Source organism: Boleophthalmus pectinirostris, unplaced genomic scaffold (genome assembly GCF_026225935.1).
Source record: "Boleophthalmus pectinirostris isolate CB_2022bp ecotype Guang Dong unplaced genomic scaffold, ASM2622593v1 HiC_scaffold_18, whole genome shotgun sequence".
Lineage (NCBI taxonomy): Eukaryota > Metazoa > Chordata > Actinopteri > Gobiiformes > Gobiidae > Boleophthalmus > Boleophthalmus pectinirostris.
Window position 1 is genome coordinate 33,033,301 of NW_026571133.1, and position 112,492 is coordinate 33,145,792.

The following is a 112,492-nucleotide window of genomic DNA, read 5'->3' on the forward strand; positions in this document are numbered from 1 at the left end:
CTACATAACACCTCAGGGGGCCATGTTAGTTGTAGTTTTTATCAGTGCGAATGGAAAAAGAACACAACGTCTATCTATCTCTGTTGGAAGTACAGATGGCGTGTCTGCTAGTCAGCCAAATTCTTGCAGAGTTTAGTTGTAATCTAGCCTTGTGTTATCTTTTTGTATGCCTTAAGAAGCTGCTGATAACAAAATCAAACACTTTCTGATCTAGTGCTGTCATTTATGTTTTGATTTCATTACAAACTCAAATTTCAGAAATGAGAAACCACAAGGCGGGAGGGGGTCAAGTGTGTCAGAATTGTCATGTATTTTGACAGCCCAGTGCACTGACTTTGAACAGTTTGGGCAAGTTGAGAAGTGTTGACTCAATCTCCACATTTTTGGCTGTGTTCGCTGAAAAGAAAATGTAATTTAACAGTTTTCGCAGGACAAGCAGAGGACAGAGGATTCTTTTGTTCTGGAGTCAAGTGGGTGTGATTGTACTTGTCCATTATAAGTGTGGATGACATCAAAACCTAATTTAGAAAAAAAGTAACTGGGATTAAACATCACATCAATTTGTACGTGTACTTGGTAAATAAATACTAATTGTAGGGCACTCAAGTTTTTTTTTAATAATATTAGACATTTCCTGCATGTCCAAAATAAATTATACTGTTATAGTTTAGGGATGCACTTGCACATTCACCACATCAAAATTGGGACTAAACTGGTGTTGTCACAATACTAAAACTGAAGTTCAAACTTGATTTTGATACTACTACCAATTCCGATACCATGATGATAATAAAAAACACTCTTTGTTTTGAGAAAATAATGTAATTTTCAACATCAAAAATAGTACTTATATTAACAGATCTATCTGTGTAGTCCCTCAGTCGTGCAGGTATATGTGGTCTGACACTAATTCTAATACAGCTCAAGACCATTCTAAAGGTATTCAGGAAAAGTTTATTCTTTCCTATTGATTGTTACTTATGAGTATCAATACTTGTTCAAATGAGTTCAATATTAGTTTTAATATTGATTAGTATCAGACTTTCCAGACTTGACAACACTAAAACAGAACTAAACCACAAAATAAACCTGACTAGACCAGAAAAAAAAACATGACTAGAACAGGAATAGAATACAATACAGAATGCAAATTAATGCACCCTTAGATTCGTTTTAGATTACTATGGTTTACATGTCAAAAGAAATAAGAATTCTGTCAACTGAACAAAAGAGAAAGCTTCTTCAGTTCTGCTTTACATATATTGCCAAAATGTTATGATTTATTTAAGGTTACAGACATTTCTATAATACAGTTATTGACAAGAACCACACATGCATTCTAACACCTTTAAAACAAGTGATCCTTCACCCAGCTCTTACATTTCTAATAAACAATTTATAAAGTGTGTTTGTTTATGATCTCAAACAGAGAACTATCCTCCAACTATCTTAATCCTGTGCCAGGACACAGGGGCAGTAGTCCAAGCAGGACTCCCAGACTCTTACCCAAGACACTTCCTCCAGCTCCTCTGGAGAGACTCCAAAGTGCTCCCAGGTGGCCCATTTCTTTTGCAATCTTTTTTGCAATTGCTTTCAGCACAGCATAACTACTGGTCCACTCATAAAATGGCAAGGGACTGAGAAGGAAGTGCCTCTCATGTTGATGGCATGCTTAGCCAACTGTTGATATGATATGATATGATATAATATAGACAGTGCTGGGAAGAATATTATTATATTATTATTTAATTTAATATATTTTGTAACAGAATACTGAATACCTGCATTAAAATGTATTTTGTAACATATTCTGATACATGCCAAATCTAAATACTGTACAGTGAATACAAAGTAGGAAACTGAGGCACTCAAAAAGTACAAAATAATTAAAAGCCTTTAATACCACATGGCAAATAAAGTTAAAATCACACCAACGTGTTTCAGCCCTTCGGCCTTCATCAGGGCAAAACGGTTTTGATGCCTCAGTTTTTTCCTACTTTGTATTTGAGACGGGTCCCTACACTGACCAAAAGGACAATTCTGCACATTTTTGTATATCCACGTAGCACTCCTGCATCCCAAAGCTTTGCACTGTACAGTGAATACTTAATAAATAATACATATTTTTCCATTGAGTTGCATTTGATTTATAGTGTAAAGATGCAACATAAGATTAAAACAGCTTTATATTCGTTTCACTGTTTTTAAAGCAGATCACACATGCACTAATCACAAGAGCGGAGTTGTCAGTTTTTCTCATTAATTCTGTGCAATCTGAAGCCTGAATTACATGATCAAATACCATAATGTATTCCTTTTGATTTTAGATATTTTAGTGTGTTTTGTATTGTATTTGTAAATACCACCAAACGAAAATATAACTGTACCAGAATACAGTTACTCAGAATTAGTATACAGGTATTCATTTACTTCCCAACAAAGGATATATAATTTCAATTGAAGAATGCATACATGCACATCATATGAAACTGGATAAGTCTCATAGACACAGAACAATCTCATGACCTATCTTGTAAAAGTGAGTTCTGCAGCTGTCCCATTGTGTAAGCTAATAGCCCTCATAAAATGGGCTGTTGTAATCAGCACTTAAAACTGATAAGGTGTCTACAGTAAATGCCCGGTTTTTCCTGTCCTCTCCCTCTTTTGCTGATCCATATAGTATACTGTCACTGTAAACAAACATTAGAGACATTATACAATACAGCTCCCATTTCACTAGCCTAGAGCACATTTAGCTGCATCTGATAAGGGGCGGGTCTAATGGGATGATTGACAGAAGATAGAAACTCTTCTGTAAACAAATGATGATAACAATCTTACAAAACAGCTGGTGTTTCATCATAAACAGGATTTTCTCCAAGAATGTCAAACTGTTTACAATTTCATGGCCCACTGTACGTCATTGACTTCTTGGATTTTTAGGTCCTCAGAAAGTATGCAATAACTTAGTATAAGCTTTGTGTGAGTAACAAATGATTTACCGGAAAAAAATTGTTATTGACCAACATGGGGGAATTTGTTCATCCCATAATTTTTTTGGTTGACAGATTCCCCTAAAATATGTACTTGTGGTTTTAAACACATACTAAATAAAGTATTATTTTAGAAAATTGAAAACAGAAGCCACTGATAGATAAGATAAAAATACACTGATCATGTTGAATAGAAACCTTATCTTTTAAAACTGAGGTGATTATCTACAATGACATATTTGGGGATCAGGGACACGCATAGTCCGTTTGTATCAGAAATAATATCACAAGGGGCTGAAAAATATTGCAGATTTCTACAGAATCAGTGAGTGAAGCATTCAATTAATCTGAGGTTAGATAAATTTGGGTATTGTCACTAATGGAAATGATCAGGTTCAGCATTTGTTAATTTTCCTTTTGGATCTTTGTTATGGCAATACAATGTAACTCAATATGGAAAACTGGCTCTTGTTCCCATGTGGGATTGTAACATTACATTGTACAATCTCTGAAAACCACAAACAGATGTACTGATAACACTACTTGGATTCAGAATTGAAGTATTGAAATCGATAGTTGAATAATTTTAAGATATTGAATTGTGATATTGGGCCAAAAAATATTACTGGCTAATGTCAAATGTTTATATTCACTTGAAAGTTAGAGGTAAAAAATGTTTGTAGTAATTTGCATCAGTTTGACATTTTCACTGTAAGAAAGTCTCAGTCCTTGCATGTGTCATCACTATTTTTAATTAATAGTACATTTATTAATTCTGACATCCCCATCTGACCCACTTTCACAGTTAAATTTCTCCAGTAATACCAAACAATGTGAGATATTTTTACCATCCACAGAGAATGTAACCGACTGGTGCGATCTGGCAGAAATCCTCGCTGCCTGTTTGTGCTACACTTTCAAGCTGTGATCCGGATTCTTATTCTTAGTACCATTTCACATTTGGTGTCTTAATACGTCTCTATAGACAAACAACACATGTTGGCTCAGATAAGTGGTCCCAACCATTTGTGCGCTTGGAGTGAGTTGGGGGGGCTATTTGTGGAGACATGCAGATGCACTATTATGTTGCCAGCTCTGTTGCATAATATCTTTGTGTGTATGTGTGTTTTCTTAGAGTACGGGACAGAAGAATGGGGTGATGAGGAGCAGCCTCTGTTGACCTCAATGCAGACAACCAGTGATGGCCACAGCATCCCCGCAAAAGTGAGTTCAACATTTAGTGACTTGGTAGAGCTGCAAGGATGATATGATAATTTCACCAAAATGCCATAATTTCCTCCATAAACAACAAAAATATTTGGTGTTCTTCTGCATAAAAACTGCACCCATGTAGTTTAGGTCTATACAAACATGTTCTGAAACATCAGTTCATATTTCAGTCTTTTTTCAATTTTTCTAGATGCATTTCAAATGTGAATTTCAAGCATTACTACTATAACTAAAACATAAATCACAAATCTAATCTCATTTGCAATGACAGTAGATATTTCTCTCAAATAGGGCTACACAATATACTAGTATCTACACGAATTAAGCAAATAACAAAGGATGCAGCTGTACTGCAAGCAACAACTGTCTTCATATAGGGGAAAATATTCTCTCTCAAATGTTAATGCTTTAAAATGTGCACAATGACCTCAGTTCTGATTTGGAAAAATAAATTTCAAATCTAATAGAAACTGCAGTACATACAAGAGTTATTTCATTAGTTAAGTAATGCAACTATATCCCTTGCAAAATATACCCAGAAAACAATTAACATTTTTGGAAACGTGTTGGTCCATCTCTTCTTCAGTGTCCTCTCAAATATTGTTTTAACAGTGGTCACTCAACCAATCCTGGACGAAGGATGGATTATTGTAAGATCCTCTACTATGGATATGTTACAAAGATACATTGAGAATCAAATTCTGATTTGATTTGACAGAAATACATAGATACATACAAGTATACCTAAAAAGCATTTGTTAACATGAATATGTTATGAATGAACTATTGACAAACACATGAGGTAGTCTTGAATTTTAAAGCACCTCTGATGCAGGCTAGCCTGTGTATAATTAGATATAATTCATGCTCAAGGGTTTACAAAACAGGATTAATTAGAATTTGATTTTAGCCTGTTAGGGCAGACTTGTATGACCTTTGCCCCTGGATACACTGTGTTCTTTCTTCCTATAGCTGTGTCATTGCATAAGCTTCCCAGTAAAATCCTCTTTCATCTTTAGAATAAGAGTACTCATATCTTCTTTTAGTTACAATATAGCACTGCAAAATATAATGCAATGAAGTTGAAATTAGTATAAATATGGCACAATTTCCAAATCGCACAAAGTTTTTTTTTTTTTGTCCACTATAAATAATAAAATATTTAATTAAACTTTTTTCTAACTTTTTTTTTGAAAACACACGGGATTCTTGCATTAGTTTTGCAGTTTATATTTGCAGTCTTCTCTCAGATATTACTGCTCATGTACGTGTTCAAAATGTTCACTGTTTATGGAGTTTGGATTTGAAAAAAATAACTAGCAAATCTTATCTGTATAGCAATACTTGCAGAAAAAAATTTGATGTTGAATTTGATTTTTTTCCCCTCCATAATTGTGCATCTCTATTACAATATCTATTTTTGCCTTGAAATCATGAATATCTGCTCTTGTCTTTTGCAGTTCGTTGGATGACATAATCGACTCTGAAGAACAAGGGGAGCACTCGGAGTTCCTGAGCTCTGTGGAAAAGATAGTTCTCACCATCTTCCTGTCCATCATCATTATTATGACTGTGTTCGGCAACCTGCTGGTGATGGTGGCCCTGTGCAAAGACAGACATCTCCGGTAGGTATAACAAAACACAACCATTAAAACATGTACTATGCTAAATTAATTACCATGTTTATAATTTTCCTGAACCTTAGTCTTCTCAGTATTTTCATTGATTCTTTCACACATGTTTGAGGGTTTTATGAGTCTATCTCAGCTCAAAATGCTCTGTTTCACGTTGTAATGTCATGGAACAGTAGTATTCATCCTAATGATTGAAGTTGTGTGGAGTTTAAAAACACACCAGAGCACTTCCTATATGAACACGTAACATCACAAGGTGGAGTGTCTTGTGTTTGAAAGAAGAACTTAGCCTAAATAAGCAGATGTATGTTGGTTTGGCCCTGCTCTAGTCCTGGGTTAGTCCATATTTATTTTCAGGTTTATTCCTAGTAAGAATGCTCCCTTAGAACAAATAATGATATACATATAAGAGAGATTATCACTATACACCACAAAAAGCATAATATTTCTACTTTAAATTACTATATGGCCATAAAACTAACTACCTGTATATCACTCATCCATTTAACGCAGAGCAGTTTTTGTTTACAGTTCTCGGTTTATGGCTTTCTCCACTCGAGTACCCTTAGAAAGCTATCGTAAAAATATCTCCTTTTTCAAACACAATCCATTCCGTGTGACTTACATGATGGAGAGTCAGAGTAGGTTATTGGCATGGCCTGCACATAGTTTCCTCTTAGTCCTTCTAGGAAAGTCAGTTGGGAAACCACATTAAAACTGCTGTAGTGTCTGGGACTGTAAAACTGTCATGAGGAGGAACATGCAGCTCTCTCATGAAGCTGCTGAGGTCATAAAAAGCATGTGACAGCAACAGGTTAAGTGGTTGTTTTGAGTTGATATCTGGTTGGCAGATATATTGGGTCGATATTTGACTTTTTCAGCGTATAGGCTATCGGCCTTAAATCTCAAGCACAGGCCGATATTTTGTTTTGAGTAACTCACAGCCCAAAAATACCCATAGAGCTTTATTTGAACACTTTAGTGCAAATGGATGAGTGCTGAAAACATGACTATGGTGCTTTGTTATGGGTTTGTGGTAATTTTTTTTTTTAAAAAGCCGGTGGGTCTTTAGTAAATATAAATTGCTTAATGAATGTGGAGAAAAAATAAATTTGTCCTAGAGTATGTTGCCTCAAAAATATTGGATGAGCTTATCGGCCATCAGTTGCTCCAGATTCTAAACAACCTATATTGGCATCAGCTATGAAAAAAAAACAAAAAACATATTGGTCAGGTAAATGTAGGGGAGAATTGAAAATTATCAGATTTGAAATTAAAATTTTTAATTATTCACAATTTTCACTTTGTCTGAGGGATTGTAAAGTCAGAGTCCTCTTGTACTGTATTGTGTTTGTTATAATTTTTACTGGTATAAGTACCAGATTCAGCCATTTCTAATAGTCAGTAATATCCTTTAATGGAGAGGTCTACACCCCATCCTCTGTCAGTAAAAGCATGAGGGTTGCAAAAGATTCAACCCCAAATCTTCACTGAGGTAACTTAGATTTAAATTCTAATATTGGAGCACAGAATCTCTGTAACTGCATAATACTACTTTACTTGTGTAAGTAATACTGTACTGTCCATTTTTACTTTATAAAAACAGCGTATTTGTCTTTCAGTAAAAAGAAGACAAACTACTTCATCGTGTCTTTGGCGTTTGCTGACCTGCTGGTGGCGCTGGTGGTCATGCCCTTTGCCGCCATCGAGCTGACCACAGGGGAGTGGCACTACGGGGAGATCTTCTGTTTGGTGCGGACATCTTTGGACGTGCTTCTCACCACAGCGTCCATCCTACACCTGTGCTGCATAGCGTTAGACAGGTCAGTGTGAGTGGAGAGAGTCTGTTTTGATTAAGTGGAACAAAAGGAAGCATTCTTGGAACTTATCATGAGGAAGGGAAATTTGAAAAAAAGTGTTCTTAGAAAACTACACTTAAGATTTCTAGTTTTCATTTTTTTTTAAAGCAGTCCAAAGCAGAGTAAAATAACTGTATTTTAAGCATTAAATTGTTTTCAAATGGTGATTCTAAAACACAAATATAAAAGGCATATTCTCAGTTGAATACATATTTGGACCTGTGGGGGATGGGGGATTTATCTGTCTCCACAGAGACAAGCAAGTGGCCCCACAAGGCCAAATTACAGGCCGGCTCTATGGAAAGGCAATCCTGCTGACTGCAAGAGTGCTTTTTTTTTTTAGCCACTATAGCCATTTTTTTTAGCTAAACACCCATAGGCTAATGCCATACTGCCATGATTCCATACTGTTGAATAGTAAAGCATTAACCTCTCCATGGACAGAAGCTAAACCAGAAAATTACATAGTGCACTTTTAAAGACTTTGTCCAACTTGTGTGTGAAAATATGTACGCAATTGAGAAGATTTGAATTTTGTGTGTTCGGATTACACTGATCTGATACTAGTATAATATTTGCTGGATTGGATATCATCATCCAAATATGGATTTAGTCGATATCCTGTTTGGAAATATATATTGATGTAATAAGACAATTTACATTTCATAGTGTGTGAAAGGAGGAACACTCCGTCATCACGGTTAATTCAGTCCCTGCCTCCTTTCCTGATTTTAATGGCCTCCCTGATCCAGTGTTTGAGACAACTGGATGGCGGGAAGCATGGTCAGTCTGAGTGACCTGCCAGGTCCATCAAGCTGACCACACCTACAGGAAGTCACAACAGCTGTTATACAATACGTCACTACCAACACATGGATCTATTGAAATAACTGGATAGGGTACTGCTAGCTTGTAGCTGCTTCCAGTTGACATAGTGGTCACTCACTGGTACTACAGTGGAAAAAAACCCATGGGCTGAGACAAGAATTTTCTCATAGAATGCACTGTAATCACAAACTGCTCATGTTCGGCTGAAAGGGCACCTACGACTTTCATAAATGTCAGACTTTGTGGCGATTTTTACCTATTTTTAGATCATAAACTTTTTCTCAGCTCAAAATCCTTTAGTTGTCTTAAAAAACACTTTGTAATCATTAGCTCCAGCTCCGCTCTAGCTCCTCTCGCTTTGATTGGTCAAAGCGATCACATGATACACAAGACCGCACTCCGTGCATGCGTTCACGTGCATTCGTGTGTGCCCGCTGGAGAAAAGAGCACTACTGCATATGCTCGGTCGGTCCACAGCCACCAGAAGTACCTAGCCAGGCTAGGCTAATTTGGGATCATGTGCCATTGATCTCAGCCCATTGACTTGAATGGGCGGCCATTTTGAAACCCCAGGGCTTGCACCAACACTAGTGACAGTTCTGAAGAGGACTTGCAGCTAGCAGCCGAAACATGTCAACAAGGTTAATACACTTACTGTATTGTCTTTAAAAAGAACCCAATAAGTAATTTTAGTTTTGTTTAAAGGAAATAAATGCTTAGTCTTGTACTCTTATTGTTTTTTATCAGGTATCTGAAGATAGTTTAAGATGTATGGAAATGGAACTCCATATTGGATCTAAAAAGGCTGGTTCAGTGCATTCCTACCTTAGCTAGAAACTCTTAACAATTAAGATGCTGGTTTAGTTCTGAAGACAGGACACTGCTCCTGACTGCTTACCTCAGGAGAACTGAAGGAAGGTTCTAAAGCAGAGGGTACATTCTTTTATGGGGTAAACAATAGTACACCAGTTTTTATTTAATATTGTTCATGAAATACCTTCTTATTCCAGGTATTATGCCATCTGCTGCCAGCCGCTGGTCTACAGACACAAGATGACCCCGGTGCGAGTGGCTGTGATGCTCGGTGGCTGCTGGCTCATTCCCACTTTCATCTCTTTTTTACCCATCATGCAAAGCTGGAACGCCATCGGCATCGAGGACATAGTAAGTCATTTAGGCCTTTTTATTTTACATTTTACTTGATAACATCACAATGCATCGGGCAAAGGGATTTCATGTACCTCCTTTAAAAGTCCCCCTGTCTAATATTGTCTGTTTTTAATAAGACCTCCAATCCTTCCACAATGACACAGTAATGCAGTGATCACAAAACAATTCGAGTCCCCAGTGGAGGCTCTCTAGCTCCGAGCAGCTAGCTAGAATTCTCTCCTCTCTTCTGCTTTCAATGTGTTTGGGGCGTTTGTGGAGTTATTTCAGAGATGGCAGAGACACCCAGAGGCAGGCAAAAAAGACAAAACGCTTTGGCCAGACTCTAAGAAATTCCGCCCAAAAACAATATTATGTGAAAAGGGTGGCTGTGTCGTTTTTCTCACCGAAAAAACAGACAGTGAGAAATGGTGCGGAATGGCAATACAATTCTGTTCATTCATAGATATAATATAAATAAATACTGTATATATTAGAGGTGTTTGTGAGTAATGGTTAAAAGGGATGCACTGATCCAGCTTTTTCATTTCCGATACCAATGTCCATACTTTGACTTAAAGTATCTGCTAATACCCAATATCAACCAATACCAGTGTATGTATGGAGTATGGGGAATGGCACTTATCACTTATTATTACTTATGTATTTACACAAGAGATCAAATTGCCTTATGTGACTGCCGTTTATCCTTCAAATAGCTAGTGAACAGATTTGTATGAATAAAAGTCCAAATATTATAAGACATTCTTGGCCAAAATCATCTTGTACATATTTAATATTATATCCAACTACAGGCCCAACCAGAATATTGTCTTAACCCATGTCATGGAACCGATACCTGATCCAGCAATTTTTTTGTATTAGCACTGATATTCAGTACTAGTATCAGTACATCCCTGAGGATTAATAGGTTAGTCGCTGTTTTTGTGGTAAAAGTGACGGGATAAGAAGAGAATGTGAGTTATGTGGAGATTTGAGAGTGGCTGGACAGTTTATTCTTGCTGTGCTTGAAGTTGTTTACTGGTACTTCTCTGTATATACTAGCAGTCGTTTTTAGATCCTAATGAGTTTGAGAACTTACACCACAGCCTCTTTCATACAATTCATCAATGCACAACGAATTTATTGTATTTGATTATTACTATTGTTTTATTCTTCTGTAGGTTTTTAGTGTCCTTGCTACAATTTTTGGGTGAGATTCATATGAGTCAGAATAAACTTTAATTACTTTATTTGTAGTTGATTGGCACCATTAAGTGTAATGACTATAAAATTTGTTTAAAGATTTGGATACAGCTCACTGTTTTTTAGAGTCTGTATTGTCCAGTTCAATACAATTATTTAAATGTGATTGCTATTATTTTAATAGTCAGCTATCCACAGTTATTCCAATAAAAAATAAGTAACTGTTTCATCATTTATAAGACTATATTTTTATTAATGTTACTTTTTGACCCACAAATACCAAATTGGTTCATATCAAATGTAATGTAATAAAGACAGACTGGTGGTTAACAGTGAATCACTAATCGTGCGATAAACCGATTATTGTGCGTACCCTATTTGATGCATTCATCATTATTATGGCATTATGCACAATCAGGAGTAATGTTGTGCTTGGAGTATTACAGTAAGAGGTCTGGAGCTTGACTCTGGGCTGACCTTGTTATGGTGCCATAGACCTATTCATCTCATGGAGACAGTGTAAGCATCCCAGACAGAAGCTTCCTGTGCACCCTTTCACTGGAGATCTGGCTGTATTTCATCAAAAAGCCAGCATCTAAAATACACTGTTGTTGAACAAAGAAAAAGATGAGATATCTTTTTCATAATGTTAATAGGGTTTGTATTACAAATTTCAAATGTGCTTGACTTGTGTTAACAACTGTAGGAAATATGATTTGATTGTTATACAAGTTGTTTGAAGTCAGTGGCTTGAACCTAGTACAAGAATGCCAAAGTGTGACCACATTTTTATGAAGAAGACATGCATTGATGGTTGGTTCCAACAATCAATATGAAAGTACTGGGGTTAAGTATTAGAGTTTACATAACATAGCTATTAACTGTTAGAGTTAAGCAGCGTATCCATGTCCTGACCTGTGTGAGGGCCTAACGTGTTTATTCAACACTGGGTACTTCACTGGTATCATCAGGACTTCAGTGGCAAAAAGTCATATTTTTGCCAAGATAATCTTTAGGAAATCAAATCATCTTGGAAAATATGTGTGGTATTCTTCACTACACAAGACACAAGAAGAAAAAGGACACGACTTAGTAATTTTTATATTGCCATTACCTAAGACGAAAACTGCTTCATCCTAGAGTTCACACCTCACTGCGAGTGGTTAAATCCGACAAAGCGAGCAAGTGTTTTTGAGTGTGTTTGAGTATGAATGTTTTTTAAAAATCACAACAATACAAATAGTCTGATTGTCACAATTGTTTTTTTATACCATCACTGCACACCCCTTGATGTCACCTTGTGAAATTGCAATAGAACAAAGACAGCACATGAATCATTGGACAAACAGGATCAGTATGATTGTACTTAAAAATCACTCACCATTACTGCTTATCTCCACATGACCAATCAGTCTTGTCTTATACAGATCGCAGAGCGGCGGGCTTTAGCTGGCGGTGCTAATGACACCAGCTGTGTGTTCCTGGTGAACTGGCCGTACGCTCTGATCTGTTCGGCTGTAGCCTTCTACGTCCCTCTGGCACTCATGATCCTGGCCTACCAGCGCATCTACGTCACCGCCATGAGCCACGTACGCCAGATCGAGACCTTACAGCGCGCAGGCTCCGCCCCTGTTTCCGGAACGACACCGATCATGACTGTGCGAGCATCCACTTCTTCGGACCCCCTGGACCACTACAGACTCAGGCCACCCCATGGTGCCGTCCCCTCAGAACACGGTCCCATGGTGAACAGTCGCATGAGGATAGAGACTAAAGCAGCTAAGACTCTGGCTGTGATCATGGGCTGCTTTTGCCTGTGCTGGGCACCATTTTTCATCACCAACATTGTAGACCCGTTCATTCACTACTCAGTGCCCTGGCAGCTGTGGACAGCGTGGTTGTGGCTGGGGTATATAAACTCAGGACTTAACCCCTTCCTGTACGCCTTCCTGAACAGGGCGTTTCGGAGGGCCTTTCTGGTCATCCTGTGCTGTGGGGACGAGCGCTACACACGGCAGGGCAGCCACTCATATGGACACACCAACAGAGCGTGCTCCGCCGCATCGGTCAACGGGACGTCCATGGCCCTCAGGTATGGACATATACTTCAAACTGTTCACACATACATATTCTAAGAATGATGATGCATATGCCTAACCCCTTTGTCTTGCCATGTTTTAGTTAGTCAAATCTTTCTTCAGTAGGTTTTGCAGTGCTCTATTTTTCTCAGTCAGCTGTCTATAAGTAACACTTTTTAATGTTAGTGTTATGGCTTTCCAATGATTCGTTCAGTTTTTGTTTTGATTTATTTATAATTATGTATTTAGTATAGTATGCTGGCTGTTAAAATGGCCCCTTTCTTTTTAACAGGAAACACCATTTCTGCATCAGTATTCATATAGAATCCATGGCTGAAGATAGGTGTGTGTTTGCACTCTCCTGAGGTAAAGCTACTAAAGCTTACAAGATACTGCTTATCTTGTCAGCTGTGTGTAGGATAAGCTTAAAGTTCAAACCAAGATTATTCAGTTTTAGTGAATGGCTTTTAGTGCTCATAAGTAAGAAAAAGCTGGATTTTTTTACTGTAATATTTGAAGTAAGATTAGAAAAATTTGCTTTCGTTTGAAGAATTTCTTTGATTTTTTTCTTTTTTTAATCTGTGAAGAACTGTACTGAGAAAAAAATCTTGGCAGGCTAGTTTTTAATTGTTCCATTTACAATGAAATTATGAGGTGAAAGGTGAACTATGAAGAAAACTCATAAATGAATTATTAGAAAATCAAATCCAAAAGAATTTTACATTTTAATGACATTTACTATTTTCTTTATTTAGTATTACCTTAGGTATATATATATATATATATATATATATATATATATATATATATATATATATATATATTATATATATAATAGATAGATAGATAGATAGATATAGATATAGATATAGATATATAGATAGATAGATAGATAGATAGATAGATAGATTTTTTTTTTTTAATACCAGCATCTACACTTTCTTTTCTATACATTATAATAACTATGATTTATTTTCTATTTCTGTCAAAACACTTGTGGAAAAAAACAAAAAGCGTTGGGGAAAAAGACCACCATCACTACAGTTTTCCAAATCATTCTTTTCTAGGCAGTAATCTGATTAGAATCTCTGAGATATAATCATATATTGTTTCAACATAACTTTTAACTAATGTGATTTAGCAAGGCGTGTGTTTGTTCTTTTTGTGGCTTCTGCAGAAGTATGATAGAGGAGGAGAGCTTCTAGTGGTTGTCTGTGTTTACCTTACACTTAGGCCCAAATGCACAAGAAACCAGAGGATCCATGGATAATTTTAGACATTTTTATTTTGACTGAAAAGATGTACTATAGTCATCACATATAGAGTGTTATTTTTATATATTTTTTTAGGTTTAGGGTCCCAAATCATCTTGCATACTTAGCAGTCTCCAATGAATCAAGTTTAACAGTTTTAGTTGTGCAGTGGCAATGTGTTTAGCCTTTTTAACTTTGTTTCAAGAAGGTCCCGGGTTCAGTTCATGACATGTAAAATCTAGGGTTTGTATGTTCTCCCTGTGTCTTAGTGGATTTCCATTGGTTGCTTCAGTTTCTTCAGTTTCGATATCAATCTCATAATAGGCTACTCCAGCTAGGCACGCCCAACTATGCTAGATTCCTCTCAAGAGTAAAAGTTTGCCCTTATAGTTCATCCATATGTTTTTAAAGAAAGTGACAAATTTACTGATCTATTTACTGAAGATCTATGAAGAAAATTTACCCCTGGAATACATCACCAATTTGTGTCCACTGTGTACTTCTTATTGATATTTTACAGTGACATCATGCGAGGGGGTGTTCTACATGTACCTCTATGATGGAATGTTCAGCAGTTATCATGGAAATACCATGCACTTATTAGCAAATACTGTTAGAAAAGTTTTAAAATTGATTTAAGCAACACATATTCAGGAGACCGTGATCAGTACCAGCGTTAACGGTCCTGTTCAAAGGTGGTGCTACCATTAGGCAAAAGTAAATGGCTGCTGAGGGCCCCCGAACCTGGAGGGGCCCCCAACCAATTGCCATCAGTGCCACTAATGGCCGAGGCCTCAGAGCTCAGAGCAATTAAATTTTCTCTCAATATGACACTGAATGAGAGTAGTTTATTTTTAAACAATAATCATAAAAATAACAAAAAAATCATAATCATATGTAATGGATGTAAATAAAAATGTAATTGTAATTGTACTAGCAAAATTGTACTAGGCGACCTAACTAATAAGACACGTTTCCAATCCATCATAATTGAAATAAACGGAGATGTGCATGTCTCAAGAACAATGTGGAAAAATAGACAATAAATATATTAAAACAAAACAAAACAATGGTGCATTATAGTGAGAGCCCCAAACTCAAGTTCGCCTAGGGCCCCCAAATTGCTAACTCCGCCACTGGTGCCTGTTAAGTGATTTTGAGCAAAAAGGTGAGCGTGACTGACTGAAAAACTGTTGGCTAATGCTAGCTAGCTTGTAACTGTAATTTGTTTATGAAAGAGCACAGAACTTGTAGTTCTAGCTAAATCGGATCTTTCTGGTCAGATTGTGTTAATTCGTAGCTCAGATTCTATAAGTCTTACAAAACGTCTGACAGAGCAGTGCCTGCAGTTACCATTACACCCCCAGGGCATGTTGACATCAGCTGCAAAACATAAATCTTAGCTGTTTCTGTCTAAATGTTTTGTCTTTTGTACTAGCATTGTATACACCTTTTGTCTCTTGTAGATGCAGAAATGAAAAGGGTGACTCCAATGATGCCCTCTATCAAAATCTATGGTGACTCAAAACAGACTTAGCATAATCCGATTACAGCTAAAAAGAGTCCTCTGCCATGGCACAAGAGACATGGTTAGAAAAATAAACATAAGTCATGTTTCAGGTCATAATAGAGCTTGTGTTTTTTCTTCCATTGGGTGTAAAAAGTCAAGTTCACTGGCACCAGGTCAACAGTAAATACTACACTAGTCTGCTGTCCAAATATTCCAAGTCTGAAAACATGATTCTGTATTTCCATGTTATTTAAAGGTGCATTATGTAACTTTTCTAGAAAGCCACTTCTTTATTTCCGTGGAGATGTTATTCATTTATCTGGGGTGTTCAACCCATAGATTGTATAAAAGAAGTGGACTAAGCGATGTCACCCATAGCGTTCAGCGCCGCTCAAATGAGGCTCGCAATGCTCACGGTTACAGGGGCGAATCTGGAGCCAGGCTCTATGTTATGAATAGGATTTTGTAGATGGACAAAATAGCGAAAACAACATTCAGGCTCATATAGAGGGTTAATATGAAAAAAAGACCAAAATGACAAGGCTCACTGCAGCAGTTACAGAGAGAGGCGACATCGTCAGTCTGGCGTAATAACAGATTTACTTCGGGTGCTTTGTAGAGTGGGTAAAACTGTTTTTAGTGGCAGGCTAACTATGGCTATTGACATGCACTAGCCTAGCACCAGCGACCTCTGCAAATACAAGGACTGGATGGAATATTTAAAAAGTGTCTCCACATGTCTCCAATGCTCTGGCTCACTAGGAAATGAGGTCCTGTGTCCAAAATTACCATCCCTTTAAACCATGTTATAATTTTACTTCATCAAAAACATACGTGGAGTTGTCACACATGTTTGAGTCAGCCTTTATTATTAGTCATGTGATCTAAAAACTCAATATGCTCTGTTCCACCTTCTGATGTTATGAAGCTTTGGTTTTCAATTTAACAGTTACCTTTTACCAAGTTAACAGTTACCCTTTTTCATCCCTGGCTGAAATAATGCAAATGAATGTAGTGAATCATAATGGAGCACTTCTTGTATTACACAACATCACAATTATAGAACAGAGTGTTGTCTGTTTGAGAGACTCGACTTGAAGAACTCGGTCTAAAGATGTAGTGTTTGTGTGTTAAGCGTGTGAATGAAACAAAACACAACTACAGGTACGTTTGTGATGTGGAAACAACATGACCAGAAAATAGCGTAATACATTTAAATAAATGGGTGGATGAGTAGCCAGTTCCAGAAGTGTGAAATTAATGAAAAATCTCCAATCTAAATAAAAACAATGTCTAATATTTTGTGTATTTCAAAATTAACAGGTTATCCAAAGTACAACATAAACAACATATAGTCTAGACAAGTTGTTTGCCATTTCATAAAAAAATAAATAAAAAAATAAAAAAAAAGATAATAATAATAATAATAATAAATTAAACATTAGCTCATGTTTAGTTAGTACATTTCTAGGAATAGGTGTAACAGAGCTGGTGGAAGGCTGGAAAAATAATAACATAAACAGAAATAAAACAGAAATTACACTTGCCAATCATTTATATTTTACTTACACATTTCTGCAAAGTTGGAGTGAAGAAAGACTGCAGATTGACATGAAGACATATTCCTAAGAAGTGTTATGTTGTTAAAATGACACCTGTACAAAAATGACATTTATTCTATTTACTTATTTATTTTTTCATGATTTCTACCTTGGAACATCTCATCTTCCCGTTTTAAAGCAGCTGACATTAGAACCTTGGACGGTGTGGGCTGAATGTGTGAAGCCAAACTATAAGTAATGGAACAGTGACAGGTGGCTGCTGCCGTAATGACCTGATTCCATGTAAACACTTGGATTGCTATCACATTTGAATATGCAGGGTTTTTAATGCTATGTATATGGATGCTAACTCCAAAGTAGACAAAAGACAGTAAATCTTCATTTAAAATCAATACAAAGGTACAATGTCACTGCTTGATCCCTTCCGTTAGGTGAATTTATGGACTTATAGTCGATATGATACTTACATACTTTAAATCTGGATTCAGAAGACAGCATCTGAAGGTATCATAGGACAACTGGGTATTTAATGCAGGTAATCAGATATTTGAAGTACTTTTATGCCTAATTTTGGTAATAAAAATCCCATTCTAAAAGCAATACAGTTTAAACTTAATATTCTATCTGAAATATGAGCCAGTATCCTTTGTATAAAATACTTTGCAAAGTAGCACAAGAATAATTGTATTAGTGTGAAGTGAGTGAGGTCTTTAACAGGTTCACTAGACACATGGATAGAGAGAGAGAGAGAGAGAGAGAGAGAGAGAGTAGAGAGCGAGAGAGAGGTAGAACATTTCTGAACCAATTACAGAATCAATTGTTTTGTTACTAAACTGTATATTGTGGGTTTTTTTGTTTTGTTTGTTTGTTTGGTTTTTTTTTGACAATTTTAATACAAACGCTATATATTTGCAGCCTTGTGTTCAAAAACAGGCCTCCAGTGGCCAAAGCAATTTTAAGTACTATGTGACATCACACAGGACTGTCCAGATTACAGCCAGACGTTTCTGATTAGAGACAATGTGTTGCTAGCCAGGCTGGTCCCACCTAGTGCCTTCTCTCAATTTCATTTCTCTCCAGCGACTAGGTCAGGAATCAGAATACACTATGTGGTTCGCAAGTCTGGGCACCACCCAATCAGCGAAGAGCCATACATTCTGTGTTGGCAACAATTCTCGAGATCAAGGATTTAAAAGCCAGAACAAAGAGAATGTTTGGTGAATTTTATCAAGGGGAAAGACGTTATTGCCTTTCTTCCTACAGGATTTGGGAAAAGCTTCATGTACCAGTTAGTCCCTTTAGTGGCGCATTACATACATCACGACCAAATAGCAGCAATTGGTTAAATAAAAAAAAAAGTACCCGCCTACCGTCGAGCAAACTAATCGTAATGCTGCGAGGTCAGACGGTTTTTACGAAGTGAAACCTGCTGATGAATCAGGCTACTGGGCTGCAGGGGTGGAGTTGAAATGTACCTGTCAGACCAATCACATTATTTCTTATACCTCCAGACCCCACTCCTCCTGCCCCCCTCACTCTTTCCTTTATTCCTCCAGGCAATGCCCAGTTTAGCAGCTCTATTAGAAATGTGTTTGTGGGAGTTGTTTAAGTGTTTAGTCCCTCTTTGATACATAAAAAACTTAATTGTGGTTAACATGGCCGCTATTCAGTTCATTCAATTCCCACAGGTTTGGAGATCCAATTAAGTTAAGTTTAGGTATATTTTAATGTCCCTAATGAAGTTGTCTGTTGCTTCTGACCCGCTCTTCACTACAGCTGGGGCAGCCTGTCAGGATAGATAGGGGTATGCTAAAATATATAGAGAGTGAATACAGTATCTATATTGTGAGATTCTGTAATGATATATTGTCATAGTAGTTTGCACATATTTTACCAAATTTTGTGACAACACTATAATTTTATTGCCTGAGTAAGGAAACTTATTTTTGCTGTACATTTGACATATTCACTGTTAATGATGATTAAAATAGGTGAAGGCAGTGGTGTAACATAATATTAACAGACCATTAACAGAAATACTGTTGTTAAAATGTATTTGGTTCCTAAAAAATTGTTAAATATTGCAGAATATCATGTGCTTTATATTGCCTGTATTGCAAAATTGTGGTATTTTCGCAACATGAGCCATGTAGCGTGTATTGTATTGAATTGCATGAGACCCTGTGATTTCTAACCCTAATGGATAGCTCCCTGGGGTACCTATTTCCAAATCTTGAGCTAGATTCTTCCCACCAATATTAGGCAAAGAAGATGGGGGAGTGAGTTTACTTACAAATCCCCCATATAGTACATTTAATTTGCTGTTCTAAAAGTGGCTTAAACCTTTCATCTCCCTGTGCCACAGATTATGGGCATCCGTCTATCCTCACTTCACCTCGACTTGCACTTTTGGACTATAAAAAACTTTCAGAAACACACATCGAAGACCCAGTGCCCATCGTCAGACTACTCAAATATGTGGCATCTGCTCGCGAACATTCTGATTTTCTGTCTTCTCCGGTGCAAGTTGTGAGGTGTCTGATAGTGCCAGGGTCAATCAATGTGAATTAGTTCTGTTTTTCCATCTCTAGTGTACCTCCTCTCCGCTCTGATTATGAAGACAAATGAGCTCTCCATGTAAGGATAATACAGTGAGTCTACGAGACAGATATCAATGAGGGAAAAATGTGATGCATAATGGAAAGTAAAATAAGGAAACTGGAAAAGGTGTGATGCTGCAACAGTTAGTCCATGTATGGCATTGAAGCTTTTTTTGACTGAGGTGTGAGCATAAAAGCTATTTGATTTTTGATTTTTTACCAATAGATGACAGATGTGAAACAAACCCCTTATCCCCTCACCTGGCCTACCTCATCTCACCTATCTACAAAGTGCTGCAGGAAGCACTGTAATGTAAATAGTCTCTAGTGGTGATATGTGAGAATGCAACAGAGGTGGGTCAACCAATCTAATTACAGATGGTAACTTTAAAGCTGCCCTTTGTAACTTTTCTGTTGGGGGCCAGGCTTGATAGCCTCTTGTCTTCACTGAGATGGTAGTACTTTGCTTGGAATGCTCCACAATATGGAATTTTATTCATTATACATTTTTGTCATTATGGATTATGGCTATAATTATTAAAAAACAAAACAAAACAAAAAAACATAGGTTCTTATTGTGAGTGTGGTCTGACCTGTAACTTGGTCTGCTAGCGTTACTGTTGGTTTGGTCTGTCAGTGCAGTGCTTTGTTGTGATGACATTGTGACCTAGCATAGCTTTATGGTGATGTATATTGTACTGTATACATTTCACACATTTCATTTACTGGCAGCAGAGGGATTTATCTTATCTAATAATAACATATTAATGTATGTTAATGCTGACTGCACAATTGCTTTGAATGAGCCTAGTAATGATTTAGGGACATACCTATACCTATAGACCAGAAAACATAATGTCTTCATCCAGATAAGCTATCGTTGCCACGTTCATGTGTCTTGTGCAATACTATGAGTTATTTGCTCAAATTGAGTCTCAAGCAGAAAAATTGTCAGTCAAATTCAAATTACTCTTCCGCATCTACTTTATAAAATCTATGGTATTTTTACAGTTAACATTTTGAAACACTGTTAAAGCTTCTTTTTCTTGGCTGAATACCATAGCCTTAGTCTTGATGAATGTAAAATAATTTGTCAGTCTTATGATTTACAATCCAAGGCTCACTTCTCAAGACAAGGTTTGCACATCTTGATAGGTTTCTGCACAATACAAAATCAGACTATATATTGATAGAGGTTGAACAATATTATATCTGTATATCTGTATGAACTTTTAGCCTCACCCACTGTCTAATACAAGTTTTTGTTTTTTTTGTTTTTTGTCACACAAAATGCTCCATGACAGAGAATCAAGTGTTTTTCAGCAGCTTTTACTGGACCATGTGTGATGTGCAGAGCAGTTTTTGTTTTAGCTATATCTTTAATACAACACTTGGAATATTATACATTTTTCTCAGCTCTACTTGCAAGCTTGACCTCAGGTGCATGGGCAGCTGAGGTAGAGTTTGGACAGAGGAGGTGGAAGTGTAAACACTCCAGTGGGTGAATTATTCTGAGACAGCAATGATTTATTATTGTTTGATTGAAACATGTAATCCCCAGCTGCTCCTGTCCATATTTTACACTATTGGGTTCCAGAAGATCATATCTCCCCTCTCCGTCCGCTCGCTTTGGTTCAATGTCTACAAGAAGTGTTTTTCTTGTTTCTAAAATTAGCTGTGGACTTCTCGGATTTCCAAACTTATCCTTTATATATCAGCCGTTGATGTTTAGAATCAAAATATTTAACAATGATGATAGAGGAGACAGGAAAAGCAGCTCATGCACATGATGGAAGTGCAGTGCAGCTAACTGACCATTTAATAAAAAATAATAATGATAATTAGTCTTATTTATAGCGCGTTTCCAGACACTTAAATTTGCTTTACAGTTTCATACATTATTATTTTAGCCACAGGTGCCCTGGGGCAGAATGATGGAAGGGAAGCTGCCAATCTGCACCCTCAGCCCCTCTGACCATCACCAACACTCAAACATACCACATTCATACTTGGCAATGTGGGTGAAGTGTCTTGCCTGAGGACACATTGTCAGTTTTGTCTCTGGCGCCCCACTGTGGCACCTGGTGTTCCCAGTGGTCTCCTGTGCAACCCGGCCCAGCCCTGCTTAGATAGATCATTAAAGTAATTACAAGTTGATATAAGGAATCTAAATATTAATTCATTATGATTGGTTTGTTAATTTGCCAGAAATTTCAAAACATTATTATTGAATTTCACCTTTTCCGCCGGAAAGTTCGCCACCTTCTTGTCTCTATGGAGCTATTATTGCTCCATATAGCATAAAACGTAGCAGGTGACATCACTACCAAATGGACAGGTCAAATCTATGAAGAGACAAAACCGCTCACATTAAGAATGCAACAAAACACCAGTAAATGAACACATGTGAGATAGATTGATACAGTTTAAACCTTCAGTGCAAAACAATAACTTCTCCATGGAGACAAGCAGATGGTAGGTCAGAAAAGTTACATAGTACACCTTTAAATTTTGTTCCATTGTGAGGAATGTTCAGAAATACAAACTAATCCATCATAAAGAAAGACATTTTAATTGAGTGCCACAAGATTTGAGCATTATTCCCTTTGCTAGAGGATCTCCGGTTCAAAACATTATTTCTGGCCCTGAAATAGATAGTTCTACTGAAAGAAAAGCATAAAATTGGACCTCTGTTTTTGACACTAGTTGCTTTGTCCTGTCTCCACCTTTGGGCTGAACTCATCTGTGATTGTAAATGAATGCCATCTCTAGAACAATATACTCTCTCCCAAAACCACAAGGGCCGTTTCTGTGGCGACAGAGTTGACCACAGAGTAGAACCACCTGGACAAATCAGCTCTTTGAAATTTAATTAGACCAGTCCATTTTCTATGGGACAAAAGACTGCCTTTGTTTGTATGTTTGGGTTAAATATGATTTGGATCTGAGTGTGCTCCCTCTGGGTATGTTTGACTTAACTGAACTCACTAAACATCAAAGTAGGTCCACGGTTACACCAATTTGGGAAATGCAAAGGAAATAGAGTTCATTCTGACTTGTGTACCCTGCACTGAACATATAAATATAATAAGTATGAGTATAAAATGTATTATAGCGTATATTGTAGTAATCAATGATATTAAACAGGACAGGACTTCCAAGCGCACAATTGTTTTTTTGTTTTTGGGGTTTGTTTCCAATGCAATAACGTTTAATGAAGTAAGGATTAGGATTATATTTAGGAACAGATATTTTGGTTAAAGTTTGAGGAGTAGTAGGCCTGTCACAAGAACAAATTTATGATATATTGCTTAAAAAATATGTAACATGTAAAATAAATAGAGTAGAGAAAAGAATGCAACACTTAAGTAGTTTTTTGTACATATAATAAGTCATATAAGTTCATAATTCAACACTCAAAAGCTCTAATCTCATCATAGTACAGAAAAAAAAGTCCTACTGGTACCAAGAAAGAGTACCAGTGATAAATAAAATTACTGTATTGTAACGATAAATCGATGTATTATTTATGTATTTATTTATCATATTAGAACTGACAGAACTGCAGAACTCCTTCCAGGCACTAAACCCAGGAGATTGTTTTATTATCATAATAATTCATTTTACATAATTAATTTTCTCTAGCCTACATGTCACTAAATAGCTTTATTTTTGTATTGTGCTGTCTAGTAGCCTGAGGGACTTGAACCAATTTAAGCAGTGTGCAACATATCTATTAGCATTATGTAAATGAGAGTTTTAGCTGTTCTGATAAATGTCTGAAACAGGGTTTGTAGGGCTGTCAAAAGTGTGAATTCCCAAATACTAATTTACTTTCCAGAGCAGCTTTATGGTCCATGCCAGAATTAGTTTAATACAACCTGGTAATATTGAAGAGCCCATTTTACGCAAATTTCATTCACACATGCTTTAACACACAAACGCTGCATATTTAGGCTGAGTTCTTATATCAGAACTCAACCTTGTGATGTCATGTGGTAATACAGGAAGTTCTCCACTGTGTTTTTGTCTGTACACCTTCAGTAGAATCATTTGGATGATTTCAGCCCTGGAATTGGCACTCTTTACTAAACAACTTCAAAACTACTGCTTCATGACATCACAAGGTGGAACAAAGCATTTTGGGCTTTGGAGATGTAGACAGACTGATAATAAGGGGTTATGCAAACATTTGTGATTGAAAAAAAACTGATTTGAGTATGAGTTAACATTATAACTTGGCTTGAAGCTCACAACAGTCAATTTTGTGTAATTTTGTGTAATTTCTTTAAAGAAATGATTATTGCTGAAATTAGTTTATTGTGACAACAGCAATTTGACTGACGTGAGTTAAAGAAAAGAAACCATTATAACACGATCAAAAGCTCTTAGTCGAATCCACAGTCGATCTGAAGGTTGGCGGTTGGAATCTTGCACTCGACATAAGCATTGGGAGAGCAGTCAGATCAACCCACAGGTTGGCGATGCGACTCCTGTTCCCCCAGATGAATACTGTTGTTGTGTCCTTGCGCAAGAAACTTAACCCACATTGGCCCCTGAGGTTCCTTGATGTAAAGCATTTTGAGTGCAGGTGGAAAAGCTTTATTTAAAAATGTGACCATTTGCCATGCCATATGCCATGTGTCTTTTAACAGAATATTATGTAACTTTTGATTGACTGATTGATTGATTGATAGCATTTATATAGCGCTTTTCAAGATACCCAAAGTGCTTTACAGGTCATTATTCAGTCACTCCACACTCAGTGGTGGTAAGCTACTATTGTAGCCACAGCTACTCTGGGGTAGACTGACGGAAGCGAGGCTGCTAATCTGCGCCATCGGCCCCTCTGACCACCACTATCACTCATGCTCACACCACTTTCATACTAGGCAATGTGGGTGAAGTGTCTTGCCTAAGGACACAACGACAGTTTTTTGCCACTGGCATCCCACTGTGGCACCTGGAATTCCTAGCGGTCTTCCATCCAAGTACTACCCAGGCCCAGCCTACTTAGCTTTTGAGATCTGACGGGATCAGGCTTTTACAAGCCGGTATGGCTTTTGTAGTAGAAACTTCGCCAACTGCTTGTGTCCATCTTGATTTTATGATATTGTTTGTTCCACATTTTTTTCTCATCTAGCTAGCATTTATTTACAGGTGTTTTATTGCTCAAAATTCCATTAGAAAACATGCATTCCTACTGTGAGTGGGGTCGCCTGCGTAGATCTGACCTATAACTTGATCTAATGGAGCCCCTTAGATATGTTTAATGCCATACTGTGGAGTATTCCAGGCAAAGCAATAACATCTCCATGGAGACAAGCAGGTACCAGGCGCTCCACCAGAAACTGTACATAGTGAACCTTACCTTATTTGGCTCAAAAAATATATTTTTATTATTGCCACTCATCTCTCTTTTGCCTTTTTCAGTCAAATGCCCTGATAGTGATATTTATTGCCATTCAGATTTACAGTGGTCGAATTGTGTTTAGTAGCCAGTCTGTGGTGTATGACAGATGACCTTACTTAGCTCCTGCTCTCATTCTTTTCTTATATGCAGCCCTACAGTGAGTGCATACAGTTGATTCAAGGCTCTGCTGAAATCAGATAAAGGAATAAGCTGTACTTCCATTACATTAAATTTGTTTCAGGAATTGGCTGGGCTTTGTCAGCTCATTTACACTAATAATCACATTTGTTTTGACTTTGGCTTCGGAACACCAAATTTAATTCTGAAGCAGCTAAGTAGTGGTTGGGTCATGCTCGTTGACTGGGCGTTTTCAGGTGAAGCATGTTCTGTTTACCCACTGTAAAAAGGGTATATGCTACAGGTATGAGTCATTTTTACACTTAATAAATCAAAACACAAAAGGTTCCTAGAATGCGAAAGAGTATGAAGAGGAACTAGCATGTGCACATGAACAGTCAGGGCTGTAGGTATGGTTTGTTGACGGATGACTCGTTTATAGCTTTGATGTTTATATTGTAAAGAGTTCTATAAAGATTTGATGTTAGTTCAATTTGGTCTTCAGATGATCGTTCATTTAATTTTATTTGGTGTTTGACCTCTGCTGTGCATGGTATCCAGAAAATTGCACCTGTTCATATCAGTGGATGCATTTAACAGATTCATATTGGAGTTTGCACATATTATCCTTATTTTATAGTAATTCAAGCAAACTAATAATTATTCCAACTTGTCAATAAATGTTTTATAGTTCTATGAAACTACAATCTTTTTTTGCTTCTCCATTTCAATCTCAACAGTAATACATTCCATTACACCTTCTGTTACAGTAGTCGAGCTCTCAAGTATACTGCATTTCAAGGCTCAAACAAATAAAGCAACCCCTCGTCCTTTCTTATTGGCTTTATTTACATGAAATAATTCTTAATGATCAAAAGGAATGTCCGCCCCTTTATCCTATCCATTATCTATGACTACAACATTATATCTGTACTGAAACATTATTAAATAATTTTGAATTTTAAGAAAATTGGAATACATGCTCCTATAGTTGAAATGAACTGAAATAAAAGTGTTTTATTAGTTTTTATTAGGGCTGGGCAAAAATAATAATAATAATCGCATGAGTTCAAGTGCGATTAATCGCGATTAAAACCAATTAATGAATTAAAAAGTAGCGCATAACGCACTTTTATTACAAATGTAAATGAAAGAGCCATACATTTGTTGTGCAAACAGCATTTCTTTCACAGGGAAACCCTCAGGGCCTTCAAGGTATTCTGAAGGCTCAAGAAAAAAATATTTATATTATATTATATTATTAAAATAAATATTTTCAATATTTTTTATTAGTGAGTAATAAACACTACTACTAGTAATAATTTCTAGATTGTTATAAACTTGGACTAATATTTCTTGGGAAACAAAAGGTTAATATAATGGAATGGAAATGGACCAATCACAATTTTTCTTGCTATGGTATCTGGGTAAATCAGTGACTCCCCCTGCAGCACCAAACTAAAGAAACACCTGCAGGACCTTCGGTGGTTGGAGCGAAGACCCGAGCAATTCAAGTCAGTGTGGGGATGAGTTTGAGATTGACAGTTGTCTTAGCCACTCATATTTCACTGAGTTATTGGCGGGATCCTATCACGAAATTTTCTGGGCCTTTGCAAATACCCTGTAATAGCATTATGTAAGCAAGACCACAGCACCGAAAACCGCACTGGACACCTCAGACCCGTGAACAAGAGCCCATGGCCCGGTCGGAGCTAGGAGCGCGCAGAAGCTCAGAGCCCACTGCCGGGCCCAGCCTGCGGCCCACGGAGGCTCGGACACGTTGCATCTCACGTGGTCAGAAAAAGTGTAAAGAAAAGACGTCAAAATTAAAGAAATGCTCGCAGTGGACTTTTTCAGAATAAAAGCCGGTGAGCAACAGATGTTTACAATAAAAAAAAAAAAGTTAAAATTATAAAAACTGCGTTAACGGCGTTAAAATAATTGTCAGGTGATAATGAATTAATTGGTTAACGCAAAATTAATGCATTAACGTACATGGCCCTAGTTTTTATTAAATTCAGCATCACAGTAATATTTACATGCCATTTGTAAACTGATGCCAGTTTGTCTCAAAGTCCAGTTCATGTTCACAATCATGAAAATGACATTCAGTATTTTCATTCTGAGTTGTTCAGACACTGCAGTCATTTCATTCATTCGTGTAGATTTGTGCTTTCCACGACCCCTCGTCCTCTTGTCCCATGCCACAGTGTCAGTTCACACATACGTTATTTATCCTTTGTTTTGTCCTTTTCATGTTTATCCAGGGATCAGCGGAGAGTAACACTGATCGTTATATCAGCAGCAGGAGCATGTTTGCTCCAGCTGCAGGGAGAGTCCCAGCCCCCGGTCCACACAGTGCTCTCCCGGTCAGACTCCTTCCCTGCCTTCAGAGGCGTCTCATGGTCAATCAAAAGTTGTAGTCTTTCCATCTTGCAAAAATAGTAACATTTTTGCCCCGGTACATTTTGCACTCCTTAAACACTGCAGTTGTGAAATCTTCAGCCTGAATGTCCTTTTGAACCTGCACAGCATGTAGAACTCTTTGTTTCTCCCTGTAGTTTCAGAAGCAAACAATAATGGATCGGGTATATTCCTGTAGACACCTGCGGTGTGGTGTGCCCTTTGACTGTGAATCTCTTCCCGGATATTTAGTTTCTCCCAGAGAAGTTTCTCAATAAACTCAACCCTAACCATATTATTTCCTTCTGTTTTCTCTGGTATAGAGTAAATTCTTATGTTCTTTCTTTGCGCATGGCTTTCTAGGTCCTGGCATTTCTCCTCACATTGCTTTTGTTTACACAGTACATGGAAAAGAACTTAAGTTAATTCCATGTCCCTGTTCTCCGTTCTATGCTGTCAGTTCTCATTCAGTAACCTTGTTTGGTAACCTCCTTCTTTAGCTCACCAAAATTTCCTGCCATTTCAGTTCAAAACTGTAGGAGTGTTCAGGATTTTTGATCAAGAAGGCCATCGAGGTCTGGAAATGCTACCATTAGGTGGTAAATCGAAATGAGGGGGCATACCAAGTGTCTCATACTTGGGATACAGTTGGACTACTAGTTGGATGGTGCTGTTCTTCTACTGCTAAGTAAGAAAACAGCACCAAAATCTAAAATTTAAATCTACTGACCAGACACCCCACCACAAGTGACAGATGACACTTGTGGTGGCATCAAGGTATGAAAAAAACAGAGATCTGTTCATTAACTATAAGAGTTTTTGTCAGTATTCATTTTAAAAGTGTAACTTTTCTGGTGGGTCATCTATAGTGACACTCTGAAAAATAGTCACCTTGGAAATTTACAAGCTATTACATGGGATATTTAATTTGATGCAGACAGCATGTATTAGATGTTATTTGAACACCAAGATAAAGTATACTTTGAGACTAAATTTGGAACCAATTAGCTGAACTCTGACCTTATGTGACACATATTGAAGATATCAAATTTGAACAAGTCAAATAACATTTTTGTTTTGATATCCAAAGTTATTCCTAGTTGATCCTTTCTCCTCTTTGTAAGTAAAATAGTCTGATCATTTTTAATGTTGCGTGAAATGACTTGCGGCCAGCCAGTCTTACACAGGGCATTCCTCCTCTGAAACTGGCCCCTCTCATACCTACCTGTCTCATTTGTCATAATCCATTCCTGCTCGTGTTTTCAGCTGAGCTTTCAAAATAGGGCTCAACACTTACATTGTATGGGTCACTTCCATCTGCTTTGAATTCAGCAATTGAGAGCATTGGAACAGTTTTGGGGACACATTTGCAGTGACTCTCTTGGTTAATGATAGATGAAGTAGAACATTTTAGTAGGTCATTTGTACTGTATAATAAATCATGTCCAGAATTTTCACGGTACGTCTCAAAATGTTAAGCTTAACACTTGACTTAACAATTCAACACATCAAATTGAAATGAACTTTTCACACAATATTTCACAAGACATCACGCATATGTTTGACATTTTTGGTGAAGTTTATCATTTTACTTCCTGGGTGGTCATGGACAGCAGAGATGAAGAGTGAATTCCATGACTGTCAAAACTTGTCTAAAATGCCTTGTGTAGAAATAGTTCATTAGACTAATAAAAATAAACAAAAACACCATTATTTTGTTAACTGAATCCTTAAACTGCCAGAAAAATGCTTTCCCTGTGCATTAATTGTCCATGCAATTTGGATGGAATACACTGATGATGTCGAGGTATTCAGTTTTAGAACTCACTACTTCCTGTATTTTTGTACTTTTGTTTTCAACGTTTTCTCCACAAACTGCCGCTTAGCTGATGTAAACCTATGATGAATATCAAATACCAAAACCAAATAAGTATTAGAACATGAAAACCTGCTATATGCACTTTAAAGTCTTTTACATTTTTGATGAATTATATACACACACCTTGCTAGACTAAAATAGAAGCCCTGTCTCACTATTTCCCTATCGGCCTTCCATCTCCAAATATCCGAAGTACAGGAAGTGAGGAGGTTTAACTGCAGCGAAAGCCCAGGGATCAGGGCCAAAAGTCTGTCTGATGAAACGACATGCGCACTCCTTTTGGCAGAATGAGCCCTGTTTTGAATAAAGATGACGGCTGATTTAGTCAAGGCCAGGTCTTGTTATGATAGCGGCCTCAAAATTCTCCTATATAGAACCCATGAAGATTAGACATTTACTTTTTACTTACTGACCATTTTTATATAGATGATGGTAATATTGGAACTTTAAAGGTTCCTGATTTTTACTGTTTTTCAGAGAAGTTTTGCCATCTCGGTGAATGTGAACTTTCTGATTATCAGACTTGAGGGAGATTCATTTCAACTTCAAATGCTGCTTATACAATATCTGTATCTATTTCTACTGGAGCAAGACAGATGTTGCCACCGTAAACAGGGCCTTCAAGCTACTGAATTTAGACACTAAGTTACAGGAACACTATGTAACTTTTCTGGAGGAGGGTCTGCCACCTGCTTCTCTCCATGGAGATGTTATTGCGTTGACTGGAATGATTCACAGTCTGGTATCTTAAAATTGCATTTATTTACATATGTAAATATGTTTAATGTTCAAAAATGCCTTGCAAAAACATGCATCCTTATTGTGAGTGGGCTCGCCTCTCCACAGGTTCTAACTTAACCTTGTGGTGACATGAGTAATACCATACTGTGGAACATTTCAAGCTCCATAGTTCCTAGTTCCCAAAAATTGTTAGCCTGATTCATCAGCCAGTTTCACTTCGTAGAAACCGTCCGACCTCGCAGTGTTAAAATTAATTTGCTTGACGGTAGGTGGGTACTTTTTTTATTTAACCAATAGCTGCTATTTGGTCGTGACATATGTAATGAGCCACTAACGGAACGGGGGCTAACTGATTAGCTCCGTTAGCCCAAATCCCATAGGAAGAGGGTCAATAACGTCTTTCCCCTTGATAAAATTCACCAAACATTCTCTTGGTTCCGGCTTTAAATCCTTGATCTCGGGAATCGTTGCCAACCACAGAATGTATATCTCTTCGCTGATTGGCTGGTGCTCGAACTCGCACTTCCGGGATTTTTACAAACTAGTGTATTCCGATTCCTGACCTAGTCGCAGGAGAGAAATTAAATTGAGTGCAGGCACTAGGTGGCGCCAGCCTGGCTAAATAAATGTAGCACTGACGAAAATGTGACGAAACTGTGGCTGGACAACAAATGTAAAAACGAGTCGAGACACTGGTCAGGGCAACTATGAGGACATGAAGAGTCTGAAGAGGCTGGTGGTTCTGCTGCTGTGGTGAAGCTGAATTGCTGAGAGGGGCTGTTTGAGGTAGCTAAAAAATGGAGGATAATGCGTCTGTGAATAGTGTTTGTGGGTCACCTCTAACTTTTACTGAATAGTGACCCTGATGCTAATAACGTTAACCTTACACTTTTTCTGAAATAATAATAAAACATCAGTGTGGAACCTCTGCTGTAGAAGCTGACAGTAACTGAAGCAGTTGTGACAAAGATAATAATGGTATAATAATGTTGACACAGATAATAATGGCTGTAATGATGTGCCCTCTTTGTGGACTGTGCCACGTATCACCCTTGTCCTAGAAACCCACATCTGGCTCCACAGGACAATTACGTCATGTCCTGGTGTGACACTTCTGTTTTTCACCAAGCGCCAAGAAGTGAGGTGTATGCTGAGATTGGTTAGAATTATTTCATTCAGAAATCTTTTTTGTTTAGAGCCCATACAAAGAAAGCAGTGCAGTGCATTGGGATCATAGACTGTATATATAAATGGACATAATGCTCTAGCTGCCACAGTCCAAATGAAAAACTGTTGCTTCCCTCTAATGGCTGGTCAGCTGCTGTCAGACTTGTCATTTAACTTGCTTTACATATTCCTGGGTTTTTTTATTGTGCTGTTTTGTCCCTAGTGTTAGCAACAGGTTTAATAGACAGTGTTGCTAAAGCACTTTGAGTGCCTTGAAGGTGGATATAAAACTGTGACCATTTACCACACTCCCCAAAACAGTGGTGCGAGCTGTAGGGTTATCTTCAACAGCCTTGCTCCTGATTGGCTCTTTGGTTTTGCATTTGGTATTGGATTTCCAACTATGGTCTCTGATTACAGATTAGCCTCTATAACTGCTAGCCTCGCTGAGCTTCATTTGTTATGGGTGATATTAGTCCCTTAGTCCACTTCTTGTCTATCCAGAGGACCCATCTCCAGATCTTCATCTAGCTATAGCTGGAGGATTTGTACCTGTGGGGCATGTTTTGGTATCCAGGCTTGTGCCACCTAGTGCCTCTACTCAATTTAATTTATCTTAGGTTAGGTCAGGAATCGAATTCAGGCACCAGCCATCAGCGAAGAGCCATACATTCTGTGTTGTCAACAGTTCCCGAGATCGAGGATTTAAGGCCGGAATAAAGAAAATGTTTGGTGAATTTTATCAAGGGCAAAGACGTTATTGCCCTTCTCCCTACCAGTTAGCCCCGTTAGCGGCGCATTACGTATGTCACAACCAAATAGCAGCGATTGATTAAATGAAAAAAGTACCCGCCTACCGTCGAACGAATGAATACTAACACTGCGAGGTCAGACGGTTTCTACGAAGTGAATCCGGCTGATGAATCAGGCTAATGTTTTGGGGTGATGGGGCTAAAGTGGAGTGCCTAGAGGAAACCCACCCAAACATGAGGAGAAACATGCAAACTCCACATGGCAAGAACACAAAACCTTTTTGCTGTAAGACAAGAGGGTTAGCCCATCAGCCCTGTAGGCCAGGCAGTATGTACGTTGCATACGACATTGCATGCTATTTAGTGGAGCATAGATTCATGACATTTGAAGCAGAAATGTTTGCTTCTAAAATTCTAAAGTTCCCATAGTCCACAAAATTGATTAATGTAAGCCATGTCAGAATGTTATTACTTCATCAAAAAATACCTGCAGCTGTGTTTTGTTTCATTTACACATGTTTGAGTAACCGTATATTATTAGTCTGTCTACATCTCCAAAGCCCAAAATGCTCTGTTCCACCACGTGATATCATGTAGTGGTTGTTTTCAAGTTAATGGCTACCTTTTACCTTTAATTCAACAGAGATTGTGAATTCCAGGGCTGAAATCATCCAACTGATTCCAATGAAGGTGTATGGAATTAAAAAATACAGTGGAGCACTTCTTGTATCACCACATGACATCCATCACAAGGTGGAACAGAGTGTTTTCAGTGTAAGAGAAGAACTCAGCCTAAATATGCAAGGTTTGTGTGTTAAACATGTGCGAATCAAACAAAACACAATTCAGGTATGTTTTTGATGTGGAAACAACATTATAAGATCAGAAATGAGCATAGCATAGGCATAGGCAACATAACAACTGTTTTACACCTGATGGTCCTCAGTTTGCTCTTCAGTAATTTGTCATATGGTAACATTAGTCTATCCTGCAAGACTCACTTAGGAATCTGTAATATTTGGAGGAAAACACAAGTCCATACTGTGTTTCACCTACATCTAAATGAAAATGGCTCCAGATCATAGCACTGCACAGGATCTGCTTACTGTATAAACCACAGCACTTTTCAAGCACCTAATCAATTCTAGTTGTATATTTCTAAGTCATATTGATATTGCTATCCATAATAAACAGATGTATGGACTTTATGAGCTCAGCATTGCACAAGACTATTTATCGTGCTCTTGAAAACTTACCATTTCTGATTTACAGACGTTTCATAATGAATCCACGTGTGTTTACAGTAAATCAATGCAATGGTACTTAAGCTCTAAATATATTTGAGTAGGTTTGATAAGACGTGAATATTGATTTGGTAAAAGCTTTTGAACAGACTCTCATTACCTCAGCAGTTGGGTCCACAGTTGTGTCTCCATATAAAGATGAGCAGATTGTGGGTGATGTCATTTCCCCTTTTGTCTACTCAAGATTGTTCAATAGATCTACTCTCTGTCAGATATTATATGTGTGTATAGTTTTAACCATTTGAAGAAAGTGTACTCTTAAGAGATAAACACATTATATTTTCTTGTTTTTTTGTTAACAAATATTTATTGTTTTTTGGCATAACAAATAAATAATATACAAACAAACATAACAGATCCAGGACAAAATTTAATAAATTACAGATTAGTGCCCATCTGTACATACCATATTAAGTTTTGACAAACTTAAAACGACAATATCACTTAACTGCTCAATAGTCTAATGGTCCGTTCAGACTGGAGTGTCAAGGCATCCAGTTTACATGCAAAGTCTATGTGTGCAGCATTTCTTAAGGCGTCAGTGCGGCGCAAATCTGGTGTCAACGCTCTGGATGCGCATCCAGGGTATCGGCATCAAAAGTTGAAAATGCTTCACTTTTGGTGTCGGACGCGCCACATCGACCAATCAGGGACTACTATCCCGAGAGCAACGTTATTATCCAGAAGAAGGAGAAGAAAAAGAAAGACCCGAGAGCCACAAACACCACAACAAGAAATCTACACCGTGTCATTAGTGGATCATAAATAGATACACGCCGCAACTGTTAAGCTGATGGCCAAGACTGGCCAGGACCAGGACTGGATTGGGACTAAACCAGGACTAAACTAGGACTGAACCAGGATTGAACCAGAACTAAATCAGGACTAAACCAGAACTAAACCAGGACTGAACCAGGACTAAACCAGGACTTAACCAGGTCTAAACCAGTGTAAATATAAACAAGCTGCTCCCGCCGCCGATTGCCTCCGCTGATGTGTTTTATGTAATAAATACACTAACTCTCACTCTCGAGTGGGAAAACAAGGCACTCGCAGACTGCAGCGTCAAGTATTTTTTTCCGGTCCACTCTAATGCAAAGGCATCCAAATAGAAGTGTCCAGGGCGCTTTTTGACACCGCGGTCTGAACGCAGCACTATATATACCTTATAACAAGGTGGCTTTAAGATCAGATACTGTTTGGTTCGAGAGCTGAATAGTTTTTTTTTCTTTTGCATTATAAATACACACTGTGCACAGTTCTAAATAAGCATTATCAATAAATGAAAAGTACCCACTGGTGAGATAAAGAATGTGGGGGTTTCCATCTAACAGCAACCATTTATTTCATAGCTGTAAGGCCAGCCAGAAAAACCTTTCCTTACTCTCTGCGCAAGCCAAGCAGAGACATGTCATTAAGAATCAAAACCAAAGGTGAACAGGGAATAATGGATGATAGTAGAAGAGATAGACTGTTGCTTATTACCTTTCAAAAGTACATTATATTTTCTAATATTTTCTTGCAGCGGTGTAACAGTTATTAATGTGCTACTTGTGCTTTTTTGTTATTATTGATTTATTAATATATTTTTATTTTTATATTTGCAACACCTATAGGCCTACATCAGCTCAAGGGTTCAAAAATATTTCAGAAATTGTATGACCTCTGCATAAGTAACAACAGTAAGTCAGTAGCCCAATTTCTTTCTTTACAATGTACAAAACATAAAGTGTTCTATGCATGTCCTAATTTAAAAAACACATGTATAATGTATAAAGCATAAGTAATATGTCTTACTTTTAGCCAAAAAAATCTCTCTCTGTATTTTTTCTTCATTGTTTTGATTTTATTGCATTAAAAACGTCTTTACTGTGAATGAGTTTGCATCTCCACAACCCGGACTCATATTTGGCCAGAAGGAGGGCCTCTTCCTGCTTGTTTTCATGGAAATGTTCATTTGGCTATAATCTTTCACAGTGGCATAAAACTTATCATCATTTATTCTCCATGGGGAATGTTCCAAAGTATGATTTTAACTTCCATTTCCATGATCTCAGCACCTCCAGAAAGTTGCATAGTGTTGGTTTAAATTTTGCCTACCCATTTTTATACAGACCCATATTTTATTTTAGATCTCATGCGGTCATTTTTATAGATGCATTTTCATTATAGCCTCACCAGATGTGCTGTGCTATTTTTAAATCCTGGATCACCGGACTACGAACGATGGCTTTTTGCCCACATTTTTGTCTTCCCAAGGCACTCTACACTGGCCAGTCTATGGTGTTTGTTGTAGACTACTTGGCCCAGAGTCCCCAGTATAAACATGATTCCACTCTGCCCATTACCCTCAGAAAACCTCACTGAACCAGGCTGAAGTTTGTTGATCTGTCTTTTGTTTGTGTGCTTTAAACGCGACACAGGAAATTTGTGATTTATTTATGATAAAATAACATGTAAATAATAGCAAACTGTCTGAATAGTAGCATACTGTTTGCTTGTTATTGTCCAATGTATTCATTTCTCAGATGTGTAAACAGTCACTGATGAAAGACACTCTTTTAGGCCTTGTTGTTGGTGATAATATTTTATTGTTTAGCAGCCAAATCAAATGAATGGTTAATGAGTCTGTCACAAATTAGCATATAGATTTGGTATTTAGCCAATGATGGCTGATTGAATTAATGAATATTTTCTGAATAACCTATGGAGATTTTAAGATACATGCAAAATTTTGTATCCATGATGATATTGTGTTTGCTTTATTCATCAGCCGGTATCACTTTGTAGAAACCGCCTGACCTTGCAAAATTAGAATTTGTTCTCTCGACGGTAGGTGGGTACTTTTTTTTCATGTAACTAATCGCTGCTATTTGGCCATGATGTATGTAATGCGCCGCTAACGGGTCTAACTGGTCTATTAAGCTTTTCCCAAATCCTGTAGGAAGGACATTAACGTCTTTCCCCTTGATAAAATTCAAAAACATTCTCTTTGTTCCAGCTTTAAATCCTCTATTTCTGGAACTGTTGCCAAAACAGAATGTATGGCTCTTCACTGACTGGCTGGTGTCTGAACTTGCACTTCTGGGGTTTTTGCAAACCATCTAGTGTATTCCGATTCCTGACCTAGTCGCTGGAAAGAATTGAAATTGAGCGGAGGCACTAGGTGGCGCCAGCCTGGCTAATATTGTGTTGCCTGAAATGATCAAATGTTTGACATTAAAATATAGCTTGAAAATCATGCATTCTTATTGTGACCTCTCCATAGATCTGATTCCTGGAAAAGCAATAATCTCTCTGTGGAGACAAGCAGATGGTGGATCCTCCAACAGAAAACTTAGATTTAATGAAAATTTGTAGTCTATATAGTCTTTTTCTCATATGCACTTTAACCACAGTTTACCTCTATCCCTTACATTCATGTGGGAAAATATCCATATCTCTTCCCTCTTCTGCTCCACGTCCCCCACTAAACTGCAGCTCACTGAGATAAGACTCAAATTAGATTATTTAATGTACTGAGCTGATATTAGCAGAAAATGAAAGAAACACAAATCTCTTCTTTATCTATGCTAAAGGTCAGGTTACAGATCAGGTGATGTTTGTATGTCATTTATACCAGCACTGGTCTAAAAATATGATGCTGTGTTCTTACAGGCTTTTCTTGTGTCCAATAATATCAAATGTAAACAAAGAAGCCTGCTGGAGACCGCTTTTAGTTCTGAAACACGTGGATGTCATTTTTGGCTCAGGCAGAATTGAACTGTTATGAACCAGTGCACTGATGTAGGTCTAAGATATTCATAATATTCATAATAGTATTTGATGGCACCAACGGTTTAAACAAAAATATCATATTAAATGTCATAGCATTTTTTTTCCTCATCAAAAATTAGTTGTATTTTACTCATTCACGCTTTTTTCATTTAAGGCTGATATTAGGCTATTTTCTGATCTATGTTATAATGTTGTTTCCTCATCACAAACATACCTGGAGTTGTGTTTTATTTCATTTATTCACACAAACCCTGCATATTAGGCTTCTTTCAAACTGTAAAACACTCCATTCCACCTTGTGATGTCATGTGGTAATACAGGAAGCGCTCCATTGTGTTTTTAAACTCCATACACCTTCACTAGAACCATTTGGATTGACAATCTCTACTGAACTAAAGGTAAAATGTAGTTGGTAATATGAAAACTACCACTTCATGACCTCACAAGGTGGCACAGAGCATTTTGAGCTTTGGAGATGTAGACAGACTAATAAAAAAGGGTTACTCAAGCCTGTGTGAATGAAGCAAAACACAAGTCCAGGTATGTTTTGAAGGAGGTTAAAGCATTTATAACATGGCTTAAAGCTCACAAGAGTCAGAGTTTGGGTAATATGAGACCTTTAATACTGTTTAAAACATTGATTACTAATCATTTTATTTAAAATCTTCCTAGATTGTTATAGTATGGAAAACTGTTATTCCCCCATCATTCCCAAGTCCATTAGCATCATTGGATTTGTTCATTAGTGCACTGAAATTGCATTCACTCTTGACATTCACATAGGAGCCTTGTTTATATGGTTGTCAAAAGGCTTTTTCAAAACTCAAAGCTCAAAAGTTGCACATGTGTGAAAAATCTGAAAGAAATCAGATTACTCTGATCAGATAACTCCGGAAACCATATAATAATCAGATTTTTAGTGTGCATATGTAAACATAGACATTGATTTGATGTATTTCCTTTATTTTGATTAGGAAATGTACTACGTTAGGCTACTCATGTGAATGTAAAAGAACAGTCCTCCTGATGTGTTCGTAAACCTGTTGAACTCTGTTTGAAAGAAGTACTTGTGTGTATGCTGATAACGCTGTAAAATTGTGAGACAGACTCTAGTCATTTGATTTGTCATCATTAAACCTTTCATTCAAGCTTAGCAACATGTGACCACCAGATTAAAGTGGTATCAGGCAATTACCATAAATAACGTGACAATTCGTCTGCAGTGAGTGATTAACGATACTAAGAAACCAGTCACAGATTTGTAAAGAAATTCTATGGAGAAATTCAATTTAGGCCTATCACGTAACATTCTTTAGGCTACTATTTATAAAAGGTGTGATGAATACTCTGAATACTGTTAATGTTACTACTATTAATAGTACAATTATACACATTTATCCTTATCCTGACTGTTCACTGCAGTCACAGGGATCAAAGTTTAGCACAGCGTTGAATACTTTGAAATCAGTGGCGTCAAATTAAATGTTGGGGTTGTATGTTTAATGCAATAGTTTGTTTTATCTCATTCATAAAATGTTTCCATAATGGCCAGTGGGTTAACTATGATCACTGAATACAATCTTTTCAGTTTTGACCATTTTCTGTTTGCAGACCATTTTTAGTCTGATTCATCAGCCAGTTTCACTTCATAGAAATTGTTTGACTTAGCAGAGTTAGAATTCGTTCACTCGATGGTAGGCAAGTACTTTTTTCATTTAACCAATCACTGCTATTTGGTCATGATGTATGTAATGCGCCTCTAACAGGGCTAACTGGTATATTAAGCTTTTCCCAAATCCCGTAGGAAGAAGGGCAATAACGTCTTTCCCCTTGATAAAATTCACCAAACATTCTCTTTGTTCCAGCTTTAAATCTTCGATCTCGGGAATCGTTGCGAAAACAGAATGTATGGCTCTCCGCTGATTGGCTGGTGCCCGAATTTGCACTTTTGGGGTTTTTGCAAACCGTGTAGTGTATTCCGTTTCCTGACCTAGTCACTGGAGAGAAATGAATTTGGGCGGAGGCACTAGGAGGTCGCCAGCCTGGCTAGACCGTTTTGGTGGAGAGGGGAAAAAATTTTAATCAAATCAAGAAGCTAAATTTATTGAGGATAATACTTAGTAGTGTCATTAAATGCTAGTATTGTTTATCACAACATTTTCTGCAATATGTCACACTTCAAATTGTGTTCTTGTGACAAGCCCAAACCAAAGTATCCTAAAAACACCCTTGTTACCCAAGCAGACTAACCCAATTTTCTCCTTCACTGACGTAACCTACAAGTATCTCCTTACACAAGCGCATTTGATACAGAACAGCCCCCGACATAATTTCCAATATGTACGTGATGGTGAAACGTATTTAATTAAAAGCCATACATAATGCTGTCAGTGCTAGCCCAGATCCAGAGATATACCCTGGGCTGGAAAGAGCATTGATTTACACGTTCGTGCCACTTTCTACCACACATCACACACTGACAGAGGCCCCAGTGGAGACACCAGAGGAGAGGAGCTGTGACCAGTCCTATGTGTGCTGTCTCCATTCACTTTCCATATCAACTCACGGATACGCCTCGCCAAATCTGATTACTCCCATTTCACTCACACAAATGTACAGAAGACATTAATACAGGTGATGGGATTAGGGATCTGATTTAATCCTGGTAGCTACAGCACGGTTTGTTTTGTCTCATAAGATTTTTGGATGTCACACTTAGGCTTGTCAAAAGTATGAAACCTCAGATACTAATCAAGACTAAAACCAGTATCCAAAATAGATACTCAGTTTAAAGGGCCCGTATTGCACTATTTTCTGATCTATGTTATGTTTCCTCATCACAAACATACCCGGAGTTGTGTTTTGTTTAACACACAAACCCTTCATATTTAGGCCGAGTTCTTCTCTCAGACAAAAAACACTTGCTCTACCTTGTGATGTCATGTGGTAAAACAAGAAGTGCTCCACTGTGTTATATTTTATAATTAGTTTAGTTATTGATTATAAACAGTATATCTAATATTTAAATCATGCATATCTTCAAAACAGTATTCACAGGCAACAGTGGCCCTGTGGTCAGAGCAGTGGTCCCCCAACCTAAAGTGCTGGCATTGTGTCCTTAGGCAAGACAGTTCACCGTGGCTAATATGAAAGTGGCGTGTGGATGAGTGAATGTTGGTGTTCTGCCCCAGTGGCTACAAATACCACCTTACCACCAGCGAGTATGAAGCAAATGAATAATGACTTGTAGCACTTTGAAAGGCTGCGCTGTAAAGCACATTATAAATGTAAGGCAGTATTATTATTATTCATAATTTTATATATTGTCCACCTCAATTTCTGACCCTAACACCTTGAGGACCTTCCTTGAAAAAGAGATGATTCATCTCAACGGGTTATTTGTCTTAATAAACAAAAGTCAAATTAAATCTGTCTTTTCAAATAGCCAGCATATATGGACTAAATATATCTCAGTAAAAATGATAATTCAATTGCTTATACAGTATTTTTTGTGGAGTCTCATGCAACCCCTGTATGACAGTATTATAATTTATGTGAATGAATCAAGCCAAGAAGATATTGTTTTAGTACATATGATCCTTATTAGCACACGCATAATTGTTTTTTTCATAGAACGTGATTCTACCTTCAAACAGTCAAACATCTTCTTATACTTCATGCTTTTTCTGCTCTATTAATATTTATCTAGACTGTAGCCACGGGCCATTAGCACACGATCATATGTCCTGCAGTGAAAACATTACAACTATACTACACATATACGTACTGACACATACAGCAGTTCACGACAAGTTCAAACTCCCCCTGTGCTGTTTATCAGAATAAGTACAGGCATTTCTCCCATGTTTCGCTGTTCTCATGTGACAAGTGAACAAAAACAACTTGAGACATTCTGACTCTAGCCCCATCCTTGGCTACATGTTTATCTTCTCATCAAGGCATTATAATCTCTGGTGATTTGCATTCTTCAATCATATTTATCTAGTAATTTCCTTGTTTCGTTGTGTGGTCCGATCTTGTTAATCCCTCAGTTATCCGGGAGTGGTCCATCGTGACAAAGGTTTCAAAAGTCTTCTGACGTGTTTAAAATTTGAATCCTATTATTAAAAAATTATATTGCGCTATTTTCTGATCTTTATCATAATGCTGTTTCCTCATCACAAACATACCTGGAGTTGTTTTTTGTTTTATTCACACATGTTTAACACACAAACCCTCCATATTTAGGCTGCGTTCTTCTCTCAAACAGAAAACACTCTGTTTCACCTTGTGATGTCATGTGACAATACAGGAGGTGCTCCACTTTGTTTCTACTAAACAAAAAGTAAAAGGTAGCAGTTAACAAAAATTGAAAACTACCACTTCACGACATCACAAGGTGGAAGAGGGCATTTTGATCTTTAGAGATCTAGACAGATCAAAAATACAGGGTTACTCAAACACGTGTAAATGAAACAAAACACAACTTGGGGTATGTTGTTGAGGAGATAACACCATTCTAACATGGTTTAAAGAAGTCGATTTTGTGCAATATAGGACCTCACAATTATTATATTCTTTCCAAATCAGCCATTGTTTATAAAAGCTATAAACAATGGCTAACTGATTTGGAAAGAATATAATAATTGTGAGGTACTACTGTATATTGCACAAAATTGACTGCTTTAAAACATGTAAAAATGGTTAGAATAGAATAGAATATTTATTAGTTTTTAGTTTTAAGTAAAAAGTCTGTAGTCTCTGCACTTGTATTGATTGATATTGCAGTACTGGTAAGTGTCTGACAACAGTATTGGTGCAGATGAAGTTAGTAGGCTACATCACTTAGGTCATAGGTAGAGCCAAGATATACTTAATATTTCCCTCTAGAGAAATTTGTCCATGAATTTGATCTGTCTATCAACTCTTATGAGGCAGCCTGAAAGAAGCAGGGGTGACAGCAGTGCTCCTCAAATCTCAACATGCAACCACAACATGTTCACTTCATGGGCACAAGAACAAATTCATTGAGTTGTTTGGAAGGGCATCTGGTCTAAACATGATCCAATGATTCTAGCTTTTGAAGACCACAGCTAGTAAAAATCCTGTTCACAATTAGGGCTGCTAACAATTGCATTCACCACAATCATAAAACACTAAGTCATTTTAGATGAATATTGCCGTTTCAAATGTGCAAATTATAGCTGTGTAATGACCCATGAGCGCCGCAGATTATAACTATATAGCAGACACAAGATCAACACAATCATCTTTAATCGATGTAAGTTTCAAAACTGGTGATTAGAAACAATTTGCTGACAATGATCCATGTCAGGGACTGTCTTATCACTATGATACTCTGTTTTCCCATTACCTTGCTTTCAGTAAAAACTATCAGACAAATTGAAGCAGACATTACAGGAAAGACCACTGTGAGAGTCCACTGCTTAAGTAAATCAGGACAAAGCCTTGCGGTTTCTTCTTGATGCTAATGCCATGAGATCTTTTTTCTTATGGGAAAGATCCATCTCTCCCTCGGCCCTAACCCCACTTTTAAACTCTGGGAATGTTCTGAAATAGCATTTTGATCCACAGAGGCACCTCGCCAAGCTGCAGCCACACTAGTTGTCTTTATGTGTGTTTTTTGGACTAATATCACTGCCACATGTGCGAACAGGTATCATTAGTCATTTGATACGAGCTGTCAAAACGCACAAAGCCGGATTTAGTGATAACAAGGAAGCTCAGGAACATTACCATATATGTGTGCGTCCAGCTATTGTCCGTGAACTGAGAATGAATGAATATTTGAGGTGATAAGAAGTATAAACAGCTGTCGACATTTTTGTCAAAAGCTGAATCAGTCATACTTGTTGTGGATTTGGCTGTGCTGAGTTCTAGATTAAGAGATAAGTCGGATGTGGTTTTGACTATTAAAAGTGTCTATTTAAGGATAACTGTGTGGAAATTCAATTATAACAAAACTTAATGGGATTTTGCTTGAGGCGGTGAGGTAGTAGCTTGTCCGAGATGTGCCAAAGGAAAGAGGTTACGTCTGTTGCCAGGGAATGCTCAAGTGGGTTAATATTTAAGGAGAAATTAGCACTGTTTGGGTTTGTCATTTCGGTGTGTTTTATGGACTGTGCTGGGAGTGCATTAAAAAATAACATAGATTAAAGCGTAATTACTGTTGTGGTTGTTTTAAATGTGCACTATGTAATTTTAGGTTCGGGGTCCGTCACATGTTTGTTACTATGGCGAATGCCTTTACCCTTCCTGAAATGTTCCAGAGTATGACATTAAACAGCTCTACTTTATAGTTATTCAGTTACACAGATCTGACCAGGGTCTGGTTTGGTCTCCATAGGATTAATACCATACTGTGAAACATTCCAAAGCAATAACATCTCCATGGAGAACATATTAACATATAATCCTCCACCAGAAAAGTTACACATTGCACCTTTAATGTCTCATGGCACACTTTGAGTTTCTTGTGCATGTTTTCCAATGTGGTTTTAACTACAAATGGTGCATAAACTAAACTAACCTTACCCAAACATTTAAATTCCAGTGTCAAGATTTTATTGTCACCAAATATGAACACAAATGAATCCCCCAAAACATCCCAAAAATGTACACTTCCAGTCATCCACTAATGATGTGTAAAGGCAGATGGTGTCAAATGGGTCTGCTGTGCAAGACTTAGGGCTGGGTAATATGGCAAACAAGTTTTTGCCCCATAATCAATTCCCATTTTAAATTTTATTTCATTTTGTATAATTTCAGTATCAACTTTGTGAATATAAATGTTTATACTTCAAACCAATGCTGATATTCATTCACAAAAATAGTCACATTTCTTCCTCCAAATATGTGAGAATCTATTCTTGTTTTGCACTGAGGTCTGTTTTGTCTATCGCCTGTCAGGTCCAAAGAAGCTTTGAGGCTCCAGTCCTCATGACCCCGAGAAGTAAAGTTATACTATAGATGCTACACTATAGTTCTACAGATCCAGTGCCTCTGGGTTTGTGTGCTGTGAGTCATTTTGCACATACACATGAGTAAAACGCTTCTGAGAGGATGGCTGCATTAGGAATTCTATTGACTCCACATGTATACTCTGCCCTGCACTCTTCAATCTCCTCTTTCTCTTCTCTTTCCTGCTTTTCTGTTTCTCTTTCCTCTCACTCCATCTCCTCTCCTCCCCAACTGTCTCTTCTCTCTCCCCTTATCCCCTCTGCTCCTTCACTTTCTTTTCTGTCTCTCTTCTCCCCTCCTCCTTCTCTCATCTCTCTCCCCTTCTTCCCTCTGCTCCCTCACTCTCTTTTCTACGTCTCTCCTCCTCCTCCATCTTTCCTCTCTCTCCACTGTGCTCCCTCACTCTTTTCTGTCTCTCTCCTCCCCTCCTCCTCTCGTCTCTCTAATCCTCTCCCCTCTGCTCCCTCACTCTCTTCTCTGTCTCTCTCCTCCCCTCCTCCTTCTCTCCTCTCTCTCCCCTCTGCTCCCTCACTCTCTTTTCTGTCTCTATTCTCCCCTCCTCCCTTTCACTTCTCTCTCCCCTCTGCTCCCTCATTCTCTTTTAGTTCTCTCTCCTCCCCTCCTCCCTCTCTCGTCTCTCTCCCCTTCTCCCCTCTGCTCCCTCACTTTCTTTTCTGCCTCTCCTCCCTCTCTCGTCTCTCTCCCCTTCTCTACTGTGCTCCCTCATTCTTTTCTCTCTCCTTCCCTTCCTCCCTCTCCTCCTTCTCTCCTCTCCTCCCATCTTGAGACGTAGGACATTGATGGACAGACACAGGGTCATGTTTGCACAGTAAACACACTCCCTGAACAGAAAACACTTATAGGACAGTTGTGTTTATTGTCCAATGTCAGCTTTTGACCCGGGACATGTCTGCACACACTTCCCCCTATGTGTGGGAGAAGGAAGTGTATATATTTATATTTGTTATATAGTTGATATGACTTATTTTTTTAACTTCGCTGGCCATTATTTAAGCTACCTTATGTCATTGTATAGCTTCATTCTTGGCTTTTCCAGTGTCTAGGTTCATGTTTACATGCACAACAGAAATCCGATCATTATCTGATTTCTGGAGTTATCACATTATTAAAATGTCATGTAAACAGTTCCATCAATATGAGTCTTTTGGGTTTATTGCAAACTGATATAAATCGAGTACAAACAACTTTGACAACTCATACAATGAATTACTATTAAAAAATCAATATTACTTCAGCATGTTTTACTTCACTTCCTTTTATAGATTTGGTCAACTGAGTAAGAATTGCAGTTTGTTATTTTTAATTGCTGATGGGGTGTAACGATGTCCAAGTCTCATGATACGATATCGTCACGGTGTGAACCTCACGATACGATATTTACTGCAATATCCTGGGAAAGCTCACGATATGGTGAGGAGGCTCACGATTAGGGATGTAACAATATCCAAATCTCTCTATATATCTGTGCGATATTTTCATGATATACATCTCACAGTATGATATTTATTGCAATATTTTCTGGAGACTAACAGAACTGTTAATATGCTATTTTTTCCTCTTAAAATGCCTTGACAAGACTTAATCCAAAGAACTAAGACTTAAAAGTGCTTAGAACTGTTATTTCTTCATGTAGTCTGCACTGAAATGGAGCAAAGGATCATGGCCTATGTTTTTTTTAGCTATTGCTGCACCATAACTTTTAATTTAATCAAAGAGACTTGTAATTTGATATATTGTGATGGTCCACGATATTATTGTGAGAACTTTGACGATACGATATCACGATATTTTGATTATTGTTTCATCCCTAATTGCTGAGAAGACTTGACCAGCTTTGCCTATTCTATTTTTGTCCTGGTGTTTTAATTTGACTATTCACTTTTATGCAGCTAAAAGATAAAAGATATTATAAAATTATGGGATTTGGCAGGCCAGGTCATTCATAAGCATGCTTTAGATATAAAACATGAATGTATAGTAGTATTTTTGACCTATAGTCTTTCTCTCATTTCAGACTGTCCTTCTTACCGAACCGGAGCTACAGTGACAATGGCCGAACAATACTGGCCAATGAACAAGAATCGCAGGACTCTCTAGGGACACTATGAGGACAACTTTTGGAATACAAAACACCACATGGACTGAAGTACTACTGTGTACTACTACTAATACTACTACTACGTGTGGATCAGACAGACTCCTATTGAACGCCGGGAAGCACTCTGACCAAAACCGCTGAGACCATTTCGTATTATGTTTTCACAGTTTATAGGATTTTTGTATTTGTGATTCATAGCTGTCAACAGTAGTAGTGTGAAATTGTGGATTTTTATAATACTTTTTGAAACTGAGACATTGTTGAAGACATGTATCATCCTTCATTGATTCATTTGTTTGACAGATTTGGGCAGAATTTCATGTAATTTCAAGATTGTCAAAAATTATAGCACATTTAGTTGTGTCCTCCTTAAAGGCATTTTATTGAAATTTTAAGTTAAGGGTCCAAAACTGCTCTTCCCCATCGAGATGTTTTTGTTTTGTCTGTAATGGTCCACAAAATGACAAGAGAAAATCTCTCCAAAAAGTCCCATCATACCATACAGTGGGACATTTCAGACAAGCAAGTGACACACACTCTAACGATTACATGGTTACAAGTTACATGGTCAGGCATGGTATGTTTTTATTTATACAGGGACAGTGTTCAATACACATTGGCCAATAGGAAAGATGCAGCTCATTTACACCTGTAGTCCCTTGACAGGTTGATGTAACAATGTACAGAATATAAAAGTAGATGGATACATCATATCACCATACATCATCACATTTAAGTTACTAACATACATACGGCACCTTAGATACTCAAATTTGCATGTTCCATATTGACTCATTGTCATCTACACTCAGCATTGGGATCCAGGACTTTTTACTGGTGAGTTGAAAACTGGTTTTGCAGCTGATATGAAATTATTCTTAATTTATGGGAATATATTTAACTATTGGTAGCATATAACCAATGCAACTTTTTTGTTATCTGTGACTATATAGCCCTCTTCACTCACGCAGCCTGTTCCAGAAATGTGCCTGTATTTTGCCATTTCCTGCAAATTTGTAATATATTATTTCTTAAGTTATAAATTGTCTGTCCATTTCCAACATTTATATTGTAAGTTTATATTCCACATCAAATATGTGACATGTCATATGATGTTTGTGAAAATTATTACATCTATGTCTAAGTTCGAATAATGCATTTGGTTTATCACTGTCTGTCTCCAAACAGCTCTTATGGCTCTACATGTGCAGCTTTCAACTCCATTGCTTTTCTTTGCAGCACCCATGGGTTGTTTTATGGCACTTTACTCCTGAGGAGATAGTTCAGTGCATTTCTGTCATTATTTATTGTATGGATATTCACCTATCTTTATTCAAATGAATATGGATAGACTGAACGATTAAAAGAGTAGGCTATGTGTTCTGTCTTTGAAAATGTGTTATTTATTTGACATCAACACAAGAAGGTAATCTGAGTGATTTGTGTGGTTTTTGAAATGTGTCCAGTGTGACAGAGATGGTATATACAACTATTTGAAATAAAATGTAAACCGTAGCAAGGGATAATGAAGTCTGAGTATGAAACTTCATTTTGATGCATATTTTGCAGGAATAGCCTGTTTATGTAATGGACCTATCTCAGTTTTATTTGCCAGACTATTGTGTACAGAATTGGCAATAAGCTATTGCTAAGCTAATATAATATAGTAAATGTGTTTTCAGTTGATCAAACTAGCTGTAACATAGCGCAAATAGTGCAAGTGCTTCTTCACCGAGTATTTAAAAGGGCAATAGGGCTTTTCAATTCAGCAAAAGCAAAGCTGCAGTCATTACATTTTGAAGCCACATGGGGACGCCAAATATCAAACATGACCAGGAGCTTCGTATTTGACCAAGTTGCTTTCTTTTACCTTTGTAATTTCGTTGCGTTATTTTAACGTGTATTCTGCATGGCCCCGTCAATCGCGCGCTTCAAGATGACTGCTGAGGCCATGCTGATGTGACCCGGGTTCAGTCTGTGACCATAATCAACGCGACGACTCTACAGCTGTAGAAGGGAACTGTCCAGGTGTGAGGTAGGTTAAGGAACTTTTATGAACTGCTCAAAGAGTTAAACACTTTCACTTCACATTTTTTGTTTGTTTGTTTGTTTGTTTGTTAATCTTAACAGCAGTAACACATGTATCTGCATTAGGCTAGTGCTAATTTGCTGACTAAATACATGTTAGTTATGTTGCCCAATTACCCAACTAATTTAAATTTTGTAGAATCCATGAATGTTAAAAATAGTGAAGCAAAGAAGTCTCATATTTGCTAATTATGGGTCTGCGGGTAGAGTCCTCTGGTGGAGGTCTGCAGCTCTGCACCTGCTGCTTAAGCACAATGTGTTAACACTAGCTGTGGCCACTAGGTGGAGCCTTCACTCTAATGTCGAGTCCTCTGAGTGAATAATACGTGGGGCAAGCATATAATGCTTTTGAATCCTAACCCTTTTTGGCTGCAGACCAGAAAGGAGATGTTTTTGTTGCTTAATCAGCATCAGATTGGTTTGTTGTTGACATGTTGACCTATTCAATAATTGTTTAACTTCCTAGACATATCTCCACTGGACAGCAGCCATATATTTAATAATTACTAGAAACATGTCTTGTTATATAAGAGATTATAAGACAACAAAGTCTTTTAGGTCACTTACAGTGTTTTGTATCTGTCCTTTAGGTTACACTATTATGGGACAACCACAGATAACCAATCCAAAATACCCTCCCTCCTTACTAGGCCAATGTGAATGAAATGTTCCACCCAAGGACACAACGGGGAGCATGCACTGGGTCAAGAGGGATGTGAGAATCACCTAACTTTGAGGACAAACACAAGATGATTACTTTTTCATTGTTCCTCCATGGTTTGTTACACATTTACATTCCATAGACAAGCGGGCAGTTTACTATCAACTCGGGGGGTTAATGAGTAGATAGATGACCTTTAAGATGCCTTACCTTTCCAATTTTTTTCCCCTAAAATATGTTGACATGGTCTTATCACCAAAGGCATACTAGTATAGATAGTATTTCAAGTAGTGCTGCTCCTACTTGAAGGTGTTTGGATTGGCTGTGATGTTCCCTCATGAACAACATACCTGCCATTTATATAATTTAAAACAATATGGAATATCAATACTAGGTTTTGGAGTTAATAACGATATCATATATGTGTCAAGGTTGCAGTGAAGTTCACAAATTAACTTAAACAATGACAAAATGTATTTATCTAGGATATAAAATTATTTGGTGCATGATTGTGTAAACGTACAACCCTGTTATTAGCCTAATTGCTTTTTTAAATTTACATTGTATCTCATTAAACTATTCAAATCTGATGCACTGAGGATGAACTGAGAATGACACATGGGCATACACAGACAAGGGCAGCTTGGGAAAAATATCAGTAAAATGTTCAAAATCAGGCCGATTCCGATATCTAGGAAAACTTGCCAAGTTCCTATACATTCCTATATACAACATGTAATACACAACATGTAATACACAACATGTAATGCAATTTTAAACAAACTTTTTTGTACCTTTTTACATCCATTGTAACACCTTAAATGAAGGTACTCCACAATAACAAAATACATTATTGAAAAACACCCCGTAGCACCCTGCACTAGCCACGTAACCACAGCAACTACCAGTCTCCCTCCTCTCTTCTCTGTTCTCTCATCACTTTCCCCCCTCCCCTTCCTGTCCTGTTCTGCCCCGTCTCTCAGCAGGGATCAGACGCACACAAAGCCTCTCCCATGATGCTTTGCAAGAGGAAGGCGGAAGCCGTCAGACAGCATCACTCTCAATGTGGAGAAGAGATCCAGAGCTGGAGAGCCGATGTCTGAGCAGGTAGCGATCACCGCGGGGTGGCCAGTGGTGCCTCCTCCCGGACCCTCTGGAAGTGATGGTGTTGTACGGGTGAGTGAGCAGTCATTTTGTTTTGTTCATTAGATGGGAGGAATTTTAAATGTGGGCCAGACATGCTGACAGATGGAGGCTGCCGGTGTGTTTAAAGGCGCAGTAATCCTATATCCTATAACGTGGGCAGACTGGGTTTGATACAGGCAAAGCAGAGAATATAGTATGAAAATATGTGGTAAGAGAGCTTGTAGCCAGGTATGACAGTCTTTATATTAGGGCTGCAATTAGTCATCAGAATAATTGTGACTAATCGGCTGTTAAAATAATCATTTTAATAATTGTCCATCATTATCAGCATTTTTAAAACTGCAAAAAACATTTTATAACAAAAGATATCTGCATTATCAAATCAAAATGGCAAAAATTAAAAAACTATTTGTGATGTGTTAATAATATTATCTCATTCATAATTACTGTCTAACTAGTAGACTTCATTTAGCATATTTTTTACCTTTATGTTTTTATCTTAGTGTACTATAGAATTTACAGTTTGATTAGGTTCCAGCGCTACTTACATTGGTCACTGTAACTGTATTATAGACCTTGTCATGTCTCAAAAACAAACTTCTACAAAGCAGTCTTTCAGCAGAGTGTATAATGCATATAGTGTCAAAGCCGCCCACTTGGACAAATGCACAGACATGCTATTGTTTGGCAGAATGAACTTTTATTCAGAAATCAGAAATGGCAAGTGTTTTCTAATTTGTATTAAATAGTAGATGTGGGGCTGTCACCTAAAGAGATGTCCAGTCAACCGATTAGTTGACTAAAAAGGGACATGGCAAAAGCTCTAAAAATGGTTGCATATCTCATCACAAACATACCCGGAGTTGTGTTTTGTTTCATTCACAGGTTTTCCACACTAACCCTGCATATTTAGGCTAACTTCTTCTCTCAAACACAAAACTCTCTGTTCCACCTTGTGATGTTATGTGGTAATACAGGAAGTGCTCCACTGTGTTTTTAAACACATCATATGTCATGTCACACCTTCACTAGAATCATTTGTAGCCCTGGTATTGCAAGTCTCAGCTGAAAAGGTAAAAAGGTAGATGTCAACACTTCATGATATCACAAGGAGGAACAGAGTATTTTGAGCTTTGGAAATGTAGACAGACTAATAATAAAGGATTACTCAAACATATGTTTTGATGAGATAACAAGATTATAACATGACTTACTCTTCTTTCTGCTCCTTTCTTGTATGTTTAATTTTGTGACATTGGTTAATGTCTTTTTATACTTTATGAAGGAAATAAACAATGAAATAATAGAAAATAATAATAATGACTTAAAGCTCACAAGAGTCATAACAACAACACCGTGACATATTTTCAATTGCCATAAAAAGTGCTCATAAAAAAATGATTATCAGATAACAGACTAGAGCATGGACAACATGTACTGCTGAGATAGTTGGCCAAGATATAAAGATAAAAATCAGCTACTGTATTGCTAATATGATGTCCACTAAGGCTAAACTCTTCTGTATGTCTCTTTTTGCCAAAAAAAAAACAAAAACAAAAAAAAACCCACAAAATTTGAATTAAGGAGCCCATATTACACTACTATCTGTTATAATGTTGTTTCCTCATCACAAACATACCTGGAGTTGTGTTTTGTTTCATTCAAACATGTTTAACACACAAATCCTGCTCTTTTAGCCTGAGTTCTTCTCTCAAACACAAAACACGCTGTTCCACCTTGTGATGTCATGTGGTAATACTGGAAGTGCTCTACTGTATTTTTAAACTCCTTATACTCCTTCACTAGAATTATTTGGATGACCTCAGCACTGGACCAAACTATTAAAAAAATATATCTATTACCTTGAAAATTACAGCTTCATGGCATCATAAGGTGGAACAGAGCATTTTGAGCTTTGGAAATGTAAACAGTAATAATAATGGGTTTCACATGAATGAAACAAAATACAACTCCAGGTATGTTTTTGAGAAAGTAACAAGATAACGTGGATTAAAGCTCATAAGAATCATGTACTGGTAACATAGGGCCTTTAAACTGTAAAACAAGCCAAATATAAATACAAAAAAAGAGATAAACATCAGTACAGTTAGCTATTTTACATTTACACCACAGTGGAGCCAGCCCAACAGCATCTCTGACCACCATTCACCCACACACACCACATTCACTTGATTATGTCAGCATTATATCTGATGACTCTTATTTATCATAATCCTGTCAAACTAGATGTCCTCCCTGTTTGTGGTCTAGTCCTTTTCAGTGTACAAATTTGAACAGGTTAATGAGACTTCTTCAGTTTCAGTTTCAAATTATTTGCCTAGTAAAAAATTGACTGGGCTTAACCTAAGGGGCTGCCCTGTGTCACATATTCTGCTTTCCCATACATCTACTCTGTTTGAATACTCTCTGTCACTCTGCTGCCTAGTAATATCAGTGTAAACTACGCAGGTGTGATGTAAATGTTTTAATTTTAGCATTATATAAAATAGGAATTATTTCAACGAGTGTATTATATATTTTTTTTCAATAAAGATATATATACAGTATTAGGATTATTTTAATAGCTGGCTGGTAGTGATTTTTTTTTATTTATTTAATTTGTTGTATAATTGAACTACTATTACTATTGTGAATGTATTTTTAACCAGATGAAGATAAGAATTATAGAATTATATCAGTCGTCCTGGTAGTTTCCATAGTGGTCCATAGGCATAAACTAGTCTGTGTGATCATATACTTGTTTAGGTACAGCTCAAGATTATTCAGGAATGGTTGTGAAAAGTGATTTCTTTTTTTTTTTTTGTATCAACACTTGCTCAAATGAGTATCTAGTTTCAATACTAGTTTTAGTATCTATTAAAATCTGATTTAATAAACTTTTGACAACCCTAATGTACTGTATTATTCATAAAAAATCTCAATATATTTAGCTATTCTTTTTGACATTTTGATAATAATTAATAATGCTGCTTCCTCTGTTATAAAACATCTTCTGGCATGTGTTTTAGTGCCTTGTATAGTCCAGATAAGTAATAGTAGCAGTTATAAAAAAATAAAAAAAAGTATGTTAATAGTTGTCTAGTCATGACTATTTTTCTTAACTGTTCCAGCTCTATATCTAATATAGCTATGGATAATGGATTGAACTGATATACATCTAAAGTAACTAAACCCCCTCAGGTAAGATACAAATTGTATTCAGAGATGTCCCACCCACTTCCAAATTCTGGGCCAATAGGAAGGAGCTGTTTCCTATCTGACTACAGTATTTATTCACTGGCCCTTCTCCTTTGAGTTCATATGACTTCAGATAGAGAGCAGATAACCTACGCGGCTCAGGACAGTGTACTCAGAGCTTCTGTTCACCTAACTCTGCAGGTGAGGAATATTTTTTGCATTGCTTCTAAATTTGTGCTTTTAAAATATTGTCTTTCACAGCTCTGTGGACTATTTTACTGAGCTTGTTTTGGGCAGTAGTGTGAAATGTTGACAGGGCTGCTAACTTTAGTATCTAACATTTTAAAATTTTCATTAGTTTAACATTAGGCTAACTCAAAATTCTTTTTGTGACATCCCAATCTGGAACTCCACTGCAGCTTAAGTTGAACAGGTGGATTTGAACTGTGAGCCTTGTAAGAAGTTACATTGCGTTTATTGAAAGGTAAATAATCAACTAAATAAAGTCTTGAGCTGCAATAACCTTGTGTTATAAAATGTGTCCTTCATTGGTGTACATGTATCCAGTGCAGTGTTTTAATCTATAATCTATGAATCTATGAACTTTGGTGTATTTTTGTATGAGTTTTTTTATATTTAAATGTGTAATTTTAATGCATTTATGTTGTTACTGTGAAGAAAATGTTAAGTTAAAATGAGATTCCACAGACCTCATTTAACCTGCAACAAGATTACCAGGTGAATGAATCATCTATGAATTGAAAAAACATGTACATTGTTGTGGCAAATAAGACTTTAACAAGATTAAAAATTTATGTTTCTTTTGGTTTACTTTTAGTCAATTACAGATTGCACGATTATAGATTAAATTGAGTTAATTTTGTCTTTCTAAATCTTAAGAATGAGAGAATTTTATCTCAAAACAGAAATGCAAAATAACAAAAAGTTCTTCCACTGATTGATTCACCCAGTGGTCACATTTATAAGATGAACCATTCTCTATTAAGCCTGTTACTACATTAAGCAGTGCTATTGTACCACCTGATTAAAGACCATGTCATTGATTGGTCACAGAAACAAATCATTTACTTCATGCTTTTCAGAGTTGACGCTTTAGGAGTTATAAGGAGTTGGTTTTGACTCTTTAAAGTGCTTTCATCTTGTAAATGACTCTGCCTTCTTTGTGAGCGTGCTCTATTTGTGCACAGACTTACTGTCATGGTTACGTTCTCTAACTGTCACCCACTTTAGTTCCACATATATTTACTCTTGAGGCTTTCAGTTAAAAATATGCTGACATTGCTCTACATGACTTGGTTAGTCTGCACAAAATAGCTGAATACTTGAGTTCTTAGATTTTAGATTTTTTTTGGTTTATTTAGTTTTTAGGTCAAAATTTTGTACTTCTTAATGTATGTATATGTAATGACTTGTCTTTAAATTGACCCAACTGTGTCCCCAGATACTGTACGACGAGGTAGACATGTTCAAATATAGATCTTACTAATAACAACTGTAATGTTGATTTATTTTTATTTACAAAAAACATTGGACATGATGGCCAAATTGTTTGTGTTGTAATTTGGAGTTTTGTTTCACAATGACTGATGATTATCCGGTCATAAAGCTGAATGAGCCTGTCGTGGTTCTCTCATTTCAGTTATCAACGCTGAAATCCAGTTGCTTTAAACCTAAAAGAAATTTGTCTGATCTGAGTCCTCACTATCTAGCATCTACAGCCAGTCATCAATCAGTGCTAGTTCAGTCCCTGCCACTGCAGTATATGCTGTCCATATAATGAGACCGAGAAAAACTTCTATGCGTCATCTATATGCAGGTTAAGGCACTGGCAACCCAGGTTCAGTTGTAGTGTACAAGAGTGCAGGCTACATTCAATTCCTTTATTTAGTTGATCATTTAAGTAAAATCTGCTTGTTCAACAGTTGGGTTGGGAATTACAGGGTCTCTCACAATTTGATACATGGCTCATGATACAAAAATATCCAAATAATATATGGTACTACAAGCAAACAATATCCTGCACATGATATTCTATGATTACCATATACTATACTATTTATAACACTATTTTCTTATTAAATTACTGTATGCATTCTGTTTATACATAAATACATTGAAGCCATTTTAAGTGTTGATATTATTTGTGTTCATTCAGGAAGAATAAAAAGACAGTAAATTCCTGTGTTTTAAGTTGAAAAGAGCGGCCGGCCCCGGTACAGGACGTCCTAATCACAGCACAACATTATAGTTGTGAGACTAGGGCCAATATGCTGCTGCTGCTGGACTATTTTATGAATAATGAGAATAGGTTCTTACCAAGAGACACAGCTGCTACTGTGGACTGTTATCTAGGAGGGAATGGTCATTGATGTCAGCGCTTTGAAGAAGATCCCACACTGTTGAAAATTACATTATAGTTTCCTTGTGACAATTCTATGAGATAAATGTATTACGAGTGGAACCTAGAGGCAATGTTGACATTTTGTTATTGCTGTTTTGGTCGAGAAAAACATAAATAGGCTTAATTTAATTTTTTTTTAACCTAAGGCAATGAAGGGAAATTAGACCCATTACAAATCAGAACAAATGTGTGTGCGTCATCAGAATTGTATTAATGTCTGTTGAAAGAATAAGACTTAAATTTATTATAGAATTCAGTCTAATTTCTTGTAGGAAGCTTGGGCAAATATCTCTCTGTCTTTGGAAAAAAACATATTGACATGATATAAGATAAATGTCTTTGTAATTAAGTACGTATATTAATTTCAGATGACGTCAGACATTCTGGGCCAGTAATATTTAGTACAGATAGGAAGCAGAAAATGAATATTGTTGGAATGTAGATTTTTGTTCAAATATTAAGTTAGGATCTAATCAACAGGTAATGATAAATCATCATGATAAAATATTAAGGAAAAAATAATAGTATTGTAAATAGTGAAAACGGTCTCTAGAATGACATTCTAGACTTAAATCTAAAAACACCAATACAGTTTGTAATTTGATGTTTTCTGTGATTTAGAACATGATAACCATATCCATATGGTTTATATACTACAGCACTTTCTTTATATGCACAAAATTTCCAAAGATGCAAGAGGTATCCTGAAATAATTGTTGTTGTCATACTTTGTCTTATTTTCTTTTCTTTGTCCTTCATGAACACTATAATATAATATTCTTTAAGTTGAAATATTTTGGTTTTCTGCTGCCAGTGTAAATTGACAGGAACTTTGACCCCACATGAAATCATAAATCAAATAATTTACACTTCTCTTCATATCTTTTTAGGAACACAGCTGACCACTTCATTCTCCCACCACCTCCATACCACCACACTCTCCTCAGAACCATGGAGGAGGATCTCGCCAATACCCCTGAGCCCTCCCCTCTTCCTCCTCCACCCCTGTTGGAACGCCAGCTTCGCCAGCGCCCATCAGCCATTACCCTGCTTAAGTCCAAAATGAAACACGGAGTAGACTGTTCTTTGCCCAAGGTCCGCTCCACCCTCACCGGCTTCTTTCCAGTGGTGCGCTGGCTGCCTAAATACAAGCTCAAAGAGTACATATGGGGTGATATCATGTCTGGTCTCATAGTGGGGATAATCCTGGTACCACAAGCTATTGCCTACTGCCTGCTGGCCGGAGTGGACCCCATTTACGGCCTGTACACATCATTCTACGCCAACATCATCTACTTCCTCATGGGCACTTCTAGACATGTGTCAGTGGGCATTTTCAGCCTCATGAGCCTAATGGTTGGGCAGGTAATGTAAATTATAGTTTCAGAACTGGCAGTTTAAGCAAAAATAACTGGGTGAGAAAACATTACATGATGACGCTTGAGCCAAATAAGTGGCTTATTAGTATTGTGAGGGTGCCGTTGATGATTCAGTAGAAAGTTAATTTATGTTAGGAAACAGCATACAATGACACGCAAACAAAATTACTGTAATGAGAAAATTGTTATTGTTAACGTGGAGCTTGGTACTGATCTTTGTATTGTAAAAGATAAAAGATAAGATCAAATTTAGTTCAAATCACTTAAACTTCAGATTTCCTAATGGATTTGACCTAGATTGAAACATTGTGTTAATTTTAAATGGAACTACTTAATTAAAAATGTACTCCAGCACAAGTAGTACTGTTGTAACTTGAAAAATGTTTAAAAACATAAATCCTTCTTACTCTGTGAGGGCTTGCAACCTCCAAAAATTGCAGTTTGTGATCAAACTGACCCGAACTCAGGATATTAATCTTGAATTGAGTAGTTTTAACTAGATTAAATTTAAGTTCTATTTAAGTTAGTTGGTTAAGATTTAAGTAGGCATTTTGACCTGATTTAAGTGTATTTAAATGAAATTTTCATACTTCTTTTCTTAAATCTTAAAAAATATATATATTAAGCACTGTTAGAAATATGTTAACCAACTAAATAAATCTAAACTAGAAGTCACAATTTATCTTATCAAATGACACTAACATTAAGTGACCTAATTTTATCAGTGTCATTGTACTACTATAGATTTGGCCACTGAACTCCCTATTTCCAAACACTCCTTTATTCCTATTTACAGTGCATGTATAATAATGCTTCAACAATCCTTGGTATATTAATTAATGATGTATCTTAATGTGTTCCTACAGGTGGTCGACAGGGAGGTGTTCCAAGCCGGCTTTGACACTAGTGAAGATTCCAAAATATCCAAACTGAACCTGTTAAATGGCACACTAGACATCAATATGACCACCAAAACTATTGAGCTCTTCGGGGTGGAGTTTGAGAAAGAGTCCTATGCTATTATGGTGGCTACAACACTGACATGTCTGGCTGGAATTTATCAGGTAAAAACACTGTGTTTCACAAATATGACTTGACTGGGATCCAGAATGCACACTTCTCCAATACTGCACCATTCACTGCTGAATCACCCCAAATTCAGATGGGCGTGACTCATAAGTGGATTAACCAATCAAAGTCACAACATAGTTTTGCACAGGTTTGCATTAAAATAAAAAAAATCTTAAAGAAATTAAAAACATCACAGCAGGTGTGGCTACCACGACTGAGTCTGGATTGAATGAATAATGCATTGTAAAGTGCTTTGGGTATCTTGAAAGGTGCTCTATAAATCCAATGATTAATTAATAATTAATATCTTTCTGTATAAAAATAGATATCATTCCGGACTTGCCAGGTAATGATTACACTGCTGTCTTATGGAAAATAGGACTCTAATTGAAACAAAGTTAGCAATCATGAAATTCAATTATGATTATCCAATTTACTAATGTTTACAGTTTAGAGCCCATTTACATTTTAAACAACAAAAAATTGTTTAAATTTTTTAGGGTAAAGATCACTTTTTAAATTGAATATGAAAAGAAATTCATTAAATTTCAGGTTGTCCAACTATTCCATAAATATAAAAATGCATTAGATATCGCAGAGCTAGATTACATATTACAGTTACATAATACTTCCTTCAGACATGCACTAATCTGTACATTTGCTCTGTCCCAGGTGCTAATGGCAGTGTTCCGCCTGGGCTTCGTCTCTGTTTACCTTTCTGCTCCGATGCTGGATGGGTTTGCCACAGGGGCCTCATTCACTATCCTGACCGTCCAGGCCAAATACCTCTTGGGACTGAAGATTCCTCGGCACCAAGGCCCCGGTGTGGTGGTTGTCACATGGTTCAACATCTTTGCAAACATTCACAAGACCAACTTCTGTGACCTCATTACCAGCGCCATCTGTATCTTTATTCTAGGTAAAGTTTATTATTAGGATTGCTTTTTTTTTTCATCCAAGTACTAACCAGGCCCGGTCTTACAGGTATGGCCACATATTGCTAAAGCTGGTGTAAATTTGGTGTACAAATGTACTATATACTAGAAAAAAAACTGAAACATCAATATTTACTAAGTGATCTGAATTTAACTAGATAATCAGTTTAACTTAAATTTGTTAATTGTCATTAGCTTAGTAAATCTAGATTGTGTAACTACTTATCTTATTTTCTAGTGGCTGGCAAAGAGCTCCAAGACCGTTACAAAGACCGCCTAAAGATGCCCCTGCCCACTGAGCTGGTGGTGGTGGCAGCTGCAACTCTGGCCAGCCATTTTGGAGACCTGAACAGTAAATACGGCTCCAGTGTTTCCGGGCACATCCCCACAGGTTTCATACCCCCTAAAGCACCCAGCTTAGAGATCATGCCACAGATCGCACTTGATGCTATTCCACTTGCTGTAATTAGGTAACTCACACAACTACTGTTTCATATTTCAATATTTTAGATTTTCTTTAACAATTAAAATTTTTATTTTTTTTGCTTATCAAGTTTTGCCTTCACTGTGTCACTCTCTGAGATGATGGCGAAAAAACATTGTTATACGGTGCGGCCAAATCAAGAGATGCTGGCAATCGGTTTCTGCAACATCATCCCCTCCTTCTTCCATTCTTTCACCACCAGTGCTGCGTTGGCCAAAACCATGGTTAAGGACTCCACTGGCTGCCAGACACAGGTGGACTTCAACTCACTAAACTAAAACATTTCCAGATTACTTGCATTACATAGCCCAACTGAATATGCTGTGAACAAAAAACACAATTGAAAAACAAAACAGAGACTATTCTACCACAAGAAACGATAGATAATGCTCATCAGTGGTGTAATGGTTTAAGCATTTGCACATACAGTTCATGGTTGTGGGTTTTATTCCCAGCCTCAATCAATTGCTGAGCGTAAATCTACCCTCTCTCTCCTCATTTCACACATTACCTGTCAAATAAAGCTTAAAGTAGTAAATGAAAAAAGAAAACACTGATCATTTTGAACACAATGATAGCAACCTCAACTTACATCCACACGTGACACAAAACAGATTTCACAAAGTGGTACTGAAGCAAAAAAAATGTTAACTGAATGCCAGACATGACAGTTGTTTACTTGAATGTCCTGTTCCCTAGGTCTATTAATGGGTTCAATTTGAACTACTACATGGCTCTGTAATTAGTTGCCCACTCACAAAAACATGAAAACACAGCCTTAAGTGGTCAGCTCACATCCAGCAGCTAGGATAGGCACAAAGTCCCATTGGGACACTAAATGAAAGACTGAATGATGTAATAAACACAATCAATAAAACATAAATTGGGCTAAGTATTTACTTCAGCTACAATCATCAAAAATATCACCTCTATTTTCACTGAGAAATGTTAATTTAGTTCTTCTCTTTCAGGTCTCCAGTCTCATCAGTGCTTTGGTCGTCCTTCTGGTCCTCCTGTTCTTTGCCCCCTTCTTCTACTCTCTTCAGAAATGTGTCTTGGCTTCTATTATCATTGTCAGCCTACGGGGGGCGCTCCGGAAGTTCAAGGATGTCCCAGCGAAGTGGAGAGCCAGTCGGGAGGATGCTGTTGTTTGGCTTGTTGCCATGGCAGCTACAGCACTCATCAGTGTGGAGCTGGGTCTTCTGGTGGGCATTGTGTTTTCCATGACCGTGGTTATCTACAAGACTCAGAAACCCTAAGGTGAGTCACAATGTACAGAACTATATCTATACTGACAGGCACCCCACTACTTTAGAACAATGTCACAATATGTTGTTTCACCATCTTGACACAACTGGCAACAAACAAATTGGAATTATAGTTTTAGTCTCTATAATTTATCTTAACTTGTCAAAAGTCAGCAGATCCAAGCGGAAAGCAGATGGAGACAAATGCTTGCTAAAGCCTTGCTGAGAAGGTAGGCAGGGTCATTCAGCAAATTGTCTATTTGCAACCATAAGGCCAGCTTAGATTTGGAGTCCAATATGGTGGGTACTATTTTATAGCCATCAATAGCAAAAACCTGTTTCCTTTATCATCCCCCATCATTTAATTGTATTTTATACAGTGGTGTAAGCTATATATTCAATGCAAAATAATGTAGTCTTTACTACTTCTGAACAAAGACCATTGTAAAGCTATTCAGAAAATGCCCAAATTCCTTTTTAACTTTGTGTTTTTAGTGTGCCTTATCAAATGGATATAGAATGAATATACAAGTTTTACTGTGTATCATCTCCTCTGACAACCATGCTTCAGACATTCACTATCCATGTCTACTCAGGTCTCTCTTCTGGGACGGGCCAGTGATTGCAACCTTTACGAGGACATGGATGAATACAAAAACCTGCTGCCCCCTGCCCGAGTGCATGTGTTCCGTTACCAGGCCCCACTGTACTACGCCAACAAAGATGCCTTCCTCAAAGCCCTCTACAAACGTGTGGGAGTCGAACCTTTCTTGGAGCTGACAAGGCGGAAAAAGGAACACAAAAAAGCCAAGATGTCCGCCAAGCACACCGGTGGGGACAAAACCAATGGGGAGGTGGTGGTAGGGCTTATTAAGAGTGAGTTGGACTTCCACTCGATAGTCCTGGACTGCTCTGCCATCCCGTTTATAGACTCGTCAGGCATGGCAACACTCAAATCAGTGGTCAAAGAGTACAAAGACATCGGAGTGAGTGTGTATCTGGCCAGCTGTTATGCTTCAGTTATAGATGCTCTACAAAAGGGAGAGTTCTTTGGGAAAAACAACCAGAACATGGGTCAGCTGTTGTTTCACACTGTGCACACTGCAGTGGAATATGCTTTGGCATGTAAAGCAGCAGAGGGAGAGAGCAAGTCAGCAGCCTCTGTGGTCTAGGAACCTTTTCAAAGTTAAAGTGGGGCTAAATACCTAAACTCATCGAAACAACCACATTTCAAATAGAGCTGCTAAATTGGACAGTAGATGGAGGATTAAAGGGAGAGCGAGGGGGGAGAAGGGCTGGGGTGTGGGGATTTAAGAACAGTGTGATTGGTCCAACAGGTATCCACACTGCAAACTCTGCCCCTACAGCCATGCGTTTGTAATCAGTAACAACTGACTGTAATCAGGAAAGTCTTGTGTAATGTCATGTAGTACTTAAAACTGGCAGCACACACATATATACCTAGTTTGCACAAAGATTTTCGCCAAAAAGCTATTACAAACACCATGTACAAATGTGGTTTATTCTAACAAAAGTGCCAGAAAGAGGGGCCTGGAGCTATTGTTCACCTGTTCACAGCATTATTTTGCTTTTCATTATGTCAACATAACAAGTGCAAAAGGAAAAAAAAAAAGGAAATCTGCAAAAAAAAAAACAACAACTTTTCATTTTGTTTTTTTGTAACTGTAGTCTATAGTGATTATAGTCAGAGGCACAAATGACAAGAGCCTTGGGCAAATATGTTCATAAAGATGTGATCAAAATGTGGCTGCTAAACATACAACACAACATTTAAGGAGCAATAACAGGTTGAACATTGCTGTTTTTACAAAGTGTTTCTTTCTTTTGTTTTATCTGCCTCCATCTTGACATGTGGATGGTCCCTATCTCTGAGACAATAGGAATAAAAGTGACATTACTGCCACATAAATAAGCCAACACTAAATATTATAGCTCTAGTTCTACTGCTGAGAGCTCCGTTTAAACAATGGCTGTAATCCAAGAATCAGAAGTAGTATTATGTTTTCCGCAGCATCTAGTGATTCATTGCACGTAGTTTTAGTATCTGATTTTCAATACTTTTGACAACCCCAGTGTGCAATCAATTTTAAGCTAAAACTACATGATTTGCAACTGGAAAGGCTGGTCCAAGAGTGTAAATTTTCTTTGATGTGTTAACTTCAAGGTAAAAGAAAAGGAAATTTTATTGTTTTATATATATTTTTTGTCATGTGAACTGTTAATAACTTGATTATGCCAACATTTTACTAATCAATTTTTAACCTGCTGTCAGTAACATTCTCATAAGAACAGGTCATAATGTTGGACCTGTCACATGCTGTTCTCTTCCTGTCCCTGTGAAGAGCAGTGAAGCATATACGTTCTCTGGACTCTCAAAGAAACTCGTTTACTCCGGCCCCCAACATGGCAAAAATACTAGTTACTCTGTCACTCTAGCCTCATCTTTGGTACTGTGAACAAGGATACAACTTACAAATCGTTAACATTTCTGTGAGTACAAGCATGGCAGCTAAAGAAGAGTCATGTTTTGTGAGGGCAAAGATTAACTTCAGTGTTACTGCCAACTATAATGGTACAACGGTTTTGATATAAACAAATGTAGGAATTAATTCAATCTTATAGTTGTTGTGTTTAATAAGATTTCTGAAATCTTTTTCATGTGTTTTTGACTAACTCTGCCTTAATGTGAAATACTTGAAAAAAATAATAGAAAGAAATAAAAAAAAATTGTGTAAATGTTTTAGTCTTTTGCTGTGTTTCTCAAGCTGTGGTGCATGTGGCACTAGTGGTATGCATACTGCCCCTTGTTTTATTAGTTTTATTCTTAGTTTTATTTAAAAACAACACTATTAATGTGTTTGTCCTACTTTTGGGTTAATCTTCATTCAGAACAAAGTTATCCAGAGGTAAGTCTCATTTTACTCAGAAAGGCAAATATTATCTTTGTGGTTATTGTGAACATTTCAAAACCACTGGAGTTGTCATAAAACTAAAATTTCAAACTCAATTTCAATACTAAACAATAGACTTTATATTCGATACTACCCAAATTATATATTTAAAAGCTGCTATTTAGACAATATTGTAATTTGCAACACACAATAATGATAATTGTTTATTATACCATACAGTCTTACACAAGTCCTGATAAAACTCAAGATGAAGCTGTTCAGGAAAGGTCAAATTTAATTCAGTTATGTGATTATGTTTTGTTGATCCTTTGTTTTTGTATTGTGTCTGAATCTAATGGGGTGTATATGACAATCTGACTACAGAGCAGCTGACTCATCACAATGCTTAATATGTATGTAATTAGCAAGTAATGCACTATAATTCAAATAGGCACAACAATACATCTCATGACAATAGTAGTTTAGTGTTTAAATTGCTTGTATATATTACAAATAGGTTGTTCGTTCAACCATTAAAGTCACGAAAATCCGGCATAAGAATCTTCAACCATTAAGAAACAGACACTTCCCAACTAAATATGTACAGCATTCTTCTTTATTCATCCCCAGGTATTTAAAAATAGATTTTTACATAGGCACTCCAATAAATATTATACTTTATCCTATGTGAATATTTCATGTGCTAGCATTTCACCAGTCAAAAACAAAAGCACAAAAACAATGATTCAAGCAGTTCATGAGAGTCAAACCAATAGGATTTCACACAGTCAAAATAAACGTCTTGTTCTTGTAGCACCTGGTTGTTGGTTTTCGGCTCATCAGAAGTGGTGTAACAGTAATTCCAAACAAGTCAGTCACATTGTATATTATTTACACCCGTACAAACATGAAATAAGGCAGAGAACATGCATAAAACTTACAGTAAAATCATTCTTTAGAGATTCATGACCAGCACATTCAGCCCCATGATCCTAAAGCCAAGAACATGATAGATTTGGGCAGTCCCTGCTCATTTTCCCCTTCAACAGCAATTAAAATAGATGACAATGCCACCTGTCTACAGTGAAGTGAACTACAGTCAGTGGACAACTTTCTTATGTGACAGTTTCATCAGAATTCAACTGAATTCTTATATTCCATGTATAGATGAAAAAATGCTAGGTTAACTGCTGTGTCCCATGTCCCATTAGATATGTTGAGAATGTAGATAGTCTTCTCTTAATGCATTCGTAGATTTCAGTTTCCTATGTAAAGATGACATTTTGAGGGCTTTGACGTTCAAAAAAACAAAACAAAAACACCCAAACCTCATGGCTATTTAAAATGATTCAAAACCTCATTGACAATTTCATTGACTAGCAGGGTTGGCCATTACATTTGCATGCCTAAATGTTCCATATTTGTGTGATTGTGATATCAATTTTATTTTCAGGACAGATATAAGTAAGTGCCACTATATACTCTTCAACTGCCATAAAGCTATATCTTTTTTCTCAGTTTTATGCCAGTTTTTTGTCATTTGTACCTGCAACTCAAACTCCCACACAAAAATTCAGGCAAAACTGATTTCTTCACCTTTTGAAAATATATTGTTCGATATGTACAAAAATGCAGTATCAAATAAAAGATTAAAACATCAAGGTTTATGCGTTATACATTAATATTTCAATTCATGCATTGTTTATAAAGTTGATTTGTATTTTCCATTTTGTTCAGTGCTCGAGTTATCAGATTTTGTGGAATATTCATTGGGTTCACCAATACTGACCTTGAATCTGTACCAATACTTTCATGCTATTACTGGCCTCCACTTATCTTACACAATCAGTTGGCTTTGTACACTACAAGGTCAAAAGTTCGGACACACCTTCAATGTGATGTAGCAATAAATAAATAAATAAATAACCCTATATTTTTAAATAATATAATATGATTTATATGTTAGATTCAGATTCCTCAAATAAGCCACCCTTTACTAATTAAAAAACGTCAATTGTGTCTTCTTTCACACATTACACATTAGCTAGCAGCCCAAACATGTCAATGAGGTAAATGGATCTCCAGCTGTATTGTCTTTAAAAAGAACCCAAGTTGCTTCAGCCACGCTTTGCTTTGTTGACAGCATTGCAAAACCTTGGCCTTGTCTCAGTGAGCTTCATGATGAAGTCTCCTGAAATGGATTCCACTTCACAGGTGTGTGCCTTGTCAGGGTCCATCAGTGGAATAGCAGAAGTGAGCAAAACAGTGATCAAAGCAAAGGATGGCTATTTTTGAAAAATCTAAAAAATAAAAATTATGTTTTGATTTATTAAATACTTTCTTGTTTACTACATTCCATATGTGTTCATTCACAGCTGTAATGCCTACAATGTGAATAGGCATAAGAATAAAGACACAACACATGAAAAGGTGTGTCTAAACGTTTGACTGGTAGTGTATGAGATGTGATATGTTGACTTAACTTAGCTGCTCCTCCTCTGGGATGGGCACGGCTGGCTGTGTCTGAACCTCATGATGTACACGGCCGTCTGCCACCAGTAGAACATCAGAACTACCAGGACGTGCCATACTTGGTGACTGGCACCCAGGTAATTCAACTGGCCTGGAGTGGGAAGAACATAAATATTTAGCATAGGTTGATCGACTAAGTTAAATGCATGTCAGAGCTCTGTACTGTACACCTGGACGTCTTAATGTCTCTATTTTTCAGCAGAATCGATGCTGTTTGTGTCTGGAATACAATTTATTTCATTGAATCTCAAAAGCAAAGGCAAAGGAGAAATTCAATATGTCAACTGGACAAAGGTTTATTTGGGTTGAAAATGTTTCACAGCTCATCCAGTTCAGAACTAAAGAAGCAGCTTGGATGAGCTGTGAAACGTTTTCAACCCAAATAAACCTTTGTCCAGTTGACATATTGAATTTCTCCTTTGCCATGGATTCTACCTGGACGACTGAGGGATTCTACACACTCAAAAGCAAAGTTTGTAAAAAAAAATACATGAATATTTATACTTTGCAGATGACATAATCATTATTCCTAGGAGGTGTGAAGCTAACTGAAAGCACTACTCTCTTGGAAGCTCGGTTATTCATGTTAGATTTAACCTGAGCCTTCTGCACTTAAAAAAGTCTCTTACACATAAAACTACAGTCACAAGCATTAGCCAACAGTTTTTCAGTTGGTCACCCTCAACTTTTTGTTGAAAACACAACACCTAAACAGCACCATGAAGGCTCACTTTTATCTCAAACTCCTGAAAATGTGTTTTTGTTTTTTTTTCTTTCATTTTCTGTCTCTCCAAACTTTTTTGATAGTGTTTGCTAATGTGTGCATTGTATGTATAAATTATATATATGTATAAACATTCCACCATTAGAGATACATGCCAAACGCCCCCAGCATAATGTCACTGCACAGTGTCAATATATCCACATTATTAAAAAAACAAGCTAAAGTGAGTAAGGGAAAAAATTATTTAAAGAATAAAAAGGTGTAGCTATAATAGGGTGACCAGATGTCCCAGTTTACCCGGGACAGTCCCAGTTTTGAGCCCTGTGTCCCCTGTGCCAGCAGATTCATCCAAAAACAGTGATTTGTCCTAGTTTTATACAAGAAATGTCCCAGGTGTCCCTATTTTTGACCAATTTGATACCTGCCAACAGTAAAGAGAGGCATAAATTGACATTTGTTAAGGTAAAATACAGAAATATAATTTTCCTTAATTTCCTTAATTACACACTCGTTTCACAATTTTATTATTAACAACCAGGGATGTTCCAGTTTATTTTGAAAATCTGGTCACCCTAATCTAAAAATGACCTGATATGAAATAATAGTTTTATGAACATACAATATTCATACATAGGCAAGGTGAAGGGCTTACCTGGGAAGTAACGTTCAGGAATCTTTGTGACGTAAAAGAGGAAAGCCGATGCAGCGATCAGGTACATGATTAATACTCGAGGCAGAAACAGCTGTGCACACAACAAAACTGTTTTAACAACTCCAAAATGTGTCCCATGTATATTTATCGAAAAAGCCCATCTGCCTAACCTGCACGATATCAGAAGTTAGTCCATCGGTGAGGCAGACCCAGTGGCAGGCAGGCACCACACTGACCCCGGCCACACAGCAGAAGATGGCCATGCGGATTCTCTTCCAGTCATTGCTGAGATAGTGAGGGTGCACCTGAGCTGAGAACACAGCCAGGATCAGGGACAGCACGGTCATCAGGTAGACCTGTCGCCAGAACTGAAACACACAAGAAACCTACTGTTATTCAAAAATTCACCTCCAATAGCTGAGCACAGGGTGAATGGACTGGTCTGATGACGGGGTAGTAGGGCTGCAAGATTACCATTGAGTCAGAATTTCAATTTGAGTGGACACAATTAGCAAATCACAAAGGCTGCAATATTTGAAGTGCCATCATTTCCTCCACAAATCATATCCTGTCTTAGTCTGGGGGAAAAAATCGCTAACCCTATAATAAAGATATGAACATGTTTTGAAATATAGCAATTAGATATTTTTCCCAAATCATTCAGCCCTCATGGATAGGTCTGAAAGCCTTCCATTTTAGAACCATAAGTAACAATAATTATTACTTAACATAATCGGTAGACAGGTTTAGGTATTGTCTGAATTCATGGTTTTCTTCCTGATTTGAAGGATTTTGTGATTTTTGTCCCCAGTGAAAAAATCTCATATTTGAATTTTAGATTTGGAATCGCATTATTTTGCCTGAAACCCATCAATAGGGAATTTTGATGAATCCTTGAATGTCACAGAGACCGTCAGGAGTGGTGGGCAATCAAAGGCCAGGATCGTAGTCAGGAGTACCTATCTTTGAAAAGTATTGTGCATGTTGTATTTGGCCAAATGTCTCTCTATACTCAAAACAGCCTACTATGCCCCTTAAAATCAGAAGTTGTATCAAAAAATAGACCCGATTAAGGCTTTAAATGCAAAGTAAAGTTCGGTGGACAAAGAATATTGCATACAGCGTCACAGTAGAAGGCGTAAAAGATCCCGGGAACATAGCAGCCCAGGATGCCCACTGAAATCCCTGCGTAGTCCAGCGACAGCCACCGTCGGCAGGTTTTCTCTGAGCGATGGCACGAGAACAAGTGGTAGCCCACCGAGCACAGCATGCACACCTGATCACAAAAAAAAAAGATTTTTGTTTATCGTTCAACAGATCAGACACTAACAGAAGTACTACAAAATAGATTATTACAAAGTACCGGCCTTAGAGTCATAGCAATAACTGCCTAAGTCATATTTACCCAGACTGAGTTTTCTTTCTCATTCTGTAGGTGACATTTACTTTGTCCTTGGTCAATCAGAAAGATTTAAAACACAAAATGAACACAGGCCATTTATTTTTTCATTTTCCGCAAAATAACTTAGGCAATTGTGCTATGATGCTAATGATGTACCATCTAAAACAGTGGAGCATTCAAAGGAGTCAGTTTCTAGTCTTTTAACATTGTCTAGTCTTTTAATACTGTCTACTCTCTATACTGTACAAACCTGTTGATGTCTTGATAGGCTGTAACATGACATATATTGATGTAATAAGTAAAAAAAGAATAAGTAAAGAAAATACATTTTACATTTTAAAATACATTGCATTATGGTTAATTGTGTCTAAGTTGACTACCCTTTTATTTAGATTATAAGGATTTATATTGGACAAAAAAAGAGATGTTAGCAAGTTATTTTAAGAGTTTGTATTTTTTGATAATTATATGTAGTAAAGCAGATTAAACTAATTATTCACAAATTTAATCTGCCTTTACATATTATTTACTGGTACTTTTTTGTGTAAATACTTGTTTTTCATGAGCTCCATTGACAGGTATGTCTTGTGAGTGCAGATTGGATTACATGCATAAAAGTATACAACAGTTTTGAGCCAGAGTTTTGCCACACTCCCTATTTAGTCAACTAGATGATCAACAGGACATGTCTTTAGTCCACTACAGTCTTACACTGCATTATGAATGAATAGAGATAATATAACTTGTTTTCATGTTTTAACAAAAACAATGTAGACGTTTTCACCTGGAAGCAGAATAACCCAATGGCATAGATGACATAGTCCTCTCTGTTGGCTCCGGAGGAGGGCAACACAGTGCACAGGTCATTGACTGCCAGTGAAAAGAAGAGAAGGAAGCCCAGCAGGTGGCTCCAGATGTTCACCGTCTCATTGGACAAGATGAAAATGCTGCCGTTGTGAGAATGAGATAAAACATATTTTAAATAATACTAGTAATACATTAGGAGAGGAATACAATGCAATGTTGACCATTGATTTTGTGTACACTGTAATAACAAAAGCACAATTTTCAATTTGCAACATGTAGAGTATTACATTTTTTTTTTTACATAATTATGATTTTCATATAGTTTATGACACTGCAATGGACAACACTGACTCGTTGTTGCACCAGTGAAAAGACTAGTTTCCTCATCATTAGAGTAGTAATATGTAATATATATTTGTTTAATTACATTACAGTCATTACTACAAGGCCAAAAGTTTGGACACACCTTCAATGTGATGTGGCAATAAACAAAATCAGTGTTGACATTTTCACCTGGAAGCAGAATAACCCAATACTGTAGCTGACATCTGCAGTATGCCAAGCTATACCATCTCAATGGACACAAACAGCTGGCGAACCCTCAACCAATTTCTTTCACAAGTTTCTTGTGCACCATAAGTTACAGTAAATGTCCTATAATATACAAAATTGGCTCTTGTGAGCTTTAAGTCATGTTATAGTGTCGTTATCTCCTCAAAAACATACCTGGAGTTTTCTTTCATTCAAATGTTTCAGTAACCTTGCATTATTAGCCTGTCTGCATCTCCAAATCTCAAAATGCTTTGTTTCTCCTTGTGATGTCATGTAGTGACAGCTACCTTTTACCTTTAGTTCAATAGAGAATGGCATTTCCAGGGCTGAGATTACTCAGATGATTCTAGTTAATGTGTATGAAGTTTAAAAATACAGTGGAGCGCTTCCTGTATTAAAACATGACCACACAAAATCGAACAGTTTTCCGTTAGAGAGAATAACTCAGCCTAGGTTTGTGTGTTAAACATGTGTGATGTGCGAACACAAGTCCAGGTATTTTTTTGATGAGGAAACAATATCATAACATAGACCAGAAAATAGCACATAGTATATCACCTCTTGAGGCAGAGTTTGGAGGGCAGGTGGGCCCGGTATCCGTCGGTGATGTAGGGGTTCTCCTTGAGGAATGGAGGGATTTGTTCGTACGTGTACAGTCGTATCCTCTGAGGTATGAGTACGGGCCAGTGCTGATAACTGCCCAGCTCGATGTAGTGGGCAGTTTTCAGCAGCTTCTGAGGCACCTTTAGCAGCATCCTTTTCATGAGGATCTCTCACAAGTCCAGGACCGAACACAAAGGCTGTAAGAAGGAAATGAGAAACAGTGAATTAAGCATTAATTATTCGTTTGACTGTCATGTTAGTTTATTATGTTTATTTTAAGGAAAGATGTTTTAGGTAAGTAGATGAAAACTAGGACTGCGATGTTAAAAGAGGGACCTACTTCTCACCTTTACATCACCACTGAAATGCTATTGTTTACATATACACTGGTTTAGCTAGTTAGTTGCAACATTCCTTTCCCCTTTTCCAACTCCTCGTGATTGTCTATAGAGGAAACAGACTAGTTAAAATGTTACCATACCGTGCAGTTATAACTAAGAAAATAGACATACACTGCAGTGATGAGGTTGATCCCCTTGGTGCAGCAGCTGGCTAAGGTGCTAATGTTGACAGATAATATTAGGCTTTCACTTCCGAGAAAGCAGAAACTGGGTGAAAGGACCTACCATTATCCACAGCGCGAATACCGAAGGATTGTCTCCTGTGATGCCATATCTACACAGATCGCAAGTTAATATTAAGTAAGATTACTCATTTGACTCAGATCAAACACAGCATCCCAGCAGCAGCAGTGAATTAAAACGTTCTTCGTCTCACCATAGTAATGAAAACAATAGAAAGCAGCGCGTTACTGCCACCACGTGGGAAGAATGAGTATAGTCGACCTACATATTGAAGTATTTATGATGTTTTAGAATTTGTTTGTGAGCTCAGCAATAAATAATTTCATAATTATTTAATTATAAATGTAACAATAATTTAATACTGTAGTATATGGATTATGTAGTCAAATAATGTAGGTAACCAAATTAAGTCGGTGGTAAGTATGTTGCAAGCACTTCACTGAACAGATCATGTCTACGATACTAGATTAACAATAGGTTTACTTGAAATAACATTTTTATGAAATTGATACACAATATGCAATATGTGTGAAAAGTGAATAAAATAACTCAAATGTCCCAAAAACATCGTAATTCCAGAATCAGTTATTCAATCATTACATATATTAGGCTGTTGTTTTCTTTGAAAAACAAATGTATTTTGTACTATCTTTAATTCCAGTGTTACAGCAGTCGTAAGCCTATTACATCTTTATGGTAACAGCAGTGATGGTAGCAACTCAACTTTTAAACATACACACCTACATTTAGGCCTATGTTGATAGAAGAGGAGTGAAGACACGAGTGCCTTTTATAGTGTAATAATTCATTCCACAAAATGTTTCAATTGTTATTTAAAAAAAAAAAGTTTATTGATACATATGTTTTATTATTTCATGTTTGTTACATGTTTCTTTATCCTCTTCATGTTGGTTCTTGCTACAAAGAGCTTGACATGAACTTGAACTTGACTATGAACTATTCGGAATATTTCATATTTCACCATATAACGTGTAAGTAATGAGAGCAGTGATCTGGAGAGTTAAGCCTTCCCTATTATTCATACACTTTATACTTTACACCCAGGAGTTAGAGTTATGGGAGAATAATATTGGATTGACAATGCTTTTACTTTTGTTACAGGGTAATAATTACAAATACAGCCGCAAGTGGCAATGATCGGCCCTCTCTCACTCCTGTGCCACACCGACACCACAACCCTCACTTGCTGTGCCCTGCAAACACATTTAACCCCTAACCCTACCTTAACTCCTAACCCTAGCCACAACCCTAGCTGTAACTTCAATCGTAGTCCCAACCCTAGTGCTAACCGAAACCCTAACCCAACGATAGCCCTGACCATAACCCTAGCTCTAGCCCCCAACCTTAACCCTATGCATAATGCTAACCATAGCCCTAACTGTAGACTAAACCCTGTCCATTTTTGTATTTTCTTATATCAATCTGTTCAGGGTCAGGGTGTGCACCAACAATTACAATTTGAGTGAAATTGGCCAAAGTTTGTGCAATTTAGCAGTTTTACCATTACAATAACAGAATAACACAAAAGTTTATATCATCGCTACGGCAACACCATAAAAAATATGGCATGGGTGACACTGACTTTTTGGATCGAGATGGCAAAGTGGATTTTTTTTGCAAAATATCATAAATTTTTGAAAAACCTGTTAAATCTTATTTAAATCTGTAGGGAGCATTAATGCATTTTTTGTTGCTTCACTGCTTAGACCCCGTAAGACGTGTGTTAAAAATTTTCATATCTTTTGATGTCACACTCCTTTAGACCAAATTTGAGCTGGTTTGGATGAATCTGTTCCTACATCATGGCAAGGGTCCCTGGTCACTACAGGCGAGTCACACTGCATCATTTCACTTCCCACCCATTAGGAGCATCGCTTTGCGATACTAACAGGTCCTTTGCCAGCTTCTGGTGCTCAGACCTAAAAAATTGTTGCTTAAAACATTCATTAATTTCTTCCAAGTTTGTTCTTAGAAGGAGCTGAGAAAAACAATGAATGCTTTTAGATTTGAAAATATTAAAATTTAGAAGCCATTTTGAATAGCATATTTCACCTTTTCGGTAAGGGGCATCCTCTGCAATGCACTTGGAAGACAGTAGAGGGCACAATATGTTCTCTCATTTCTTCACTCATGATGATAGGATTGTTCTGGCTCATCAGTCTATGAACAGAAAATCAGTTTTAGTCTGTTTTTTAATGAACACATCTCAGATTGTGTTAAGACTTACAACAAAAATGAGGTCTTTGTCATGGAGGCATCTCACTCTTCGGTCCATAACCATCCTCAGTGTAATTTATGTCTGGGGGTATCTGCTTTTTTTTGTCGTTCTTATGATGCACCTTCCTATTTTAACACATTCTATCAGGTAGGGATCACTCTGGTCCATTTTATGCACATGGCTGTCTTGCACAGAAATCTTAACTAACATAAAGATAATATCACCTTGACATGTTTCCAGAGTAACTTCAGATAATCTTCAAGTGGCGTCTTAACAGTGGTTAAGCTGTGGTCAGCAAGACATCTCTTACTGTCTGATCAACAACCAAATTATACTGTAATACAAAGAAAACATTTTGAATATTCCAAATTTTAAAACAGCATGTATTCAGTTACAGGTTACTGCAAAAAATGTGAGTAAAAATGCAGCTTTGATTATTTTTTTAAAGACTACAAAACCAAAGAAGATTTTAGGGAAATGCCATTAACCCAGATACTTGATTGTTCCAGCATTTGCATCATGATGACATCTTCATTCAGGGCATCTCCAGCAGGTGGCAATAGAGTACATTTTTATATACTGCATTAGACAATAAAGGATCCATGAAAGCACTGGATTTTTTTTTACATAACTTTAGTTAAAATATTCTCGACCTCTACAAGCAATATTGAACATTTTATCTTCTCTGTAGATGACATCCTCTGCAATGCACTTGGAATACAGCAGAGGGCACACAGTTTGCTTCTTATTTTTTCATTCACTATTATTTGGTGAATATTATTATGGTACAGGTACAGGATGGTAAATATTCTGATTCATGAATCTATGAACAGAAATTAAATTTTAGGTGTCTGTGTTTATGTTTGCTCTAAAATCTAAAATCTCTCTCTCTCTTTCTATTTATGTGTGTGTGTGTGTTTGTGTACACACACACACACATTCACACACACACACACACATTTTTATATATAATAATAAATAATATATTCATCCTATAGTGTTACTTATCTAATACTTAGCTTTATCTTGCGTAGCAGACATATTTTTTGTGAATGAAAAATAAAAAAGTTTATAAATAAAGAAAGCCAAAATCTTTCCATCACTGCATCACTTGTGTGAAGCAGCACTGATAGAAGAAACAAAACCACACAGTCTTTTGTAGTCTCTTGAATAGTTATCAACACAACATGCTAATGGGTTGTCCCACCCAGAACCCAGAACCACAGTTCATTAACTCAGCTTGTTTATTGACTTTTGTTGGCTTTAGATTTAATAAAGTAGAACAGAGACACGCCTCGACTTTGACTCCTCAACTCAACTCTGTGCTTGTTTGAGGTTGATGCAGATGTCTATAAAGTTCCACTGGCTTTTCAGTGACCTCTTTTTATGACATATACATTTATTTGGTTATTCGACTGAATGATTTTATAGTCAGGAACTGTGAATGCTCGTATTAGATTGTATTCACAAAAAATTTGCCTATGATGTCAGGCTGAACCCTGCTCTGACTACACCCATAAAGTCATGAAGCCTAATCTGCTGCAGATATTGAGAAGCATCCAGGGGTGTCTTTATTTGTTTGCAGACATAAGCTTCCCATTATGGATTCATTTTGAACTATATATTGCAATGATGCAACTAAATCTCTACCAAAGCAGGACTAAATCAGTAGGCTACTAAATCAGGATTAAACCTACACTTGGACACAGATTGGGTTAAGGACCAAACAAGATAACAATGAACACACCCTAACGGATTTATAACTATTTGGCAAACTTTTGACTGGCCTTCTTGTTGTAATGTGAGCATGTGAGTGATTCTACCTTGTAACAATGTCTACCACAAACCAGTTCAGGGTGTTTCCATTTTAGAAAAAAACATTATCAAATCACCATAACATGATGATAATGTAATGTTTGACTTTCATCTGTTCTTCATTCACAGTGCATGCAACTCCCAGCACTTGTTTGTACTGACAACAAATAACGGTAAGACCTCATCATGACAAAGTTTTAGAAGTTATTTATTTAAATGTATTATCTATTTATTTATTTCTTTGATAGGGGCAGTGCATATGAATGAACATCAGTGTAAATATGCCAAATTGTAGTAAAGATGCTAATTTCCAGCTGTTATCCCAAGGCAAGTGACACAGAAAACAATTGCAAAATCTTACAAAAGAGATAATGTCGCATAAAAAGTGTTCACAGACTTTGTTCTTGCATCAGTGATAAACTTTCTCTTATGGTCAGAGGAAGATTGTTCCAATAATTAGTGCCTTTGACTGACGGGACAGTCTGACCAAAAGTGCATCTGTGTGGTCCCCTTGAGACATGGACCTGGTGTTCATTTCACTCATAGTTTTTGGTCATATAGTCCTTTACTGGAGGAGCCCATTGTAACAAAGATGAGATGAGCTGCACTTTCATACATGTATCTGTGAAATGCAGCAGCCATATACCAATATGAATTAATTTCATATTCTAATATGTTTCTCAAAGCAATTATGGCTAAGAACGTTAAAACTGTCATCAACACAGCAGGTTTGAGGATAAAATTCAACACAGAAATACAAATTCTAAGAACTTCAAAGCAAAAGACCTACAGTTCAGTTTTTCTTATCAGACTACAAAATGCACTTTAATCTCCCAGAAAAGGATCACAAGGGTCTGCATGGCAAATGTTTGGATACCTACAGCTCAGTGAAAACTCTGAGGACCCATCTCAAGACACTGAGCTAGTTCGGCAAAGAGTACCTAGGAATGTAATGTCCTTATATTATTATGTGAATGTTTTCATGGGGGGAACTGATGCAACAGACCTAGGCACAGAGAGAACAAGCAGACACCACACAGAAAGGAGTCGTATTAGAGACCTTATTATGGGACTGGAATGTTAGTTACTTAGCCACTGTGTCCTTATATTTATTTATTTCAAATTATTATAGTGATCATTTTTGTCTTTCTAGATTTCTGTGCGGTTTATTGTGAAAGGCTGGAGGAAGCCTTCTCTCTTGTGTCACATAGCTTGACTCACAGACTTGAGCAGTATGCAGCAGCTGTGTGCCCTGCCCAGTGCACTTCAGTCTGTCGTCTCCACGTGAACGCGCTCACGGCCAAATACAAGACTGAGCTCCAACATGTGAAAGGATGCCTGGCTCTGCTATGTGGAGCTTTATATGCCTTTAACACACTCTGCTGCTGCTATGAAACACATGGATTATGGAGCGACCTCGTCTATGTTGCCAGATACTACTTCTTATCACTGTTTTGGTGACCCCTTCAGTTCAGGATGGTGACGAGGCTTCTTGTGATGGAGCGTTTGATATTTATTTTGTTTTGGACAGGTACTATTTATATCATAACTTTGTGATTGGTTAAGTGTGGTAGGCTTTCCTGAGGGACCACTCTCCTCTGTTCTGTCCATGTATGGCTCTGTTTAGTTTACATAGTGCTACTCCAGAATTTTAACTGTGCTTGTGTGCAGTTTGTTGATTATTTTCAGAGCATGTTTCTGGCATATTGTAACAGTCCATCCTATTACTATCGGTTTAGAAAAAACAATACGTTTGTATTAGCACTGCATGGGACAATTATAAACCATTACTATGTCTCAGTGTGTAAGAGAAATTTTTATCAAATTAAGAAAAGGATGAGATGAAAAAAATGTATTATTATGATGTATTGTCTATACTCTTGTTCCTCCAGATCAGGCAGTGTGTCTAGAAATTGGAATGAGATCTATGGCTTTGTGGAGCAGCTCACCAGCAGGTTTATCAGGTCAGTAAGCAGTATAAGATACAATATTTACAACTACAGAAGTTTCACCAAAGTAATTTACCTGACATGTATTCTTTGTGTAGTATAGTAGTAATATATTACTGTAGAGCAATGCCATTCACAATTATAGTTAGCTGTAATCATAGTAGCAGTATTAGTACTGCAGCAGAACTAAAATGGTAATTGTAGGAGTGTAGGAATGGTGGTAATTCTAAGAAGTAGTAATAGTAATAGTAGCTCTACCTTATAAAATTGATATGGCAAATGTTATTTTATTTAATTTATTTTAGTTAATTTTCACTGTTTTACTTCACCACTCACTAGGAAAACTTCTTATTACAAGGACAAATGCCACAAATGTGTATCAAATTGGACAAAGGGCAACAAGTTCCAAACAGTGGTGTAGAAAGTAGGACATGTCTATTTTGGGGCCACCAACTGCGCCTCTGGTGTGCTTTGGGTGGCACACAGTTGTGTTTGATATCTTTAGGTTTAATAGTGGGTTTCTAAATATGAGACAAAACATAATGTCCAGATGTGGCAGGAGAGCCCACCAAACGCACTGACGCTTCTGTATTCCATCTACTGAAGACTAGAAGAACAGGAAACAGCTGGGAGTGGTGTAGAATTAGGTCTATCCACTGACCAGATTCACACAATATGGACGTTGCCATGCTTGTGACTTTTAATTATCATAGGATGTCTTCCTACGTAACATGCAATTAAGTGATATTATGGTTTCAGTGGTTACAGCTGACATCAGCCCTATATCTGAACCATGCATATTGAAAAATATCTTATAACCTGTATATGTCATGTTTTGTAGATATAGAAAAGAAAAAAAACATACAATGCTAATCTATTGTTTATGCAAGATTAATCTGCTTGAATTGCAGTACTTATATATTCTGTATGTATCCCAGTTAAATCAAGGCAATTGCTTTGAATGAATGATTCCTCAAAATTGGGAGGATACAAGAAGATTTTCCTATAATATGAAAGTACTTTATATGTTTTACCATATATTACAACATTTAATTGAGAGATTTGATTCATTGTTTTTCAGTCTCTTATGTTTCTTCAGTAATTCTAATATTGTTCTAATACAAGTAATGTTTGTTACAAAAACATTTAAACACATAAAACAATTTTTTTTCAGTTGCATTGTAATAACACTATAGTACTCTAGTGCTTCTACTCTCCACCTCTAATACCATAATGTTTCAATTCTTTCTGCTACTACTACAATACTACCAAACTTATCCAGTAGTTTTTTTCAGTTTCTGTTTCAGTTTTCAGTTTCTCCCTTAGTATAATAAACCAACTAAAAGGTAAGCATTTATTCTGTTATAAAATTCCTTATGTCTTACAGTCCCAGGATGAGGGTGTCCTACATAGTCTTCTCGGCCAAAGCTGCTGTCATACTCCCACTGACCGGAGATAGGTACGTATGTCATTATTCTAGCATCTTCCCTTCTTAGCAGTCTTCCTTCCTCTTTCTATCCCGGATACCCAGTGTTTATCAAATGATCTTTGTTTGTGTTTTTTGGCTGGGCAGGACTGAGATAGACAACGGTTTGAAGATGTTGAGTCAAATCAAACCAGCAGGAGAAACTTACATGCACGAAGGACTCAGAGCAGTAAGTCGAGATTTGCTCAAAGGGAAGTGAGAAACTCTTTAGAATCTCATAATGTAATCAAAAACTCTTTATAATTTCTATTTTAAAATGTGAATACACTGTAATGGGTATTTTAAGATTTATTAATGACATTCTGGATAGAATTGAAGTCATACAGGAAACAGGAACTCGCCGGGATACACTCCATTCATCTGGTGTGCACGCTTATCCTCAAGTCACCAAGATGCTAAAGTGAACTCTGTGTGGCGACGAAACACACAACATATGTTTTTGTTTGTTTGTAATTTAGAACAATGAACAATTCAGAACATGATTTAATCTTTGCATGTTTGTGTTTGGATACCAGGTTTCAGATCAGATGAAAAAGCAAAGTACTCCGTCATCTACCATCATCATTGTTCTGACAGATGGGAAACTGGAGGTGTACCCTTTTGAACTCAGTGTACAAGAGGTATCAAGAACTAAATATGATGTACATGCATTTCATCTTATAAAATTAATAAAATGTAATAAAACTGCATTATGAAAAGACACAAACAAGTTTAAACCATTATTTAGCATAAAATAATGAAATAAGCCCCGTTGATGCTTTTAATAATGAAATTGCACAAAAAGGACCCCCAGTAGTTTTATTTATGCAACCAATTCCATTTGCAAACTTTGGGTAGTGTCAGCTGTTTTAAAAGTGCTCTCAAAGTAACCCCATGAATATAACTATACCTTGACCTATATATCCATAACAAAGAGTACCTTGTATACATGTGTACATATTAAATGTTTGAAATAATTACAAATGTAAACCAAATAAATATAACCTAAATGTAGGCCATGACCTCATTTGTTTTTCTCCACAGGCCGACAAAGCCAGAGGGTATGGAGCCAGAGTGTACTGCGTAGGTGTGATGGACTTTGACCACAAACAGGTAGCACGCTCTCCCTTTTCCTGCTTATACCTCTGTGAAAATAACCTCTTTCACTATTCCACTGATACTGCTCTGTGTCCAAACATGCGGCTAATATTTGTCTTTCGACGTATCAGTCACCTTACATGTGGTTACCATTTCAATAGACTGTTGTCCCTAACTCAGCGATTCAACAGAAATCAGATAACGGCAGAATACTATGTTCTTTTATTCATGACTTATCCAATACTTCCTTCCAGGGTAGTGAATAGTTTTCATGCATGTTTTGTATTCAACCAAACAGTAACAGACCTTGAAAAGATCCAGACTTGATGAAAAAAGTGGTTGGATCAAGATAATGTACCTCAAGTTAGTCCAATTTTAAACCAGGCGTTAAAAGGGAACTATCATTATGAATAGAACTCATATTATATTGTATTTAAAAATCAAGATATTTCCAAGCCACATCTGGAGCGTCTGTCTACTGTCATGCTCTGAATAGACAACTTTGTCATAAGGAATGAGTGAATAGCCTTCATGATGTAAACATGTGGAGTTCATTTTAAAATATGTTACATGGATACTGGAAAAACTCAAAAGTGATTCCTGAATTATAAGTGTATGCAAACTGGCAGCTCATATCCTACTTAGTCACCCTGAATTTTGTGTGTATGGTAAAAAAAAAACTCAACTTTTTTTAATCATTCAGAAATAACATTTATTAATATTTATTATCCGTTTACTTATCCATATCAATAACTTTTACTTTGTGAATAAATACAAAACAGCAACACAAAACAATGCTCTGTAATGTTAAAACACTTTTGCCCTTTTTTGCTTGTTTATTTAAAAATTGGTTTCTGTATTTATAGAAAATAGAAAAAAAATGCACCAATGCACATATTGAGTGACTTAAAAAGAGGAAAAAGAAAATTTCCAGTTATCATAAACTATATGCTGGCAAACAACAGCTAGAGCATCTGTCTACTGCCATGCTCTGAATAGAAAACTTAGTCTTCAGTAATCCCTCTACAGTGACAAGCCGTCATAATGTAAGCAGGTGGAGTTCATTTATAAAGAAGTTGCCTGGCTATTGAAAAAACTACTCAAATGTAATTGAAGGGTTTTCTGTTTTCTGTTGGAAACTAGATTTCCTGCCTCTGCATGCACATAGATATTGATACATTTAAATTTCAAAAGCACAGAGTAACAATAACTCAAAGATGTTTTGCACAGACCTATTTAATGTTTTCCATTAGTAACCCCTCTATTTAAAAAAAATTGTGAAAAAGCCAAATATTTCCATATATTTGCATAAAATGTAACAGTTGAGGTTCACAAGTCACTTCTCACTGACCACTCTGCTGTGCTCTGGGGAAGACGCTATTACGTTAATGAAATAATGCCAGGGCTAGCTTCCTGTGCAGCTGTCATTAGAACCGCACTTCAAAGCTCCATTATAGACCCATGGCTTTTATGTTTCTTTCCCTCCCTAAATACACATGCGTAGGCTGGAGACCTCCCATGTACTGTGTGGCAACTGCACCCAAGTATAAAACCTATATGTCCTTTAATATCAAACAAGTTCAAAAGTGGGGGTATTTATTTTGTCTTAACAGCTTGCAGAAATAGCAGACAACACAGAGCAAGTGTTCCCAGTGCTGTCCGGCTTCCATGCCCTTAAAGATGTTGTTAATAAGGTGAGTATAGTTATTATTGGTGAACTACTGTAAATCAACCACATGCATTTGAATCACATTTTTTTTCATCTAGATCCTCAAGCAAACATGCACAGATGTGTTCACCATAGAGCCTACAAGTGTATGTGTGAATGGTGAGTGGCAGACACATTGTAGAGAATACATCATAGATTTAATGCTGTTGTTGTCATTTGGCTAATAATTCAGGTATTCAGAGATAATGAAGGATTTTCTTTTAATATTGCAGTTCAACTCTCTGACCATGTAAACTGCAAACATATGAAGACTGCCTTAAAATAACCCAACATTTGTAACAATTCACACACTAAAATAAATTCAGGTTTCATTCAGGTTTTCACTATGTTGTAAAGTTGTTGTCACCTCATCAAAAACATACAACATAATCTTTTGTAATCTTGTAGTCAGAAGGAGGGTCTGTCATATGCTTGTCCCTGGGAGATGTTATTTATTTGCCAGGAATGTTCCACAGTATATATCTAACTTTTTTCCACGTTGTGTTTATACTTTAAAGGTGGATTGTATAACTTAACTAACCTGGTTGTTTCGAAGATATATAATTTATCTGCCTGGAATGTTCCAGAGTATGACATTAAAAAGCTCAACTTTACATTTATTCAGTTATTGTAGTTTTATAGCTCAAAAATATAGAAAAACAGGCATTCTGACTGGTGAGCGGGCTTGCATCTCTACAGATCTGACCTGTAACCTGGTCTAGTTTGGTAGAAAAGTTTAATATCATACTATGAAGCATTCCATACAAAGTGATAACATTTCCATGGAGAAAAGCATTTGGCAGACCTCCACTAGAAAAGTTTTTACAATACATCTTTACCTGTACCCTGTACTAGAAAAGTTGCATATTGCCCCTTTATTGTAAAAAAAAAAATAAAAAATACAAATGATGTGACAAATGCCAGAAAAATGCATAAACATATTTTTTTTGTCATCTTCCAGAGTCTTTTAACATTGTGCTGAGCGGGAGTGGCTTCAGCGGCTCCAAAAGGACAGACAATGTAGTGTGCACTCTCACCGTGGACCACAACACTTATGGTGAGTGCCCCAGCCCATTACACTTCACACATTCATCTTTATTACAGCTCAGCAGCAGACACTTTATGGTTTTTATAGATAGAAATTCAATTACAAGCACCCCTCCTCTATCCTTATCAAAGCTGCCAGTAGAATGCATTTTAGGATAGGCACATTGCTAAGGCATTACAAAGAGAAACAGTAGAGGAGTTTGTACCCTGAGACAGACAGGAGAAGTCTTTTATTGCCTACTGAAGTGAACAGAGGAGGCATTATGCATGTCTCAGTGTCATTAGTCTATAAACAGATCGATGGGAGGAGCCATTTCAACTCACAACACATGACCACACATTTCCCTTGCTTTTCCCAGTCTTACTTTGCTTGTAATCAGCTCTACTACTTGATCTTCAACTACTCTGTTTGTTTAATTAGGTTTTATGAGGCTGTTTGAATCCCTTTTCAAAGTTTTACTTTGAAACATCATTAACATGCTATTAAGATTATTCTTTTTAACTCAAGTGTTTCTGCAGTGTATACTTGTTTTATAAAGGATAGCAGTTGTAGTAGTAGTACCAGTAGTAGAGTAGTAGTAGTTGTAGTAGTAATACCAGTGGTAGTAGTAATAGTAGTTTCTGTAATGCCTTATTATTAGTACATGCATAAAGGCATTACAGAAACATCAATGGTCTTTGGAGCAAAAAAAACAAAAACAAAACATTATTATTGTGTACCTATTATATTAATTATTCTTTATAATGAAAGGTGCCCTATGTAACTTTTGGGTTGGGGGTTGCCTAGAATGTTCCACAATATGACATTAAACAGCTCTACCTTACATCTATTTAATTACAGGAGGTTTTGTAGTGCAAAAATACCTCGAAAAACATACGTTCTTAATGTGTGTAGGCCTTTCCACAGATCTGACCTGTAACTTGCTTTGATTTTGTCCCTATGATGATAGAGAAATTGAAAACCATACTGTGAAACAATCCAGACAAAGCAATAATGTCGCCATGGTTAAAAAAATCTGACGGACCCACCACAGGAAAAGTTATACAATGAGCCTTTAATTATTCTTACACCAGTACTGTAAATAATGCATACAATAAATGCTTCACTTTCTTTAATTAATTGCATATTTCTGAAACAGCTTGACACTTGCTCTATGGTATTCTTTGTCTCAGACCAGAAGCCGACCGTGGTGAGAGACGGCTATCTGCTGTGCCCTGCTCCTGTGCTCCATGAAGCTGGACAGTAAGACTATACAGACACCCCTACACAATGTCCCATTATACCACAACACATGGCCAATAAACACAGAACTGGACTGGGCATCTGCAGAGCCTTAACCCAATTACATCGCAGTTAGCCGATACTATAAATACAAGATGCCATTAAATTGTTATATAAGCATAGCTGCAGTCATTACTTTTCATATTTGTCATATTTTTGTGACCACCACAATAAACGCTAGCCACAAGTATGTTTATATTTATATTGGGTGGAGACTTCTAAAATGCATATTATTTTTATTACATGATGGTGTTTTATTTTTAGAATTTTAATTTTACAAGAGAGAAATTCTTCATCTCTCTTTCCTATATATACTGCACAATAATGATCATCTGCATGTGACCACTAGAGGGCATCATTAGAGTTTTTACTTACATAGCCATCCAAGACTATAAGCTTTTTCTATATTATACAAAGATGTGTAAATCCTATTCAAAAAGTTTTCAGACTGGATTTACTACCAAGTTTTAACCTTCATGATCCACAATTTCCATAATTTACTACATTATAACACTGTAACACATTGTTTTTCCATGTAAGTTCCCAGTATGACTTGGTAGTTATTGAGTTATTGCCATAATTTGATTCATTCCAGGAATTACCATTGCTTAATCAAATCAGGAGAGAGACTAAACACCTGAATTTCTTAATCAAAAAGAAGCATCCAAAGCACTCTGCATAATACAAAAAAATCTTGTATTCGACCAACTTTGAAGGACATGTTTTGTGTAATTACTACAGTTTTTAATTTATCTGAATGTGAAATGTTTGTTTATAAAAGGAATACAAATTAGAATCTAGAGTAAAACTTAGTGTGCATGAATTCATAGTGGCAAACATTTTTGTTCTGACTCCAAAAAGAAAAAAAACATCACCAAGGCACAAAAAGTATTCACATTTTTTACCATCCAAAATTAAAATACACAAATCTCTCTATTACTTTTTGTATTACCATCATGCACATGTGTTGCCTGCTGACAGAAGTGAGTCCATCATTTGCAGACAGTTTATCTTGAAGCCTCTGTGTTGGATAAAGTCCGACCAAAATATCTGTGTGGCATTTTTAGATGGAGCCAGAGCAGACCTATCACTCAGCCTCCCCCTTCTGTCTGTCTGCTCTCGCCTCATCACATTTCATCACATTTCACACACTGATCACTTATGGCTCTCAAAAGATAGCAGTAGATAGCCAACCAAACCAAAAGAATCGATATGAAAAAAAAAAGATTAACACTTTTGTATATGTTATATGTATGTGAGTGATGTATTTTTTTCAGATCTGTAGAGGTACTGGTTAGTTTGAACAATGGACAGTCGTACATCTCTAGTCCTATTGTCATCTATGCTACAAAATGTGTGAGTATCATCAATTTCATACAAGCAAACATTGTATTTTTAATATATCTTCTGAATTTAGTTCACCTATACATGCAAAATTGACTCTTGTGAGCTTTAATCCATATTATAATGCTTTTACCTCATCAAAAACATGCCTGGAGTTTTGGGTAAATTAATGTCTTCATCTCCAAAGGTCAAAATGCACTGTTCCACCTTGTGATGTCATGTAATAGTAGTTTTCAAGTTAACAGCCACCTTTTACATTTAGTTCAGAGATGAACAAATCCAGGGCTGAAATCATCTAAATGGTGCTAGTGAAGGTGTATTTAGATTAAAAACACAATCCTTTACATGACATCACAAGGTGGAACAGAGTGTTTTCTGTTTGAGCGAAAAACTAAATATGCAGAGTTTGAGTGTCAAACTTGTGAATGAAACAAAACAAAACTCCGAGTATGTTTTGATGAGGAAACAACATTATAACATAGGTCAGAAAATTTCAATGTCCATTTCAACACCATTTTCATTTCCATTTCAACACCACATTTCACTGTGATTTGAATGCTCCACACCATCAGGTTTAAATACATTTGAAAACTATTTAAAAACAGATTGTGATTGACTTGCCAATCTCTACTTGACTGCTGCACACATCTTCTTGACAACATTGGCAAGTCACTCGCAGTCTGTTTTTAAATACCTTTTGGCCACATCCTAGCAGAGCACCTGTAGAATACTCTCTTGGCCCACTGATGCAGTCATTTATTTTTGTAAACCACACTGCAATTTATTTCTTGAAGGTTTTTAAATGAATTGGTCACTAAATTGCCCAAAGAGTGTTATTGTTTTTGTCGTTATGATTTTTGCCTCATTGCTCTCAACTTTCTTGTTTAATTTACTTATTTACTAATGACTAAATAAATAATTATACTCACCTGTGTTGTCCACAGTCAGATGGGATGTGGGTGCTGTGGCTGCTGCTGGCTCTTCTCCTTTTACTGGCTCTGGTTCTCTTCTGGTGGTTCTGGCCTCTCTGCTGCACTGTGGTCAGTTTATGTTACCACTCCTATTTCTGTTTTCAGTTTATTTAAAGATATTTTATGCCAACTTAAAAAATATATATATTATCACAGGTGATCAGAGACCCACCGCCCTCTCGACCTCCTCCCCCTCCTCCACCTATTATTGTGAGTGAATTTTTTTGATCAAAATTTTTTATTCAGATTTGTGTGTTGGCTAATAAGACATTTATGGATAAAAAAAAAAGTCAAGATGTGTCTGTAGTTTATGTAGATCTAATTACAGTAGTTAACCTCACCACAAGGGGGCAGTAAAGGCGCATATGAAGTTTTAGTGCATGATTGTGGCTTTATGAAGGCACTTTATCTTTACAATTGCTAGATAGATGGTGGATGCTTTGACAGTAGTGGTATATAAGCTTGCTCATGTTATATTATTTCTGTGTAATTTATCTGTGATTTTTAGGAGCCAGAAGAAGATCTATTACCCAAGCACAAGTGGCCAACAGTGGATGCTTCATACTACGGAGGCAGAGGTGCAGGAGGGATCAAAAGAATGGAGGTACAGCTAAGAACAACAAAACAAAAATAAAATGCCATGTCAAAAAAATCATCATTTTAACAAATAGATGGATAATGCACTGAATTCAAAACCACACAATTGTTGCATTTGTGGCATTCAGGTGCGCTGGGGACAGAAGGGCTCCACAGAAGAAGGCTCACGGCTGGAGAAGGCTAAAAATGCTGTAGTGACCATGCCAGAAGATGTAGAAGATCCCATTATTCCAAAACCTCCACCAAGGCCCCCACCTGTGTATAACCCCCCTTTACAGTCCAAATGGTATACCCCGATCAAGGTATGTGTTTCACAAATACATTCTGATATTATCTTTATTTTTATACCACTTTCACTAAAATATATATATACTTTTTTTTTTGGTCTTTACAAACAATGACTGTAATTAATTCAAACGAACTGGATGTAGCCAGCACTCTGTTTTAAAAAAGGTATTACAATCAACTGAACCTGAGTTGCCAGTGATTTAACCTGTATTTATATGGAGTATATGGAAAGGCCATGCATCATGTGAAAGCACAGAATCCCCAAAATTCACTGACTGAGCTGCACAGGCTGCACTAGCACTCATTAATGATTGGGTAACTGAAAATGTCAACTGAAATGAGAGACTTGTGAGGCTCATTCTGCTTTGTAATTGGATAATCGTCTTGAGAGCCAACACACCAAATGATACCATAAATAAACAGGACATCATGTCCAGTGTTTGTGTAATTACGAATAAAACAGCATTAGCACTGTTATCAGTAAAAGTTCTATTTGATTTGAACATGTGTACATCGTATCTGGGGACACAGGTAGGTCAGGTTTATGACATTTAAAAATAAAACGCTTTAACACAGTTTCTTATCATGAAAGGCCCTTAATACTCAGACTAAATTCCTTGAATGTATACTAATACATTATGACGTTACTGGGTGGGTTTTCACAGCTGATATAAAATCACCTCATCTATTTTTAGGGTCGTTTTGACGCACTGGTCGCACTGCTGAGACGACAATATGACAGAGTTGCAATTATGAGACCAACACCACAGGACAAGGTAATTCTTCTCCCATCAGCATAATTATAGGCTGAACAGGCTCTGGTTTTATATTATTGCTACTCATTTGCTAACACCATATTTTTTCACCTAACAAATGCATCTTAAATTCTGTACGAAATGTTAAAAGATTATGAATTTTAGCTGAGTTATGAATCTTTTTTTTATGTTTGGTGTTGCTTTCAGGGTCGCTGCATGAACTTCACCAGAGTTCAGAGTCACTGATAGAAGTAATGACCGATGCCACTGTCATTCTTTTTGTGTGCCTTGTGCATTTTCACTGTGCTTTGTAAATAAATGTTTTTAATATTACGCATACTTTACTCCTTTTATCTTATTGTATTTTGTGCAAATTACTGAAAAAAGCAATGGTATGACATTATTTAAGATTGTTTATTCAAGGGAAAATATAGATTTCTCTTTTCACAAACACCTTCACTACAGGTACCCTGACAGGCGACACATATGTTACACAAAATAAAATATATAAGAACACTTAAAAAACAAGCTTTTTACAAACACACAAATGCATCACAAATCCACACAGGCTTTTCAAAGGGTCACAACATACATGATCACTTGAGATGACTGGAAAAGGCATGAGGTTCCTATTTCACTAATAGCATATATGTTTCATTCACACTTTTAACTATACATAAACTGGTTGAATTACAGTTTGTCTCATTGCCAACACACAGAAAAGGAGTGTCTGCAAAAATCATCAAAATGCGACAAAAGTGTGTATAGGCAACTGCACAAAACTATAACTAGTAGCTTACAAAAACAGAGCCAGCTAACCAGCAACAAGCTCATGATAAAAGTTTACAAAATTACATAAGGTAACACATTTTTTAAAACTTACAATACAAAATACAAATTAATACTGTTTAGAAAGGAGACACCCTCAAAGCAGGGATTGCCACAGTCTAGAATACTTTAACCCCATCGATGTTGTACTAGAAGTGCGTTGTACTTGCATGATTTGCTTTGAACAATACACAGTCAAAGTGCACATGGAAGAAATAATGTTGGAGGCACTGTTCACAAATAATATCTTGTACAGTAAATGTTTTATGCATACATTAACATAAATCGCTGATATTTAGCATTCTGGTATACTCTATATTTAGCTTCACCATAGACTAAAATGAGTGGTCAAATTTTGCCATTTCTGTGGAAACTTAGAATATTATTAGATGATAGAAAGCAGGCAAGACTAAAGCTATTTTTATTGAACAAAAAATGCAGCAGGTTCAAAAATGCCTCTTTGCTATTCATGAGTATCATCTTTCTGTTTATAGGCAATATACTGGGGATTTTTGACCATGCAAAAGATATAATTTGAATTGAAATTTTGAATTGTTAATTGCTATGGCAATGGTACTAAAAAATGGAAAATAATATTGAGCAATGTTTTATTTTTCCGTATGAGGTTTATGTAATTGTTAAGATGAATGTTGTGATAGAACAGTCTAGCGCTGCTGAAGCCACATTTGAGGGCCATCTCCTTCTGTTAAGTGCCTTTGACAGAGTTCGTGTGCAAAAAGCATCTCTGATAAAATAATACAGTCTTCTCTTGTAAAATCCTTTGTCTGAAAAACGTTCAGTCCTTGCAGATTTACAAGACAGTAAAGGGGTGTAAAGAAGATGCTTGGCACTGATTGAATACCATCGAAGATTGCGAAGTCAGTTAGCAGTAGTTCATCTCCACTGATATGAATGATGACTTATATAATATCTTGATGGCGGTAGCTGCACATCGGGTTTTATCCCAGTCCAAAATGTAACACTTGGCTTTGGGAATGATATACTCGGCAATATACTTTATGTGATTGGCAGTTATATACACTCTGCAGTGCAAAGCAGGTTGTCCTAGTTTAGGATCGGTTCTCCCTGTGCAGAAGGGAGGATCTGAAAAACACAAAATGAACAGATTCTTAGCATGTTAAGAAGTAAGTAAAACTGTCATTTTTTAAAATTATTAAAATCTATGCAACATCAACATGTGTGTCGTCATATTAGCTATGTGACTGATTTTTGTCCCCAATATCCCTCCTCCTTTTTCCAAACAAAGCAATATATAATACATGTAATAAAAACACACACACATAAGATCACCAAAACAAAAAAAAAATACATGTTGATAGATAACATCGCAAAATTAAAATAATAATTATAGCTTTCAAGTTTGTAATTATACCTTAGTGATCTCCTACTATCCTTCTCCATGTTGTTCTCAGGCCCTTCACTTTCATATGAAGCCAAATGTAGCTCTGTTGAAATAGATAAAACAATTAACCCTCTATTCAAAAGTATTTCAAGTTTTAGTTGAAGTATTTTGTACTAACCATCTTCACTGAAGACAGGAGTGGTGACCAGGTACTGCAGTACACGTCTGTCTCTCTCAAATGGACACACCACCTGACGCCAGACCAGGAACTCGCTCACTTGCTTGGCCAGCTCCCATAGTTTCTGTTCAGAGAGGAAGATAAAGAACTTTATAATGAGGCTAACAGCAATGCAAGTAACCCACCCATATATTGAAGTACTCATATTATTTATTAATGTATTAGTAGCAGTAAGGTATAATTCCTTATCTATATAACATTATGTCAACAGAGGATTTCACAATCCATATAGGTTTCTGCCACAAGGGGGAGCCATTGCATTTGCATTTTCTAACTTTGTGAGGCACCATTATTGTGACCACTTACATAAGAAGAGGCGTAACCTATTTTTATAGTGGACTATATATAAGTGGACTCACCTCAAAGTTGATGTGTCCATTTTGCAATCTGCTGGCACAGCCTTCATTTAGGAAGTAAATATCTTTGATGAGCAGACTGAAGAAAGGTATCACAATCTGAAATACAAGAGAGTAGTTTTTAAGTCCATGTTTGTCGTTACATAAGACTTGTCCGAAGCATAATCTGAACATGCTGACCTTTTCCTGACTGCTGTGTGCCGTCTCTGACCGTTGGGTGGCGCCACGGAGGGCAGTACGGTAGTTACTGAAGTTACTGGATGGGTCCATTTGATGCTGTGGGATCAAACAAAATTTTGAATGAATCAAATATTGTTATGTCTGGCTTTCAACTTTTCTTTCCCTTAAAGTCCAACTGTACAACATTTCAGTTAATAAACAGACTAAAATACAATATGGGAGACAGGAAAATGATGTGCCCTAATTAAGAGTTAGGTCTGTGAAGAGGCAAGCCTGCTCACAATCAAGGATAAGGTATTTTTGAGTAATAAAAACGCTGTACTGAAATAAAGACTTTATTTTAGTTTTATTAGCTTGAATGTTACACAGTTTGACTTTAAGTACATTTCTAGTCTACTAACCTCTAGTATGTCAAATTTATCGGTGTTGACTTTACTCCAGGTTTTCTTCAGCCGTGAGACAGGGCTCATGTTCATTCCAGCTACACAGAAAGAAGACATTGTTTTAATTTATTGTATTACAGGGAAATAAAATAAACTCTTATGGGGCTTATAATATCCTGAGAACTGAATGCGCTCCAAGGAAAGCTCTTGTCTTCTACTTACTGATGATTGCCATGAGGGAGTTGAAGTTGCCAATGTTGAAGCACTCTTGCGCCACATCGATGAAAAATTCTATGATGCGCGCCCTGTGTTTCTTTTTAGCCGGCTGCAATCAGATTCAGAAACAAGCTCTTGTCAGTAACTCATCTTGTTTGGGTTAAAAACATTGCATAAGATTCTAAAATGGAGGCAGACGGGCGTCATACCATGCAAATCTCCGTGGCGACGAGGTAACTGAGTCGGTTGAACCAGTTGACGTAAGCCTCCAGGTTGTTGGTTTTACGCTTACGGAAAAAACCCTGGAAATAGACACGGGCTATGAGTAAAACATCACATTTATTTGGCTACTATGTTTAAGCTGGTCGTTTATGTAAATGAAACACACTGGCGGGGGAGTAAGGCTGAACTGCTGACTGAGAAGCAGAGGTGGCAGTATTCTACTCTCAAGATAAAGAAGATTTTGTTTAATGAATTTTTATTGTCTGCTACTATTATCGACAACCACAGAGTCTACTACAACAATTAGGCCAACTACTACTACTAAGTGTCTAAGTGGGTTAATTGTCTTGCCCAAGAACACAATGAAATGCACTGTGGGCCAAATGCAGTACCTGAACTACTGCTGTCCCCCAACTACTCTTACTACTGCTTCTACTACAGCTACTCCAAAACATGTTCAGAAAATACACTCAACTATGTATACCCTTTGAACCCAAATAATACTTTAATAACAAATAATACTTCAGTGTTGAAATACAAACTGCTTTTCCCTTCCTCCTTCCAACCGCAAAACAGCAGTCCTGCATTGGAGTCGGGCATGATCTATCTTGTATTTCCATCTCATTTACATATGCTCAAGCCTGTTTTTGCGAGCCTCAGCTGTTAGGCGCAACCTGTTTGGCTGGGAGACTTTTATAAAACATTATTGGGGGAACACAATATAAATAAACTTGACCGAGCAGTTATGATGTAATCCGGGAGATTCATGGCTCTATTAAAAGCTTACACAACACAGCGGCCCACTCCATTCCGCTCTCTCAACTTCCCTTGTTGCACTTCTGGACCCCTTGCATTGACTCAACCACTTTTAAACAAAGTGGGTCTTATATAACTGCCCGGACATCTTGCTAATGTTAACTCCCCACAGTTCTGATAGAGGAGATGCTTCAGCTGACAACATGCAGGAACATTTAGAAGCTCTTTACATATACTTAGAACATGAGCACAATGGTACTTTGATATGGCACTTGGTAAATGTTCAAATGCCCAGTCTAAAAGTACTAAGTGAAAATCTGTGACAGTTTGACAGTGGGTGTTATATGTGACAAATGCAAGCAGTAGAAAGTGGCCTTCTAGGCATTTTAATACATCGTAACTGTCTGATTCAATCTTACCACCAAGGTAGTAATATGTGATTAAAGATGACGCAATAAAATATAGCTTTTTTTTAAAATCACAAGAACTTTAAAATAGCAAAAATGCATGATTTAAAGGTAAAATGTTATCTTTAATTGTAACCTGCTGACTTACTACTAAATAACTTACTAGCTCACATAGCGACAATACAATATTTTTGATCAAATACAGCTGATCACATCGTATAGATATGGTAAAGTTTTAAAAATGTGTTTTCTTTACAAATTTATTTCGTCTACTATTATGGCCTTCCTTCTTGACCATATTAGTTGTGTGGCCTTATGCAATGTTCTAATTCTGTGTACGGAGATGGCTTCGTTTCACCACAAGATAAATCCCAGTTAATCCCTCTCTAATAGACAGTGACCGGTCTAATCCTTTGTACAGAGGTAAAATATCATGTCTCGCCGGCCATGCTTATGCAATGAGTCATTAAAGCACAAGTACCTTCTGGTTCTCTAGAGGGTCCTTCATGGCAAATGTCTGAATGAACTCCTCAGGGCCGATAAAACTCAGTCGATCCTGCAAGAGAAAACAAAATAAAGAATATTGTGAGTACAAATGCAGAAATCATAGGGGGGTAGTTCTTACTGTTGTAACATTTTTGTTACTCTCGACACTGTAAGTCTGCAAGCTTAATATTTACAAAAAATATTTCTTGCACTCCTCCTCAAAATCTGATACTTGTAAAGTTTTGTTGTTCCAGTTCCATTAACGTCAAATTATACATCGGATGTTGCGTCTAGACATTTTGTTGCATTTGTTGCATTAGACTCTTACGGTTACTTTTACTTGGAGTAGTTGAGGTAGTTTCCCCTTTTTTTGTCTTAGGCCACTGTATTGGACTTTAACTTAAATAATATATTTGAAAGCAATAGTACATAGTACAATTTCAACTACTCTATCCACCACTTGGAGTAATAAAGGCTAAGTATAACTAACAATACCGTGCAGGCAACCATAAAAGACCACACAAATAGGTTATGAGAAGAATAGCTGTAAACCCAAATAATAGCAAAGATAAAAGTGAATGAACATGATTTAACATAAGCTGTAAACATCTGAACCAACAGTCATGTGAACTGTATTCGCCTTCTGTGCACTACAAAAAGAGAGCTTGCCAAATGTAGCTACACTAATTAAAACCCCTTGTAAAATGCAACCACGCACAACCACTTGACAGCAATGCAGGAGAAAAAAGCAAAACAAAACATTGAAAACTGGATTAAAAAGAATCTCTGAGTGAAGTGGTTTTCTGGTTTAGCCTGTAACCATCTTACCAGCTCGATGTGCGTGAGCTGTTGTGCCAGGACAAAGGGGTCATCGCACACGCTCAGTACGTCACTCCTCTGACCCGCGGCCTGTTTGGACTTGAGCGAGGTCGGGCGCTCCAGGGCCACGTTGTTTAGGGCCGCCACCGCCTCCTCATACTGCCCCAGAGCGGACAGACGCTTGATAAGCCGCTGTGTCATCTGCTGCATGGCTCTCCAAGAATACTGCAAGGAAAACGTTCAGAACAAAAAAAATATGAAACTTTTGTGGTGAAACAAAAATGAAACCCCCAGGTAAATTTACTGTAATGTACTGTAAATATATCTCTGTTATCTAGGAGTTACATAATTTCATGTTTGAATACACAGAAACAACTTGGTTTGAAAATATTTTGATAAAGAAAGAAAAAGAGAGTATAATTTCTTAATAATGATTAGGATGCCACTGCTTTGACTAATTTAGCTGTGAGTGTGAGTGTTTTAGGCAGTGTTTTTGATGAGGAAACATTACAACATGGTTGAAATCTCTTTGTAGAATATAAAATGCATAAACATGTATGGAAATATTATGACTAAATAACTAAATATCTCTCATGGAATATAACACTGACCTCGTCCCCTCTGGCCACATGGTTGGTCATGTCTTTGAGACATCTCATCATCCTCTCGTCTCTGAAGTCATATGGAAAGGTCTCAGTCCACTCAGTGAGGAGCTGCACCAGTTTAGGCGCCACCTCCCGGAAACGGATCTAAGAGAGAGAAATCATATACAAGAGGTCAGACAGTCAGTCAGGTGGTGTGGTAATGCTCAGCTACACGGGCTGGAGGGCTGTTCTTTACACTTGATTTAGCCCCATGCAAAAGATGTCAAAACAACTAGTGAAGCAGAAATCATATCCATTAATGGCATTTGGGTTGAACATGCATCTCATGACTTCAGTGTTCCGTAGAAGTAGATGAACTCAGTAATCTAACAGAGGTACTGCAAATTCAAATTAATTATATTCTACTCTATGAACACTAAAATGCAAAATACAAAGCCAAAAACAAAAATCTAAAGTAGGAAATCTATCTCTGCTACTGAAAATAGTATTTCTTGAACAGTAAAGTATTGTTAGTTCATTTTTTAGACTATGGGGCAAGCACGGACTTCTCCATTACCACTGCAATATGTTGCGCTACTTTAAATCTACCAAATAAGACTCTCTTTGTATTTGTGTTACTTGTTGAGCTAGCCTAGTCATGTTGAACCTTCATAGAACACTTAGAAAAACCAAACAGATCTATTTGTATGGCCGTGGGTGGGAGTGCATGTGGGTGGGTAGCCAAATCACTGAAAGAGCACAGTTAATTACCAAACCCTGCGAGTACTTGTATTGTGAGTGGACCATGATGAATATACTGTATAGTCTGTCAACTGATGTTTTTTCTTTATCTAATCTTAGATGTATGTACTACCTTATCAAGCAGCGCGTCCCCAGACCGCTGCTGCTCCACACAGAGGTGGCACACACGGGTCATGAGCTCATACGGGTGCAGAAAGAGGCGGGAGCTAAGCAAGAAGGTGAACACATAGGATCTCTGTGAAACAAAACAGAATCATGGCGTTATTAGTTATAGCATACTGTCCTCGAATATCAAAAATATAGCTTCATGTATTATTTGAAGATGTTTTTCAAGACAGTTAGCTCACCAAAATGAACACACATTTGCAAAATAATTCTGTCAACTGGACAAACGTTTTTATGTGTGAATATGTTTGACCACTCATCTACCTTCTTCAGTTCTGGCAGGGTTTTGGTATGTCCCGGCCTTAAATCTGTCTTTAGGAAGAAGTTATGTACATGGAAACTAACACACCCTAATAGTTTATAGTAAGAAGTTTCTGTCATCAGTTAAGTCCATTGAACTAGGTGTGAACCTAAATGTAACCTGAGTCATATTTTGCATGGATTAAGCTAAAAACAAGATTTGCCTCTGACTTATCTTGCATTGTATTGCTAGCTGGGTGAAGCCATTCATGTGTCTGTCTATTATCCTCTGTTTGACATTTTAGTGGAGGCAAAATGAGTATCGAAATAGCCAGAACATGTAAAGTGATTGCATGTCAACAGAAAAAAATTGCAAATGTATATGAAAGTATGCTTTAAGTAACAGACTTGAGAAAGCGCTATTAAACTGGAAATAGCTAAAATTGCAAAACACTTGTCACACACTCACATCTGGATAATAGTCCACCGTGGGCACCAGGTGTTGAATCAGCGCCTCCAGCGACGCCGACACCAGGCTGTTGTCATGGTAACACATCTCCCCGTAGCTGGCGATGACCCCACCGTGCCCGTAGACCCTGCTTTTTGGCGGCGCCGAGTTGTTATGGCATGACTGCTCACTGCCGCTACTGCTGCTCCGGTACGAGCCACGCCCATGAGAGGAAGTGCCACCATGTTGCCTGGGGCTGTGGGGTGACACGCATCCGTTGTTGTAGTGGTGATTGTTGGTGGTGGTGGTGGTAGTGGTATTGGATGATGACAAAGAAGAACTACGGTACGACGTATGGGGGATATCGTATGGGTTCTCGGTCGCCACGTAAGCACAGTTGTAGATGTTTTCCTGGGTTTTGGTGCTTGGCTTGGGCGCGGTGTTGCTCCGGTATGGGCTGTGGGGTTGTGGATGGTGGTTGTTGTTGCTGCTATTGCTGGTGTAAGGGCCACAGGAGTTGAACTTTCCGGCGTAAGGAGTAGTGGGAGGCATGATGACCTGTGGAGGACATGGAGTAGTCATGAGTTTGGTGCATCAGGAACATCAGCATGACCGTGAAACTATGTAACTGCTGTGTTGTTGAACTAGGTTACCATGTTCACAAGTTTGCAGCCCAAAACATGTTGCAAAATGGCAAGATAACAACAGCGGAATTAATTCTGAAAATACTTATCAGGAGGTTAAAAAAATACTAACTTTAAGTTTCTTTGTGAAGGCCTGTAGCTGAATTTCTAGATAGTATAATGCATTCAACACCAATCCTTCTTCTTACATCTTAAGTTCCAAACAAACACTAACCATCTTAATCGAGAAGAAACAGAAACTTGTTTTAAAGTAGCCTAGACCAGCAGGAAATTTTAAGTGAACTAAAAGTAGCCTTTGAATCTGATGCATAGACTCGCTATGTTTACTTTTAAACACAGCTAACAGTGGTTTACAATTGCTTTTGTTTCATTTGCTAGTTGTGGTTATCTGTTATAATAGGAATAGCACGGTCTAACTTCACCACCCAAATTCTATCACAGTTTACAGTCTTCAGTTTCACTAGACAAGGGTCTTCTTGTTTGGATGTGTTACTTAACATCATGCAATCTGCAATGTGACTACCCACAAATCCAATCTGTGGACTAGTATGCGTGTTACTTTACCCCTTTCATTCAATATTACACTTGGCTATCTCACAGTATACACGGCATTACACTGTGTACTCTCCAAATCCACATTAAGGAATACACAACATTGACTTCCTCTAAGACAATTTGTTCCCACAGCATCAGTTTAAGTAGAACACTGCAAAAAATAAATAGGTCTATATTTACAGTTTAACTTTGCGGCACTTGAACTCGTTGAAACTCGTAGACTACTAGCTGAAATACTTTACAGGTGAAAGTTGAAATACTTTATGTATATTTTACTTGACTTGTTTGATTGTAAATATACTTATTTTAACAGATTTTTCAATTCAATTCAATTCAATTCAATTTTTTTTTGCAGAAAAGAGTCCACCACCTGCTTGTCCCATGTCTCATGTTATAGGTTTGCCTAAAATGTTCCACAGTATGGCATTTACAGGTCAAGTTACAAGTCAAATTTGTGGAGAGACACCCCCACACCCAGTAAAAATGCATGTTTTTTCTAAGTATTTTTGAGCAATAAAAACATAAATAAATAATTCAATGACTGCACTAAATAAATAAACCATACCAACAATACTGAAACAAGCAGGTAGTAAATCCCCCTATGTTACATAGTTTTTCAGGGCATAAAACTTCTACAACTGTTACGTAATCCACATAAATGTTAAAAATCACATCACTTCAGCTAGCAATATAGTAGTTTATCATATGCTGCTGTGTACAGTGCTCTGACTCAGCCACTCTGGGAACGCGAGACCCAAACAAACAGTAACATGTTGTGAAAATACGTGTTGATATCCGCGCACATATGTGTCATTACGTCTAATCACATAATGGTAGCCCTCCTCTGCTCCCTCCTCACTTTGAGCTTTTTAATGACACCCCTTGTCATATTGACTTTCCCTTTTACGCCAACAATGCACCCAACAAAGAGCGTGCGGTGGCTGGTTTATGGGTGCATCTGTCATCTGTTGGACACTTGTTTTGCACAGAACAGACAAGGTGGGGGCGACAGATGGGTGAGCCTTAGACCGCTACGATTTTTAGTCTTAATGGTGTAGATAATTGGATCTGAGGGAAAGCCGATACCAGATCAGAACCAAAGCATGCTTTAACACTGGAGCCACCTTTATCCGACTACTGTTGTTTGTCTGCTAACCACATGCTGGGGTAAGGCGAGCCAGACAGCCCCCATGCCCCCCAACACACATACAGTAAGTATACATGCACTGCTCTCTGCTAATGTTGGCACCACATAAAAAGTACAAAGTAAGTAATTCTAATTCTGAGTTGTAGTTTTGGACATTTATGCAGACTCCAGCAGCAGTGATTCATAGAGCTTTTAAGGTACCACTGGGACCATCCTCAAGTGTTTTTTAGGCATTTTGGACGACACGTTCTTATAATTCATAACCCCTTTACTTCAATAAAATCAAGTTTAACTTAACTGGTCCCCTAAGGTGGAACAGTGAGCAAAAATCAATTGGCTATATATAAACAACTAATGTTTACTAACTAACTAACTAACTTAATGTTTTTGGAGGAAACAAATGCACATTTTAAAACATGAAGAACATTTTTAATCTATACCACTGGGCTATGCAATTAATACAGTTTTTATAATGTGATTTCTAAGTTTTAAAAGATCATCTTGGATCTCGTTAATTGAGAGCTCTACAGCTAATCCTCTATTAAAGCATTTGGTTTGAAGCCAAATTCAGACTCTAGAAGAAAAAGAAAACTTAAACTAATTAATGTGTATAAAAGTGTGTAATGTTTATGTTCAATAAATGAATACTGAAAGCCATATTTAAATCAAGATCAATCAACATAAGAAATCATGATTTTTTTGTTGCATCGTCAAGCCCTACTACACCATCTTTGCTCTTATTTACCAAGAGTGCCATTATTAGTGAAGGCAACTTATGCTCACACTGAGACGAAGTCAGCAGTCAACTTTTGTTTATCCATTACAGCACTGACGGAGGGAGTGCCAACATCTTAGCCCATACACACACATACACGCCCTAGTCTACAATGGCGCCAAACCCCAAGCCAGAATTTCATCCAAATGCGCGTCTGGCCTAAACAAGTGACACGCACAGATGTATACCACCGCGCTTGGGCCCTCGCCAGAGTCCAGCCCAGTGCCAGTCTGCCTTCTGAACCCTCTGATCCTCCCCGGCTGTTCTCCTTCTAACGTGGTTAAAAGATTACACTGGCTTATAGATTCAATCCACCAACTTGGGAGAACTCAGGTGGTCCGGTCCAAATAATTTTTTCTAATAAATTGAGTTTGAAAATGTCCTCTTTCCTTACCTCCTCCATGTGTCTGTTTACATCTGACCTTACATAAGTGGGGACGTATCCAAAACTTGAAACCTCTCATGGTTTTTTCCGATTTCCTCAAGCGCTGACCCAAATACTTGCGGCTTTCCTGAAATTTTAGCCCACTAAATCATAGGTTGGGATTGCTTCGGATGGCTTAATAATGATACTGTATGCATTCTTACATAGTGAACGCATTGTTTACATATGGACTGTTTGTGAATGCGAAAGGACTGCTGCTCTAGAGTGGTACAAATCTGAAATGTATGGTTTGAGATTTCTTGAATATAAGAACAAGTACCAGTACCAATGATATTTTCTGAGGTATAGTCAGACCTGCTCAATGATATAGTTCATCATAGATTAATAATTGTGGTCAGAGGATATTGAGGTCGGAAATGTGGGAAGAAGCCTTGAGGACAAGGGTGAACAATTTGGGGAAAATCCATTTGAGATATTTCAAGCAAGAATTGTGATTAGATTTGTGATTTGTCTTAATAATAGGACTCTGTTCAAAATGTCAAACCTGTCAAGAAGAATTGATAAAAGGATGAAATGACAAACTAATACAAGAACCATATTTCACATCAACATATTTGTACAGGTCTAAACAATAGGTTAGTAATTTTTATACAGAATAAATTCATATTTTTTTTATTTGTGGAGGAAATTATGGTACATAAAATTGAACCCTTTGTGTTTTGCCAATTACATCCATTCAAATGTTGATTCTGTTTCAACTGCGATTAATCTTGCAGCCTTACTTGAGAACTAAAGAGGATTTACAAAAAGGATGTTATAAAAAAGACTAGTCCAGGAAGTTAGTTGGCTTAAAAAATTAGGCTGCTGAGAACTTTAGTTAAGAGACAATTTCTGGCATATAAACTGGGAGAAATCAAACTTTATACAACAACAAAAAAACCTCCCAAGGCAACAACAACTTTTCAATTGCATGCTGTTGCTTTGTTTCTAAAGTTGTGCTGAAATCCAAATAAAATCTCATGTGTTAAAAAATAAAACTGCCTGAAGCGGATAAAAAACCCAACACAGTTTATCAAAAGGTTAGGACTAATTGAACTTTTGACAGGGCTGCAAGCAAAAATCTGTTAGAAAAAACTACTGTAACATATCCAAAATGTTTCAAAGCATCTCATCCAACACACACAAATTGGTGGTTTGGGCAGCGCTTTGGTCTCAGTACTACTGCATGTGAACGCTTCCTTTTGTCTGGTTTTGGTTAAAATGGGAAAGGTTTAAGAGCTTCTTTGGAGATTTCCCAAGCCTGACTGGAATAAATAGATTGGGGTAATCACTGGTGTTCATCTAAACGCTTTGTACTTCACTCTTCTTTCTATCGTGTGAAGTGACTAAGTCTTTAAAGTCCAATCTTTATTAGAAAGAGAGAGATAAAACTGGATGTAAACAGTTTGTACCCAAATTCGCATTACGTGGTCTTCAAAAGGTACGCCCTGCTATCTGAAGCCAGTGGAGGGGGGAGGGACGAGAAGGAGAGAGGGAGGGGGGCAGTCCGTCAACAATAGACGTATTATCTGGCCTGTCATGGCTTTAACAACCGCACAAAGACCCCTAGGAGGAGATCACAGGGTGTTTGCGGTACATCAGACGGGTACAGCAGCTTTTCCCCAGAACTCTGCTCACCGTCGGGCACAGGGTTGCCTCACCTCCACAGACAGCCAGCCTGGGAGTGGAAGCATGCACCAGTCACACCATTAAACCCGGTCCCTCTTTACAGCATGGGGTAAGAGGGAGGGACCACAAGAGGGGACAATGTGGCTGCAACCGTGTAAAATATGACTGCAGTGATCCAAGTGATACTGAAAGTAGCATGTTGAGCCAGGGAAAGCACGTGGTTATTTGGAAATGGGGAAGGACAGTTTTGTTTTGGAACATTTACAGGAAATGATAAAAAGAAAGTTTGAAAAAAGTGATTTGGGAGACATGTTTGTTGCCATCTCTTCAAGTGGACTGTAATAGGTAATTAAGGGCAAAATTACTTTATCCCGGATATTAGAGTTTATGACTGATTAGGTTCAACTTTTTCTAATGAAAATATCACAGAAGGTCACAGTGGTACACCATTCTCACAACATTAACAACTTGGAGTGAGTGGTCACTATGACAGGTGATCCTGACAAAAGTTAATACATATAGATTTGTTCTTAAATTAACTCATTATATTCACACCATATTATTGGCAAAAACTGAGCTAAAACCTCCCTGTAAATGTCTTTGTTGAGTATTGTTACCCTGTAGTCATTACCAAATGGTAGACAACAACTCAAATGTGTGCAGCGGAGGTGTTAAAAACAACATTCAAAAATTCAAAAGGGTGTTATTTCTGGTCTGAACAAGCACAAACCAGCATTCTGTCTATATAACATGTTCTGTGACAGTTAACAGCTAACTTACTTATTCCAAATTCAAAGCCAGTTCACCCAATGAGCATCTCAAGACCCCATGTCCCCCCTGATGAGGACCAACAAGAGACACTAAAGACAAGATTAACTGAACTACACAAACTAGCTTTTGTACGTCCTAATGAAATAACCAGGTAAAGCCCCTTGCGAATATACTTTCTTTCTTCACAGCGGGGGAGAGCAGCACAGAAACAAAGCTGTGAGCAGGAGCAGTCATCCATGGAGCTATCTACACCTGATAAGAAGACTCGTAAAGGGCGTTTATCACAATAGTTATGGGCAGACGTAATCCAGCCATATCTGTTCCTCTTTGCACCCGGTGTACTTTGGCTCTAATAAGTCACAGCGTGTTAAAGGAATGCGAGGGAAGCCTGTCAAGATCAGTCCAAAATAAATGAGGTTATAATATAAAGTCTAGACACTCACTTACTCATGCTTTGCAAATATATAAGAAAAGCTGGATGAACAGAAGCTTAAATGGTGGTTTTTGCAACAATCTTAATAGGCTATTGCTTCAGTTTGTGGATTTTTATGGTATTTTCCAGAGCTAGACCAGCCAGGTGAGCTTGTTTAAACATCAGGTGTGGTGCGTTCATGGCATGCTGCCTGTAATTACCTTTGGCTAGATCAAATGAGACTTACTAGGCTTATTTTCATTGTAGTATGAATGTAATCCTCCTACAAACCATTAAAATGCATAATCAACTATTTAATAACAGGGGCAGTGAATGATGCTTTTAAAATTTTATGTCGATTAAAAAGGGTATATAATTTAGCAATATGCATGTTATTATAATTAAGGTAACATGTGTAGAAATCTTTTATATCTCTGATCTTAACATGAAATTAGCAAATTAATTTTGATACTGTGCCCAGATACAATGCCAATTTCCTCTCCACTCAAAAGAAATGAATGACAGCCAAATGCTCAGTACAAATGTTACCTCCAGATGTTGTTTTGTTCTTGTTCGTTGTCCAAGCATGACAGCCATCAACCCAAGTGTTTTTGGATGGTTTACTGCAGTCTTAAAGCATCATTACCCATAGAATCCTTTAGTCACAGTGACATCCCCACCCATCATAACTAATGCCACTGCAACATAATACAGTCCAAGTGGTCATTGTCCTTGGTGTACACCCTTAAGGCCCATAGCTGTTGGGATAGGCTGCTTCCCCTTTTCTTAACAGGTAAAAACAGACAGTAGAAGGATAATGCAGTTATAATTCTTTACATATTGCCTTTATGTTAAGAGATAGCCAGTATTTTAAGTTTAAGAGTAATTAGTTTAAGAGTTATTATAACCTATATTTTTAGTAATGTCAACTCTATGTGAATCTTGAGAATATTTTGATAATTACTGACTATGAAAAACCAAAAATCTCAGTTTCTTAAAGGGATAAGTGTTTTCATATTGTGTTGATTTTAATGTAAATCACTTTGATCCCCACCTTGGAATGTTGTAAAGGGCTTTATAAATAAAGCTTGACAGATTGACTCTGCATCCTATGAACAAATAATTCCTATTATAAAACTGTAATTGACTTTTCCAGGCGATACAATTTGAATATTTCTATGACTTAACAAAACATGTTAAAACAGATTTTAATTTAATCAGCACAATTAGGTCCAAACCTGTTTTTGTTTTGTTTTTCTTCTGCAGCCTTTTTTACAAGACAGCAGGCAGCCTGTCACCTGCCCACACAGCTAAACCAACGTAGCAGCGGGCAACATCGCAAATCACTCCTGACTCCCTCCACTCTGCGCTGAGTGTCATATGTGGCATGCGGCCATTGTCCAAACATCAGCTGTCAAAGCGCCCAGACTGGTCCTCAAACCTGCCTCTATATCTACAAAAGACGTGAAAAAAAACAAAACAAAACCGGAAACACTGCACAGTATCTGGATGTGATCTGACCCACAACTCGACCTGTTCCCGATGTAAAAGGAAACCAAACAATGAACACACACCTGTCCCTATGTGTTATGCACTGCAGGCTAGTACAGTATTAACCCAGAGCCAGAAGGGATAAAGAGCCACATTATCTCCTCTGCTGCTGGGATGTAATCAACTAAGCTGATCTACAGGCCTGGGATCCACACACAAACATTTTCTATTGTGTTTCAGCAAAGCAAACAGTGTGCCCTGACTACGTGTGTGGTAAATTACTTGTAATAAACCCCAATATCCACTTTTTAAGAAAGTCAAAGCTGGTTTCGACATGTTTGGATGTGCACCTAAATCCAGTTAGTCAAAAGTTTAGTGTCTGTGTGCCAATCCAAAATACATAGTGACAGAGAGACTGTGATAGGAAGGGCATCTGACATAAAACCCAGGCAAAATAGAATGTGAAGAAGCAAGGGAGACAGGGAAAACTATGTGTTCCAATGTGCTCTGGTATCAGTGTCAATGATTTTTTTTCAGAGATGTAACCTTTGAAATTGAGTCCTTATCATATTGAATTAGGTCTTTTCTGATTACAGCAAGGGCTTTCAATGACCAGAAACATTTTTCATTTACAAAAATGAAACCAAAACCGACTGAAAATATACCTTTACCTGTGACGACCACAGGTGTTTGTGTATTGTTGTTGTCACTTTTATACCCCACATTACAACATAAACATAATAAACTTTAGCCATAGCATATCCATAACATGTGACTGACTAGCAAGCTCAAACTAACAAATCCAATCAAACGCACAAATGTCAATGAAGCAAAACAGTGGCGCTTCATCTACTCACTGTACTTGGCACACTACGCTCCGTGTATCTTTACTGCCAAAAAATCTAGACTAGAGTTTTGCCAGTTGCTGGGGGACCTCGCATTGCACTTGTGTTAATTATTAAATGAGCTAAGCACTTAATCTGAGACCATTTAAACAACTTGTCATGAACCAAAGTACAACCCCAGCATTTACGCACAGCACGCACGTCATGGTTCCACTGGTTTTCATTTACAGATGAAAGCCTCTAAAAAGCTTTTTAAATTCCACTTGGCTCAGAGAACACACGCTTTCTCTCATGCTTGCTCTTCTCCCCACAGACAACCGCACAATCTGCTATTTCCCCCCACTGTACTCGCACAAACACGCCGATCCACAGAGCCTGTAGTGCGCTACGGGTTCCTGGCTGAGTCATAACACTGTAAAAGTAAAAAGTGACTGCGAAAACCCATGCTGGGCAACCGCAACCCATCGCAGGTGCTGGTGAGTAATGTTTGTTTTTGTCTGTCAGCCAAACTAATTTTACCCTCACATGGGAACAAAACAAGAAAAATAAACAAAGGTGAGACGAGAAATAGAAATAGTCCAAGTTGGATAGACTTCTGCGTTTGTCCAACGTTGAATACACAGTAATACATTGGATTCCGGAAAGCAATATTGTAATAGGCTACACTTGTCCAAACCAAGCAACATTATAACCAGTAGGTATGAAACTTTACAGCAAAGAAACATCAAAAAATATTTATAAATTTAAGTTCAACACGACCGATGCGCATTTGGATCTCGCATGGATCGCGTTTGAATGAAAACTACAACAAATTCCCGGAACAACCTACCTCTGGAATATTGACAGTATGACCGTTCAGTGCCCGAAAGCAGTCTTCAAATGAGCAAAAGGTCGCAACTATCCAAAAAAGTGTCCCGTTCGCAGTTACGTCCGCCTTGTTTTCCTTCTTCGCTTCTGCGTAAAGCGGTGGAAAACAAACCGAGCGTGTCTTCAGTAGTGAGTAAATGCGGTCTTGCGCTCCATTGTGCCTCCCTCTGTGATATTTGAGTCAATTTGAACTCACAGCGGTGTAATGAGCCACAAAGCGAGGCGTATTCAAATGACTACCACAGAGCCGGGAAAACTGGCCAACCGCGGCGCAGAGGTGGGTACCTTAAGGGGCGGCTCTCACCAATGGCAGCGGAGCAATGGGAAAATCGAAGACAACTAAATATGTGATTGGTTATCCTTCACTAAGTCCCTCCTTTCTCTTTTAACCGCAAACTGAGAGGGAGCAGCTCATGTTTTTGTTGGAGTGCAAAGATCTGAAAGGTATAAGGTTTCTACTTTGGAATGCATGCGGCTATAGACATACATTTGTAAGAAGAGGTTAATTTCATCATTGTTGCTTAGTAGGACAACATTTAGTACTGTGGTAACTTTAACACCATTAAAAACATTTGCTAACAGATCTACAATCAAGCAACAAATGGTACTGCTGGACATTTGCGCTTGTCAAACATGGTGGTCCAGACAGTTTATCACCATTTGTATTTTACTTGTCTGCAGAAATACTAGCCAGACCCATTTTTTATTAAATTTAGTGGAAGATGGGGGCCATGTGTGCAGTGCATGGCTGAGGGGCCACTATAGGTCTTCATTTCATAACATAATTGTGTAAGGCAGTCAGGGGCGTGTGCAGCAGGCAGCATGCTCCTTCAAATCTAGGTCAAATAGCCACTGTCAGATCCAACTCCCCAGATCGTCTGCTGTAAGCATACCTTACATTTCATCTGATAAAGTTATAGAAGACTTGATGTAAGATGTAGGTACATTGTATTTATTTCTGGCATTTACATCACCTTCAACATCATTCTATATTGGCCTTAATTAACAACAGACCAGCAGAGAAAATTTAGTAAAGTTAAATAAAACCTAAATAGATTAAATCAAGTTGTTCATAATCAATCATAATGTTTATATGTTACAGTCATGGCACATCAAGACATTTTACTGTGATTACTACTAAGTAACAGAACCTACAGACTGTGTGGTGAGCGACTGTAGGTTTAGAGAGTTGATACTCAAGAATAGCGTACTTTGAAAATTTATTAAAGTATCACTATAGAATCTGAAATTTCAATACATTTAAGCACAACAGTTATTAGAGGCCGGCACTGGATAAATTACACAGGAAAAAAGGCTGGATTCCGCAACTGCATCAACTGGTGCCCCTGACCTAGACCTGACTAAGCTGTGGCAACCGAAATGAAAAGCTTATAAAGTTAGTATTAAACTCAATCCGCTCAGAATGCAATTTGGCAAGACCACCTGACTATAGAGGTTGCATTGATTAATCCCTCATGAATCCTCATACAGTGTGTCAGCTCTGGTGTGAAGTACAAATGTCTGTTTTCCCAGTAGCTGTAGTTTATAACACTTCCCTATGTGTCAAAAGCAGTAAAGTCTAACAGTTTAATTGGACCTGTAGCCTACGTCAATGCTTTTACCAGACTCTTCTAAGCAAATAGGCATTTTGAGACATCGCTGCCACTGATTACTCAACTGGAGCATTACAAAAACGTTACACTAGGCTTTCAAGTGAAAACCATAAACAGTTTAAGCAAAGCAGGCTGTGATGACAACGTAGTAATTTACAGATTTTCGCTTACTTAAGGGATGTCAATGCCATTAATCACTAAGTATTGCGTTGTTATAGCAATAAGATGTGTGAGTGCAATGTGTTTTCTGGAAAGGTCTAGGCTACACAATACTGTAGTGTAAAATTATTAAAGGTGTGTAAATTTCCCATTTAAAAGTATCTACTAGTACAGGGATCGGCAAACTACGGCCCGGGGGTCATATGCGTCATAGAATAATAATAATAATTTTCAGTGTTTTAAAAGTAATTTCTATAAAGAGTAAATACCGTGGAACTTTTATTGTAATGCTTTGTAATGATTTTCAGTTATGAGATATTTCAGTGTTCTCTAATGAGGTGGATTACCAAAAAACTCCATCCATCTGCTCCTGGTCTGGCCCTTCCATCAAATTTTAGAAGAGTCAAAAAGTTTGCCCACCCCCGTACTAGTATCTAATATGTCTTTCATATAAAGTAAACAGGGAATACTACAACTTGGGGAAAAGAATTCTTGGAAAATCTGTTGCTAGTACTTTTGCCTGAGACAAACAAATATACATAGGACAGAAATGTAGACAGAAAGAAACAAAAACAGTTACAGTACAATATTTATTTTTTATACATAGTGTTTAATTTCAGCCTTAAAAAGTTGCATTTGCTGTTATAGTTATTAAAAGAATTCATGAAACCAATATATCAGAAAGCTGAAAGATAAGGCAGTCGAATCAAAATCCAGTTTATTCTTTGTATAACACTCACCGTCTGATTTTCTAAATATTTAGAAGCTACTTCAAACTACTGTATTTTAGGACTCCTCATACTATCTAATTTTCCCTGAATTACATGGTTATTAAGTCAAGGTGGGTGCTTACCACTTGCACCTCCTCAGCGGCTATCTTCCACATCAGCATGTCCTTTTCATTGCGTAAACATTGGGATTATATAAACCTGCCTGGCCAGACCTTGGAGTTGTGGGCATCATTCTCTCTCCCTCTTTTCCTCTCATTCTCTCTCTCTCTCTCTCTCTCCCTCTCTTTTTTTTTTTTTTTTATTTCTGACGCCTTCTATATCCTGACACATCCCTGTTTAGGCGAGAATAGCTGATCTCTCTATCTTTCAGGCTGCAGGGTCCTCTGATTACAATAAGCTAACTCCTACACCCTGCTCCCAGCGCACTGCCTCCGGTTGCTATGGATGACCAACGCATTGAATCAAAGGTACCCCCCAAACACCCACACAATAGTATATGATGATGCACTCTTCTGGATACTTGACTGTGCCTTGGGTTTTTGGGCGCTTCTAGTATATGGCCTGTGATTGGCAGATATGTACAACCAGCAGAGAGACTTCCTGTTGGGTAATCAAGTAGTAACTATGTTATTACAGTTTCACAAAATATACAGTGTCACTTTTTGGTTTAGGTGTGGATGCTCAAACATGATATTTCAGGTAATTATCAAGTATAAACAATGCTTGAGCGGTCTCTTCCAGTAGTCTAAACACTATTGAAAGGAAACACAGAGAAATCTACTCATCATATCTTTTCATATCTTGAAATAGGCCTGAAATTACATAATCATTTTACTAGCAATGTATTTTGAGAGTGGTTTAAATTTCTGTGTATAGAGCTATTTATGATATTACCAGTACACTATAGAAAACAATTCCAAATACATCGTATATGGTTGGCAGTAGCTCAGTGTTTATGAACTGATCCTAAAGTTGGCAGTTTGAACCCTGCTATCGATATAAACATCATTGTTCGAGGAAAGTCTGCAAATATGAGACAAATATTTATCATTGTATATATAAATATAAGCTATGACGCAATTTACATTCAAAGTTTATTACAAGATGTTCTTCCAAAGCTCCTTGATCCTTAGATTGCAAGAGTGTGCTCATTCTGCTACCAAGTAAAGGCAAAGTAAACATACAATAGGCAAAAATATTTACTCAAGAACTCGTTTGCATTTTTCCAAAACATATTTGTTTTGTTTAAGTGACTCCACAGAATTTTGCCATCCCTTTAGAAATGTTAGTTCCATGATAAAATTTCATGTTCCTACATACCTACTAGGGTTGTTGAAAGGAAGTATCGAAAGTCAGATAAGAATCAATACTGAAACTAGTATCGGAACTACATACTCATTTTAGCAGGTCTCCAGTCATTTTCAAAGAACAGAAATTAACCTTTCCTGAAGAGCTATAGTTGTATCAGAAGAGTAAGTCTATGTCTAAGTGGAGACATGGACTGTAGTACACACACATGGACCACTATAGAACATACCTGACTGGGGTTGACTGAGGGATTACAGAGATACATGAGAAGTAGAAGAGAAAGAAGTACATGAGAAAGAAAATACAAGTACAGTCCATTTCATGTTAAAAATCTCTGTTGTCTAAAGAAAGAAAAGGAAGTTTTTATTATCATCATGTTATTGTACTGAGTATTAAAACTGATCTTGAAATATTTCTATTGTCAAAACACTAGTACCTACAATGTAGAATATTTATAAACCATATTTCTTCCCAACTTTGTATTTAAGGAATAATAAAATGACTCATACAAATGACACATTGTTTACCCCTATTCCCCTGAAATGTCTATTGTATGTATGTGAAATGAACTTGAACAAAACAAATGATGTCAGCAGTACCCCCAGCAGCGGTACTGTGGAGTGGTGTGCCTGCTTTGGGTGAGGGTGGGTGGGACCACGGTATGACAGCTGCGTGAGATCATTACAGTCTGGGACACGGGGGGGAAGGGATAAAAGAGGTGAGATATTCGGGGGAGGGGCAGACGGGCCTGGTATAATGGGTATTGGGGCAGTGGGTCTTTTTGGGAAGGAGAGAGAGGAGGGGTTTCTGGGGGGTCTACATTCCAGCATTCCTTTCTTGGAAGAATAGACATTTTTTGTGTATTATAAGTTTCACTTCAGTTCCAATGACCTTCTAAATAGTTGTGAAGATTTTTGGTTTTGGGTACAATGTAGTTGACATAGTAGTAGGAGTAGAAAGTAGGAGCGATGTACACAAACAAGTAGGTGGGGTGTAGGAGGGCGATAAAGAGGCGACTGGTGACTCACGTTCTTCCAGTAAGAGCGCCGACGCAGCTACTGGAAGCCCCCTGACCCAGTCTGTCTGTGTTTTTCAGCTTTATTCTCAAACAGGATGTCCCACGAGTCAAATAAGGAAAATTAAATGCATGCTAGAGTCATTTGTCTCTCTCTTGGTTTTGTTGTTTGATAGCAGAATGCAGTTGAAATGGACAAAAGCTTAAGACCCCAATGTATCAACTTGTTAGACCTAATATAAATGTTCTAGTAAATAAAAAGTATTTGTAACATTGTAAAAAGGGAGCGGATTGCTCTGTTTGGGTCAGAAGTGGTAAACTTCCAGAAAGAGGTCAGTAATGTCCCCAAAAATGTCCCATAACAAGAACACCAGGTCCTGTGTTAGTGTGTGGTCTGTTTTCTAAAAAGATTCTTGGATTAGGCAATCATTACTTAACAAACAAAAGCACTGTGAACAAAATGGAAAGCACTTTTGTTTTTTTGTCTCTTATTTCACTGTTTATTTGATTAAGGTTTTCATAGATTAGTTTTTTGTTTTATAATTTTTGAGAACCCTTTGTTTACATTGTGTTATTAAATATAGACATACCTAAAAAGAAATCCCCAGGAAAAGCTGACTGGCACAACTCTCTACAAAGCTACCAATTATCAGTCTTGTTGTAATTACCTCAGCAAAATCCACAGGCTTCACTTTTTTATTACTGTCACTGAATCTAATTTCACTGTGTATCTCTTACTGAGGGCTTTGTTTTAGACATGTTAGTCTTCTTATGTTCCTGACATAGCTATGTGGAAGCACAAGGGTAAGTTGCGCCAAACGGATCTGTCCTTGGGTTGTTCTATTCCAAACCTCAGCATTTGAACACAACCTTGAGTAGACATGCTGCGGCTGACCAGTGAGAACATACAGAACTTGTTTCATACCCACCATAATTTAAAGCAAAGAAAATGTTTTAAATAGGGTTCTGCAATTTTATTGAATTTTAAGATAATTGGAAATGATGGCTTGAGTCTTTTTAATCGAGTGATCCACGGCCAGTTCTCTGTCTGGTTTGGAGTAGAGTTCTAACTCTGGAAGAAGAAATCTGATAATTTTTGACTTAACGTTCCACTGTGTAATTTTTTTGTTAAAAATAGACTAAA

General features: G+C 37.3%; 5 protein-coding genes across 6 annotated transcripts; 3 read left to right on the top strand and 2 right to left on the bottom strand.

Annotated features, from left to right (window-relative positions):
* Window positions 1-4,132: 4,132 nt before the first annotated feature.
* Window positions 4,133-46,687, top strand: si:dkey-247m21.3 (5-hydroxytryptamine receptor 4). Its single transcript, XM_055153742.1, has 6 exons — window positions 4,133-4,217; window positions 5,684-5,848; window positions 7,480-7,680; window positions 9,555-9,708; window positions 12,324-12,988; window positions 46,469-46,687. Exons 1-6 carry the CDS (start codon window positions 4,195-4,197, stop codon window positions 46,560-46,562), a joined length of 1,302 nt encoding a protein of 433 aa, XP_055009717.1. The 5' UTR covers window positions 4,133-4,194; the 3' UTR covers window positions 46,563-46,687.
* A 3,707-nt stretch (window positions 46,688-50,394) lies between these two features.
* On the top strand, window positions 50,395-63,878 carry slc26a1 (solute carrier family 26 member 1). The gene is made up of 8 exons (XM_055153669.1): window positions 50,395-50,477; window positions 56,958-57,432; window positions 58,313-58,510; window positions 59,190-59,436; window positions 59,691-59,922; window positions 60,007-60,190; window positions 60,908-61,191; window positions 61,776-63,878. Exons 1-8 carry the CDS (start codon window positions 50,464-50,466, stop codon window positions 62,353-62,355), a joined length of 2,214 nt encoding a protein of 737 aa, XP_055009644.1. The 5' UTR covers window positions 50,395-50,463; the 3' UTR covers window positions 62,356-63,878.
* Window positions 63,879-64,693: 815 nt separating this feature from the next.
* Window positions 64,694-72,132, bottom strand: LOC110166383 (progestin and adipoQ receptor family member 3-like). 2 transcript variants are annotated; one of them, XM_055154194.1, is made up of 8 exons: window positions 71,880-72,132; window positions 71,715-71,811; window positions 71,323-71,564; window positions 70,190-70,352; window positions 69,124-69,279; window positions 68,174-68,371; window positions 68,004-68,094; window positions 64,694-66,718 (listed from the first exon to the last, which is right to left on the bottom strand). In XM_055154194.1, the coding sequence occupies exons 3-8, from the start codon at window positions 71,526-71,528 to the stop codon at window positions 66,579-66,581; spliced, it is 954 nt and encodes a 317-aa protein (XP_055010169.1). In that variant the 5' UTR covers window positions 71,529-71,564; window positions 71,715-71,811; window positions 71,880-72,132; the 3' UTR covers window positions 64,694-66,578. The 2 variants fall into 2 exon arrangements, with proteins under 2 accessions (XP_055010169.1, XP_020787277.2); XM_020931618.2 differs by lacking the exon at window positions 71,715-71,811 and having other exon boundaries at window positions 71,994-72,132.
* Window positions 72,133-77,285: 5,153 nt separating this feature from the next.
* Window positions 77,286-88,842, top strand: LOC110166354 (anthrax toxin receptor 2-like). The gene is made up of 17 exons (XM_020931590.2): window positions 77,286-77,536; window positions 77,898-77,969; window positions 79,342-79,413; window positions 79,528-79,609; window positions 79,956-80,060; window positions 80,464-80,532; window positions 82,131-82,211; window positions 82,285-82,345; window positions 83,187-83,282; window positions 84,446-84,515; window positions 85,832-85,910; window positions 86,843-86,938; window positions 87,026-87,079; window positions 87,378-87,473; window positions 87,595-87,768; window positions 88,450-88,530; window positions 88,717-88,842. Exons 1-17 carry the CDS (start codon window positions 77,412-77,414, stop codon window positions 88,753-88,755), a joined length of 1,452 nt encoding a protein of 483 aa, XP_020787249.2. The 5' UTR covers window positions 77,286-77,411; the 3' UTR covers window positions 88,756-88,842.
* Window positions 88,843-88,904: 62 nt separating this feature from the next.
* On the bottom strand, window positions 88,905-106,733 carry LOC110166349 (ras-GEF domain-containing family member 1B-B-like). The gene is made up of 14 exons (XM_020931585.2): window positions 106,485-106,733; window positions 96,984-97,520; window positions 96,222-96,344; window positions 95,375-95,512; window positions 94,773-94,988; window positions 93,940-94,014; window positions 92,283-92,375; window positions 92,080-92,182; window positions 91,876-91,955; window positions 91,475-91,570; window positions 91,298-91,393; window positions 90,879-91,002; window positions 90,731-90,803; window positions 88,905-90,441 (listed from the first exon to the last, which is right to left on the bottom strand). Exons 2-14 carry the CDS (start codon window positions 97,512-97,514, stop codon window positions 90,408-90,410), a joined length of 1,782 nt encoding a protein of 593 aa, XP_020787244.1. The 5' UTR covers window positions 97,515-97,520; window positions 106,485-106,733; the 3' UTR covers window positions 88,905-90,407.
* Between the last annotated feature and the right edge of the window lie 5,759 nt (window positions 106,734-112,492).

Bases quoted from the DNA above. Each gene is read 5' to 3' on its own strand.
- LOC110166349 (XM_020931585.2), bottom strand. From the start codon at position 97,514: ATGCCTCCCACTACTCCTTACGCCGGAAAGTTCAACTCCTGTGGCCCT. The intron at 92,376-93,939 runs GTACTTGTGCTT...GTCTATTTCCAG, and splicing joins ACCCTCTAGAGAACCAGAAG to GGTTTTTTCCGTAAGCGTAA. The intron at 91,956-92,079 runs GTAAGTAGAAGA...CTTTCTGTGTAG, and splicing joins CTCCCTCATGGCAATCATCA to CTGGAATGAACATGAGCCCT.
- si:dkey-247m21.3 (XM_055153742.1), top strand. From the start codon at position 4,195: ATGGCCACAGCATCCCCGCAAAA. The intron at 9,709-12,323 runs GTAAGTCATTTA...TGTCTTATACAG, and splicing joins CCATCGGCATCGAGGACATA to ATCGCAGAGCGGCGGGCTTT. The intron at 12,989-46,468 runs GTATGGACATAT...CTCTCATTTCAG, and splicing joins GGGACGTCCATGGCCCTCAG to ACTGTCCTTCTTACCGAACC.
- LOC110166354 (XM_020931590.2), top strand. From the start codon at position 77,412: ATGGAGCGACCTCGTCTATGTTGCCAGATACTACTTCTTATCACTGTT. The intron at 86,939-87,025 runs GTCAGTTTATGT...ATATTATCACAG, and splicing joins GGCCTCTCTGCTGCACTGTG to GTGATCAGAGACCCACCGCC. The intron at 87,474-87,594 runs GTACAGCTAAGA...TGTGGCATTCAG, and splicing joins GAGGGATCAAAAGAATGGAG to GTGCGCTGGGGACAGAAGGG.
- slc26a1 (XM_055153669.1), top strand. The intron at 57,433-58,312 runs GTAATGTAAATT...GTGTTCCTACAG, and splicing joins TGAGCCTAATGGTTGGGCAG to GTGGTCGACAGGGAGGTGTT. The intron at 59,923-60,006 runs GTAACTCACACA...TTGCTTATCAAG, and splicing joins ATTCCACTTGCTGTAATTAG to TTTTGCCTTCACTGTGTCAC.
- LOC110166383 (XM_020931618.2), bottom strand. From the start codon at position 71,528: ATGAAAAGGATGCTGCTAAAGGTGCCTCAGAAGCTGCTGAAAACTGCC. The intron at 68,372-69,123 runs GTATGCAATATT...TGTGTGTTTCAG, and splicing joins ACGCCTTCTACTGTGACGCT to TTCTGGCGACAGGTCTACCT. The intron at 68,095-68,173 runs GTTAGGCAGATG...TTGTGTGCACAG, and splicing joins TAACTTCTGATATCGTGCAG to CTGTTTCTGCCTCGAGTATT.